Genomic DNA, 140,565 nt, shown 5'->3' with positions numbered 1-140,565 from the left:
GCCGGACGCGGGGGGGGGGTGACATGAGGGGGGGCCCCCCCTCAAACACACGCACTCACTCTTCCGTCTCGCCTGTTATCTTTCCTCCTTGCCTGTGTTTTCCTACGGTGTTCAACTTCGCTTTTTCCCACCCCCCTGGCCCTGTGTGTGTGTGTGTGTGCGCACGCGTCTGTGTGTGTATGTCTGCCTGTGTGCATGTGTGTGCGTACTTACTGCTATAAAAAAAAATTAATATTAAAAAAATAAATAAATTTAAAGTGCAGGAAAGGAAAGGGCCATTATCCAGAGATGAATGCTAATTGTAATGCAGTGTTTGAATGTATAGCTTTGTGCGCCTGTGCGTGCATGTGCGTGTGTATGTGTATGTGGCTGTGTGGGTGTGTGTGTTTCTTTTGTGCTTTTTAAACGGGACCATATATTGGCTTTTTAAAAATGCATTTATTCATGGATATTGTTTGGAAAACGTACCTCGAGATTTTCCTAAGAGGCTCTTAGCAGTAACTTCCCCCCGTCTCCTGGCTTTTCGGTTCTATCAGCAAATCAGTGCATTTGCATGGGGGGGCACTAACGGATGCAGTGACTGTGCCTGTCCACCGGGGGCCTGTGAGCTTGCTCATCCGATTGGTCCAGCCTTTCCATGCTTTGAGCAGTACAATCAATCTCTAAACCTCTGCTTTGTAACTTCAGCAGTAAATGTTTTGTTGTTGTTGTTGTTGTTGTTGTTGTTGTTGTTGTGTAGCTAAGTTAAAATTAGTTGCGTGCATTCACTGCATGGCTTTGTGATCTGGGACGGGGATCGGGTGGGGGGTTGGGGGTGGCGTGAGGGGGTGGGGTGGGCGGGGTGGGGGGGGTGACTGATGCCGCAGGAATGAGTTCACAGGCTCGTGAGCACAGCGCTAATCGCATATGGCAGCACGGGCTGGTGTGCCCGGCGCGAGCCGTAGCGGCTGGGCTGTTTGTGCTGAGCTGGGCTATTCGCTGATGAGGCGCTGCTTTCTGGACCATGCTGTGAGCACAATGGGGATTGCCAGCACTGTCTGGGGGCCAGAGAGACACTGTACCCCCCCCCCTCCACCCCACCCCAAAAAAAAAACACCCACCCCAGCACCCGCGCTCTCTTCCAACAGTAGCATGTAGCGACAAGAGCAAATGTGCATTTGCGTTCTCTCTAATGGACAGCTCTTGGAACTTGATAGAATGATAGTGAGATTTTTATTTTTTGTTATTCTGCCAAAGTTGGATTGGTCCTCTGTGCTTCTCGATAATGGGATTTTTCGGGTTTGACTGGACCGCCCTTGCCGCATATTTGGTAATGAGTATTGGAAGGGGGGGGGCAGGAGTATGGGGCGGGTCAGCCCTGCTCGTTTTGCGTGAGTAGTGGGGGTAAACAAACTGCCCCAGATTCTGCCTGCCCTCTCTGGTGAAGTTCTCACAGTGTACACTGAGCGATCTGCATCCCATTTCAGTACAGAGAGGCCTGAACACAAGCCGCAAACGCGCTGGCCGGAGTTCAGGGGTGGAGCCTTAGAGAGGGGGGGTGGGGTGGGGTGGGGTGGGAGGGTCACTGGTGACAGACACCTTGGTTTCACCCTCCCCCCCCCCCCCCGAACCTCAACCTCACCCCGTTAAAAATGCCAGAGAGCTGCTGCTCCGTGGCCCGCGAGCCATAATGGCCGCCCTACCTGGACTGCGGGACCGGTGGGAATGAGCCATAATGGCCGCCCTACCTGGACTGCGGGAACGGTGGGAATGAGCCATAATGGCCGCCCTACCTGGACTGTGGGAACGGTGGGAATGAACCATAATGGCCGCCCTACCTGGACTGCGGGACCGGTAGGAATGAGCCATAATGGCCGCCCTACCTGGACTGCGGGAACGGTCCCGGTAGTGTGCTGGGCTGTGCTAGGCTGTGCTGGATGCTCTTGAGCCCCTGGCTGTGCTGAGTTGGGTGCTCTGTCTGGCTGTGCTGGGCTGTGGTGTGCTGGGTGCCCTGTCTGGCTGTGCTAGGCTGTGCTGAGCTGGGCTGTGCTGTGCTGGGCGCTTGCTGGCTGTGCTGTGTTGGGCGCTCTGTCTGGCTGTGCTGAGTTGGGTGCTTTGTCTGGCTGCGCTGGGCTGGGCTGTGTTGGGCTGGGCGCTCTGTCTGGCTGTGCTGTGCTGGGCTGTGCTGGGCTGCGCTGTGCTGTGCTGGGTGCTTGTCTGGCTGCGCTGTGCTGTGCTGGGTGCCCTGTCTGGCTGTGCTAGGCTGTGCTGAGCTGGGCTGTGCTGTGCTGGGCGCTTGCTGGCTGTGCTGTGTTGGGCGCTCTGTCTGGCTGTGCTGAGTTGGGTGCTGTCTGGCTGCGCTGGGCTGGCTGTGTTGGCTGGCGCCTGTCTGGCTGTGCTGTGCTGGGCTGTGCTGGGCTGCGCTGTGCTGTGCTGGGTGCTTGTCTGGCTGCGCTGTGCTGTGCTGAGTTGGGTGCTTTGTCTGGCTGCGCTGGGCTGCGCTGTGCTGGGCTGTGTTGGGCTGGGTGCTCAGTCTGGCTGCGCTGGGCTGTGCTCGGCTCACAGCAGCGAGCGCAGACTAATGGAAAGTGACACTTGTGTGTGTAGAACGGTATTTGTGGTGACGCTTCGACTGCAGATAATAAAGTGTTCGCCCTGAGGTGATTTTGCTTGGCGAGCACCCCCAATGAAACTCACTTACTCAGAGAGAGGGGGAGGGGGGAGGGGGGGACAGACTGGTGGAGAGAGAGAGGGAGGAGGAGGGGGGGTAGAGCGAGAGAAAGGGAGGGGGAGAGATGGAGAATGGAGAGAGACAATGTGAGAGTGAGGTGAAAAATCCAGACTCATCGGAAATGACACTCAGACTAAAGGAAGTGAGATGGGAGAGGGTCACACTGTGTGTGTGTGCGCGCGCGCGCGTGTGTGTGTGTGTGCTCCTCTCCTCCTGTATCCTTAGGTGGGTAATTATGGCCTCTCTGCTCCCAGTCTGCTATCATTAGCTCAGCATCTTAAGAGTTCATAAGAGCCCCTGCAAACTGACCCCCCCCCGGGTAAATTAATATAATCATTAGAAAATCTCAGTGGTTTTTGACTCCTGAATCTCACAGATGTACCCCCCCCCCCACTCCCTCTGCCCCCAGCACAGATCCCATCTCTTCCCGAATAGAGACTTGCTTGGGGCTGGAGAGAGAGAGAAGGAGAGATTACGAACCTTTCTGCTTCTGCTTCTGGTTTCTTTTTTTTTTTGGTTGTTTTTCAACCTAAAGTTTAACTTGTTTTTTTTAACTTCCTGTTGAACTGCTGACCTCTTTTCGAGATTTGGTCTAGCGGTGTATGCAATATGCATAAGGTTGCCTTATTTAATTATTTGTTGAATAATTTTGCATACATTATCGAAGCCTCCCATGCTGACTGTACCAGTCTCACAGGCTTTCAGGTGTGGTCTCTCTCTCTCCTCTTCTCTCTCTCTCTCTCTCCGTCCCTCTCTATCCCCTTCCCTCTCTCTCTCTCTCTCCCCCCTTCCCTCTTTCTCTCTCTCCATCCCTTTCTCCAGTACAGAGCGGGGGAGGAAATGAATTGACTGAATTGAGACGAGATTGGCCTTAATGAAATAAAAGATTAAATTTGGAAGGCACGTCTGAGCTTTTACATTTTAATGACAAAATCCATTTTTGACAGCATGCCATGCCCCCCCCCTCCCAACCCCCGCCAACTCCCACTGCCAACCCCCCCGCGCTTGATGGATCATGGCTAAGATTGCAAGTGTCTCCAATCAGTCCACCATTTATGCGCTTTCAGCCTCCTGCCCCCCCCCCATCCACCCGCCCCCCCACCCCTGGTTTTGAAATGCAGGTCATTTGTAACCCTTGGCAGTCATTAGAGTCTGACTGGAATCGGGGTGCAAAGTTCAGCTTGGTGCCTTTTCGAACTTCTGTATTCTTTCTTTTATTTTGTGTGTGTGTGTGTATGTGTGTGTGTGTGTGTGTGTGTTGGCAGGATAGGCGCTCAGATTGTAAAGATACTCCACACCTTCCCGCTCCTGTGTGATTTGTGTCAGGCTGTGTGCGATCTGAGGCACAGAAACGGCAGTTAATTGGAAGTGCCAGGCGACTGTTAATGGGTGAGAGGATCTCTTACATAGCCTGTCATTCAGCACACTGTGTTTGTGTGTGTGTGTGTGTGTGTGTGTCTGTGTGTATGCGTATGCGTGTGTGCGTGTGCACATCTGTGATTGTGTGTGTGTGTGTGTGTGTGTGTGCGTGTTTGTATGTGTGTGTGTGTGTGTGTGTCTGTGTGTATGTGTGTGCGTGTGTGCGTGTGTGTGTGTGTGTGTTGGATGCCAATGCATCCTCTCCTCTGCTCTCCTTGTTTGGGGGGGCGAAGGTGGGCGGGGCTTCAGAGGGACGGTAATGAGTCCGGAAGCTTCTTTCTCACCCTTGTTTACGCGCATCATGTGATCTGTCCGCCGACAATTCTCTCCTCCGGGCGTCTTCCCCGTGTGAGCGGTCTAATCGAGCGCTCGACAAAATCATTTTCACGGGCGTGTACCTCCCAGTGGGGCTCTGCTTGTGCTGCTGGTCGTTAGTCTTCTGTGGGGCAGGAAACCCCCCACAGTGCGCTCTGCTGTTCGCGATCGTTAGATTGCCTCAAGCTCGTTCCAAAGAAAAGCCTGCCCCTTGTTTAGTGTTCCGTGTTTTTGCTTCTTGTTACCCGATCGATGGTGCGGTTCTGTGTATTTCTCTCCGTGATACCACGTTTTAAAGCTTCTCAACCGGGATTGAGGTCTCCGTGTAGAACTGAATTCTTTTTCGAAAATAGGTTTTCTGTGCGATTTTTTTTTTAAAAACTAAAAGAATTTTCCTTGAGCGAGGCTCCGCCCAGGCGTACAGTATTCGATGGTGTTCCCCGGTGAGGCGGTAACCCCCGGCGACCATCACCACGCCGACGCTCGTCCACTTACAGTGCACGGGAAGCTCCCGCCGCGCGCTGCCACTTTGATTGACTGACAGAGGAGCCAGCGGGAGGCCCCCCCCCCCCCCTTTTTTTTTCTGCGAACGGACAGGGTTCCTCCTCCCCACTCCCGCCCCCCCACCGTCGCCCGCGGCAGCCCCGCTCCGTGCGAGCGGTAGTCAATTAAGGGGGCAGCGGCCGCCGCGCGGTGCTGGCGGGGGTTAATTGGGGGGGGGGCCCCAAACAGCTGGCTCTATCAGGGCCCCTTTTGTGTTGGGCGAAAGCGGTTGCCACGGCGATTGAGGCCTAGCTTTTAATCGCTGACTAATCGGCCCTGCGCCAGATGACACCTCCATTAAGCACAAGGCAGGTATTGTTTAGCATGCAAAGCCACCGCCGCCCCCCCCCCTGCACCCAACCACCCTGCCGCCTCCGCTTTCTTAAAGCCCTGCTTTTATCAACAGGGAGCACGGGGGGGGGGGGAGGGCCAGGCTAATCTCTGATCTTATTAGTAGCAAAGCAAAGGGGGCTAAAGTGAGCAGTGCCAAACACAGTGGGGGGTCACTTCCTGTGTGTCACTTCCTGTCGTGAGGGCTGAAATTAATCAGGCAGCAATTGGGCTTTCTCTTCCGATAATATAATTATATCAGAAAAAAATTTTTTTCTTTTTTGAATGAAGCAAAGCCTGGAGATTCAAGGGCTGGTTTTTCTCCATTAATTATTTATTAACTGGAATAGTTACATATGAATGAGGCCCCTAAAAGGCCAGCGCACTGCCCTGGGGGGGGGGGTGTGATAATTAGCATGACTGTGGAGAAAGCAGATTAAGTCACCATGACCCCGCGGCCCCAGAGTCCTGCGGCGTGAGCTTCGCCGCGGCGACGGGACGCGCTCGCTGTGACCGGACCGTCTTGTGCAACCCCTTAACTTTCACCGCTCCTGCAGGACGCGCTGCTGACGCACGTCTTATGAAATGTGAGCGTTCTTTATTCCTTTTTTTTTGTCAGTCTTGCCTCTTGTGGTTTTGAAAATGTGTGTTTTGTTTTTTTTTTAAATATGAAGAGTTATTTTTTCAACCTTTCCCTATTTTTACATGTTCCTGTGTCACAGCACGTTGTGCTAGTTTTTTAGGTGTGCGTTTGGTTTTTCCTGCTCTGTGTTTATTCAAAATCGCTCCACCTACTAATGAGTAAGCTGTCAGGACAGATGCAAGGAGCATCACTGTTTATTTTATTCTGTTTACGGTTTTTTAATGTCACCTAAGGAAGGCTTTTTTGTCTTTTAAAGTGATAAAGTGAGAGTTTGCGGTGTGGTTTTATCTGGCCCTGTGCAGTGACTGATCCGGTCACTACCACTCTGTCACCATCTCAACACTGCCAGTTCTCACCCTCTTTTTTCCTTCTTCGTCTTCTCACCACCTCCTTCCCTTTATCTCTTTTGCTCTCCCTTTTTTCACTTCCGCATTCCCTCTCTTTTTTTTCCAGTCCTCCTTCCTCTTCCCTCCATCTCTGCTCTTTGCCTTCTCTACAAGTAGACCCCTTTAAGAAGGAGAGGACAAAAAAAAAACTCCCTCACAGAAATTAATGGATTATTTCTTTTTTTTTCTAAACCAGGCTTTTCTCTCTTTATTGCTTTTTATTCTCTGACCCTCCCTCCTTGCACAGTTACACACACACACACTCTCACACACACACACACACACACACACTCACACACTCACGCACACACACATGCACACACACACTCACTCACACACGCACACATTCCTGAAATGAGCTCATCAGAATTCATTGTGTGGCGGTTGGCTAATTAGCGAAGTGTTAATTGAGTGTTCAGGATCGTACCCCCCCTCCCCCACCCCCACCCCCTCCCTCCAAGGACGGCTCAGTCCCGCGTGAAGGAGACTCCCTCTTTCTTTATGTTTCCAGGGATTTGTGCGGGGGGGGGGTCACCATCGCCCTTTTACCTGAACCTGAGGTGTGACCCAGTCACTCTCTCCTGGGTGTGTGTGTGTGTGGGGGGCGCTGTGCCCGTGGGTCATCCGTGCTGAGTTTTGGGAGCCCATCCCAACACACACACACACACACACACACAGATACAGATGAACATGCACACATACACACTCTCACACACACACACACACACACACACACACACAGATGAACATGCACACACACACACACAGATGAACATGCACACACACCACACACACACACACACACACACTTCTCCTCCCGCGCTGCACCTTCCCTTAATGAAGGATGTCGTTTGGCTCCCCGGTGTTCTGACGCTGGGGGGGGGGGGAGGAGGGGGGTTGATGTGCCGGGGCGTCGGCCCCGTTACAGGCGAAGGGCACGGAGTTTAATTATCTCCGTCCGCCCCCCGCCCCCCTTGTTCCTGGAGGAGGAGACTAGGAGGGGATCCAGCGTTTCACTGGCAGGGCGGGGGAAAGGTCCGCACGTGTGGGGACTAGCTGTACGCTCAAACGCAGAGGAGCTTCTGCCCCACACCCCACCCCACCCCCCCCATGCATCGCAGAGCTTGAACCCCCCCCCCCCCCTCCCCCCACGCATCGCGAGCTTCTGCCCCACACCCCATACCCCCCACCCCCCACGCATCGCAGAGCTGTATTAAACTTTCTGTGGTGGTGTGTGTGAACAGGCCACGCGCGGCTCTGGCAGGTAGGTACACCGGGAGCTCTCTCGCCCCATGAGCCCAACTCTCGCCGGCGCGTTCATCATCTCGCCATCTCCTCATCATCCGCACGCGCCTCGGCGTAATCTCCCCCCTCCTCTCTCCTCTCTTCCCTCTGTTTCTCTCTCTCTCTCTCTCTCTCTCCTCTCCTCTCTCTCTCTCTCTCTCTCTCTCTCTCTCTCTCTCTCTCTTCTCTCTTCTCTCTCTCTCTCTCCTCTTCTCAAATTCAAATTCAAATTCAAATGCTTTATTGGCATGACATATTTAAAAATACATATTGCCAAAGCGTAGTGACAACAGCAATCAACTACAGTAAGAATAAATAATCAAAAGGAAAAAAGAAGACAGGCAGCATCAACTCTCTCTCTCTCAGCATCATCATCATCATCATCAGCATCAGCTCTCTCTCTCTCTCTCTCTCTCTCTCTCTCTCTCTCTCTCTCTCTCTCTCTCTCTCTCTCTCTCTCTCTCTCGTGTGAGGTTCTAAACCGGCGAGGCCCAGCCTGACCCATGGCCGATTCTGCCCCACTAACCCTGTCTTTCTTTCTGGGTTATTTTTTGTTTTTATTATTATTGTTTTTTAATAAAGTGTAGTTTACGGGAGGATGGCAAACAGCCACAGCCGCCGAAAAACCAAAAGCGAACCCCAGGCAGGTAAACACCGGGGCTCTCCGGGTCGCTGCCACGGAGCCCAAAGTCTACGCCGGGGGCGCGTTCATCAGCTCTCGCCATCTGCGCGGCATTCATACCCGCCATCGCCGGCGGCCGGGGGGGGGGGCGATAAGTCACGCGGGCCGCGGGGCGGCTGGGGCGGCTGGGAGGCCGCGGTCACCTCTACGACCTCTGGTTATTATTTACCCGCCGAACGCGGAGATCGGTTATGAGCCCCCCGCCAAGCCGAGATCCGCGGATATAAAACACGGCGGCCTCCCGCCGCCTCGGCCAGATGTGCGTGACCCGCGATGAGCAAGGGGGCAGCGCCCGAGGGGAAGAGAGAGAGAGAGAGGGAGGGAGAGAGGGAAGGAGAGAGAGGGAGAGAGAGAGAGAGAGAGGGAGGAAGAAAGAAGGATGAAGAGAGAGAGACCGAGCAGGAGAAAGAAAGAGGGATGAAGAGAGAGAGAGAGACAGAGCAGGAGAAAGAAAGAGGGAAAGGCGAGAGAGAGAAACAGAGCAGGAGAAAGAAAGAGGGATGAAGAGAGAGAGCGAGAGAGCGGGAGAAAGAAAGAGGGATGAAGAGAGAGAGCGAGAGAGCGGGAGAAAGAAAGAGGGAAAGGCGAGAGAGAGAAACGGAGAAGATGGAGGGAATTGAACTGAATGGCCGAGCCCTGACGGGAGGCCTTGATGAGGAAGGGCATTCTCAGCAGAAGCTGGGATCCACACAGAGCCGGGTCCCGGTCCGGGTCCTCGGCGCCAGCGGCGCCGCTCGGACTTCCAATAACAGAACCTTTGTGTGGCGGAGACGGGCTCGCGGGGCTGAAAGGCTCCTAATCCCCGCGGCCCGTCAAGTGTGAAGCCCTTTGAAGCCCCGGGGTTTGCCGTTTGAAGCTCTGAATGTTTACAAACAACAAGGGCTGGGGAAACAGAGCGAGCTTGCCAAAATAGGGGGGTGGGGGGGTGTGGAGGGCTGGTGATGGGGGTGTGGGTGCCAGTGGGGGTGGGGCCGGCTCGAATATCAGCACGGTCACCAGCACTGGGGATGTAGGACTAATTTGGTGGCTCTTCAATTAATTTCATCTTTTGGGTTTTTTTGCGGTGGGCTTGGAGCGGGGGGAGGGGAGGGGAGGGGAGGGGGGGGGGTGGAGGATTGTTCCTCTCACGGCAGTAATTAGGATGCCCAGTGGGATTGTGGGAAAAGAGGGCGGGACACAGGACGCAGGCGACACTCGACATCGCTTCTCATTTAAACCTCCGCACGATCAAAGATGTTTTGCAAAAAAGGAGTTTCGCGTGGAAAAAAGGAATTTGCTGTTCTGTTTTTTTTTTTTTTCAAGCCGGCTAGCGACGTGCTTTGGAACGAGCGTGTTTTCGGAGCGAATTAAAGCGGGTGTGCTGTCAGGCCCCGTCCCTGCGCCCGCCCTCTTCATCGCTGCTGCATCAAAGCGCGTTGGCGCTCGGCCATGTTTTCTTTTCTTTTTTTTTTTGGAGGGGAAACCCTGCTGTCATGGGTGCACAAAATAATTTCGGTTTTGACCTGTTTTAGCTGCATCTGTGCGTGATTTCACCCGCAGGCTTTCCCTGGCACTGCTCCCCACAGCTGGGGAAAGGCAGCCCTGTCTGGGATGGTCCCTCAAAACTTTAAAGATTTTCTAGGTCACTGGCAAGTGGGTAAAGTGTTCCATAATGCATTGCATTACATTACAGGCATTTAGCAGACGCTCTTATCCAGAGCGACTTACACAACTTTTACATAGCATTTTACATTGTATTCAATTATACAGCTGGATATGTACAGGAGCAATGCAGGTTAGGTACCTTGCTCAAGGGTACAACGGCAGAGTCCTACCCGGGAACCGAACCTGTGAAATGTTGTTTACATCCCGTCAGAAAGAAGGGGAAAGGTGTTTTCGTGACCAACACGAACACGATTACAAACTCTCTCGTCGAGGGGAAAAGCGCTGATGCTGCAGAACTGGCGCTCAGCTCTCATTCAGAAGCTGAGCATTATGGGCCATCGTTTTGGATTTAGTTCGGCGTTTCGGGAATTCCTGCGAATTCGTGTGACACTTTGGCCAAAGTTTGCGGGATGCGGGCCGCCGGTCCCCGTTAAGAGATGCGCGTAGCCCCCACTTCCTGTTCCTGTTCGCTTTTTTTGGCAATGCACTGTGGGATTATGCTTGGCATTGTGGGTAAAAAAAATAAATAAATTTTTTAAAGCCCGCTGACACACACACAAAAAAAAAAAAACGCCTTCCCCTCTCTCCCGTTTTAAACACCCAATTTATTTCCTTTATGAGATGGATCTTGTAGATTTAATCATTTTCACAGTTGGAGGCTCATTGGATACTTGAAATAAACTCCCCAGCGCAGCTCAAATGGGGAACAACGAACGGGCTCGGGCCGCCCAGCTGCAGAGGCTGCTTAAAATGACTTTGTTATGGAAGAGGAAATGAAGTGGGGTTCCTCCTGCAGCCTGCGCCTCCCTGGTCTTTAGACCGCCGCTGCCGCCGCCGCCGCCGCCGCCGCCGCCGCTTTTGCTGACTGCGTTGTTATGGCTGTTAATTTTAGCACTTTTTTTTTTTTTTTTTTTGTTCATCTGTAAAATTGCATAAAAGTGTCATTTTTAGGAGGGCGCAAGTAATTTGCGGCAGTTGATTTATTGCTTGTAAATGGAGTGCTTTCCCCCCCAACCCCCCCTCCTTCCCCCATTTTTTTTTTTTTGTAGCAGTGAGCTAAGTAGCCATGAAATTGCCTGAATAATGTAGTTTAAATCCAATCTCGGCATGGCCCTTCGCCCCCCCGCGGCCCCCCCCCCCTGCACTCACTCACAGGGGCCCTTGGAGATTGCCATTTCCCTGCCCTACCCCTTCTTTTCTCAGACTGGTTAAGCTCGGCTTTTAAATGAGGGCCGATGTGGGTGCGTGACCTGCTTTTTATCGCTGTGGAATTGAATTTTTTCGAAAGACGGGCGACGGCCTCAGAGACTATTACCCGTCCCGGCTGTGACGCGGACCGGGCCGACCGGACCGCCCCGTCACACGGGGGGGGGGGGCGCGGTTCTGATGGCACCGGGACCTGAGAGAAGCTGGGAGGTTTTTCCCGCGCCGGGCAACCAAAATCTTCTCAAAGGCGGACAGTTAGCAGTCATTTTGTCCTCTAGTCTCTCTCTCTCTCTCTCTCTCATTCTCATTCTCTCTGTCCCTCTCTCTCTCTCTGTCTCTGCTCTCTCTCACTGTCTTACTCTCTCTTCCATTCTCTCTCTCTCTCTTTCTTTCTCTCTCTCTCCCTCTCATCACTTCAGTTGGGTGGCAACTCTGGGTTTGAATGTGAATTATACACAGATTTATTAATGTGTGTGTGTGTGTGTGTGTACGTGGGCGTGTGTGTGTGTGTGTGTACGTGGGCGCGTGCGTGTGTACTTGCGTGCATGTGCGCATATACTGTATATTTAAACTCCGTATCAGCATACGGTGACGTCTTAGGCACTCTGAGCTGTTGGTATTTAGTGCCTTGCTGAAGTGTTTCCTTAAGAGAAATGGTGAGATGACGGAGGGTGAAAATAAACACAACCTCGTTGCCTTCAGCTAACTGATATTGATGTCACTTTGTTTCTCGCTTTTGAGCGCCGCTGGCGAATGCCGTGCGTTGTGCAGCTGTAGGGCGGTGTTTGAACAAAGTTCCGGCCACATATAAATACAAGACAACTGGAGGGGTGGCACTGCCAGCGTCCGTCTTCGCTGTCTCTGCCGGCCTGGTGTGAACGTCACATCGCTGTCCTCCTCACTCTTTTGGCCATGACCCCCTGGGAGTGTGTTCGCTCCTCTGCACCAATCAGGGTGTCACGTGTCAGCAACATTAGCGCGTAGCTGAACATCACATCACATGACAGAGCGACTTGCACTGATTGGGCGATTAGGCCTGGCTCGCAGTTGGCTTTCCAGTTTATACCAAAGGTGTCGGATGGGGTTGAGGTCAGGGCTCTGTGCAGGCCAAACTAGTTCTTCAACACCGGTCTCGACAAAACCATTTTACATATGGACCTCGTTGTGTGTCCGGGGGGATTATTGTCATGCTGGAACAGGAGAGGGCCTTCCCCAAAAACTGCTGGGGAAGCACAGAATTGTGTAGAATGTGACTGTATGCTGTAGCATTAAGATTTGCCTTCACTGGAACTAAGGGGCTGAGCCCAAACCATGGAAAACAGCCCCCAGGCCAAGGGGCGTCCCGATACTTTTGGTCATACGGTGCATGTAAAGCCATACCGTCTGTTCATTATAGCCTGGAGTTAATAAGTTAATTAAAAATGTTCCCCCCTTTTTCTCTCTACTCTTTCTGTCCTCTGACCTTCAAGAGAAGGTTAATAATGTGTCTCGGCCTGGTCGGAAGACCCTCCGAACCGGTCTGATCTATCGTTAGCGCGCGGCTGTACTAGCGAGCGGAGGGGGGGAAAAAAGAAGAAGAAAAAAAAAAACACTTTTCATTTGTAAGCATTTGTATTCCAAAAGAGGCCGCCTCTGGGTTTTGAAAGACTGGCGGAAAAGAAAGGACTCGAAATTTAATGCTTCAGATTGGCCTATAAATTATGACAGTTAAAACCCCCGTCACCTGCAAGCTTGTTTATGCGTAGGCTAAGTCTTTAACGAGGAGGGCGTGCGTATTAAAGAATTCTCTAAGTGAAAATTCAAACGTATTTTTTATTTGCCTGCATTTAGACAAGGTCATTCTGATACTAATAACTGTAGTAAATCTGAAGCAGGGGGCATGAATTATTAAAATTCGCATTCCTGCACATCAGCTGTATTATTTTCACCTAGAATATCGTGGGCCTGACGCTGAAGGGAATAAGGGTAATACAGATTTATCGCTCTAGCGTTTCGCTGCACGTTGTTCTGAATCACTGTACCTTGTGTCATCGGCATGTTCCATGCTGCTGTACCGAGCTAAGATTTGAGTGAACTGGACTTAAATTGTAAATACTTAGAAGGATGTCTGTGATTTATATAAATCTCGTTGAAGAAAGGAAAAGGTACAGGACACAGCTTTTCCTCTTGGATTTTGGATCCTTTTGTTTTGTCTTCAGTAAGGTAGCGGAGAACATATAAGAGCTGATGCTTTATGTCACTCGATAACTCCAGCACCATCTTTTATTTATTGGCCTGTTTATTGCAGGAGAGTTGGGTCTCTTTGAATATCTTTCCTGTGCATGTCGATCATTCCTTTGTTATTATTATTATGAATATTAAAAAGGAACGAGGCTCCTGTGATTGAGACTGTCACGGCCAGTAAAGACAGGGTAGACATGGGTAGGCGAAAATCTGAGTCTTCGTTCGATTCGCTTTTGCGAAATTCGGCGCGCTCCATAGCCCGGGCTAGATTAACCCTCCCAGCGGTAGGCCCGTGGGGTCTGTAGGGTTTTGTAGTTTTTTTGTAGATCTCCGTAGTCCTGGTCTGATTGGATAATTGGAGTCACATGGCCGGGAGGGGGGGTAAGACCAAAAAAATGCACGGCCTTGTAAATCTCAGCTGAGCCGTGGCAATTAAGACAGCCCCCTCTCTATTCCTCCTCCTCCGACTCCCTGATTTCCCCGGGTAGCCCAAATTTGGACGAGAAAATAAAAAAAAGGAGTTAAGAATTAATTTCGCAAAGCGCTTGATTTAACAGTGCCCGAGGCGTCTCTCCTTCGACAGAATGAGTTTTTTAAAAAAGGACGCGTTCGTCTAGGGATGAACTTTCCACGGAGGGGAATGAGGAACCCGGGAACGAGGAACATGGAAGACGGAGGAGGGAGAGGTTCAGGAAGCGGCGTGTGACGGAGGATGGAGTTTGATGTTGCACGCCGACTTTAGCGTCTGATTTCCTGTGTTTATTCTCCAGCTGTTTGAACAAGGCTAACAGGGTCACATGCTTAGTGTACTGAGGGAGGGGGGGGGTGGGGGTGGAAGGAATGGCATGCGTGAATGAGCCCTCTCGCTGGCCCTGTCGTGGTTGGTGTGCCTCTCTCTCTCCTTTCCCTCCCCCTCTCATTTCCTTTTCTCCGCTGGTTTGGCAGGTGAGCTGGCGGCGCCGGCGCCCTCCCCCCGGTACCCCAGCGTGGCGGAGCTGGAGGCCTACGCGCAGAAGACCGCCGGCAGCCCGCTGTCCATCAAGATCTTCCCCGCCAACGTCAGGGTCCCGCAGCACAAGCACCTTAACCGCACCGTCAACGGCTACGACACCACGGGCCAGCGCTACAGCCCGTACCCGCACCCGCACGCCGCGGGCGGCGCCGGCGGCTACCAGGGCCTGCTGGCCGTCGCCAAGGCCTCGGCCACGCCCGCGCCCGCCGCCGCCGCCGCCAAGGGCGTGCTCAAGAACGCCGAGGGCAGGAGGACTAAACTCTCCCCCGCCCAAATCGCCGTGGCGCCCTACCCGCCGCCCGGCAACAGCACTTTAGCGCACGCCCACGGGCAGATGGCGTACCACGGGGCGCCCCCCAAGCCCCCCGAGGCGCCCGCCGCCATGGCGGTGCCCCCCAACGTGACGGTGGCGGCGTCGGTCGTGCCCATCCCGGGCGGGCGGGGCCTGGCGCTGCCGCCGCAGTCCAACCTGCCCTCCATCCAGAGCATCATCTACCAGATCAACCAGCACTGCCAGGCCCAGGCCCTGCAGCAGGTGTGCCAGGGCGTGGTGGTGGCGGCCACGCCGGGCGCCAACCCCAGCCCCTCCAAGCAGGCTGCCATCGCGGCCGCCACAGCCGCCACCGCAGCCGCCGCAGCCGCCGCCGCTTCCTCCGGCTCCTCGGGCGGCGGCGGCGGCGGCGGGGGGGGCTTCCCGGTCGGCATGGCGACCCAGGGCGGGATGGCGTACGCGGGGGCCATGCTGCCCTCCCAGGGGGCGGAGATGGTGAAGGTGGGGGCCTACGTGGACAGTATGGACTACATGCTGTGGCAGCAGCAGCAGCAGCATAAGCAGCAGCAGCAGCAGCAGGCCGTGCTCCGCATGTACAGCGGGGGCAGCGGGGGGGGCGGGGCCGTCAGCAGGTCCCCGGAGACCTGCGTCCCGGGGGGCGGGGCCGGAGTGCCGGTGGGCGGAGCCCAGCTCTCCTCCAGGCCCTATCCCCTGGCCAGCGGCGGCGGCGGATTGGACAAGGTCAGCTCCTCCCCCTTGAACTGCGTGGGCATGCACGGCAACTTCTCGGTGGGCCAGTACTTCGCCCCGCCCTGGAACAGCGTGCTGGTCACCCCCGACAGCGACTGCTACAACCCCCAGGAGCTGCCGGGGGGGGCCGCCACCAACACCGGGGGGGGGCCGGGCACCGGGCACCGGGACCTGGGCTTCCCCCTGCACCACCACCACCACCACCATCACCACCACCACCACCCTGCCGCGGACAGCGGCGGCGGGGGGGGCCTCTGCTGCAGCCTGCCCAGCAGCCGGAGCCTGTGCAACACGTCCATCCTGAGCAGCAGCCTGCAGTCGCTGGAGTACCTGATCAATGACATCCACCCGCCCTGCATCAAGGAGCGCATGCTGGGCAAGGGGTACGAGACCGTGGCCGTCCCGCGGCTGCTCGACCACCAGCACGCGCACATCCGGCTGCCGGTGTACAGATAAGGAACCGCCGGTCCCCCCCCCCCCCCGCCATCCCCCCCAGTGAAGGAATGGGGCAGGGCCAGGGGGAAGGGGGAGCAAAAAACAAAAAAAACGAAAATCTTAATGGAAGGAGAAACAAAGACGCAGACGCGTGGAGATCTTTATTATAAATCAATAGATATTATGTGTGGTCGGCGCTGCTTGAAGAGGACTGGGCTGTCGGAGAGCGCCGGTTTGCCGTGGAGCCTGGAGGGTACTGACGTTGGTGGGGAGGGGAGTGTGGGGAGGGGGTGGGAGGAGTTCGGGCGGTTTACTGTTTGGGCCAATCAGAAGTTCCGTGGTGTGGTTTGCCAACAGGGATTGCGCATTTCGTTTTTCTTTCTTTATATTTGACTTTTTTTTTTTTTTCCTTATTTGTGATTTTTAAATTGTTATTATTTTTGATTAAACTTTGTAACAAGATTCAAGGCTTGACATGACGTGCACATGACCTCCCATCGCCCACGACCCCAGCCGCCCCAAAATCCGAGGATTCTGACCTTCTCTCTTACCTTTGTGTTCCGAAGGGAGACAGGCCAGGGCTGCTTAATTAACTCCAGAAAAATTGCACGCACGCACACACACACACACACCACACCACACACACACACACATAAACACACACACACACACACACACACACACACCACACACACACAAATACACACACACAACACACACACAACACACTACACAAAATGACCAATAACACACACACCAACATACACACCACACACCACATGCGCATATACACACACACACACCACACCACATACACACACACACGCAGCAAAAAAACAAAATGTAAAATGTGACAGGACTCAAAAGGTGATGGAATCAGTGCTTTGAAATGACATGCAAGAATCAATTGTGTTTTAGGAGAAGTGACAATAGTAGTTTTTTTTTCAAATTGCACTGTTTGGAGTTAAAGAAGCTAGTACACAGCCTTGGGAGGCTGACGTGGGGTGGCATGGATATACAATATATTTAACTTGAATACTTGAACGTATTTTTATTTTATTTTTTGGTTGTTTTATATATTTGTAGGTATACAATATTTGTTGGCTGCTAAGAGGGGAAACAAGTCTCTCATAATGCTTAGTTCTTTGGTTGATTTTATTATTATTATTTTTATTTTTTTTAGTTGGTTTATATATATCCTTCCTCTGGCTGCAGCTTCTGGTGTACGAGTTGCAAGGCTTCACTGCTGTTGTGGTTTCCGTAGAAACCGCGAGTGGGACAGCTAGTCCCGGCAACCAACACTGGAATCTACACAAATCCTTAAAAATCACAAAAAAAATAAAACGAAACAAACAACAAAAAAAAAAATGACAAGGTTGAGAAATGTTACAGATGAAGAATGTTATTTAACAGGTGTCCGTTCGCCAGCGGTCTCCTGTGTACTTTTCTCTTCCCCTTTCTTCCCGAATTTCCCCCCCCCCCCCCATCCAATACGAAATACTTACAGTTTGACTCTTGTGTTTGCTGTGTGCTGCTGGGAACTTTTATCATGTTAGTCTTTTATTTTTCTCTAAAACTTTTAATGAGGTTTTGTGGCAAAACCACCACCCCCACCCCTCTCCCCCCTCCCCCGGTCCCATCGCGTTTATCTTTCTATGAAGCGGTAAAGCTGATTCCATTCCACCAAGCAGCGATCACACCGTGCCCCAGAGAGATGGCCCAGTAATAAAACAGCGCGACCTTTGACCCCCAGAGGAAGGACCCGGGGGGGCCTTCTGTAGTGCCGGTCCGGGGGTGGTGGTGGGGGTAGAAGAATGAGAAGCCTGCTTTATTCAGGGCTTCGCTTCAGCGATTGGTGTGGGAGGCTGGGAGAGAGTGTGATCCTCATCTCTCAGGGTTATTCAGAGTAGCTGGAGATAAGCATCTAACACCCCCCCCCCCATTCCTCCCCCCTCCCTCCCTCCCCATAGTGGGGCAGGGTGTGAGAGCAGCCAGCACAGAGCCCCCCCCCCCCCCATAACTGGAATACCTCTGTGCATTACCCAATCATCTCAGTTATTAGCAGGGGTTTGACCTACGAAAGGGGTCGGTCCCGATGGCTTTTGTGGGTGGTGTATTTTTGGGATGGGATTATGGGAATGATTGAGGGCGTGAGTGACAGTGACATTTTTTTTTTTTTTTCTTTCATGGCAGTTTTTTTTTATTTTTATTTTTTTAAATATGAGAAATCGTTGCACACTTTGTGTCGGATGCCATGCACAAGGCCGTCCTCGTCATCAGCGTTTTGGTCCCGACCTTACGTGACCGCGCCCTTCCCGTGAATGTGCAGTATTACGGAGACTCGGGAAGAGTTCTCTTTTTTTTTTTTTTTTTTTGCAAAATTACACCTTCCTTTATCTGTCAGATTTTAGCAGTGGATTAAATTCATTTTAAACGGCGAACGTTCTGTTCAGGCCAGGCCAAATGCCCACAAGATGAAGCTGGAAAGTGCAGTTATCATGAGCTCACGAGCTTGCACCAAAATGTTAGCTGTTGTTGTGTGAGGCAAGTAAATCCCCCCTCCTTTTTTAAATTGAGATATAAAATAAATCACATTTGATAATATTTTCGGAATCCAGACACTCGGTTTGACTGTCATTTTTATTTCTAGTATAAAAACAGTCCAATGAAAGGATTGTTTGGCACTGTGATGCTTCTCTGCAAGTCTCCATGATTTGCAGAGAATCCTGATTATCGGGGGTTTTTTTTTTTCAAGTAGTGTGGCGACATGTTATTGCGACGGCCACAAAAACAACGCTCGTAAATCAAAAAAAAATTCCTTATAACTTCGGGGATGAAACTCAACAAGGACGTCGGAGCGGAACCGGGCTTTCGCGCGCGAGAGAGAGCCTGTGAGAATATACGACTTCATAAACACCGTGTTTTATGACGGAGCCTCGGAGACCGAAACCCGACTTATTATCTCGCCACTCGGCGACAACAACAACGCTAACGCATTCATCATATGCAGCCGCGCGAGCTGGAGTTCGCCTTTCCGCCTCACCCCCCTGTTCCCAAACCATGAATATCCATAAAAAATGAGTACCCCCGCCGACGGATTTGGAGAAACTGCGGAAGAAGAAAAAAAAAAAACGAAAAAAAAAGAAACACCGGACTTGGGGACTGAAAGGAATTAATTGGATCTTGTTTTCCGCCTCCCCGCGACGCCACACGGAATGCCTAATTCGCTTTTTTGTTTCTTTCTTAATAAGTACTGCTCGCACAGAGCGAGAGGGGGACCTTGAACTAATAAGCTAAATAGTTTTGGTGTGTGAAAGGCGCTGGGCTCCTGTCTGGGAAAGCTGACGTGGGGGGAGTGGGCTGCTGCCGGTAGATCCAAGGCTCTGCGCCGTCTCCCGTTCTAAGCTTCCTTAATGGTGCGGTTTAATCTTTCGGGTTGTTTCACGGGCTTTTAATATCCCTTTTGCCGCGGTGTTTGTGTAGCGAATTTCTCACAGAGCTACTACAGGGCTTTGCGGAGACGCGTCCGCCCACAAAATTCAATCTTCTTTTGCGAGCGAAAACTAAGCGCGTATTAAACCCCTCGCTTGACAAGGGCTCCTTGCATATAAACTCCGCGCTTAAAAAGCTGCTCCTTGCTCGAGCCATTTTCTGCAGGGGGGAAAGTCGGGGGGCCCTCCAATGGTGTTTGTCACAGGTCTCCAACGGCAACCAATCATATTAGAGCATCTGGGCTGATAGCGGGCTAATCAGGCTACGCATGCCCGGAGTGTGAAATGAGTTTTTTTTTTTTTTTTTTTTTTTGCTCGCCCGTGTTCCCCGGGAACTCATCGATCGTTAGTTCATATCCTTTGGGCCGCGATTAACTCCCCATATTGATCGGAGGACAAGGGAATATGCATGGAATGCAGATGGGGTGGGGGTGGGGGGGGAGGGGTTGGTGGCTACGCGTCTTCTGACGAGGCGTCCTCTTGCTGTGTTTTCAGTCGGAAGTTTAACTTGGTTTTGTCTTCTCTTTTTTTTTTTTTTTCTACTTCCCCGTTGAACCGCTGACCTTTCCAGCATTTCGTTTAGCAGTCTATGCAGTATGCATTAGGAGGGAGCCTCATTCAATCATTCGTCGAGCGAATCGGCCTTTTTACGATGCATGCGTAAATGACCAGGAGGGTTAATTCGCTCTGGGCAAGACGCATGACCTTGGGTTTCTGGGGGGGTTCTGATATTTTTTCTCTGTTTGGATTTGCTGCTGTTGAACTGGACTCCGGCTGCAGATCAGATGCGCAGAGTCCAGACCCTTGGTTCCTCGCTGGCTCTCCTGTTTTGTGTCGGACGCTCCACAAGCTCGTGGGGGCTCCAGCGCGTCTGCAGATCTCTCCCTTCAGAGCTTTGTCGGGTTTAAATGAAAACATCTCTGCCCGTGTCTCCCCGGGGGTTTGGGGGTTTGGGGGTTTGGGGGGGGGGTGCTGAATTTGGTTCTCCTTCCCTTCTGTCCTCTTTTCTTTTTTGTCTCTGTTGCTTTTTGGCCGTGTTGTTGTAGATGGATCTAGTGGAAGTCGGAAAGGGTGGGGGGGGGGGGGCTCTTTCCTGTCCTCCCCTCTCCTCTCCTCTCCTCTCCTCCTCTTTCCTTCCCCTCCTGTCTGAACTCTGCTGAGAGGGAGGGAGAGAGGGAGAGAGAGAGACAGACAGACAGAGAGAGACAGAGCGAGAGATCTCTGTTCTGCAGCTCTCCAGGCCTGCCTGAAGCAGGACATTTTGGTCTTTGAGCGGAGTCGGCGGGGGTGCTCCTCAGTGAGGCTCTGGCTGATGCTGTAGGGACATGAGGGATTTCACACTGTCAAGAAAGTGAGGCCGCTTCTTTTTCTTTTTCTCTTCTTTTTCTTTTTTGTTAAATCCACAAACCGTGGAGGTGAAAAGGGACCAGTAAGAGAGAGGGTTGGAGGGAATCAAAAAACGTGTTCCATTTTTATTTTATTTAATTATTTTTTTGAATCATCGAAAAAACCACTTGATCCTCTGCTGGACCAAAGCACAGCTGTTTTTCCTTGTGTCATGCTGACTAAGGAGGCTGACAGTCCGGCCTCTAGCACATCCTCTATCCCTCCCTCTGAGTGTAGAGTGGAGGGGGTCCCCCCCCCCCCCCCATCTAAATTTGGGGGTTCACAGACTCTACCCCGCCTGTTGGGTGCTCTCTGCTCTCTATGCATTGCCGGTCTGTGGGGAGGGGGGGGGGAAGGGGGTGTGTTTTTTTTTGCCCGCCGCACCCCTCTCCTGTTCTTGCAGAGCCAGCAGATTCCTTCCCTGGGACAATGGGGCGCACGTCCCGTGCAGGGATAATGGCATTAAATTCCGAACGGATTTCGCCCCCCTCGTCCCGTCCCCCATCCCGTCCACACTGGGCCCTTTCAGCCGCTGACATATGGCGAGTCGTTATCTAACCTTCCCCCTCCCCCAGGCCAAGCGGCTTCAGCGGGCTTAGCGCCGTGTTTAAACAAACGGGAGAAGGCGGGTTTTTGGGGGGGCGGGTGTTCCTCTGTGGCGCTGCCCTGAGCGGGCGGGGCGAGGTTTATTCGGTGCGGGATTCTGTGCGCCTCCCTTATGCCACTGAGGGCCGCGCCTTGGGTGACCCATCGTTTCGGCAGCGCGGGGGCGGGGCAGCCCTGGGGGGGGGGGGGGTCAGGCGCTCTGTTTGGTAATCAGGATAATGACTGCCGAGCTGGAGCTGCTTCCAGTCCTGCTGCTCGGCTCTGCGGTCAACACGCCCACACACACACACACGCACGCACATGCACACACGCACGCACACACACACACACACGCACGCACATGCACACACGCACACACACACACACACACGCACACACATGCATACACTCACACACACGCACGCACATGCACACACACAAACACACACTCACACAAACAAGCACACATACACTCACACATACGCACATGCACTCACACATACGCACACTCACACACACACACACACACACACACTCACTCACACATACGCACATGCACACACACAAACACACACTCACACAAACAAGCACACATACACTCACACATACGCACATGCACTCACACATACACACACACACACATTCACACATACGCACATGCACTCACACAAACACACACACGCAGTCTTCAGAGCGGCTGAACTGTCGCTCATCACCCCTTCAGCTGCTTTTATTTCACAAGTTCTTGAATATTTCGGAGCTTTTCAGAAAATCTGGTCATTTTCCCAGAATCTGAGCTGTAATATTCTCTGAGGAACGCGCTGGTTTTTTTTGGGGGGTGATTTTCGCAGGGTCGCGCCCGGTTCCTTTACCCTCCTGTTTCAGGCCCTTCTGTGAGGCCCTGCTGGTCGACCTCCGGCCTGTTCCAGGATTTTAAAGATGGGGGGCGGCGCTGTGACCTCCCCCTCACACGGCCGAGGTGCGGCCGTCGAAAGAGAGGGAAAAGGGCGCTGGTCGCCACGGTAACCCAACTGCCAAATTTGCGTTTGCGTCCCCGTGCGTAGGACGTGTACTCATTTTTTCGGTCGTGGGGACTGGATTACCATCGCTGATTTTCAAATGTGCTCTCCAGCTAGTGCTTCAGTTCAGGTTTGTTTATGACCTGTGCAATGATCAGTGCTTTAGGAAGTTGCTTTTGGATGGTCTTGCTTGAGAAGCATCTTTCATTGAATGGAGCTTAACGAAGAAAGAAATTATTTTACGCATTCCATAAGTCCTGTACCAGACACAGCATTTTACGTATGTTAGTACTGGAGGGCATATTCTGCGATTATATGATAACTGAGTCCCTAATTATAAAACCGTATCTGAAAGTTATCCCCCTCTAGTGTTAATGTCAGGGAATGGCCCACGAATTTGCTGAATGTTTTTTTTTTGTGTGTGACTCTGATTCTGGCTCGGTCCTCTCCGAGCCCCCCCCGGTCTGAGTGGGTGTGCACGTGGATCCGGCTCGGCTGGTACACCGAGCGCTTGCCAGGGTCGGCCTTCTGCGCCCGCCCTGTCCTGCAGCCCCCCCTGGGGACACTGCTAATCAGCTTTACACAGGACCCCCGACTCCACCACATTCCTCTCTTTTAACCAGCATTTCAAGGGCACATGGAACGAGGAGAGAGAGGGAGGGAGAGAGAGAGAGAGAGAGAGCAGGGGGGAGAGGTAGTCCTTTGAGACCAGGAGGAAAGGCTAAAGAGAATGGCTAGCAGCAGCAAACTGTCTCATTACTTGCTTCCCTTCCGCCCATTTTTCATCTCCAAATTGGAGAGGCGAATGAAAAGGAGGAGAGCAGCGAACTCCAGCGGGGAGTCGGAGGTCACGGGCCCCGCAGGACCGGGTTTAGTTTAATCACACGTCCCGTCCTCGCTGCCGGATATCTGCAGCTCACGGACGGGGAGGTCCCCTCTGCGGTTCATCCCCTCCCGAACGGCTGAGGCTCTGCCTGCGGATGGGGAAGGCCCCCCCCCGTCTCGTCAGCTGAAGGGCTTGAAGGAGACTTGACCCTTTGAGTTGTGACATCACAAGTATGTGTGATTAGAACGTTCTGAGCGGAACATTCTAGTGATGATGTCACAGTCACTGCTGGAGACTGAAAAGCGAGAAGAGTTCTAGAACGCTGGCTTAGAATTCTTAAAAACATTCCAAAAAAAACCCCTGCTCTTCCAAGGGGTGAAGGCGCACAGCGGTCCTGTGTTCTGTGGGATCAGTGCTTTGTTATTTATTTCTGTGCTTAAGCTTTTGAGGAGTCGCCTTCTCTCGGGCGTGCGGGGTGGGCTAACGGCACACAGGCGGCGCACCTGTCAGCCGAATTCGAGCGGCGGGTCCCGGGCCGTGCCCGTGTGCCGTTTGGCAAGAGGCGCTCCCTTCCGTAGGGCTGAAAGGATGAGAGAGGGTGGGGTGTTGGGTTGGGGACAGGACGGATGTAGCGGCAGTTTAGGCGGGGGGGGGATGAAGGGAGGGAGAAAAACAAGGGCAGCTGCTCTCTCCGCGGAGCTCGCCGCCCCCCTCCCCCGTGCCCCGTGTGCGGGGACAACGGGGCCACTGTCCCCTCGGAACACGGGGGCCCCCGCTCTAATCCCCGGCCCCGCGCAGAGTCTGGCCCCGGGCCCTGGCCCCACCCCCCCCCCCACTCATCATCCGCCGCCAAGCCCCACCCGCCATCGCGGGAAGAATGCGCTCACTTCTCACAAGTCTCTGCCTGCCGGACCCGGCCTTTCTCCTCCCCTCCCCCTCCCCCCCCCTCCCCTCTGCCGACTGATCGTAAACACCGCGGGTTACTGTGCTACCCTTCGCCACATCGCACTAAAACGGAAAGTCCCTTCTGCAATCTCTCCGCCCCGCGAAAATCCTCCCAGTTCCCGTTTTCTCGGTTCCACACACGCCGCGCGAGCGGGATTCCCGCGGAGGAGATGGAAGCCGGGCGCTCATGTGACCTTTAAACACGTCCAACGCCCGGCACCTGTGCCGTTCTCCTGCCTGAGCCAGAAAACCCCATTCTCCCCCCCACCCCCCCCACCCCCCCTTTAGAGTCAAACTGCTCGTTTCCAAAATAAACGTGAACGAGGGAAGGCCGTTAATTTAGATTTTTTCCAAATCACGCTTGCAGTTGCATCCCTTTAATGTTACTATGTAACTATATTTTGATGCAGCTTTAATAATAATTATAATAATAATAATGATAATAATAATAATTTTCCTTCCATCACCTTATCCCAGCTGCCATTGCAAACACAAGAGTCTGGGGGTTTTTTGTTTTTTTTTTAGTTGTTTTTTATTTTATTTTTTATTTTTAAAATCTTACTTTAGTTATTGTGTTATTCGGAATGACCCCGCAAAGTCGAGGGGGGGTAATTGCGGAGCGATCTTCACTGCACCAAAGTCTGGGGGGGGCCACAACCTTGGAAAAAATAATATATATGGAAATGGAAATCTATAAAGCATCTCTTATTGTTCTCCCCGCCGTGCTGTGCTTATGTTTGAAAATGGTTTGTCTCCTCAGGATAAATGTGTAAAGAATATATTACTTTTTTTTAATAATATATATAAATCTATGATTTTTTTTTCTCGAGTTTTTTTTTTTTTTTTTGGTTGTTTTGTTTTGTTTTGTTTTGTTTTTTTGTTGAAAGAAGGAGCCTGACTCAAAGCTGTAAAATCTTTAGCCTTGGGATTTTCAACTTTTGAATGTGCCTACAGCCTTGTTTCCCTACGACTGCTTACTTCACCCCCCCCCCCCCCCGAAACCCACCCTGTCCCCATTTCTGTACCCCTCCCTAACAACCCCTCCCACACCCTCCCGTTACCCCCCCAGGGGGTACCATAGTGAATAAACCCTACTGTACTTTCAGAAAATAACACCCCCTCCTGCCCCCCCCCCCCCCTGCTTTTTTGTCAATCTCAGGACTGAAATCTCTTTTATTTTGATGTAGATGTTTAATTTATTCTCTCCTCCGTTATGTTATTATTATTATTATTATTATTATTATTATTGTTTGACTTGAAGTAAATAAAGCGAATAACTTCTACATTCCAGTCTCTGCTTCGGTTCTGAATACTTCAACTCACTCTGACCCCCGCCCCCCCACCCCCACCCACAACCCCCCACCCCACCCCACCCCCTTCCCTGCTTACCACCAATTAAGGGGTTAATTTGAGGGTCATATATTGCACAAATCCTGCTTTTTTTAGCACCTCCTAATTTGGCTCTATATTTAGACAGCACCCAGATCCCAGGTGAGTTCAGTGGGGAGTTAAACCATTAGACTAATGCAGCAATTCATGGCGGTAACTGATGGTAAGGGAAACGAAGGGCTACAATAATAGTGCTTCATAATGTCTAACTGGACTTCATTTCCCATCATGCAATTTTCAAACTGTACTCATTGCCTTGCCTCATTGGCTCGCTGTTCTGCTGATAGCATTTGCTAAAGCCGCGTTTCCACCGCAGGAACTATACCCCGGAACTAGGAACCTTTTGAGGAACTCAGTGCGTTTCCACCGCAGGAACTAGGGTCTAAATTTAGTTCTGGGGGCTTTGTTTTACCCCCCAAAACGTTCCTGCTCGGGGGGTAGTACTTTCCGAAAGTACAGGAACCTTTTGGGTGGAGCTTGCAGCGCTGAGCATTTCGGATTGGTCGAGTACTCGTAGCATTTGTGTTGTATTTATTTTCCGCCATTACCCGCCATGTTTGAAAATATGCAGCGGCAAACCAATTTATTTTCATAATAACTTCAAATCAAACTTGTATGTTATGCGGCGCAGTAGCCTAGTTTTGGTTATAGCCCGTCAACGTCTTGGAATTATAACGTGTGCTCTTCTGTTCTTTTCTTGCTTTAGTATTCGTTTTATAAAATGCTAAGCATTCGTGCTGGGACAGCATATTACGTAGGCTACCAAAACATTCAAACGGATTAATTCGGTTGCTGAATATTTTCTTCCGGATTTTCTTTGTTAGCCCGTTGTAATTGACTCAAAACGTTTGATACAGTTATGTGAGGTATGCGGTAGTTCTGCATAATTAACATTGATGATACAGTACAAGCAAACTGGAAATCACCATCCGCACTTTTTATCCGCGTAAACTAACAGGTTAATTCTAGTAATCTTCCCTTTAGCTTTTTTCAGACTGCCGTAATTTTACTGACATTTTTCAATTCCACGAAAATACCAGGAAGACTATGGACTAATTTATGGTGCATGGTTCGCATCTGGAGGGCACACTTCGCTGCTCGGCTAGCAGTAACTTCGAAGGAAAGCAAACGGTGGCTGTACCACTACTAATTTACATTTTCACGCAAGTCCGAGTTTTCGTTCTATTCTTGTCATTTTGCCATTAGCCTATATGGAATTGACGACGAGAAAGTAATCAAACAGCAAATTGTTTACAACGTGTGCATGTTTTCTGCTGTTGTTGCCAGTTATACATATAAATGTGAATGCATTCTGTCGCTTCGGATGTCAAGACATGAAAGCGAATGTTCGCATAAAAACATAATGAATGTGTTTGAGAGGATATATGAAAATCAATAAATACAAAAGTAACCATATATAGTCATTGTTGGTAACCCGTTGTATAAGTGGAATAAACCCCTCCGGGCTGTCCCGGTTATTAGAAAATAATGTAGGCTACTTCGGTGGTAGTATGGGGTTACGGAAGAAATCATATGACAGATGGACCGACGACAACGTTGCTTTTTCATACGTCAGTGGGCTAATTTGCCTAATCTTCGCGGTACTTTAGACCCCGGTGGAAACGCAGACAACCATTGGCTGAAGGAACCTTTTAGTTCCTGGTAAAGTAGTTCCTGGGACTGAAAGTTCCGGGTAATTTTGGTGGAAACGCGGCTTATGTCTATGTTTTGGCTAGGCGTACACCAGAAAACATTACCGGAGGTGAACTTTTCCACAGACCCGCATCAGTTTGCCACTATTTGGGGAAAATGATTGTATTGATTGTAACGGGCAAACAATCAAAACCATTGCTTCTTCTGGCCATTTTTCTGGGTATTTTTTTGATAGCAGACTGCATACCATAGGCCACGTTTGAAAATTTAAACTTAAAATCCTGTAGGCAAGCAAGCGAGTACATCTCTGTTTGATAACAGCGAATCCAAACATATGCGCTGAAGGTCCTTCAACGAAGTTACGCCATGTATTTGGCAAGTCTGTGATATAACAGAATTAAAATCTTCTTCAAATTTGTCCATAATTATGTTTTTAGCAGATGCTGGCATTGCGGCGGATTTGGGGTGTATTCGTTTGGACGTGGAATGTTTATCGTCAGTCATTAAAATGTCACAGTGCTCTCAGATACCCTGCAGGATCACCTGGCAGTGTGTTTTTTATCTTTTGTTTTTTATTTTGTAAAGCTGAGCTCCTGAATGCTAACGATTGGCCTGGAATGGGTAGGGGGGGGGATGGTTGAACCACTCTGTGCACTCATCCCTTATTCCCCGTACGGGACCGTCCCAGCAACGTGGCCTTCGTCCCTTCCCACGTCCTCCAGGGCCTTTAAGCCCTTTTGGAGGGGGGGGGGGAGTGGCAGGGGGGAGGAGAGGAAGGGGATACCTTTTGGATTTATGTAAGGAGATGATGTTCCTCACGGAACGGGATTGGCAGGATCGGCAGGAGGCCCCAATCCTGGGGGCGGTCCTGAAGATGGGCTTAGAGGGGACAGGATGATAAGAGGCCAGCTTTAGATTACGCCCCTCCTTAGCCCGGGGAGGGGGGGGGGGGGGGACGAATCGTGGCCTCTGGAGATGAGGAGCAGCCGGAGGAGGAGGAGGACGGGGGGGGGGGGGGATTGGGGGGCAGCAGCAGTTCCTCAGCGTGAGGATTGACCCATTTCGAAACTGAATTAGGTTGAGGTCAGGCCAAAGCCCCGCCCCGCCCTGCCCCGCCCCACCCTGCCCAATTCGGTCACGATTCGGTCACCCGGATAGGACGGGCGTTCTGTGAGATCCAAGGGTTCTGCCAGAGTTCCAGCCCGGACCGAAACGTCCAACCCCCTCACCCCTCGCCCCTGTGACTCCTTCCCCCTCAAACTACACCATGCCTGAGCGTGCGTGAGCGTGCCTGAGCATGCGTGTGCGAGCGTGTGTGCGTGCGTGAGCGTGTCTGAGCGTGGCTGAGCGTGAGTGTGCCTGAGCGTGTGTGAGCGTGAGTGTGCCTGAGCGTGTGTGAGCGTGCCTGAGCGTGCGTGTTTCCCTACGACTGCTTACTTCACCCCCCCCCCCCCCCGAAACCCACCCTGTCCCCATTTCTGTACCCCTCCCTAACAACCCCTCCCACACCCTCCCGTTACCCCCCCAGGGGGTACCATAGTGAATAAACCCTACTGTACTTTCAGAAAATAACACCCCCTCCTGCCCCCCCCCCACCCCTGCTTTTTTGTCAATCTCAGGACTGAAATCTCTTTTATTTTGATGTAGATGTTTAATTTATTCTCTCCTCCGTTATGTTATTATATTATTATTATTATTATTATTATTGTTTGACTTGAAGTAAATAAAGCGAATAACTTCTACATTCCAGTCTCTGCTTCGGTTCTGAATACTTCAACTCACTCTGACCCCCGCCCCCCCACCCCCACCCACAACCCCCCACCCCACCCCACCCCCTTCCCTGCTTACCACCAATTAAGGGGTTAATTTGAGGGTCATATATTGCACAAATCCTGCTTTTTTTAGCACCTCCTAATTTGGCTCTATATTTAGACAGCACCCAGATCCCAGGTGAGTTCAGTGGGGAGTTAAACCATTAGACTAATGCAGCAATTCATGGCGGTAACTGATGGTAAGGGAAACGAAGGGCTACAATAATAGTGCTTCATAATGTCTAACTGGACTTCATTTCCCATCATGCAATTTTCAAACTGTACTCATTGCCTTGCCTCATTGGCTCGCTGTTCTGCTGATAGCATTTATATGTCTATGTTTTGGCTAGGCGTACACCAGAAAACATTACCGGAGGTGAACTTTTCCACAGACCCGCATCAGTTTGCCACTATTTGGGGAAAATGATTGTATTGATTGTAACGGGCAAACAATCAAAACCATTGCTTCTTCTGGCCATTTTTCTGGGTATTTTTTTGATAGCAGACTGCATACCATAGGCCACGTTTGAAAATTTAAACTTAAAATCCTGTAGGCAAGCAAGCGAGTACATCTCTGTTTGATAACAGCGAATCCAAACATATGCGCTGAAGGTCCTTCAACGAAGTTACGCCATGTATTTGGCAAGTCTGTGATATAACAGAATTAAAATCTTCTTCAAATTTGTCCATAATTATGTTTTTAGCAGATGCTGGCATTGCGGCGGATCTGGAGTGTATTCGTTTGGACGTGGAATGTTTATTGTCAGTCGTTAAAATGTCACAGTGCTCTCAAATACCCTGCAGGATCACCTGGCAGTGTGTTTTTTATTTTTTGTTTTTTATTTTGTAAAGCTGAGCTCCTGAATGCTAACGCTCTGCCTGGAATGGGTAGGGGGGGGGATGGTTGAACCACTCTGTTCACTCCTCCCTTATTCCCCGTACGGGACTGTCCCAGCAACGTGGCCTTCGTCCCTTCCCACGTCCTCCAGGGCCTTTAAGCCCTTTTGGAGGGGGGGGGGGAGTGGCAGGGGGGAGGAGAGAAAGGAGATACCTTTTGGATTTATGTAAGGAGATGATGTTCCTCGCGGAACGGGATCGGCGGGATCGGCAGGAGGCCCCAATCCTGGGGGCGGTCCTGGAGATGGGCTTAGAGGGGACAGGATGATAAGAGACCAGCTTTAGATTACGCCCCTCCTTAGCCCGGGGAGGGGGGGGGACGAATCGTGGCCTCTGGAGATGAGGAGCAGCCGGAGGAGGAGGAGGACGGGGGGGGGGGGAGATTGGGGGGGCAGCAGCAGTTCCTCAGCGTGAGGATTGACCCATTTCGAAACTGAATTAGGTTGAGGTCAGGCCAAAGCCCCGCCCCGCCCCGCCCCCCCTGCCCAATTCGGTCACGATTCGGTCACCCGGATAGGACGGTCGTTCTGTGAGATCCAAGGGTTCTGCCAGGGTTCCTGCCCGGACCGAAACTTCCAACCCCCTCACCCCTCGCACCTGTGCAACTCCTTCGCCCTCCAACTCTCCATGCCTTGAGCGTGCGGGGAGGAGGAAAGGAGATGGATTTATGTAGGAGTGTGTCTGGACGGAGCGGATCGGCAGGGCTGGGCGTTGAGTGGGCTGAGCAGGTGTGAGCGCTTTAGTTGCCTGAGCGGTGTGAGGGTGGGCCTTGAGCGTGCGTGGCTGAGCGTGGCAGCGCGTTCCTCAGCGTGAGGTGCCCCGTTGGCTGAGGTGCAGGAAGCGTGCCGTGAGCGTGCATGGTCACGTGGGTCCCGGTGGACGGTGCCTGTGAGTGCAGGGCTGCAGGGCTGACGTTCACCTAGCCCTGACGTGACCCTGCCCTCAAACGCGTGGCGTGCGTGAGCGTGCGTGAGCATGAATTCGTGGCTTAGTTTCTGTGGCTTATTGCCGGCTGTGCAGGTGAAAGCTCTGTGCCGCCTAATTGGCTGATTAGCCGCTGTGTCAGATTCCCGCAGAAAAGCTCAGCCGGGGCATTCGGGCGACTCCCCGCCGCAGGCCGAGGGGGGGCTGGGGGGGGGAAGAGGAGGAGGAGGAGGAGGAGCAGTGCCGTTCCGTTTGCCACCAAAAATTTTTTTTTAAATAAACCGACACGCAAAATAACAAACGGGCGGAATTCTGAGCGTTCAATTTAAATGTTTAATGACTCGCCGCGATAAGGGGCGCTCTCTCACACCCCCCCCCCCCGGCCCCCGCCCCCCTCCCCAGCCGGGCCGGTGCAGATAAGCCCCCCTCCCAGCCAGGCGGGGGCGATGGAGCGAGCGCTCTGCGCTCCGCTCAGACGGACGGGGGCTCTGGAGCGGAAATGTGTCTCTCATTAGCAGGAGCTCCTCTACCTGCACGCCACATTGAGTACCCAGCAATTCCACCATAAATCAGCCCCCACTGCAGCCTCAACACGCCACCCCGCACTGCATCCCGCCGCTCACTCCAACCAGCCCCCCCCTCCCCCTACTGCTGCCTCTAACCACGCATCCCACCGCCCACCCCCTCCCCACTGCGCCTCTAACCACCGCCACCCCCGCCACCGCCATCCCCGCCGCTGCCACCTCCCCTTAACCCACTGCCACCCCCCCCTACCGCTGCCACCCCCCCTCCCTCCCCCAATCCACTGCCACCCCCCTTTAGTGGGCGTGCACTTTGCCATCTCCTGCCACTCCGCAGTTTTGAATCAACACGCTGGGGATGTGTGTGCTGGTTTGGCGGCTGTATGCGTGCGTGGTGTTGTGTGGGTGTGTGTAGTGTGCGTGCGGGTGTGTGCATGTGTGTGGGAGGGTGTATGTGTGTGTGTGCGTGTGTATGTGTGTGTGTGTGTGTGTGTTGGGGTGTGTGTATGTGTGCGTGCGTGCGTGTGTGTGTGTGTGTGTGTGGGAGGGTGTTGGCAAAGAAAGGAGAGCTGCTCACTTCCCTCAAATGGGATTGCTCACTTCCTTTAAATTGGATCCTGGGAATTCAGTGTGGGCCTGGGGTACCCAGTTTTGCCCTGCACTAATAACCCCTTCCCAGAATCCCTTTGTCCAGTCTGGGGGGTGTGGGGTTTTGGGGGGGGGGGGGGGTTCCTGAGAACACTTTCAGTTTGTATTTCAGCTTGAGAGTCTGTGTCAGACGTGCAGGGCACTCACCGTCCCCCAGGGAGAATATTCCAAAATGGTGAGTGTCACAAAATAGTATCTTAAAAAAATATACATTCTGCATATTGCAATACATCATAACACGGCCATAATTCACGTATCAGCTCCCCTGTGCTCTGAAGTGCTGATGGTATATTTCTGCTGATAATATATGTCTGATGTTGAGGTATATTGTATCCCAGCAGTGGGTAACGTCTGATATGGTAGAGGAACGGAGAGGGTGGTGTGGAGGTGTCATTCTGCATTATCGTGGAAGAAGAGGGCGGGTGGGGTGGGGGTGGGTTGGGGGGGTATGGGGGTTGCAGGCACGGACCTCAGAGCCTTTTCGGGAAGCGAAGCCGTGTTCCTGGGGGAACGTGGTTATTTGTTTCACTTTGACATGCACCCCCCCCAACACCCCCCCATCCACCCACCCGCCCCTCGCCCTCTGCCAGGTCATCCGCGCCCCCCCCGTCCCCCCCACCTCCCAGCCCCGCTCTCTCTCTCTCTCTCTGTGCTGTCACGGTAAATCGATGGGCCTCCGTGAGCCGCAGGAAATGCTCACTACCGGGAGAAGATGACACAAACTAATTAAGCTAACTGAAGGAGGCAGGAAGGCATCGGGGAGGACAGGACAGGGCTGGGGTGGGGGGGGGCGGGCGGGCGGGCGTGGGGAAGGCTTCCAAATTGTTGTCTCTCTCTCTCTGTGTCTGAATGCAGTCGCACGGGTCATGAATATAACTCAGCGTCTGGCTGGGTGAAGACGGATGAGCTGGGATACGGTGATTTTTAAAAGGGTCGCCATTTCCTGGGGTGCAGGCAGAATTTATACATTTTTTACCCCCCCCCCCCTCCATGTTTCATTCAAGTTGGGCAGGAGTGTGTGTGTGTGTGTGTTTGTGTGTGTGTATGTGTATATGGGTGTGTGTGTTTGTGAGTTTTTCTGTGTAAGCGTGTGAGGGAGAGAGGGAGGGAGAGAGGGAGAGAGGGAGGGAGAGAGAGAGAGAGGGAGAGAGGGAGAGAGAGAGAGAGAGGGAGAGAGAGAGAGAGAGAGAGGCCTGCTTTCTTCCTGCTTTCGAAGGCCTCCCAGTGCTGTTTACACTCGGACCGGCTCATCAGAAAATGTGGCGCCTCTGCGCAGCATTTCAGCGGCGAGCGTGAAGACGGCTCGACTCTCCGCCCTCAAAGGCGGTAAACATTTGCTCTGGCGGAGGATTGTGTTTGTTGAAGAGCGGCGGACGGATGGAGGGATGGAGGGAGGGGAGAAAAAAAAAGAAAGAAAAGGAAGTGAAAGCCAAAGGACGCCCGGTCGTGGCCGCCTCTGCCGGTGACTGGAAGGGGCCGGCGGTTTGATGTCTGATGTCCGCCCCCCGCCCCACCCCCACCCCGCCCCACGTCCTCCCCCCCTTACCCCCCACACACTCTAAAATCCCCTCCTCTGGACTTCACGTGTCGCCAGACTACGGCGCGCTGCGATCCCCTCGCCAGCGAGAGCGAGGGAGGTGCGTCGCTCTTCCCGGAACGGCTGAGTGCTCCTCTTTTAATCCTTACGCCCCCAGGTTCCTTTCAACATTCAAAGGATCTGTTGTGTGTACCCCCCCCCCCCACCACCACCACCATCATCTCATTACCCCCCCTCTCTGGCTCATTCTCCTGGTGTAAGGCGAAGTGGAATATGAGACTAAATAAATGTCCCCGATACGTCTCTGCTCCCAGAGGGCTGTTCTCACCCAGGTGCACCCTGGGTATTACGCAGAGGGCGCCAGGTGAACAGGTGACTGTACGGTCACCAAGAGATCCTCAGTGTGGTCGTGACTGTGTGCACATCCCCAGGATTTAATACGCTTGCTCGGGGGGGGGGGGCTAAACGGGCCCCCGCCTAAGTCGTTAATGAGGCGGGACACCCCGGGGGGGTCTCACCCGCCCGCCAGAGTCTCTGCTCCGGTCTTTGCTGTAACCAGTGACATCATAACACAACGTCATCGGTAGTACTCCCCCTCCCGCTGACCTGTCGCCATTCTTACCCAATTTACCCATCGCGAAACTTCACTGGCTACAAACAAATATTGTCTCAGAAGAAATCAAGAACCCAGCGAGCAATATGAACCCGCTGTTGGCGTTTGCGGTGTTTGAAAAGAAACCGCTGACGCTGCCCCTCAGCTCCAGGATGAGTTTTATTATTTTTTCCGTTTCTCGGCGCTCGCATGCGGCAGATCAGGGGGCCCGCAGCGTTCAGCAGCGACGCCGCCGCACGCCCGGTGCGCGAGCAGGTGTGAGAATTTCTTTATCTCCGCGTCGAAAAACTCATCTGTAGCACAGTGTGAGGGAGGAGGAGCAGCAGCACTGCGGTTACGTGTGGTTTTGAGGGGGGGGGTGGTGGTTTGTTGTGGGGGGGAATGGAAAAATGAAAAGAAAGACAAAAACAAACTACAACCACAGGAACAATAACAAGAAACCCGACGAGCAACAAGGATCATTGGCCGCTCATAAACGGACCAATGGCAGCGCAGGGAGCTGGTATCCGGCGGGACCCGCGGTTACGGTTGCCGGGGCCCAGCTCCATCGCCACGGCGCCCGGGGGGGGGCTGACTGAGTCACAGACGCGTAGCGGCGAAGGCGCCCCAGAAAAGTGTTTTCGTTTTTTTTTTTTTTTTTTTCTCTTATAGCCGCTTGCGTTTCCTGCGGAAGGCCGCGTGCGGTTCGGAGACCTGCTGACTGCGCCGCCCGCGGCTCCGGGTCCCGGGCCCTGCCCTACTTAGCGGCCCGGGAGGGCAGGGGGGACGCTGTCAGCGGCGGCGGCTAGGTGCGGCGCTAGCTGCTCGCTGCCAGATAAACCTTGAAGGATTACTGGCCTAGTTTAAGTTGGGCAAAGAGGATTAGCCTTCCCCCCCCGTGAGGTGAGATTCCCTGTGTCCTTCAGCAGTGAGATCCCAGAGGCGGGGTGAGGGGGGGGCGGGGGTAATTTAGAGGTGCAGCTGGGGGGGGGGGGGGCGACTGCTAAACGCACCACAGCAAGGGGTCCTTAAGCCCCCAGCAATTATGCAACCCCCCCCCCTGTTAAGTCACCTCTCCATCACCACCAATCAGTGATTGGGGCGAGGGGGGGGAGAGGGTGGGAAATGTAGTGATCAGCAGAATAAGGGAAATGGCGGAGGTGTTGCCGTGCCGATTGCATTTGAATTTCTGTGTGGTAACTGCCCTGATGCCACGAGGCCACAGGAGGGAGACAAACCTCTGAAGCTCGCACAGGGCCTCACACTGCTCCGTTATACCCTGACAAATACAGCACTTAGAACAGCACCTTTCATGACACGTACCACTATTTACAATTCATAAATTCGTAAATAAAACAAGCGCGTTACTTATTAGAGGACATTTTAGGACAGATTTAGGCAATGGGTCATTTAATAAATATATATGTTTGCACTTTTTCTTTCTGCTTTAACGCCACAGAGAGGATAGAGTACAGAGGACAACCAGCAGGTCCGTAGATCTCTGTATTCACCTGGTGGCCAAAATTGGTATTGCAATACAAAACCAATGTAATTACAGATTTTGATCAAGCATGAGGTACATGAATTGAACATGCACAACTATTACTAAAACTACTTTTGGTACAAGGCTGAAACAAATAATAATAATTAAAAATTAACATAAATCATAAATTGACAGAACTCAAGAAAAGAAACATGATGGACACTGTATTCATAAAAACTTTTTTCATTTCCAGTAGAAACTGTACAAAACAATATTGTATAAAATACAGCATTTAATTTACATAAACCGAACACAATTCACTATCCAATAGGAAAACAGAAGAACCAACAACAAGCTCATGTTTGAAGATGGTTTTTGGATAGTGATCAAATCAACCTTTTCCAACTCCGGTCCTGTACATAATAAATACCCAACTTTAAAAATGACAGTTTAGGGACCATGACTATTTTTGAGCCATTTAAAAAAAATAAAAAGTAATAGTTTGGCCTAATTTAAAAAATCAATAGTTGCAGCAAATGCGGCTTAAGATAGTTTAGGATCCCGTGGCTCGAATCTCGTTGCTGTGATCAGTGACGTTGACTATCTTTGCTGTGATCAGTGACATCACAAAACAACGTCATCGATAGGCCCTCACCTCCCACCAACCTTACCGAATTTAGCCATTGCGAAACTTCGTTGGCTACAAACAAATGCTGTATCAAAAGAAATCAAGAACCTAGCGAACAATATGAACCCGTTGTTGGCGCTTCCACATCGATTAGACTTCACGTGGTCTCGAAAAAACAGTTTTACGTCGATATCAACAAACAACTTACGAAGTAAGTAACATTTCTCTTTTTAGTTTCTCTAATCGAGCTAATCGGTTGCCACAATCCGGAGAACGACTCTTAAGCCTGCCCCGGATGTGGTTAGCCTTGATGATCTGATTTAAAAAATAAAAAAAGACTCTTTAGTGTTGCCAAATTTGCAGGAAGAGCAACACTGTACGTTTGTAACTCAGCACCCTGTGTAGCCAATAACCTTAGCTTCCCAGTGGAAATACATAAATAATTACACAAGCATAGGGCAGGTGTAATACGCACAGCTGATTCGGCAGGGAATAACGCGCGGGAGTGCGGTGTATTGGTCTGCCATTTTCTTATTGTACATCCCGTCTGTTTATGCCTGAGTGTTCTCCCAAGTGTTTTACATCTACTAATACAATGGTTTTCCTTATGCACAAATTATAATACATGTTATGATGTTTATTTCTGGCATGTCCAGATGGGCAGCAATAAGCAGTTCTGCCATAAAGCAAAGGGTTAAAATGTTTCATCATTTCCCCCCTTTGGGAAAATATATTCATAAAGGCCTTTTAGAAGTTTGATTTATGAAAGTTAAATTACCCTTTCTCTTTAATCCTATTGTGCTGTTTTTAAAGTTATAAAGCCTGTTTGATCTAACCTACTTTACAATGGCATAAAGACAATCATACTGACAGTTGTAATGCGGTAGGACAAGACGTAACGGAAACGTAACGGCTTCGTCAAGGAACTGCTTTTCTAACGGCAGGTCTCATCTCAGAACCGTACTGTGCTCAGTGCTATTACCAGAACAGAACCTCAACACATCCGGACAGGAGCCTGAACGTAACCAATACCGTCACTTTTCTTATTAGGCAGTAATTCATCTCCATTGGCTCTTAATATGAAAATGAATGGAATTTTCAATATTTTAAGTATCCAGTACTACTCAAACAATAACAATAATAAAAATAATAAACTTTACTATATATAAAAAATGTGTTATCTGCTAATATACAGTAACTCATAAAATCTAATTAACAAGCTTAATTCATTGCTATGTGAAAATCTTATGTTATGCAAGCGGCTAATTCTCAGCTGTAATTATTCAATTAAATATGCAATATATAATGGTATGTCTGCTATGCCTATTGTTTAAATTTAATTTTGCGCAAGAACAGACCTGGGTCAAATACGTATTTGTTTTGGATTCAAAGACTTTTCTGTGCTTTATTGATCTTGCCTGGTGTAATTGACCCTGCCAATATGACCAGAAGGCGGGGTTGGCACTTTTTGAGAGTATTCCATTGGTTCCAATACACCAGACAAGATCAGTAAAGCGTAGAAAATGATTTGAATCCAAAACAAATACATATTTGACCTATATCTGCGCAAGAACATAGACAGTTAAAAACATGGAAAATACATAAGCAAAATAGGTGCTTCCTCTGCCAAGATTGTTTTTCCTTATTGATTACTTCAACCCTAGAGCAGGCACTGTCTCGTAAACAAAAGGCAGATCATCCGCTCTCCAGTGGCACAAACTCTACTGTCGTCACCTAAATTACTTGCTAATCTTGGAGATACATTAACATTACATAATCACTGCACTTTTTATAAAACGCAAAAGCAAAAAGGTCACTGACCTCTACAGTACTTGACTACAATTCATATTTATTATGGCGATGGCAGTGTGGACTGGTTCGTATATTTCTTAGTATATTTCTTTTTAAAAGATCTATAATCTAGATTTTACCAATTAGTCACCCATATTGGAACTAAAACGGCAGGGAATGAATGTGTCACCATGGCATATTCATAGAATAAGCCCAGTAAAGCTATGACAGATCGGACCAAGCTGAAGAAAACGTGACTTAAATGTTGGCTAAGATTGGCGTTAAATTTACTGACCAAAAGACAGATGAGGCGCTGCCGTCAGGAAGCAGTTGTCCTCCCACAGCCGTCCGCTAGCAGCTTCATCTCAGACACAGTGTATCTGATCCTGAAATATCTCCAGTTTTTTTTTTTCATGCTGATGTTTTAAAAAAATAAATAAATAAAATCAGCCCTATGTTAACATACAGGGTAAAAAAAGTCTCATTTTCTCAAATGGTCTATGTCAGTGGTCTCCAACCCTGGTCCTGGAGAGCTTACAGGGTCTGCTGGTTTTCATAGTGACTCTGCACTTCGTGAATCAATTAGATCAGTTGATTACACAGTTAACTCAACTCACCTGGTGTCTTGGGTCTCAATTGCAGATTTTAAAGTGAAAACAAAAAGCAGCAGACCCTGTAGCTCTCCAGGACCAGGGTTGGAGACCACTGGTCTACGTGTCTCAGCCATCCCAGGATCTAGTTGGTGTCTAACTGCTGTACGGTCAGAACATTTGACGGGTTTTCCGAAACGTCGGCCATGTTACGTGCCGGTCTACCGAGGCCTGAGCTCTCTTCGTCTTCTCTGAAAGTCCCTGAGCAAACCTTACAAAAACACAGACACGTATGACACACACACACATGAACAGATCTCTGGTTAAGTGACGTTTCCTTTCAAAACGTCTTCACATACGTTCTGCCTCCATTCCTGAAAAAAAGCAGCGGCCCGTCCTCAGGCCGTCCCCCCTGGGTGTCTCTGGCGTCCAAAAGATCAGGTTGAGGGGCGAGCTTCACCCCAGGCCGTCCTGGTGGGGTACCCAGAGGCCCTCAGCGTTTGCACCAGTGTCCTTCAGCAGAGTCCATGATAACCGTAGCACCAGAGCAGTGCCCCGGCCATCAGCCAACACATTCATCGTACATATTATATTCCTTAATGGAGAAACTAAAAGCTTAAGATTAATGACAAAAATATATCCTATATATGTAGTATATGCACCAACTAGTTTGATTCAAGTTCACTTTGGCATGAAGTTGTATTTGGCTATTTTTTAATTTGGGGGGGGAAAAAAAAGTTTTGTCCCTTGTCCCTTTTCTTTGGAAACATACAGCATCTTCACGTATCCTAAAAACTCAAAATGTACAAAAAGTAAGTCTGTGGGCGGAGTCTGTGTCCTGTCCAATCGCGTGTCAGTCCCCTGGTGGATGGCGGCCCCTCATTGGCTCGGCTGCCTCAGTGCTGGCCCAAGCTGTTGGGCCGTTCCCTGTGTCCCGGGTGCAGGGGCTCCATCTCCACCACCATGTCCCCCGGGGGGGGGCTCTTATTCAGCTCCACCACCCGCGGGACCACCGTGGACCAGCGGTCTGCAGGAGAGAGAGCGAGAGAGAGAGAGAGAGGGAGAGCCAGGCTCTGTAAGTACAGCTCTGTCAGCGGTACGCACGAGCAGCGGGGCAGCGTCGGAAGCGTCTCCCACCTCTCCTCAGCCCCCGCGCGGTCTGCTGGATGCCGTGCTGGTACGTCTCGTTCTTGCCCGGGTCCTCGTTTATGATGCCCAGGTTCTGGTTCCAGTGGGACCAGTTGACCTCATCCACCCTGTGAGGGGAACACGTGAAGGGGTTTCAACACGGACCGAACCGCCAAATCACAGAACCGCCAAACCACCGACCCGCCAGACCGCCAAATCACCGACCCGCCAAACCGCCCACGGCTCGTTCCCACCGCTCAACCCCTTTAGCGCGTGAGGTCGCCAGTGTGCGGTTAGAATGTTCTTAACCGAACATTCTAACGCTGATGTCACAATCGCGACTGGCAATGGAATGCAACGGAAAGTTCTAGAACACTAACTCAGGACTTACTATTGAACCTGCTGTTCAAAGGATTCATGGGAGTTACATTGTTACATTGAATAGCCCGAACCTGAAGCACCACCTGCGATCAGGTGTCCCATCCCAGTTCTTGCCCACCGTGACCATCTCTCCCGCCCGGAAAGACTTGCGCAGACACACGGGGAAGGAGCGCTCGATGTCCAAGATGGTTGTAGCCCACTGATAGAGGTAGATGGGACATGTAACGTTAACTTGGTGGGGGGGGGGTGAGAGGGTAAATACTGCCGCCACAGTTCAAAGGTCCACACACGTAGAAGCTGACAGCACATACAGGAAGCACAGGTATAGGCCGCCGAGGTCAAAGGGCATGAAGACTTTTTAGTTTCCTCCTGTTGTTTCTGGAAAAACAACAGCGGGGCCAGCCTCAGCTTGTCTGTGACTGAGTGAGTGATGAAGTTACACCATTGGCCGGCCGAGTTATGAAGTCACACCATTGGTCGGCCGGTCCAGCCATATACTAGGCTTTGACCTGGTGGTCTTGTTTTATTTATTTTTTCATATTCATAAATTCCAAAGTCCACCCCCCTCACCTGCAGCTTCCAGATCTTCTTGCTCTCCTTGGAGACCTGGTCCACCGTCTCCCCCATCAGGGCGATCAGCATGTTGAGCAGCAGCACAAAGGTGAGGATGATGTAGGTGACCTGCAGGATGAGGAAGACCACGGGGTACCGGGTGTTCTCCACCATGTCCAGGTCGCCCATGCCGATGGTCAGCTTGAACAGGTTCAGCAGGAAGCGGCTGAAGGTCTGCGTGTCGCGGCACTCCGGGTAGGTGGGGCAGCCCGCGGGCGGGCACGGTTCACCTGGCCCGGGACAGGCGGGCAGGAGGGACGCCAGAGCTGGGGAGGAAGGGGGGGGGGGTGGTTTACTAAACATCCCAAATCAGAGCACCTGAGGACAAGCGGTGAAGGACGGGCGGTACCCACCTGAGGCGTACCCGATCATGAAGAGCACGTAGACCAGCAGGAACCGGAACAGGTCCTTGAACAGAATCTGAAACCCAAACGTTTTGTTTTTAAAAACAGCGTGAGCGCGGATGAGAGGCAGAGGCGGGCTCCGCGAGCTCTTCAGGGCCACGCCGTGTCACTCGATGAATGGGGCCCTAAATGACATAAACACCGCTCCCTGTCAGGCAATCAGCGCAATACAGGGCCTAAATGCACCCGGCAGCTGGGATTCCTTTACATTTAAGAGAGGGAGGAAGGGGGAAAAAAAAAAAAGGTCAAAAAATTGCCAGAGTGCGCAATTTAGTTCCCATTCAAGCTCTGGATAAAGAATCCATACTAACCATTGAGCCACAGATCCTGTTCGGAACCTAATTACACGATTGTCTAGTAAAGGATGTTTTTCTTTATTTTATTTTATTTTATTTTTTTACCCCCACCGAGTGGCACTCAAACCATCTACTGAGGGATGGAGAGTTTGGGGTCCTGCTCGCTGTACCACACCCCCACCCCCACCCCGCCCTGCCCCCCCCCCCCCCCATCTCAGCTCACCTTCTGAATCATGATGCTGTAGGTTCCCGTCAGCTTCAGGCCCCTGGTGAAGTAGAGGGTGTTCATCCAGCCCAGCACCAGGGCGAACACCATCACGCACAGGTAGGCCTCGATCCCGGACAGGTACAGCGCCGCGGTGACCAGCACCAGCACCGAGTAGACGAAGCTGAGGCAGGGAAGCCGGTTAGCGGGTTAGCGTCAGGCCTTCAGGAGGTTGGCACGGCAACCCGCACCCGCGCGGCGTGCAGGCGCAGCGCAATTAGCAGCTTACGTTTTTCCGAAACGCGCGATAAAATTTTAAAAAAAAACGCTAATATAATGACGCTCGTCTGTATCGACTGGCCTCCACACCTCTGCTTCTCTCTGAGCGATCGGTTTAATTAAAGGTGATGTTAATTAGAAAATACAGCGTTGGGGTGGGTTGGGGTTGGGGTTGGAGTGGGGGTGGGGGGGTGGGGGGGGGGGGGGTTAAATAACGAAGGTCCTGAGTCTTACTAGAGCAGTTGAAAGGAGCCGTCGATGAATAAGGAGTTCACTCCCGGACATTTCTTCAGGAAAAGATCCTTAATCTAAAGAGAAGGAGAGAGAGAGAGACAGACAGAGAGAGAGAGAGAGAGAGGGAGAGAGAGACGTAGACAACAGAGAGACATAAAGAGAGAAGATAAACAGAGAGCAGAACAAAAGAGAAAGAGAGAGAGAGAGAGATTTTTTATTTTAAATGAACTTGCAGTATTCACACAATTATAAAGTCTATGAATAGAAATATTAAAAACAACTTTACTACAACAAAGTAAACATGTTTAAACAATTAGAAAATCTTAAAATCTTATCTAAAAAACAATGCCAAAGACCAAATCATCATTTACTACAGAACAAGTAGCTTCAGTAAAACACTGCTGATTTCTCCGTTATTCAAAATCAACCCAGATCCTAGGGTTGTGAGATAAATATTACTTGATTAATCAAATAATTGATTATTGTTATTTATTCTTTTTTTATTGCTATTTATTATTTTTTATTAATGTTTAAATTTTTTTACATTAATCATTTACTATGCTTTGGCAAAACAAGAGTATTTGTCACGCCAATAAAGCTCAATTTGAATTGAATCAAATTGAGAGAGAGAGAGAGAGAGAGAGAGAGCTGAGGTGGGAAGGTAGAGAGAGAGATGGAGTGGGAGAGTGTGTGTGTGTGTGAGAGAGAGAGATAGATGGAGTGGGAGAGTGTGTGAGAGAGAGAGATGGAGTGGGAGAGTGTATGTGAGTGTGTGAAAGAGAGAGATGGAGTGGGAGAGTGCGTGAGAGAGAGAGATGGAGTGGGAGAGTGAGAGAGAGAGAGATGGAGTGGGAGAGTGTGTGAGTGAGAGAGAGAGAGTGGAAGGTGGAGAGTGGTGGAGATGTGAGAGAGAGAGAGATGGAGTGGGAGAGAGAGAGAGAAATGGATGGAAGTGTGGTGAAAGAGAGAGATGGAGTGGGAGAGAGAGAGAAATAAAAGCCCTTGTAATCAACAGGACTGATCTGAAACTCAACATGCAACACCACTGAGGCCGCCCGGAGCCACACATCAATCAGACAAGCGCCGGAGATAAAGAAATAATAAGCAGACGAGAGAGAACAAAACACAGATTAATCACAGAAAGAAAAAAGAAAAGAAAAAACAGCACAGTGCTGCTTCCTGTTTCTAAGCGGAGCGTCAGTGCTCACTTCCTGTCGCACGGTATTCTAAACACAGACAGGTCGAGCGACCACCCGCCTGACCGCTGAACATTAAAATATCCAGTTCCCACGTCCCACACGCGAATAACGTGCAGCAATCAATCTCAGGGTGGTGGGGGAGGGACACGCGGTCCTGTGCTGGAGCTGTGACTTAGCCTAGGGGACGCTGGAAAGAGCAGGCGACCAATGGAAGCCAGGCAGCCTCCGTCCAACAAGGCCCACGCACTGGGGATGGGGGAAAACGCGATATGAAACTGAATTATTAATAAATTAGTCCTGAAATTGATAAATATTTAATTGGTTAATTACCTCTGCCCGAGCTTACTGCATTCGGCTTCCACTTGATTGTCTGAATTTGCAACGATGTTTTATTACACACAAAACAAAAAAAAAAAGAGTCCGTGATCTCTTATCCAAAGAAAATTACAGGGTTTTACATGGGGAAATACGGGGAGATGCATTAATTACACAGGAGCAAGAAAAACTACATTATAATTATAATATAATCTGACATATGTACAGAATAGCATGTAATTCAGAAAATAAGCATAAAACGGTTTTAGGCTCGTCAAAAACACCCGGCGATTTTTCCTCACAAGCAGCACACCTACGCTGTACCGCCAACGCGTGCGTGTCGCCCGAGCGATGATCTATATCACGAGCGATTTCATTTTTCAAATCTCGGTGAGTGATGGGAGGGACGGGGGTCCGGGTGCGAGGCACGAGACATAAATTTTAGGGGGAGGGTTGGAGACCGGCGGCACGCCAGCGCCCCCGCCGGAGCGCGTGCGTCGCGGTAATTACGGGTTATCGTTTGTCATTTCGCTCCGGCAAATACGGCAACCTAACAAGGTTCTGCCCCCCGGGGTATCTTTTAAATTGAATAGGAGACTCGGGCCTTTCCAATAATGGAGCTTCAGAAGGTGGAACCCAGGGCAGGGTTGAGAGAGAGAGAGAGAGGCTGAATGAGAGAGAGGCAGAGAGGGAGAGAGGGAGAGACGGAGGGGGAGAGGGAGTGGGGAGAGGAGAGAGAGTGGCGTGAGGGGGAGAGTGGGAGGGAGAGAGAGAGAGATAGAGAGAGAGAAGATCTTTGGCAAAGGCAGGAAAATGAACAGGGAGGAGGGGATGCTGAATTGTGAAGAGAACCTGAAGAAAAATATCAAAGGACAAAACACAAATCGTTATCTCCTCTCTGGTAACGCTGGCAACAGTAGCAGTGAAACATTCTAAGGAGTTGTTCTTAAGCTATAAAGAGCTTTGGGAATTCTACCGGGGAGGGGGGGGGGGGGTACCCACATTGGTGATGAAGAAGAAAATTCCTGAGAACAGCGTCACAACTTCTCCAGCCAGGCGCAGGTAGTCCGTGGAGGTGATGTAGGTGTAGGGCAGCTAAGGGGGGGAGGGGGAGGGGGTAGAGCACACAGGGAGCACAGGGTTAGTCCCCAGAACAGGTAGATACGATCCCACCCCCACCCCTCCCCCTCCACCCCACCTCCCCGCAAGTTAAGTTTATTTGACATGGGCATCAACAATTACACTGGAGAAACCAGATGCATTGCTTACATGCTAATTCTCAACACTTGTCCACAGGAGGCTTTGAAAGAAAACAAAACAAAAAAAAAACAATAGAGTAAAATGTACAATTAAAATACAGCGGAAAAAAAAACCATTATAGTGAGAATTAACAGCAATCCCCCTCAGCCAATCAGCACGTCGCACCTTTCCCCCGGAGGGCCGGTAGTAGGCCACCAGGGTGAAGATGATCATGGTGGCCAGGTAAGACACCACGCTGATGTAGAAGGTGGCCGCCGCAAACTTCTGCCACTTGGCCCGCAGGAGCTCGTTGATTGGCTCCACCGCCAGCATCTCGTGTCGATTCTGTCAAGAGACGGACGGACGGACGGACGGAAGGACGGGGGGTCAGTACGAATATCGTTTTCGAGGTCACGTAGAACACTCGCAGTCACGCGGAGGCGAGATCGGAAAAGCCGAACGCTCTTCTTCTCCACGTTTGAAATTCAAAGTGCATTTTTTTTTTGTTGCACAAAACAAGGGAATGCAGCACCAGACAGGAAAACAAGTGCTGATGGGGCCCTTACGTGCAGTAAACCATCAGACAAATATACACTCCTTTAAGCTAGCACTGACCCGCCAGGTGTCTGTACGCTAACGGATGAATCGAACCCGCGATGTTTAAGTTACAGGACCAACACCTTAGCCGTTATACTACACTGCCGCCCCCACACACACCTCGATGCGGCTGTTGTACGCCAGGATCTCCAGCACGGACACCTCCTCCCCACAGGTGTCCACGGAGGAGAGGTCATACAGAGAGGAGTAGACCGGTCCGTACGCCCAGTCCTTAAACTTGCGGGACAGGTGACGGGTGTCCTCGTCCTTGATCTCCCGGCGAATGATGTGCTGGAACACCTGCAGGGAACAGGATGTGCTCGACAGGGTCAAAGGTCGCGGAGCCAGGGATGTAATCTGAACTGACGGTGCCGCACAGCAAAATGCTCAGTGTCAAAACAATTCTGACGGAGTAGATTTTATCTGCATAAGTATAATGGACTGAGTTCATCTTACTGTGAAAGCATATGACTGTATGTCCACACATGTAACTTCATAGAACCACAAGTTATATGATTTATCCAGGTCTGACACACAGATACACACACATACACACGCACGTACACTCAAACACACATGCTCATGTTCACACACACATACCTGCACACACATATATACTCACACACATAAGCACACACACTCACATGCACACACTCGCACATACACACACACACACCCCCACACTATACGCACTCACACACACACACACACCCGTGCATTCTGGGACACAACACACCCCCCCACACACACACACACACACCCCCCACAGACGCCGAACCCCCCCTTTCCCGCCGGGCGGCGCGCTCACCCCGATCTTGCCCAGCTTGGCGGCCATCATGAGCGGGGACATGCCGTCGCTGTCGAGCACGTCCTCCAGGCTGCAGTCGGGGTGCAGCCGGGCGCACTTCACCAGCAGCAGGTCGTACATCTTGGTGACGAAGCGCGTGTTCTCGCGCGTGTTGTCGGCGATGTGCACCAGCGCGTGCAGCACCGTGTTGCCCCGCGAGTCCTGCCGCCGCAGGTCCGCCGCCTTGTGGCCGTTCTCCGTCAGGTAGTGCACCATGTCCGGCTGGTTGGTGCAGGCCGCCAGCGACAGCGGCAGCTCGCCTGGGTCGGAGACGAACGGACAGGGGTCACTCGGGCCTACTTACCCTGTCGCTCCGGCACACTTTAATAATAATAATAATAATAATAATAATAATAATAATCACTTTATTTATACAGCACTTTTCATGCAATGGTTTGCAGCCCAAAGTGCTTCACAGAAGAGCATTCGCAATTAAAAGAATTGGAAAATAGAAAAAAATAGGGCAATGGAAAATCATTTCATTCCAAACCTAACAAAGCAAACCTCAATCAACAGCTAGAACAGGGCTGCCCAACCCTGTTCCTGGTACAGTACAGTAGCTCTCCAGGAATAGGGTTGGTTACCTCTGAAGTAAAGGATAATAATGCATCTTATTATTCTCCCATTTTATGTACAAGGCTTTGTATAATTGTATTATTTTTATTGTATATATTTTCCATTGCCCTATTTTTTCTGTTTTCCACTGGTTACCACTGGTTTACTCTGAGGATGCTGTTAACTGATCCGAACATCACCACACATCCAACACCACCATTTTTCTACCTGTAGTGCTACATGCAGAAAATCAGCTCTTGCTCATGCAACTGCTACAGCTAATTAATTAGATGACCCAATAATGTAGTTCATTTGCTTTGCCGTAAAATCGGAATTATTCCTGTGTAGCTGAAACCCAGCTGGGAACGCTGAACCTCTATTTTATAAAGAGGTGAAGCTAATTATAATACACAAGCGGGGGTAGCTATAATGAGCGATCGCGCGCGCTCTGACGCTACGGTGCGGTAAACCGGAGGTGGTCTGGCACGGAGCCAGCCAGGCTAGTCCGAATCGAGGGCTCGCGCGAATGCGCTTCAACTGTCACTCTGGGGGCCGTTGGGACAAAAGAAGCCGTTGATCCAGTTTCCTTAGCCCCCCCGTTCTCCCCTCCGTGAAAGCCGCTTTAGACGGATATTTGAGAAAACGGTTCGTCCAAACCGCGGTGCTCCCGGCTATCCCTGTGACAGAGCGCGGAGGGAAGGCTGAGACTGAGCTGTTGCCACGGGTGACAGATTACTTCGCGCTGTCACCTCGCATAGAAACGCTCCTCTTCATCAATTTGCACGGGTCCTCGGTGTGTTTTTGCGTGATTACTAAATCATATTAGCTGTCAGCGCCGTCAGCTTCTCAATTCAATTGCACCACGAAGCCTCCACAACAAATTACTCATACCCATAGTCATGTTGTGCAGCACAGGGATTTCGAGATCGACAGCAGCTGTAGCTTAACCCTAATATAAAATCATTACCGGAAAGTTAAGGATGTAAACATTAGGCTATAATGAAATCATCAGGCCAAAAGAAATGGGGAATTTTTTGGGGAAATGATAACGGCTATCCGGATTGTGCGTTCAGCGAAATGAGTTGTTTAAGAAGTGGGTGAATACACCTGAGGGCTGATGGCTTTAACGTCAGCAGCCCTGTCCACTGTGACAGACACAGGGCGTCCTCTCTCTCTGCGGTGGGGAGGAGATGAACTTTAACTCCGAACCGCTTGCATTATGGCCTCTTGACAGCAGAGGGCAGTGCAGACCCAGGAGGAGCACCAACGGCCTTTCAGCCACAGACCTCTATGTGTTCTGTGGCAGGAACTATGAGAGGTTTTATTTTGGTTTTTTTTTCCACATTAAAGACAGAGGCACCTTTCAGAAAATGGGCGTATGCACTTTCTTGTCCAGGTTCTAGTTCTTAAATCTATTTATAGAAATTCCTTTCTTATTCATTAATGGTAAATGGTAAATGGACTGCATTTATATAGCGCTTTTATCCAAAGCGCTTTACAATTGATGCCTCTCATTCGCCAGAGCAGTTAGGGGTTAGGTGTCTTGCTCAAGGACACTTCGACACGCCCAGGGCGGGGTTTGAACCGGCAACCCTCCGACTGCCAGACAATCGGTCTTACCTCCTGAGCTATATCGCCCCGCGATATATAAGCACTGAATTCAATTTGTTTCTACCTCAGTCTTCAGGTCTTCCTACTCATTACCTCCTACTGCCGATGTAGGGTTTGTTTTCCGGTTTTTTGGGTAGGAAATGACGCACATGTGGCACTTCAGGCGTCAGTACTCTCTCCTAACTACGCACAACAATGTTCAGAACTCTTACAGAGTACATAGGGTCTGTACTGGACTCACAGAGTCCAAATACATCTGTTAGAATTGAATTAACACTGGACATCTTACAGTGGTAGGATCTTGGCGTTCTGTACCCCTGTACAGAACAAACTGACATAGCAAGTCTTATACAGCTGTTCTGTATTTTATTTTGAAGCACACATCTTTTAAAGAGTAGCACTTAATTCCAAATGATTGGAGCCATATGGCTGTTTTTTTTTTTAATTGAGTCAACATAGAGTGACACTCATGAAGCTGCAAAATCGTAAAATAGTATTTTTTGTTAAAAATTACCTCATTACATCTGGAAAAAGAAGCACAACAAAAATATGAGAAATTATTAAAGACTAGGGAGTGGAAACCGTTCATTTTGAAGATCAGAGACCGGTGCGGTGAGACAACACTAGCCAACAGAACGGCAAAGGGCCTATAAATAGCCATGTGAACATGACTGTCGATACAGATGCAGCGGACCTCAATGGCGGCGTCACTGTGATATCCACTTTATTTGGCGGTTTGTGCAAATTTCCGCGTCGTGTGGGGCTGGCCAAACCGTCCGGGACCTCCGACCAAAACCCTCAGTCCACACGGTTTATTTGGGTGTTTGAGTGCCAGGTGGGTGGGGACGTATTCTCCAGGGGGGGCGGGCCCACACCCCCTAACCCACATGCAGAGGTTGCCAAGCAGAGCGGTGAATTGTGGGTGACCTGGGGAGAGGGAGAGGGAGAGAGAGAGCGGGTGGATCCGCTCACCGAAGTAGAAGTAGCCGCCCTCGTCTTTGGGCTGGAAGAAGCGCCCTCGAGCCTGAGCGTGAACGTCGGCCCCCTTCTCCACCAGGAGCTCCACGTAGTGCTTACAGCGCCTCTCTATGGCTATGTGCAGCGCTGTCTGACCTGCGGGGTGGTGGGGGGGGGGGGGGGGGGGGGTAGAGGAGAGGGAGAGAGGGAGAGGAGGGGCAGGGGAGAGGGGAGAGGGGGTAGAGAGAGGGGAAGAGGAGGAGGGAGAGAGGGAGAGGAGGAGGACAGCAACAAGGGGGTAGAAAGAAAGATGGAGGGAAAGAGATAGCGAGGCAGAGAGGAGGAGAGTGAAAAGAGGGAGAGAGAGAATATTTATTTAATGAAAAAAATCTGAAAAAAGAATCAATACTACATGTATAGTACGTGCATAATGCAAATACACATTTCAAATACACGCATTTTAAATTATACCCATCTCTGCCGATGGTGTCTTGTCACAGTGAAGGTAACAAGAACAACATCATTCAGACAGTGAGTATTATCGCCTTCTTTAAAAAAAAATAATAATAATAAAAAACGTCTCTCACCTAGGAGAGTTTTTTGTTTTGTGAATTTCAGCACCCCAGTCAACGCAGTTGCACTTAACAACCAAGCTTGGTGCCAAACATTTGTGTTCAAAACAAAGGTAACTCCACTAATGCCTCGTCAAAGCAGTTAAAATAAAATAAAATAAAAAACTGCTATTAAAGCATTTCCTGACACCATTAACAGAACAGGTGAAATATTGTCAGAACTTATTACTTTAATTTCTCCTTGTTCTTGCTGGAAAATTAGCATATTGGACTTTTTACGCTTTCCAGTCTAATATTCCCAGGATTGTCTTGGAAGAAAGGGAGAGTTAATAACTCGCATTATATATTTCTCCATTATTAATTATTAAGTGAATCTCATTATAAATTCAGTTCCAATTGCAGTTCAAATAAAATGCCTACCTATAGAAAAATTAAACTAAAATTTGAAGTCAAAGTAAAAAAACAATGTACGACAAAATACACCACTACTTAAATATACAATAAAATACATCACTAAATTGGGGGAAAAAAAGTTAATTTGGGTAGGAGAGGGTGTGGAGGTGGGGGTGCGGCAGGGGTAACAGTGGGAGTGGTTATCTCAACAAAAAAAACATTTCAGTCTCCAGCCTCTAAGTCCCAAAGTTGCCACCAGAAATGCATTAGGGCTGGGGTTGAAGTTGATATTGCCGCACATAGCGATATTTGAAAATGACAAGCAATGACACCATGTTTTTTTTTCCATCCATGTTTTTAAAATCCTTCGAACGCTGTCAAGCCCGATACGATACACATTAATAAACCTTTGACCCTTCCTGGAGTCTGGACGGCAGCCAACCCAAACACATTTATGTAAGCACTTTTCAGAGTGCTTATATTCATCAGCATGGTGTCTTGGCTGTTCCATACAGACCCCCGACCCAACTGTTCCTTTAACGGCTTGCATAGGAACGGATGTTGATGTTCTGAGATTGAACGCGTACTTGTGTACAGGTGCAAAGCAAACGAAACAAAACAAAAAAAAAGAGATGCGTGTGTCAGAAGGTAGTCACCGGGCCTGCCAGAAATAACAGAACGAGCGAACGCTCACCAAAATTCAAAGCCGAAAAATCTCCCGAGGCACTCTTCATACTCGGCCTACCCTGAGCCTGCTTCACACCGCTGGAATGGAGCAGGAATTCCCCGTCCTTAATCCGGTTTATTTAGGCGGAATCGTAAGGTTACCGTGTTACAAAGGCTCCCACAGAATAAAGAGATTAAGGGGGGCTGGGGGGAGAAAAAAATTCCTCCCCCCCCAAACAAAAAAGAGAATGAGACAACAAAACTCCCCCCAGCCTCAGTCATCGACTTCAAAAGAACGCTCAAAAAACAAGTTGCCTTGAAATATTGAGTATTCTAAACTGTTTTTTTTTTTCAGTGGGGCCACACATCCCAGCCTGTTGGAGAAGTGAGAGATGTGTAATTTTAATCAGAGGTATGTTGAGATTGGGAGGCGCCATTTTAACTTTTTTAACCACACGCTCAGAGGTGAACAGAAATGGAACACCGACCGTACTTGGCCATCCACTTTCGACAGGAACTGCATTTAATGTGGCTCTGTGTTTGTTTGTGAGCATAAAAATAGAAAAAAAAAACACTTTGACGGGTGGCTAAAAGTAGGTACTGGAGCAACTGGGTTAGGACTCCACAGGAAAGCCAAAAATAATTAAATCCGAGACATTAAATCCAAAAACCAGGCTAAGGAATGAAAAGCATGTTTGAATTGGTGTGTGTCAAATTTGCCGGTCTCATTTACAAATCATAAATAGAAGCAGCATTGAGTAATAAATTAAAAAATCCACGGTTCTGGGTGGTCAATTTTCCTCTTCCCTTGACTCTGTTGCATGTCAAGGTTAATGCCAAGTTACAGGCTTATGGGTGCCACTAGATAGACTACATAACTACTGATATTTAGCATGCCTTCTGGTGGTATCATCTGTGGAAGTTATTACATATATCTGAATATTATCATCTAAAATCAGCAGAACGTGGGTATGTCATTTGCAACACTTGCCAGGGCAAAGTGTAAGGTACTTCTGTCTCAAAAAAAAAAACTTTTTCTGATAACATAACAGTTACATAAGGCGGAAAAAAAAAAAAAAATTTCAATATCAGCACTCATATTACTGATAAAAGATCTGAAAATAACAGTTATTCGGAATGGCGAAAGAAGACAAAGTGAAATCATAATATTCCTGATGTCATCGCTGACAGTTGTCATAGCGGAGACTTAGCGAGTCGAATGGGGGTAATGTAAGATCTGTGGGGTCAATCTAGGCATTACGAATTTTAACGGACACCCCTGTCCGGTGGTGTTCTGAAGGAGCCAATGAGAAGGCTTCGGTCTGGGCGAGGTCAGCCTTGTTGGACTAACGGGGCGGCCACGGACCGGCAGGGGCGGGACACGCTCGGCTCGCCCCCCCCCCCCCACCGTTTCCAGGAAGGGCTCCGCCCACGGAAGAACAAATGAGGCTGACCTGCGGGGTGCGTTGCCTGGCAACAGGGGGTCAGGGGTCAGGGGTTAAAGGTTGGAACAGTGAGAATGCAGGAAACAGAGAGCCTCACCCCGGTAGTAGACGTCCCGGAAGGGCGTGTTGACGAACTCCCGCAGGTTGCCCGTCCGCTCGGCTACGTCGATCAGGAAGGGGATGGTGTCGTTCCGACCGCCGAACAGGTTGAGCAGCGCTTTGGGCAGGCAGGTCTTCCCCGTGGAGGGCTCTGGACGGAAGAGGGGAGGGAGCGAGGGAGGGGAGAGGAGAGGACATGGAGATAGAGAGAGGGAAGGATAGGGTTATTAACACAACACAACACAACATAATGACGAGAACTGGCCATTCAGCCCAACAATGCTCGCCATTTTTCCTGACTGAATTAGTGCTCTGATTACCTACAGACTAGATCGTTTCTAACAGCATATCAAGCCTGGTCTTGAAAATCCCCAGGGTTTCTGACTCTGCTACGTGACCTGGCAGGCTATTCCACACATTGACTACTCTCTGCGTGAAAAACTTCTTCCTAATATTGGTTAGCATAGTTAACTTGCGCTAGCACTTTGCTGATGCAGAATCTTCTCTCACTGGTCTGGGTATGCTGTGAGACAGGTCTGGAACTACAGCTCCCAGAAGGCACTTCAGTTTCTCCTATATTGAAGTTTGGTCTGATTATCCGCTAAGTGACTGTAACGTAATGAAAGTGCGCTGTGTGGAGTCTCTGGGTTTTGGCGAACAGTGAAATCTTCACCTCAAAATCCTTCTGCTCATTTATATCAAAATGTGAGAGCAAGCACGGAGAGCAGGAAGGCCTGGTTCTTGCGATTTGTGTTAAAGTGGTGAAGCTTTCTACTCTCTTTTCAGTCACTCTTCAGTGCGGACAGACAGTTTGCCGTGACTTCTGGCTGCTACTTGTCAGATGCGGTCAAAGCCCCCGTCACCAGAGGTCACAGGAAACGATCCCTGGGCCCCCACCCCTCCCCCCCCCCACCCCCTACTCACAATAGCTCTGAAATAGCTTCTCTTCCACAGGCCTCCCTCAAACAAAGCCCAAAATAACAGCCGCAAGGGAGAAATACTTTAGGTTAATGTTTTGGCGGGAAGGGGAGAGAGTTTAAACAACTGTCTGCGATTAACAAGCTCCCGTCCGCTGGCTTTCCGTAGAAGCGCCACACAGCGCTGAACGGACAGTGAGAAAACGGGTCCCCTAACCCAGCACGTTCTGCGACTTTGATGGTGTTGTTACTTGTGGACAAATAACATGTGGTCCGACCAAAGGTCCTCTCCAATTCGACCGTTCCTATAACAGTAGGCTGAGAACCCTGAATCCGCTTGTGGGGGGGATCTTCAGGCATTTGGCACCTAAGTGCACAAGGCGTGGTTTGAGAACTTTTGCCAGTATTCTTTAAGTATTCCGAGTAGGTACTTGATAGTATTCCTGCTCAGCCCAAGAGATGGGGGTTTCGGGGGAAGGCAATTTTAATTTCTCTCGTTTTGTAATTGTTTCATTGAATAATTTAAATTTTAGCGATGTCCCTTGCCATTAAAAAAAACGTAAAAATGGGTCCTTGCCCAAACATAATGTATTTAAATCTTGATGGCAGATCAGGCTCCCACTTCCTGCTGTAAATGACCCCGCCTCCTCCTCTTTCTGATTGGGCGCCTGACAGCACCAATCCCATGCAATGCTGCTCACAGAAGGCATCTCAATGCATGAAAGTCCTGCATGTGTAAAAACACACATATTGCACCTACTAACATAAATGTCTTATGTAGTGAATAAATAAACAGTGTTTTCCCTCAGATATGATTTATAAAAACAACTCGATTCAAAGCATTGTAGTTCAGGATTGGGCACGTTTCTAAGTGTCATTATCTTAAATCTTATTTATTTTTTTTATTTTATTTTGTACTGTTTGAATTGTATTTCCTGGAACCGCTCAGCCACAACACTCATGAAAAATAGATTTTAATCTCAATGGGACTGGTGAAACAAAGGATAAATAAATAAATTAATTAATAAATAAACACAACCAGGTTGCCGTCTTTCCTTCTGTTGGGATCTGACCTTTGAACTCCTCGTCCGTCAGCCTCTTGTCCGTGCCCAGGAGGTACTCGAGCAGGCCCTCCAGGGCCCGGGTGTCGGCCCGGGACACCGCGCTGAAGAGGATGGCGCGATTAAACACCTTCAGCACCTTCGGGGGGTCGGGGGTCACGCTCCTATCCGGCTCGACCTCCGTCTTACTGTGGGAGAGACCAAAAACGCGAGTCGGTTAGGAGAAGAGAGAGTCACTACTGATACCCATCGCCGGGCGAGCAGCTCAAGTTGCAATTCTTTCATCTTTTTTTTTTTTTTCATGTTTCTTCTTCCAGCGAGAACATTTCTTCTGCATACAGAACAGAGCCAGGTAATAGAAGTATTGGCAGTCTTGATGCCCAGAAAGAAAAGGTTTTTTTTTTTTTTTTTTTTTTTTTTCTTTCATCGGCTGGCTTTGAGTTCAACATCTTGAGCACCTGGTTCGAATAGCAAAGAAATTCCGGGGAGCTACCGGTCGGTTAATCGAAAAGTGTTTGGCAGCTGTGCGCGGTCTCTCAGTTCGTTGATGACATACCCACACAGCGGATGATCAGACACGTCACATTCCTGAAGGAAAATCCCGAGATTAATTAAACGAATTAATTTTTCACCAAATTAATTTTCAGATCAGAATAACTGAATTTCAGATTGGACTTTCCTGATCTTTCTTTAGGACCCAATACCTGGTGGAAAGATATGAAGTCTCGTTGCATACAGATGTTACAAAAAACATTTGCGTGTTACAAAAAAACGTAGTTCAGAGCACCTTGTTCTCGCACCCCCACCCCGCCCAGCTCAGCCCCAGCCCCGCCCCGCCCCGCCCCGCCGCGGCAGGCCCCTGTTGGCGAGGCATCGTGTGGCGGCACTGTTGACGCGAGCGGCCGTGCCAAAAACTACGAACCCGAACTTGCTCGCTCCCTCCGCCCTCCTCCACCCTCCTCCGCCCTCCTCCACCGTGCCGTAAACAGAGCTCTCTGTGTTCGGAGGGGGGGGGGACAGCACCGGAGTCGGCAACAGGGCGCGACTGAAACCTTACTTCACCGGCACCTCAGACGACAACGCAGCTCTCTGTGTCCCTCCCGAACACACCTACGCCAGCGTGGCTTTGGGTACGAACGCCCGGCCCGGCTGCGCAGCTGAGCAAGCACAGCGGCCCCACGACAAGAGCTTACTCAGAAAGGTAAGGGTCACCAAGAGACCACGGACACACACACAAATACGCACACAAGCACGAACACACACACACACACACACACAAACACACACACACGCACACGCACACACACACAAACACGCACACACATCAAAGATTTGAAGGCCAGAACCTTCTCATATTCGGCCGTCTACAACGTCTGTAAATAAAATAAACGCTGCATTAATCTACACAGTAAACACTTTAAAACAGCAGCAGTGCACATCCATGGCTGCTTAATTAGACTCAGATGAGCACCCCCCGCAGAGACATCCAGATGCAGATCCATGCGTGAATGAGCTCCACGGCACCAGCTTCAGACTCACCCCAGGGGTTGCCAGATGCCCGTCATTATCCCCTCCCATATTTTTATAAAAATCCCCCACCTTTAATTCACGCCTTACGCATTTCCAAAAGCTTTTCCCTAAGCCACCTTTTTTTAATTTTTTTTTTTATAAACGAGTAATTGACTCCAATACATTTTGTTCTTCCACTGAAGTGTACCAGAAGTTTGCTTCATACATTTTGAGTTTTTTTTTTTTTTTTTTTTAAATTACCCCACATTTGTGACCCAAAGCTCACCCCCGAGGCAGCATCTTCCTCTTGCGCTTCTGATTGGCCGGCTGGCGGTAGGTGCCGTAGTCGAAGAGCGAGTCCATGGGCGCCTTCTTGGGGCCGATCACCACGGGCGACTCGTAGCTGGAGGACTCCAGGTGGTCCGTCGAGTTCGACGGCCCCTTCTTGAAGGCCCCCTGGAACTTCATGCGGAGGTTCTGCCGGTTCTCCCCGGGCCTGGGGGGGGGCTGGGGGGCGGCGGTGGCGGCGGCGGCGGGCGGGGGCGTCTCCTCGCTCTCGAAGAGGTTGGCGAGCGAGGACAGCGGGAAGGAGGCGTCGTTCTCCGCCGGGACCTCGCCCCCCTCCCCGGCCACGCCGGTGGGGGGCTCGTCCGGCTCTGTCATGGTGAGACGGTACCGTCCCGGGATGCTCGAGGTGGAGGGAACCTGCAGGGGCGAGGGGTGAGGGGTGAGGGAGGGGGCACATGCAATCACCCAATCAGATTCCAAGAACACAACACAGCAGACAGTCCCCCTCCTGTTTCACGGATCACCTGAGATCAGACACCTGAACACACCTACGGGGCCATTTGAACGAGAAAATTTAACTCAACTAAACTAAATTAAGTTAAACTAAAATCTGCAATTACTGTAAGAGTCATTTATGATGGAACGGAACATGTCAGTCACTGGATACGATGCTATGGAACTGGTCAACGGACTCTTTGTGTTTTGATATGGCCCCATGTGACCACCCCTATGGGCAGAGTTATGGTCTACTGACCCTGTGGTGTGGCGTGCTAGCCAGCCGGACGTTTGGCTGTTGAACCCTCTGGATTTCTGTCCGTGACCACAGGGCATCAGACTGCCCAGACCTTTGGAGCGGTGGGATTTTTCCGAAATTTGTTTTAGACCAGGAAGTTTCTTTCAATTTTCTCAACGGCGTGACGGAAGTCTGCTTCATGATTGCAAGACTGCACTGCCCTCCAGCAACTCCTTGTTAAGCTTTGCTGTTGCACAAGGTTTGCTGTTGCATAAGGTTTAGTGCTAAGTCAATACTAACAGAGTTCACATTAGTCCAAGTGTACTTTTAATTGAACATCTTGCAGTGTAAGCACTCACTGCATTACAAAATTGGCAAAACATTTTTAATAGCCTATTTACGTTACGATTGCCAAAACAGTTTTGACGATTTTAAAACACGACATCAGCTTTATCCAAGCTGCAATCGAATGCTGTTGCTCTCTCTCTCTCTCTCTCTCTGTCTGTCTCTCTCTTCATCCAGACATACTTAGGACACAAGAAAACAGCTGGGTTTCCACAGACAGCGGCGCATCGTGAGACAGAGCACTAATGAACGCGATACTCATTTGGCCACGCTGTTTGCAAGAAGCCGTCGCTGACAGATGACTAGGTTTCACTCGGCGATGCCGCGTGCGTCGCCATCATCACGGTAACAAATTCCACTCATTAGCCTCGCAGTCCAATTTAGCGGGAAGAGACACTGACAGCTCCAGCTGATCCCCGCTATTTCCATCTTACTTCATTAACTCCGGAATGAAAACGCCGCCCGTTTCCCTGCGATCGAATTGAATAATCGACAAATACATTTTTTTTTTAAATCCAAAATTATTTGCGGTGAAAGCATTAGATTCACTCAGGAGAGGCTATTGGTGTCTGCTCAAAGTACGGGAAGAACTACATGTGCTGAAAAAAAAGGACCCAGTGTTACTCTACGAGTCAGACAGAGCTTCAAATCTCTTCCTGCTTCTCCAAAGTTATCTATTACTATCACAAACATTTTATCGCTATCCCCTAGCAGGACCCCTTTGGTGTCCCGGAGAACTACTAGCCCTGGTGGGCATTGTTCCCATCGTAATGAGGGCATACATTTTTACAAAAATACAGTCCAGTAAGCGCACACAAATCTGCATAGTTAAATAAACAGAAAGACACTATATTAGATTCATTATTCATTATTATTTCCCAGCATGCACACACGCCCACGCATATTTACATATTTGTATATTTGTTTGTCTTCTGTTGCCTATACATTGTGGATGTTCTTGTTAATAACCCGTATAATGTTGACAGGTTTTTGTCTTAAATGTATAAGCTGCTGCTCCACCTCAGTGCTTAAGATGCCAAACTGTAATGGATGCCTGGCATTATTTCATGACTAGGAAAAGCATAAAAAAGCATAAATATCAGCAATTGGTGACTCAACATGGCCTTATCGGTCACTTGAACAACCACACCTGTCCCAAAATAGATAAGACGCAGATACACAGCAATTTTGGGATATCAGGGACACTTGTACAAAAGGCATTATCTCTTTTTATTTATAAATGGCTTGATTCAGACAGGAGATTGCTGCCAGGGAACTGACTGCTTCCGATACTTATATTTAGGCCCGGCGTAGAGTACACATCTTCAGATACGCTTATCACCATTGTTACTCCATTTCCCTGTTTTTTTTTACTTTAGGGAAGTTTGCCCCTGTCCATGCACATTAATTTAAATGAAATGACAATTGTGCCCAATTTTACAGAACAAGGTCTTTCCAGCAAAAACAAAGACAGTTGCAGCTCTTTTGGCCGGCATGCAGTTCAAACCATTTGTTTTTAGCAGCTCCAGGTTTTTAAATTTTTTTAATTAACTTAAAAACTATTTGCAACCGACTAAATGCTGTAGTATCCCAGCAGGCAGCGGTACAGTCATTACCACTGTTGGGCCTGAGAAAAAATGCTCATTAACAAAGAATCCCAGCTAGTAGGCATGCAGTAGCCCACTAGCGTCACATCTGTCGGTCCGTTAGCATCTAGAAACGCGTCACCAAATTGTTCTATCAACGAGCCGTACTGGCAAGGCAGCCCACGTGAGAATCAGCTGTTAAGAGAATGCAAGATAGTTGATGAACGGTGTAATGCAGACCCAGGTCAAATACGCATTTGTTTTGGATTCAAATACTTTTTCTGTGCTCTATTGATCTTGCCTGGTGTGATTTTGGCCTGCCAATACGACCAGAAGTTTGGGGTTTGCACTGTTTGAAGGTATTTCATTGGTTCCAATACACCAGACAAGATCACCAAAGTGTGGAAAGGTATTTGAATCCAAAACAAATACGTATTTGACCCAGGTCTGGTGTACTGCCCATTTGCAAAAAACGCTGGCACTGTGGTTGTCCACGCAAGTTCAGTAGGTGCTTGCTGGTCTTTATCGAGGTTCCCGCCAACGTCGCTAGCTCCTATTATGATCACAGTTAGATTCCCTGGGCCTATGAATATCTTGTGCCACAGTCTGTTCTTCCAGAATGTTTTGCTCAGTTATCTTGAGCAGCCTCCCTCCACCCCCCACCACCATATTATACACAGCTCCTGTGATTTTAACAATAACACTTAAAGTTTAAAAACACAATACCCCAGCATTCCACCTCCACCAGATTTACAATATACCCTCTCTCTGTAGATGTTTGGCATTCCTTGAATACTTTTATTCTACGGCACAATACGTTCAGCGGCTGGCTTCATTTTATTACCAACATAACTCTCATACATCTTCGGTTACGGGCCTTGCTTATAATCAGGAAAGCCAGTTACATAAGAAAGTGTATTTGGCTGAGTTCCTTCCGTATACTTTTACTGCAGTCGTTCAATGTAAATGGGATACAGGCGTCACCGTTATCTACCTGCTCATCGATACCGATGGCAGAATTAATTTCTCACTGGTGAACATTCAATCTCCGGCATCTGAGCGCCACGGCAACACAAGACTTTGGGCAGAAAGCGGCACCATCCTGTCACAGGGGAAAAAACAAACAAATAAATCCTGCTTATTTATCCAGAAACTCTGTGGTGTTGCAGGAAGTGAGTGCGAGAGGGAATGATGTGTCTCAGCTGGAGGAGTCCCACGTTCAGGTTTTGGGTTTGGACTTTTTTTTAGCCACTGGAGTCAACCACACAGGATTCGGTGCGACGCTGGGCATCGTCCCCAGCCCATACTGTACACACAGTGTCTGCGGAGAACAGAGCGATAATTCACCAGCGTGGCGTGAGGTCACGGTACAAGAGCCCCCCCCCACTTCCCACAACCGTTTCCTGCTGGGGCCCCCCATTCCAGACGCCCGTCTGCACAGAGAAGCATACGCCCCAAGTTCTCACACCGCTGGCCTGTTTTGTTTATCATGGGGGGGGGGTGGCGGGGGGGCAGGGGGTGGGGTGGGTCCAGTGAGAAGATCATGAGCTGGAGTCAGCCGAAGTGGAATACAAACAAAGTCACCGGGTGTGGGCGGCAGGGGGGTGGGGGGGGGAGACTGGCCAGGGGAAACGGACTCTCTTCCCGAGAGAGAGAAGGGCTTCTTTACAGTCTCAGCAGAAACAAAAAAAACCAGGGGCTTAATTTTCTCAGGCAATCAAAACACGACGTGTGAGTCATCCCAGAGGTGTCCGGGAAAGCAGGTTTTTCGTCGAACGGAGACAGCGGACAAGCGACAAACGGCCTCGGCCGCGATAATACCGCCAGCTAACAATCATCGCCGTCACCACCAATTCCTCGTCTGAGACTTTCTGACACTGAAGACAAACGAAACAAAAGGTTTGGATAAGATATGACTGGGAAAGAATAAGATTGTGTATGTGTATATACTCCCCCACCCCACCCACCCCCTTACAAAGATATACAGTACCAAGACTTCCTCTCTTGGAACACTGCAGCTCTGACACAACACAGGATCTCCCGAGAGCACCGTGTGTGCACACGGGATTGTGGGATACGGAAGTCATCCACATAAGTCTCGCTGTTTTAGAAGCCGCCGTTCTGACAAGTCAAAACCTGTCGTAAAGTTTTTACCGCCAGCCCGCCAGACTCGCCAGTTCACTGTTCAACCGTAGAAAAGGGCCGTGTTGTTCTTGTGTACCAAGTCCTGTGCCTTACGATACAGGCCTTGAGATAGCGCTCATATATTTAACTGATTTCCCTTTTATTTCACTTGCAGGTCTAACATGCGGATCTCGATCATGCCACACAAATATGGGAAAATAAAAACAGTAAAAGCGACCGACGATAAAGTTACATTCATGGAGACTTCATGTTTTGCCTATCATTCTCAAACTTTGACCTCATGATTGTTGCTATCTTATGTATTTTGCAGTTTTTCCACTGAAACAGATTTATTTTTTGTCATAAATGTGTTCAAACACAAATTCATTCACTTCACTGTGGTTCTTGAATAAACATGATTTCACATCTATCTGAATCACAAAATGACATTCGAATTTGTTTAAACATTTTTTCACTTATTAGACATAAGACAATCCGATTGAGCTGAATAAAAATAACCCAAGATTTCTCTTTAACACGGTAAACAAACGAACAAACTAAAATTAAATCTCCGGAATCTGCAAGTCACACTCTCAATTACAGCAGTAATGGTTTCACAACCTTTATTTAATGAGAAATTAGAGACTATCAGAGGCCGGATCTGCCAGACGTCTTCTTCTCCGAGCATCACTTTTCCGAAAAGCCTGTGAAATGGGGCGACATAGCTCAGGAGGTAAGACCGATTGTCTGGCAGTCGGAGGGTTGCCGGTTCAAACCCCACCCTGGGCGTGTCAAAGTGTCCTTGAGCAAGACACCTAACCCCTAACTGCTCTGGCGAATGAGAGGCATCAATTGTAAAGCGCTTTGGATAAAAGCGCTATATAAATGCAGTCCATTTACCATTTACCAAAAGGCCGGCAATGAGATACTGCAGAATAAAGCTTCCGATTGAAACGCTACACTGTTTAATTCCTACTGGAGCAGATGAGCTGACCAAACTGGTTATACTTTCAATACCAGCTACATGCCCGCTTGATCCAACGCCAACAGCAATGGTTAAAGAAAACTTCCGCCTCTGCTGGGCCAACACAAACTTAAAATCATTAAGACATCCCAGTGAACAGGATGCGGGTTGCAGTTCCTGAAGATGGCTGCTATTAGACCAATATTTATAAGATAGGATATGATGAGGTACAATTTATTAAACCCCCGTGGGGTAATCTGTCCTCTGCTTTTAACCTGTCCTATTTGCTTAGGAGCAGTAGGCAGCTACAGTGCACAGCGCCCGGGGACTGACTCCAGTTCTGAGGCCAGTGCCTTAGTCGAGGGCAATGGCAGGAGTGCACCTAACCTGACATAATGGTAAATGGTAAATGGACTGCATTTATATAGCGCTTTTATCCAAAGCGCTTTACAATTGATGCCTCTCATTCGCCAGAGCAGCTATGGGTTAGGGGTTAGGTGTCTTGCTCAAGGACACTTCGACATGCCCAGGGCGGGGTTTGAACCGGCAACCCTCCGACTGCCAGACAATCGGTCTTACCTCCTGAGCTATGTTGCCCCATCATGCATGTCTTTGGGTGTGGGAGGAGAATGTAGTTCCCGGAGGAAACCCACGCGAACACGGGGAGAACATGCAAGCCCCACACAGAGAAGATCCGGTTGGCTGGGACTCAAACCCGTAACCTCCTTCTTGTGCTAACAGTGATAACCACTGTGCCACCTTGCCACCCAAACCTCATCCTAAGAAACCTCATCGGTAACAAATCTCATCTCGAGCCCTGATGATCTAATAAAAACTACAGACCTTTCCTCAAAAGTCTGTTTCCTCTCTAAGATACTAGAGACAGCTGTTGTTACGCAACTCAGAGCGAACAATATCCTTGAAACTTTCCAGGGAGGATTTAGGTCTAACCACAGTTCTGAAACCGCACTTGTCAAGGCATGATTTACTACTGCCATCACACTGCAATTCTTTATCTACACAAGTGCTTCTTGGCCTAAGTACAGCTTTTGACCATGAGATAATGAGATTCTATTGGACAGATTCCGGAATTATGTTGGACTTCTCGGACAGGCACTCTCTTTGTTTAAATTATATGTGGCCGGACCCAATATATTCAAATGAATTAAGAATTAAAGAAGAAGGTTAAGTACAGGGCTGACTTCAAGGCTTTTGCTTATAACTTTCAAAGTGTTCCATGGACTAGCACAAATATAGTTATCAGACATGCTTCAACCTCACAAGCTCATTCTCAAGATGCAGGTTATCTAGTAGTCCCAAGAATTTGACAGGTGTCTGTGTAAAAACAGCAAAATACTTAAGACTAAAGTATTTTGTCCAAAAGGTTAAAAAAAAAGGGAAAAATGTAAAATATGTAATTTTATTATTCAGATGGATATGTTTCTGACGGTTATTCTGCAGTTGGGAAGCTCTGTAAGAAGCGACTCTACCACCTGTTAAATTTTTGGAAATTCTTGATTGACAGCGTCCCTCAAAAATATAATAACATGGGATTCATACTTTTATTATTTGTCAGTTATTGAAACTGACATCAACAGAATATTCTATTTTAACGCGGCCCAAAATCCCTGGCGGCGGCCCCTGTGCGCGTGGGTCCGTTAAGAGTCAGCCTGTGACATCTCTATTAGACAGCTTCTTTTCCTTCTCATCTTTCTCAGGATGGTAGATTGGCATGGTTCTGCATCTATTAGTCACATGATCAAAACACAACTTTAAACTGGATTTTACGTAAAGTGTCCCATATATTTCCCATCGGCTTGTATGGCGCCACGTGATTTCCAGAGTTGTTTTATTTATATTTATTTTTTTGTCTTCCAAATACATACAAACTCAAGAAAACTATTAAATGACAATAAAGAGTATGTTCTTACTCCTTGACCACACTGAAATCCACTCAATTGTTCACCTTTTTTACTTAAACTTCACTGAGAAATAGCACAGTTAACCAAGCCCCAGTTCCTGTTTCAGAACATTGTGTTTTTGTAACAAAACTCTTTTCACCTCTTGAAAGCAGTGGAAACATTTAAGGCTGAAAATAACTACGAAGAAAGACATAATCTCTTCAAAGTAAATCTGTTTGAGTTTGTCAGGTTCTGAATAATTGCATTTTCAATAGGAAAAAATTACGCAACTCAGACCAAATCGCACCCAAAAAGAAACGCGTCTGCCTACCTTGGGCGTCAATAAATTATTTGTGCAGATGCCAACTCGAATGTCGTTACCTGACTTGAACTTCACGGTGACAAAGACAAGACTTCAAAACAATCTGTTCGTAGGTTATATGTTTTCCTTAGTGTTCACTCAGGGGGAAATCCTTGTCTTCTGTGTTTCACGTAAGTTATCCTTTCTCCCAGTTTTCGTCTACACTTCGCGCGTCAGTGCTTAGTTCCCCCCCTCCTAGAAAACAAACTGCACTCTTTGTACCAATGCAGGTACGCTTTTCAAGACTTTACATGTTTAGCTTTGTGTGTGTTCACCGCCCCCGTGACATCCCGATACTTTCGGCCGGGGAATGGGTGGGGACACAGACCAACGCGGTAATTGACCGACACCGTCACGTTCTGCTTACGTTAAACGAACACCGGGTACCGCCTAAGGAACCGCAATTCAATACCTCATTTTCTCATTGAATGAACAGACGTAAATTGGGTTGCCCAGACTGTATACACCAAATGGGGATTTGTACCCCGCTAGTCCCGATATGTAATGAAACTTGCCGTGGAAAACGTTTTTGAGCATTTTGCAGTTCACGTCAGAGTTGGTATACATAAGTACGAAGAGGGAACAGCAAGCTCTTGACGTGGTCTAATGTAAAACATAGCGGGTTTATATTAACTGTATATTATATCAAGTTATTTTCAGTTATTTATACTTCCTTTAGTGATCATCGTCGTGTATGACCTTTTTGAAACCAATATACAAAGCAATTCATGAGTGTATTGAACTGCACATGAGTGTGCATGAGTGTGTATTGAACCGCACAGGTCTTTAGAGTAAAACCTTAGAGAACATCGCCCTCTAGTGGCTAGCTGGAATACTGTAACTAAAACGTTTGGGCACTGCATTGTGAACAATGGAGAGATGCTATTAAGATACTTGTCCCTTTTTGTACTGCCATCTGTAAAGCCACAGAAGAGGCAATTATGAAACATTAATAGGCTACTTTACATATATAAATCCATATATTTTTATTGATCAGATAATGAGGTTAACGACATACAAATATATGAATATAGAGTATTTTTTTAAATAGTTATTCCCAATCTGTTAACATTTCACAAATAAAGTGACTATTGGAGTTGCAAGCGTGCACCTCCCCTTCCCATTACATTTTTTGACTGATATTCTGGCATTGAAAATGCATTCACATACAAACATGTACATAACACACACACACCACATTGCTATCTATGCTCCATTACATCACATGGCTTTGATTAGTTCATAAACATGAACAACACAGTCAAGTAGCCCTTTTGTTGTTTGCTTGTTTTATTCATAAAACATTAGAATAAGCATGTTTAAGATTCATGTTCACCAAAATCAACCCCAATAAGCTCATGGTCATATTCATAATAAATGTGTGGACAATTAATAAATTAAGAAATATTACAATTGTTCATTAATTATTTGAGATCGACAGGAAGGGATGAGACAAAGTTCAAAAATAATCAGGCAAAGTAAGAAACAGAAGCAAATATCAGTATAACAAACGCACCCAGAACCCAGCCACACTCAGTGCATTGAAGTAGGTAGTAAAAGCTGAACTATTCGATTAATTTAATTTAGCTACACGTCCAGCTTACAGGCAAACGCACACAACAGAATGCTGCAAGAAAACTCCCATGAGCCACCCTGATAAGGTACATGGTACACCTGCGTAACAGGCAAGGCATGTGGTGGCATTTTTATTTTTCGTGTTGCTGCTATACGTGTGTATTCCAGAACATTCGGCATTCCTCATATTACTGGAATAATTTGATTCCCAAACATTTAGCCACCTTAAAAATACACTTATTGGAAGAGAAGAAAAAAATAAAAATACAGATGATTTTTGTCCATACAGTGGATATACAGTAGCCCTGCATAATTCAGCCAGAGGTAAAATCTTACATTCAACACTAAACATATTATTTATCATTATTATTATTGTAACTGTTCAAGAGGTGAACGTCATGTAAACTCTCCACTGGTGTATGAAGAAGGCATAAATCTGCACTTTGGTGTCGGAGGCAAAAGGCATTGTGAGCATCACCTGCAGAGGGGGCACTGAAAATATTTACCTGAAATTACCTGAAAATAAGAGATCAGGTTTGCAGGACCATTTATTTTATCATTTTGAAGGTGATTTGAAATCTTCAGCGAGGGAAAATAAAATTCATAACTGTGGTTAAAAAAAGCTGATCACATTTTTTTTGAAAGAGGCTGAAATCTTGTGGTCCCACTAACACTAAGTCTTTGTATCCAGGCTAAGAATTAAGCCAAATAAATATCTCATGGAAAAAATATATATCATCAGGAGTCCATTTCACATAATCCATTCATTTCCTGAAATCCTGAACGAACACAAACGATTATTAACATCGCTTTAAAATGTGGATTTGAGTTGATGGCAAAAGCACCAAAGTCCACCAATCCCACCTTTTTTAGCTGAACTTTCCCAAAACATCTTTTCTTTAAAAAAAAAAATTAGGATTGAAGGCAGGTCAAACACAAAGCACTGTGCATAATTAAGAGAGGAATGGCGGTCCTTCCACTGACTGCAAGTACGTGACAGTATTTTGTAAAAGACAGTAAATACAACGTAGTACCACTTCAGTACTTTGCATGATTTAACCTCACCGAACATCGTAAGAGTCTGACCATTTACCCATTTGGACGTCAGTATAATTTCACAAATCATAAGACAACTGAAACATTTCAGTCATATTATATCCACCAGACCTGGGTCAAATACGTATTTGTTTAGGATTCAATTACTTTTCTGTGCTCTATTGCTCTTGCCTGGTGTAACTGAGCCTGCCAATATGACCAGAAGGCGAGGTTTGCACTTCTTGAGAGCAGTTCATTGGTTCCAATGCACCAGACAAGATCAGTAAAGTGTGGAGAAGTATTTGAATCCAAAACAAATACGTATTGGACCCAGGTCTGTCACATACAGTATATATAGCAAGTCCATAAGGTATATTGATATTCCTCAATCAGTCAGAAATAGACACACCTTCCGAAACAAAACGCAGTTGATCTGAATACAGTATTTTTGCAAGTGTGTGAAAGTAGCTTCAAGTAAGTTTCTGGTCAGCGTGCTGGGGTTTAAATTAACGGTCACAGAGCTTAAGGAACTAATAAATAAAACATTGCTGATGGCAAAACCGGTTTAACAAGCTCTTGAACTGGGGGGGGGGCGGGGGGCGCTGGCTGGCAGGCATTAAGTTACAGTTTGGTGTTCAAATACTTTGGTTTTGGTTTTCCTAAAAAACAGCCTCAAAAAAGGCTGGTTGGTGTTAATAAGGTTTTTTTTTTTTTTTTAATGGATGAATATTCCCAGTTGCCGCGTCTTCCAGCCATATCAGGTTAAAATATAAAATATAATATATAATATAAAAAAGCACTGGGCTGGGGGCCTACAGCGCGGATGTGGGGGGGCAGCAGTGTAGTATAATGAGTAAGGAACTGGTCTTGTAACCTGCAGGTCACAGGTTCGATTCCCGGGTAGGACACTGCCGTTGTACCCTTGAGCCGAGGTACTTAACCTGCATTGCTTCAGTACATATCCAGCTGTATAAACGGATGTAACGTAACTGCGATGTAGAATGTTGTGTGAGGCTAAATGCCTGCAATGTAATGTAATGCCTGTAATGTAATGTAATGCCTGTAATGTAATGTAATGTAGTGTCTGTAATGTAATGTAATGTAATGCCTGTAATGTAATGTACTGTAATGCCTGTAATGTAATGTAATGTAATGCCTGTAATGTAATGTAATGTAATGTATGTAATGTAATGTAATGTAATGCCTGTAATGTAATGTAATGCCTGTAATGTAATGTAATGTAATGTAATGCCTGTAATGTAATGTAATGCCTGTAATGTAATGTGTGCGTCAGTGAGGACAGCCTACAGTAGGCCATGTGCAGCCACAGCGCATTGAGGACACCTACCCGCCTCTTCAGAAGATTTCGAGCCAAAGGCACTCCAGTAAAAAAGTTAAAGAGGAACACAGAGGGGTGTGGCCATCTGTTCGGCTGAACCAGGTCACGAACCGCGCCCACGAAAGTGCAAAAAGGCACACAGCCCGAGGCAAGCCGCAGGACGAAAGATAAAAGCAAACGGGGCGGGGCGGGGCGGGGCGGGGCGGGGCGGGGCGGGGCGGGGGCTAAAGGCTTTGGTCAGACAGTGAAACAGGTCGTGAGGACCGGGGCGGGGCGGGACAGGGCGGGGCGGGTGGGGTCACACTTTGTAGTCCAGCTCAGCGTTCATTTTGTTGTACATCTCGTAGATGGCGTCCACCGTGACCGTGTAATTGACCAGGAACTGCCGGACCTTCTCCAAGCAGTCCTCCTCCTTCACCTCCCGCCCCTTGGCCAGAGCCTTGATAAAGTCCGACCGGTAGGGGGCCGCGTACAGCGCCGCCTGCAGGACAGAGAGAGCAGGTGCATGCGTTTCTTTCAAAACATGTTTCTTGACAAAAAAAACTACAAAAAAAACAAGAACAAAGCAAACGAACGCAAAATTACACAGCTAGCCATCCATCAACGTTCTAACACACGCGTGTTACCTTGAAGAGCTGCTGGACCAGCCACCCGTGGTACTTCTTCAGCGCCAGCTCGTACGCCTTGGTGATGTTGACGCGGATGAGATTGGGGTTGCTGTCGTCCCTCTCGCCGTCCACGAGGCTCTGCAGCAGGACCTGGATGAACCGGAGACCCCTGGTGGACAGAAGAGGGCAGCGGCGGGCGGTCAGGTCAGGCCCACAGCCACCCACGCAAAGCATCATGGGAAATGTAGTCCCACGCCAGCCTGCCCCACCTTTTGAGCCACATAAGCGCCAGGGTGGCTCCTACTTTGGGCCAATCAGAGCCGTACATCTCCTTCTCCGCCTCCAGGATCTGCTGCAGGGTCTTAAACCTGGACGGGTTACTGTCGTACACTGCTTTGATTTTCTGAAGAGAAAGACAGATTTTTTTTTTTTCCCAATTTTTTTTTTCTCTCTCAGAAATGGACATCACTAAACAAAAAAAATCTAAATCGCATACATTTATATGGCAGATTTACAAAGAATTTGTCACAGTACACTTCACAAAGCAAGCCACTAATGATTACCCACTCAATTTTCTGTCCATCATGTCTAAATGGCACTTTGTACAGCGTGTTGTCAAAAAACGAAATTATCAGCAGTTTATCTTTCTACTGCCTTGACACAAACCATCTCAAAAAGGGTTGAGAAATTAAGGTACCTACGTATCTGAAAACAAAGTCCAATGACAGATTTTAACCGCACGTACCAAGGACCTCCAGGGCAAATAAATCCATAGGTTACCGATGTCCAATCAAAGTGTTTCCCTGAGTTTTACTCTCTCACAGAACAGCCCTAGGTGACTTGCAGTATTAGTTTCAGACAGAGGGGGGGGGGCTTACCGTGATGTTTCCAGCAATGTCCGCTTTGACCGGAGCGAAGACCGTGGAGCCCAGCAGTCTGTGGGGGGGGGGGGGGTGGCAGGGGCAAGAGAATCAGAGGTACTGCAGTGGCGGGATCACCAAAATCACAACACAAAAAACATGGGTCTGAATAAACATGGGTCTGGGTAATGTACATGGCAACACAAACAACACAGGGCCAAATTTGCTAAATTAGCTTCAGCACATACAAAACTAATAACACATCCCGTGATTGGTGCAAAATAAATACCATGACCAATCATTGGGCATGGTACTGGTTTTTGCATGTGCTAAAACGCACATGCTAGAGGGTCTTAGTGTATATCTTAGTATAGGCCCATAGTGTATAGGGCTACATAATGGTTAGAGCAGACAGCACTTGACATGATTTACATCTTTACTTTTGTACCAAGGTTTCTTTGAGCCTTTAGTGCCATTTAAAATAGTGCACCCCCCCTCCACCACCCCCACCCCCCCCATCCCTTCCCACCGCACCCAGTCTCTCCTAAAACAGCTGATCAATAATTCAGGCCGTCCGAGAGAGTCGGACAGATTTCTGAAAGCGGCTCTCACAGCCTCATCCATTTTTCAGCGGCCTCTCCAGGTGCGGCATTCAGCCGGAGCAGCACCGTAAAACACCGGACCGGCACCGCGCCACCCCCCCCCCCCCCCCAAACCCGCCCCCCACTGCACCCCCCGGCTGCTTCAGGGTCCACGGGTCCCATTCATAGCCCGGCTGAGGGAATAACATCAATGAGATTGCCTCAGTTCTGCGTTCGGTCCCAAAACATAATAGCATTCTAAAGACCACAGACGGAACTGCATTGTCGGGTCATTTATTTTGTGGAATACAATGTTTTTAAAAATAAAAAATAAAAAAACGAATCCAAAGCGGCGACATAAATTGTGATTATCTGAACACAATTTGAGGCCGACACATTACCTCCAGTGTCAGTAGCCTATAGGCACGTTATATTCGAGGTACTTCAATAAGGGAATTACTCCAACCCTGGGTACATTTGTCTAGGCCAGTGCAGCTTGGGATAGTGGAGGACTGGATACCTGCAGTATACCGAGACGGCCACTAGGGGGAGCGTGTGTTGACAGCCCTCAGCGCCCCCGGTCGACTACAGTATCTCGTTCATGACAGACTGTGAGACATTGTGTCGCTCGCCCAGGGCATCTCTGGTTACAGAGAATTCCTCCACCGCCCCCCCCCCCCGCACCCCAGCCCCCCCAGCCCTCCCTATAGCGACTTTTCCTGAATGTGCTCATTATCTGACGCCGTTGCCTCTCTCTGTTCAGCCCTGCCGCACAATGCAGGCCCTGTTTCTGCTGTCTCGTTTCGGTTTGCATTTTGCCACTAGCTTTGTATGCATTGCAGTGACGTTGGCGCCCCCTCCCCCCCCCCCCCACCCCCCCACCCACCCACCCCAAGGCCCTGCACTGAGGGCACCGTTCAGACCATCGGGCTCACTACCCACTGCCAGCGATTTCACACAACAAAACAAAGAACATCAGCATCTGACTAAATGATTACTTTACTGCACCAATGACCAATATAGTCTACATTTGTACTAATATACTGATATTTATGGGCAACTTTCTGTTCCCTTGAATACAAGGTCGTCACCAAATTATTTTCCATGCTTTTGAATGAAGGGTGCACACCACATAAATGAACCATAGCGTCCAACGTTACGCTTTTTAATGTGCTCAAATAAATCTACTCATTTCACGAAACAAAAAGGCCAGCACACACACACACACACACACACACACAAAAATGTATTTGATTTGCATTGAGAGATGGGCGGGTAAAGTTTCCGGCATTGTTGAACGGTAAAAGGGAGGCAGATTGGTGATTAGCAGGCTCAACACAAAACAATGAGATGGAAAGAAAGCCAGCCAACATCCACAACCGAGACCTGGAACTCTTTGGGTGTTTCAGATTCGCAAATTCAATAGGAAAAGGTTTCGCATACGAATCGCACAATGACACATCACAATGATATCCGGGCACGCTGTACCCCCTTCTGAATGGGCAGGGCAACTCAACACCGGCCTAATCAATTTCTCGTCCTAAATTCAGGACAGGAGATTAAATTATGTATGCAAAAAGGTTTGTTACTCGCTTTGCAAAGAAACGCGATCCAAAAAGATAATCCCTCATGACATATAATTGCTCGAGCTGGAAGGAAGTGTTTTAATAGATGGCGTATCGCGTTGCGCAACTTTCTCAGGCAAGCGTTTGGGGGATGGGGGGGTGGGGGGGGGTAACAGTCCCAAACGCCAGAGATCAGTAGAAATCAGTTTCAAGATGAGAAACCGGTTTGGGAAATTTAGTGAGATTCTGGAAATGGGTCTCATTCTTCTACAGAGGCTGCACTCCAGCTGAAAGCAAAACAGAAAGATTGCCCCGTGCCCAAACATAGCAGGCGGCTGAAAATTAATTTTCATAAAATATTATTTTCACATTAGCGCCAACGACCAGACAACAAGGTCTAGGACGTCAGTACGCAGTTCCAAACACGCCAGCCCCCTCCCTCCCTCCCCTCCCTCCCCTCCCCCCCCTCCCTCCACACAGCCAAGCGTGCTACAGCCTCAGGCAACCGGCTTGGACTTCTTCAGCCGCAGTGTGTCCCAAAGACACCCCCATTCACCGGTGTTTCCATCGCCCCTCCTTTTGTCCTACGGAACCATGGCAACGGAAACACCGCAAACAGTAGCTTCGGGGGCTACACACGCGTTCAGCAGCCCCTCACAGGTAGGCTACACCAAACGCACAGGTGTGTTAAATAGGCCGGTCAGGTATGGTGTAAAAACAAGAACATCGAACCGCGCCACCCAAGTCAAACGCCGACTATAAACGTCCGTGAATCAGCCTCTGTGTAGCCGACACATTTGGCATATCACTGTAAAAGCATCCTTGGGGATGCCACGCCTACAGGCCGTCTCTGTCCAAACACATACACCCTTGGAGTTTTACAAGGTTTTATTTTGCCAGCTGTAAGCAGAGCAGGGAAAGAGCAGGGAATTTGATAAAATGCAGACTAACCCACTGTCTTTTTTCTTTTTTTTTCTTTCCTCAAACAAAAATCAGTCGGATTCATTAGCAGGTTATATTCCACTCTTGTATGCCTCAGCTGCAAGTGTAACATACACATACATTTCAATCTTTAATACCATAATATATGGGAAATTAGTGATTTGGGCAGAAAGACTACACTGTATATCTAACACAAATATAAAAGAAAATGTGGCAGAACAGGCTTTTGAACCCAAGCACAATCATAATGTCCTCGTTAATAATATGGCAACAGATATCTATAGACAGTATATATAGAGTGGGAGGGACCTCTTGCATAAATAAAAGTATAAAGTATAGGCTACAGAAATTCAAATTACAAATATACAAAAGACTATATTTTGTAAGGATGAGACAGGCCATAACTAGGCTTTGTTTGTGTGTCGGTTCATTTAATAACAATTATTTTAATCCCAAACATTGATCCCACGCAAGATAACTGATAGCGAGTAAAAAGTCACACGCTTTATCTGTCGTGTTTGTGAAGGGATCAGGATGGTTTGCTTACTAAACAAGTTGCCGAATGCCCACCCTTACCGGTTATAGTAAACACAGGAGACGTATTGAGAGAAGCTGTTGCCAACACGACTATCACAAACACATTGTAGCTATAAACCTCATCACCAGTAAGGGCTAATTAATAATCCTTTACATCCCAGCACTAAAAGAATTGCCTTCATAGTTCATACCAATGCGCTAGCTACCAAAATAAAATGTATAGACTAATTAATTAGTGATTAATTGGGTATTATATCGAAAGGGGAAAAAACTGAGTGCTTGCGAATAGGATCTTAGAAATTACATGTTTGATTACTACTGCTGGATAGCTACACGATAAAGAGTATTCAAAGTAAACTTGTAATCCATTCTCAAATACAATCCCTGTTTTACAGTTCGCTTGTGTTAGCTACTTAGATTAACTGTTGCAGTTAGTTATCAAATCCGTTGCGAACTCGACCCAACAAAATGCATGGAATGAACTCGGCTAGTCAACTACTTGACTGTAGGTAACTGATTTAGTTAGCTAACTAACTTAGCCATTTTGCTCCACGTAAACGTACACGTTAGACTGATAGCTGTATTTTCAACAATAATTCAGCGAACACTAGTCATTCCTCAATACACGAGTCTCCGTTAACTTAAAGCGGCATGAACTCGCTCGACGAGCTAGTACGGCTCGGTGAGACTGCAGGTTAGCTACCTGGCTGAGCGAGTGAAAACTTACCAAAGAATGGCGGAAGGTACGACACCGACTCCAGAAAGGGCCTGGTCTCCACTTGCTTATCGGCGGGGAGCTGTCTGAATTGGTGCTCCATGAGAAGCGCCATTGTTTAAAGAATCCGGAGAAGGACGCCCCAACTACCGTTAAAATCTAGCGAGCTCACTTCTTAAAATATAGCCAGCTAAAGATTTGGAGAGAACCCGGAACTGCTCAAGTCAGACTCTCCAACTCACCCAATGCAAATCTACTGATGTTCGACAAACACTGACAGTCCTAAAGGCCACACACGGACTGGTCATTTTCAACAGGTGGGCAAAACGTAACCAATCCAGAACAAGTGGGAGGGACGAAGCCCGCCCAGACGTGAAAAAAACGAAGAGTGCGCCCCGCTTCAGAGATTTGCTGTACGGGTTGGTCACATAGAAAATTTGTGGTTCATGCAGATATTATCTATTGTAACGCAACGAACTACTTAATTTTCTAGCATTGGCATTTAAGTTGCGTGGCCGAAGCTTTGCATTTGACAGGTTAATATTTAATGGCAGTAACATGCTGTTTGGAGCGCTTTTTCCATTAATTTCCACACGGGAACGTCAACCCCAGTGTGTTCAAACAACTATAAATAATAATGTGTTGCTAGTTAACAGTCGGACTTGCACAGACGACGATATAATCAATGAACTGCACGAGAAACTGTAGGTTCTTTATTTGGAAGTTGTGTGACCGTTTAGGTTCATAGCTGTTTCTTGCTCACTGTGCCCTGTCACTGACATTACCCGCAAACAGCGAGACATTCGGGCTACAATTAGAGAAGACTATCTAGCCCACATTAAACATTTAACTCTACGTGATGAATAATTTAATGGCGGACAGTCGAATACACCCATTTAGATGAAGTGTCACTGCTTTGCACCTTCAGTCAAAACTGTCTGTTCTGCGCACCCAAGCGGAATAAAATACAGGTACGAGCAGGTTCTCAGGTGGAGTGCAAATGTCATGTCTGTGCAGCTCTTCGCATGTTAGATGCAATTTCAAAACTTTATGCGCGCGTGTCTATCTTAACAATCACTGCCTCAACAGATAGTAGCCTATCACGAGAGATCCGTCTACATATCAGCATTTTATAATAAATTTAGTGACACTTGTCTATAACCTTGACATCAATCCCGCTGTTAATCATCTACATTCAGATCTTGCAACAGGACTGGGGATTAGTAGTTGCCCAATACAGGGAAGATTTAACGGGAGCAAGATCGATACGGCTTTAATATATTTAGTTGCCCATGTGTCCATATTTGCCATACGTGTATAAATTAGTTATATGTTATAGATAGCAAAATAAACGTCTTTGTATGTTCAAATAATTTTATTTGACAACATATATTGCTTTATAACAACATTCACTGGGTTAAACATAAATGTAATCAGTACTGGCACTAGCTGTGGTACTGGCGGAAATGTTTTGATCAGTTCATGTCTTGAATAAATAATTGAAACATCCAGCAAACGCAAGGCTAGCTAATCTAGGTAGGCAAAGTTACAGAATGTCAAACTGGCGTACTGCGAGCAGCGTGGGTGAGACAGAGCGCGTGCACAGTCTATGCTCGCAAAGCTTTTTGACCCTTACCGTGGCCCATAGCGTAACCAGGAAATCACAGAGAGTAACCAAGAGAAACAGGAAGCTGTATGTGCAGAGAGGCAAACGGTTTGCTTCCAAGCTAACTTCCAACTGAAATTTGAAAATACAGCACGGCAACACACGACATATTATCTCCCAACAATCACCGAATACGGTGATGTGTGCGGGTAACAAAAAACGACATATTGAGGTAGCTACCAGTATGTTAAAATCTGTGCTGCTAAGAGTTTTCTATCTTGCAAGTTGAAGGTAACGTTCGTTGTAGTTGCAATAATATAGTAAGCAATATATCTAGCTTTTCAGGTTTTTTTATTTATTTAACGCCGTTCGCCATAAATTGTTAGAATATTGTCAGCTTTTTCCCACGAATAGCTATATTTGAGATCAATGGCCCTCCCGACGATTTCTACACAATGGTCAAATCGTACTCGAACGCTGGAGAAGCGGATAGTGCGGCAGCGGGAGCAGGAGGCACGTTGGCGGCAACAATGGGAGTTGCACTCGGTGTACTTCAGAGAACAGAACGTCCGGAGCAGCAAACAGGCCCAGTGGAGCTCGCGTCAATCTTATCAACAAAGGTAACACTAACCCATTGATTGTTTGGATAGCCGTTACAATAGGCCCATCTCTACTATTGTTCGCACGCAGTAATGCATCTGTTCGCTAAGATCACCAAATTGTGGGGAGGCGGTGGTCTTGTTACAGCTAATTTGAATGATGGTGAGAAAAAAAATATATTGAAGAACAGGATAAGCACACCCATGTATTATTTATGTTTATTTGGATCCCCAGCGCGTTTCGGCGTGCAGAACGTGCTGTTCTTGCGGTCCACGCCAAATATAGAAACGTGTGGCATAATACAGTAAAGTAATATGTGCAAAAGTCAAGGCAAAAAACTACATAAGCTTAAGTGTATGACTACACATTTAACCTAGGTGACCCTAACACGTCGATGCCAGCTGACACAAAACATTCCCACTATGTTGCTGCCATGTAGTGGCAATGTTGTATCATTGACAAAGCCGTCCAGTCAGTTATCATTGTGAGAACGTTTCATGTTGGCTGTGACGACGGTTGATTTTCTTGTTGTTTCCCCGTATTCTTGGCAGTATGATGGCCTATCATCGGGAGAGGCTTAAGGAGGAGAAGAAGCGAAATCTCGAACAGCGCAGGGAACGGCTGCGCGCTCTGCTGCAGGAGGAGCGCGATCAGATGGAGGCCGAACTCCGGGGGTCGATCCCCGACAGGAAGGCGCAGCTGATGGAGCGCGTGGACGACCTGAAGTCGGCCAGAGAACAGCGCAGGAAAAAGGCGCGTGTGATAAACGGACCACGCGACACACTGCGCGTCACACCAACGTCCATTGGGACACGCGGTAAACCGAGAGTAAATGTCCTTTATTGTCTTTTTTTTCCCCCCTGCAGCTGGCCGAGGAGCTGATGCTTGAACACTGGAAAAAAAACGACCCAGACCTGCGAAAGGTCAGTGAAGGGGCTGCCTCTGCCAGCCTGATTGACTTAACGTGGTGCTTTGGTGGAAGAACCTCAGTTTCACCTTAAAGAAAAGCGGAGTAAACTGTCGATTTTGCTGCCTTTTTGGGCAACTAAGTGTTGCACCTGATGCCACAGCTGTGTTAAGGCGCTAGTACAATTGCGTGTTGAAAGAAAACCGTACAACCGAAGAGACACAGATGAAGGGAGAACTTGAGAGGTTGTGTGTAAGGAAGGCGGACCTGATCCGGAAATCAATAGGGGCTTGTGATGTAGTTGTTCCATGACATAATCTTGAACCCAGTCTTCAGATTGAGTTTCGGACCAACACATTTAGTTTTTTTTTTTTTTGAATCTCGGCCTTGCTTGTGTCCCGACAGGTTGAGTCGGCGCTGCACAAAGACCACGTCGTGAGCCAGTGGCAGACGCAGCGGTCCGAGAAACGAGAGGTACGGTCATCCTCTGGGGGGAGCCGTGATGTCAAAGTATTTTTCACTAGGGGGGGGGGGCCAAGTTTGGTATCCTGGGGGGGTTCCCAAGTCTGAAATCAGGGGGGGTCCCAAGTTTGGTATCCTGGGGGGGTTCCCAAGTGTGGTATCCTGGGGGGGGGGTTTCCAAGTTCAGTATCCTGGGTGGTTTCCCAAGTCTGGTATCCTGGGAGGGGGGGCGGGGGCGGGGGTGGGCGGATCTGAAATTCGGTATCCTGGGGGAGCTCCTTTCAGTTGTATGTTTTTTTTTTGCTCATTAGCATTTAGTCGGATAAATTGACCTCCACACGAAGGCACACAAGTTGTATACAAAGACTTGATTAAAAGAAAGATTATAGACACTCACTGTATTTCAAGGCCATTGATGAGCTTATGTAGTTTGGGCCGGTGAACCTTGAAAGAGGGCTGCTGTAATGTTATCCTTGAAACCCAGACTCGGTTGTTGTACCACAGGTTTAAGAATTAATTTCCTGATGCCAGAGGTCTTGGGGCAGTATTCGCTGGGTCTGGTACTCTATCCAGTCTCAGACTCTTATCTGGAGTATCGAGTCCTGGTTTCACCTTTTCCCTCCAGTTAAGCACCTGCCCGAGCCTGGGTAAAGGTAGTAGCAGTAGTCAGAATTAATTTATTTCTCATAATAAAATTAGAAATGCCCGTGTACTTACTCATGACATGAATTTTAAAACTGTGACAGCACTGGGGTCCTTTCTCTTAACGGTCTTAACTAATGACAAACAAAAAAAAACCCATCTTTGAAACGTTCAGCAAGAGGAGGCGGACCAGGAAGAGAAGAAGCGCTTTGAGAACGAGTATGAGAGGACGCGCAAGGAAGCGGTGGAGAGGATGAAGCAGGCGGAGGAGAAGAAGAAAGCGGAGGAGAAGGAGTGGGCGGAGGCCCTCCGGCAGCAGATGGAGGAGCTCAAAGTCCGGGAGGAGGAAGTAAGGTTTTTTTTTTTGTTTCCTTTGTCGTTTTTTTATTTTTCTTGGAAAAGGGGGTTTGTTGTGGGACGGGTGGCGACGTAGGCTTTTTAGCAGGATCTCAAAATGGCGCCTCCGGGGCGGGGCTGGTTGATTTGCTTCAGGCGGGCCGGCTGAAGAGGGAGCAGGAGGCCCTGCTGACCCAGCACTGGGAGCTGGAGAGGCTGGAGGAGGAGAGGAGGCGACTGGAGGAGAGCCGGAGGAAGACCGAACTGGGGTACGGCGCGGCCGCAGGGCGAGGGGAGATTTGGGGTTTGGGGTGCGGGGGTGTTCTGCGACGTCAGGTCCCCCGGGCGCAGTATTTGAAAGCTTTCCCCTTCGGTTTGGCCCCTGACAGGCGCTTCCTGACCCGGCAGTACCGCGCTCAACTGAAGAGACGGGCCCAGCAGGTGCAGGAGGAGCTGGTGAGTTCACAGGGGGGAGGGGCCTGTTGGAGAAAGGGGGATGGGCCTGTTAAGGGGAGGGGCCTGTTGGAGGAGGAGGGGCCTGTTGGAGGAGGAGGGGGGAGGGGCCCTTTCTTCTTTCCACTGTCCATGCAAACCAAGCGGCTTCATCTGCCCCCCCGTGATTGGTGGGATCCCCTGTGTTCCGTGCCCCAGGAGGCGGACCGCAGGATCCTGGCCGCTCTGTTGGCGGGGGAGCAGGAGGGCCGCGGGCTGGAGAGCGCCCGGAGGGAGCGGGCGGTGGCCGACGCGGCCTGGATGAAGCGCGTCATCGAGGAGCAGCTGCAGGTGGAGCGGCAGAGGGAGGCCGAGTTCGACATCCTCTACAGGTGGGGGGCGGGGAGGCGACCGTCGGGGCCCGGAATCTTCCGCCGGGTTGTGCGGGCGTGGCGTTCTTGAACGTTCCGCGGTGTCGTTGCTCTGTCTCTCTAGGGAGGACGCCCAGCGCATGTGGGAGAAGCGCGAGATGGAGTGGCAGAAGGAGAGGAAGGCCAGGGAGCGGCTGATGCAGGAGGTGAGCGGCGGCGCCCCCCGGTGGCGGTTGGAGGGAACGCGGGCAGGGGTGGGTGTTGGGGGGGGAGGGGAGGCAGTGACAGCTGAACGGATCTCCGGTTCTGTCCAGGTGCTGACGGGCCGGCAGCAGCAGCTGGAGTTCAAGATGCAGGAGAACCGGCAGGCCCAGGAGGAGTCCCTGAGGAGGCGCGAGGAGCTGATCCAGGAGCTGGAGAGGGAGAGGGAGACCAGGCGCCAGGAGAAGGAGGCGCAGGAGGGGCAGAGGACGGCTCGCCTGCAGGAGATCAAACAGCAGGTACCCCAAACTCCGAGAGGCACAGCCTGTACCCGACTTCTAAATTGGCTGGGTGGGGGAGGAGGAGGGGTTTGCTGTAAATTGTGGGGTGAACCCCGCTGATTTGGGGCGCGGGCTGGGTGTCCCGTCCGCCTCGCAGATAGAGGAGCAGCGCCGGCAGCAGTGGGAGGAGGAGCGCAAGAGGGAGGACGAGGAGGAGGAGGCGCGGGAGGCGCAGAATCGCTATGACGACCTGGTACAGCAGGAAACCCAGAGGATGACCCAGCGGGGTCATCAGGACAAGGTAGCGCAAGAGAGAGCGGTCCTCGACCCTTCAGACACAATGGGCCGCACGTCCCAACCAAACTGTGTGTGTAAAAAATAATTTTAAAAAATGTTCTGTGGTGCTGTGAGGTTTGATCACATTTTAGCTGTATTCACTTGTGTTAAGGATAAAATGCCATTTAAAAAAAAATGCCTATCGAAATTAATTTATTACTGAGAAGCACCACTATGCAGACCAGGCAGTGGATTGAGAAACGCTGTACTAAAGGCTAAAGGTCTCCAAATCTTCCAAACCAAGTCCCTCCCTCTCTTTCAGATCCACGGGCGTCCCAGAACAGCCTGGACATGATGACCGGGCCGATGACCAAGATACTGAGACAGTACAACTGTCAATTGCTCATTTTTAAAATGGCTGCTCACAAAATGAGGTCCAAATGTTGTATGACGGACAATATAATTAGCCTGCATTTTTTGTACAATAATCGCAACTCATGATTTTGATTCAAAGTTATAGGGACTGGTCAAGCCTATTTATCAATATGAAGTGTTTATACAACCATAGTTTTATAGTGCCAATTTATATTTTTGTAATATGCTTTCTTTCAAAATAGATATTTAAATATGATTTTAAAATAAACATTTAACAAAAAAGAACAAAACCCTTTGCGATCTTTGTCTTCAAAATTCTTTCAGACACTTGCTTAACAGGATGAGTAATTAATTCAAGTGAGGATTATATATGTACGTGTCATAAACAAGTTGGTAGAAAATATTTCATTTGAAGCCTGGTTTATTGTATAATTATCAGGCAAAAAAAAAACACATGAAGGCAAATAAAATAATCTTACAACAGGTTTGTACATTAAAGGTCAAAAACAAACATGTTCAGGTTACAATTATAAATTAAGTTTATTAAAAAACAAAAGGCAAGTTTTCCCACTGCAGCCATGACAACGGCTTGACTGACATCCCTGCGTGAAGACCACACCCATTTAGAATCAGAGACTTGATGGACAGACGGACGTTTCCTTGATCGTGAGTTTCAAGTATAACACTGAGCTCTAAAACCTTGTGCAGATGAAGACCCTCGGAGGGAAGAATAACAAAAAAGGATATCTTAAGATCCCATCCCATTAGTTGCACACAAATTAGAAAAACCTAGCAGCACAAAAAAAAAAAAAAAAAAACACATTAGAAGCTTTAACCAGATTTGCGACTGACTAACCGCACAAATACAATCCTAGGCATAAAACTGAAAGTTCAAAGAATATGGCACCATATCTAGTACTATGATAGCTTTTCTACTTGAAAGCACCACCAATACACAGACATGTATACAAGTACTACAGGTTGCTGGTGGCTTCTGGGATACGTAGTTCTTTTTTTTCCCACACGTCGCCTGCTTGAGGCCTTTTGTGTTCTGATATATCCATGATAGGAAGCATAAGTAGAGAGTGCATTTGAAATGGAAGATGCAGTGTTCGTCGAAGCACGACCAATGACACTGGAAGGAATAAAGGCAAAGAAATAAAATAAAAATGTGTTTGGACACACAGGATTGAACTTTGTGCATCTGAATAAATCTCTCCCATCAGCACCCCCTTAAAATGGAACTAAATGCAGAGACTGAAAGATTTTTTTGAAAAAACGGCTCTCAAATAGTCTTCCTCTTTTCACATATAACAACCTAAAATGGAAATTTTAGGCCAAGTTTTTTTTTTTGTTAGTTTTTTTTTGTTTGTTGTTGTTTTGTCAATGTTGTGCAGGGGTGACATGAACAATACTGTAAAAAGCATGAGGTATATTAGCACTTGAGATATAACACTACTTATGGCTTTAAGGGGGTGGGGGGGGGGAAGACGGGGCACGGTCTGGTAACGATGCTGTGCAGGATCCCATTATACGATGACTGGTCTCCAAAGGAGCTGCCACTTCCCACTATCCGAATTTGAAGGACACTCCAAAAAGAATTCCCCTCAAAAGTCTTCAAAGCGTCTTCCTCTGTAGGCTGTTCTGCCTGCTGTCCTGTCCGAAGTGGCCAAGCATGCTGTCCTTTTGTGTACTCGGGGGGGAGGGGGGGGGGGGGGGGTGCAGGGGGAAGCGTATCCATTCGAAAACAAACGCCAATGCCCTTTACAGTTCTGTTTTCCGTGAGCGTGAACTGCACGTAACACTGCTGCAGTGTGGGCTTCGCACCCTGGCGTTCAGCTATACCTTTTTACATTTTTTTTATTTTCTTTTAAATAAAAAAATAACATGCAAATAAGTAATAATACTGATAGAAAATAGAAAACAAAAAAAAAAGACAACGAAAATTGTTAATGTCTCCAAATTGTTACATATTAAAAAAATAAAATAAAGCAAAATAAAATATATGTTAAACCTAGCACAGCGGTAACCAACCCCTGTTCCTGGAGATCTACGGTCCCGAAGGTTTTCACTCCAACCCTAACAAAGCCACACCTCACTCAACAGCTTGAGATCTTTGTGGGGCTGATCTTTGTTGAGTCAGGTGTGCCACATTAGGGTTGAGCTGAAAAGGCTGGCGGATCTCCGGGCACAGGGCTGGTTACCCTGGTGACCGAGCGGAAACGTCAGGCGTTCGGGTCAGGGGGAGGGGCCCTCCCTGGCTGGACACGCGCGGGTCAGTTGTTGTTCTCTTTGGTGGTGATGGTGACCAGCTGCTTGGCGGCCTTGGCGATGTCGTAGGCGCACTGGATGACCTGCTGGGTGACCAGCTGCATGTCGGGGCCGGGGGCAGGGCTGCTGTCCGGGGGGGCCGCCTTCCGACACTCCCCCTGCAGCCGGTGCGCGCTGGAGGTGAGCAAGCGCAGCGAGCCGCGCACCGTCTCCGACCGCGGCTTCTGAGAGGGGGGGGAGAGGGAGGGAGAGAGAGGAGAGAGAGGGGAGGGGGAGAGAGAGGGGAGGGAGAGAGAGGGAGGAGGGACAGAGAGACAGAGAGAGAGGGAGGAGGGACAGAGAGGGAGGGAGGGAGGGACAGAGAGAGGGAGGAGGGGAGGAGAGAGAGGGGGAGGGGAGAGGGAGAGAGAAGGAGCGAGTGGGAGGGGGTAGATAGAGAGCAGGGAAGGAGGGAGGGGGAGAGAGGGAGAGAGGGGGAGGAGAGGGAGGGGGGAGGGAGAGAGGGGGAGAGAGAGGGAAAGGGAGAGAGAGAGAGACGGGCATTATAATCACGCATGCACGCACACACACACACACAGGAACACACAGAGACACACAAAAACGCACAACACGCACACAAACACAGACACATCACTCAGAAAGCTGACAAAGAAAGCATTCATGGATGTTCTAATCAGATGCTGATTACGGCTGCTTTGACTATTACCGCTTTTCAACTCAGACCAAGATTTATAGCTACGAAGCAAGGGAGGCTACGCTCCTGTGTGAAGACGCACGTCTTCGTGAGTCTCTGTAATTAAGAATACTCTTCCAGTCAACAATAAAGGACTTAAATGGTTGCAGTTGGTGTATACTCATAACATTAGGCTTTTATCTCAGAGGTGTGTGTGTGCATACATGCATGTGTTCAAGCAAATGTATTCTTTGAAAAGTATAATGTTTTGCCTTTGTTTTCATTCCTACATGTAGTTTTAGACAGAAAGTCCAAAGGTTATGCCCGTGATATTCTGTACAGTTTGTCCTAGCTTTGTGGAATGAGAAAAACGTCCAATAGCACCGCGTCTTTAATCCGTACAACCGCACAGGAACGCGTTGCCTCTGCGCAACCTTCTACAAATCAGCGGTTCTCACTGCGCATGCAAAGCTATGCGCAAAAACCTGATCAGAATCTACTTACGCCACTGCCTAAAAATACCTTTATGTTCCAACGAATATGCAAATACACCCCAAGCACCTCTGGTGCAACTAACGTCTCAATAGTGGAGGATGGGCTCCCCCTCTATAGCAGTGTTCCTCTCGAGATTTCTTCCCATTGGGGAGATTTTTCTCCCCACTGGGAGTTTTTTTACCTTATGTACCTGCTGTTTGGGGGGTTCAGGCCTGGCGTTTGCTCTGTGTGCTCAGTTGTCTCTTGCCTTGCTACTCCAGTGTAAAGCGTCTTTGCGACAGTTCTCTGTTAAAAAGCGCTGTGCTAATAAACTTTAACTGAATTAGAAAGCCTCTCTGCGCTCACAGCGTGAATCTGAACACTCCTCGGGTTTCAGCCAATGAGAACGCAGCATCCCCCCCCCCCAGGTGTACTTGCCTTGGGAAACAAGGCCGCCATTTCCGTCACAGCAACATGTATTCTTTCTGAACACGGTATAAAGCTGCAGGAGAGGGGGGAAAAAGGGAGGAAAAAAGTTGAAACATGGCAACCGGCCTGAACTCACTCCCGGGGGGTTTAGTACTGTACACAAACTCAACACCTAGGGGATTAGTGATCTGTTAGCGAGCAACCCTTTCACCCTGAAACCTGCCACCGTCGCTAGAAATCTAATCTAACCCATCTGAAATGTGTGCTGAAGTGAAGACCTAAATCCCAAATAAATTTACAGCTATGGCAAATTTCAAATGGAATCACTAAAAAAGAACATTTCATCAGTGGACTGCCAAATACACCTATATTCACTACACCACTTCAATTCCAGACACATAATTACATTTTTTAAAAATAATACGAAGGTAATTACTGATTTGCTAAGAAACAAACTGTTATTTCTCCTAAAGGATTGCTATTCTAAGGTAGTTCAGAACAAGCTAAATACTGACAGTAAAATACCTGTGGTATTACAACCCATCAGTTGTAACAACTTGTTTTGCTGTTTGACGGTTTGGACTGATTTGTTTGCATGAAGAAACAGAAGATAAATGACTATAAACATGGGCTGTCGGGGGGGGGGGGGGGTGTGTGTGTGTAGACAATGACAAATAATCTGGAGCCTGTACATGAAAGGCAGTGGCCAAGATTACATTTCAATTGCCCCAGTGCTCCCTCAACCCTTTCAGCTGTGACATCACAAATATGCAATTAGAATGTTCTCAACTGAACATTCTGATGCTGATGTCACAATCACTACTGGTAATTGAAAGTGACAGAGTTCTAGAATACCGACTTAGAATTTTGAAAAAACATTCCAAAAAATCTGCTCATCAGAGGGTTGATACATAAAACTACGCTCCCCAAATACCAAAATATTTTCCCAAATGTAGCATTTCAGCGCTAAGCGAGCCGATGTAATCCTAGTTTTCGAGACAAGGAGCCCACACAGTCTCACAGGACAGCGCAGTGTCTGAAGGGGTCCTGTTGTAGTCTCTCGCCCGCACCCAATGCCATGTAAGAGCGGTCCCGATGACTCAGACTCCCCCGCCCCCCAAACCCCACCCCCCACCCCCCACCCCACGTCTCAGAGGCCCTTTTGTCAGGAGGCCCACTGCCTTTCAGCCCAGGCCCCTGCAGTAGAGCGAAGGAGCGAGAGAGGAGGAGGAGAAGGAGGAGGAGGAGGAAGAGGAGGAGACTGTGCCTGGGAGGCAGGGACACAGGCCGGAGTACCAGGAGGCCGGGTCGGGCCGGCGGAGGCCCGGCGGCGGTGGCGGTGGCGGCGGCGGCGGCTGCAGGGCAGGGCCCTTCTCGGCCCAGGGCACCAGCGTGCTGAAGCAGCCCAGGCTGTGCCTGAGCCTACGCACCCCCTCCCGCTCTGAGGGCCTGCTCCGAGCCGGGGGCGCGCGGGGGGCCGGAGAGAGGAGGAGGAGGAGGAGGAGGAGGAGGGGAGGGGGAGGAGGAGGGGAGGGGAGGGGAGGGGGAGGAGGAGGAGGGGAGGAGTAGGAGGGGTGGAGGAGGAGGAGGAGGGAGGAAGGGGTGGAAGGAGGAGGGAGGAGGAGGAGGACGAGGAAGAAGGGGTAGAGGAGGAGGAGGAGGAGGGAGGAAGGGGGGGAGGAAGGGGTGGAGGAGGAGGAGGAGGGGAGGAAAGAGGGAGACAGAGAAACAGAAAAGGTGAAATCATAGGGGGAGGCGGAAAACTGAAAAAAGGCTCACTTCAAACTCAGAAGGGACAAATAGAGAGAAAGCAAACAGAACAGAACGCTACGCTCAGGGAAAACAAAGAGAAATGAGAGGACGTTAGCAACGCGTTTATGGAAACATGAAGAGAACAGAATAGGCTGGATGGTGTAAATCATAGGAGGGGCTGAGCAGAGGGGGAGGGGGGGGCCAGCAGGGTGGAACGAAAATTCAGCAGATAGTGGGCGGGGCGGGGCGGGGCAGAGAGGCGGGCACGCTGGGCAGGGACGCGCTGTGATTGGTGGATGGGCTTCCGACGCCGCGTCCGGATTCCTGTGTGGGCGAGTGAGCATGGTCTCTCCTGACCCTCCCCCCGTCCCGTCCCGGCCAGTAACCCCCCGTCCCCCCGCCGTCCCGTCCCGGCCAGGCCCCCCCCACCCCCCCCCTCACCTCTCGTGCTTGTTCTCCTGCGCCGCACGCAGCAGCTCCTGGATGTTCTTGGTGATCTGCTCCGTCTTCCGGATGACGTCCTCCGTGCTGGGCAGGGCGGGGTCCGGCTCCACCTCCAGGTCGTCCAGCTCCGGGATGGAGCCCTCCCCCTGCCAGCCGCTGGTCCTCAGCTTGCTCTTCCGTCCCAGGCTGGGCGGGAGGGGGAAGGGGGGGGAGACCGTCAAACACCACACCCAGGGACAGGAGAGCCAGTCCCGCTCACTCCCACACACGGTATAAACCATTTCCGCTCACTCCCACACACAGAGTCCTGAATCTGAATTCCATTCCTGCTCCATCAACTAAAATCATCAAGCGACACATCTGAACACGCAGCGTTCTGACACATGAGGGGAATTCAGACAGCTTTAGAACTCATCTAAAACTGCATGAAATATCAAACGCCTTTGAACGTCTTTGGTTTTCCCACCTGTACTCTTAACTTAAGCAAGAAAGCTGCAGGGTAAACCGAAATAGTATTTTCATACTTTTTTTTTTTTGTTGCCATACTGGCCCTGATTAATTAAGGTGAGCCTGACAGTGCGGGAGAATTCATTACAGAAGTATTAAAATGGTAAATGGACTGCATTTATATAGCGCTTTTATCCAAAGCGCTTTACAATTGATACCTCTCATTCACCAGAGCAGTTAGGGGTTATGTGTCTTGCTCAGGGACACTTCGACACGCCCAGGGTGGGGCTCGAACCGGCAACCCTCTGACTGCCAGACAACCGCTTTTACCTCCTGAGCTATGTCGTCCATTTATATAAATGCAGTCCATTTACCAGAAGTATTATGCTTTGTATTTAAGGGGTTCACACTGAGGACAGTATCATAGCGACAGTGCTCTGAACAGCACAGGTGGAAGACAGACAGGAAAGGGGTTTTGGGTTTGAATCCCACGTAGGTCCTGTTGTACACTAGAACAGGGTTTTTGTTTTATTTTTATTTATTTTTTTAAAGCCCTACCCCGAATCGTCCAGCTCAGCGTCGTTGGTCGTGTTGTCATAGTCGCTGTCCGGCATGCTGCTCTGCTTCTCCAGCTTGGATGCCTAAAACGCGGAGAAAAAGAAAGTAATAGGCACTGCCAGAATTCAGGCGAAAGGTTTCAAATCACAGAACAACTGAACGCAGGAAAAATTGCTGCAGATCTTGGGCATGTTTAGCTGTTTTTATGCAAAGTCATGTCACTTGAACACAAACAGAACTGTCCCTAACCGATACAGCAAAAATGTAAAATCTATAGAATACAGCTGAACATCCTGCTCCAATAAAAAACCTAGAAATACTTCTGGCAAAAAATTGAAGAAAAAAAAAATAAGGACCAATTTTGTAGTGCACGATATATGTTAGCATTAAATTTAGGCCGTTTCAACTTTCTGTTGAGCTACACCCATGATTAATTAAGCCCTGTGTGGCATGGCAATGACCAAAGTAAGGATGAGGACTGAAAAGAGAAGAACACAAGTAACTTTGCATGAAACAAGCAAACAAAACCTCAAAAGCAAGGCGTGAAACTCAGTGTCGTCATGGTGAAGCAGTTATGATTTTACACTGCCAGAGTTAGTCAGAGAAAGGGTTATCCAGGGGGTTCAAAATGGTTTAGGGGGGTTTTTTTTTTGTTTGTTTGTTTTTTTTCCCCCCCTCTCTGAAAGAAAATAACTTGGGGTTCAGACCCGAGTTGTGTTATTTAGGAACAAAAATCACAGAGAATGGTGAATGGCCAAAAGTCAAAGGTCAAAGGTCAAAGGTCGGAATCAGCAACATGGAGACTCCAGAGTGCTTCGCCCTCCATCCACACAGTTTGAACTCCTGATAATAACAGAGGCTTGCGTGTGGCACAGGGCAGAACCTCGGCACGGGGCAGCGGACAGAAGACACGCACACGCAGGGGGACCCAGGGAAGCCAGGACGGGCGCGGTCCAGTTTAAAACCCAGCGCCGCGCGGCGGCTAACCCTCACCGCCCGCACGACATCACGACTTCGACTCGACTCCGTTCTCAAATCCCCGGTCTGCAGACTCCGCCGACGTCTGACAGATAGCTCATCAGCTACGTTAAAACATTTTTTTAAATTTTTTTTTTTAAAGTACAAAAATGAGTCGAAGACCTTCGGCTAGACCGAATTAGCCGCCGGCCGAGTGGAAGCCGTGATGTAATCCCGCTCGAAGCCCACGCGCGATAGCGCACCGAGGGACGGGCGTGCCTCGGATGTCGCGTCGAACTCATATTTTTGCGCCATTACCTAATAGATTAAGGGGGGGGGGGTCACATGGTTTGCCCAATGTGGCAAGTATGATTCATGGGGGTAATGAAACCCCCCCCTCCCCAGATTTCAGTGCGTCGCTCTGCACCGTCGCATTCATGCAAATCCCCTTTCCCCCGCGGGGAAACGGGGAGTGGCATTTCGCAGGGAGCACGTCAAGCAGGAAGCACACACGCATACATACCCGTATCTCCTCGCCCGAGTGCGAACACACACACACACACACACACACACACAAACACAAAACACACTCCTCCTTCAGCTGTGCTGGGGACAGGGTGCAACGCAGCACCCTGCAGTACAAGCAGAGAAAACGTGATGGTGGTGGGGTCACGTTATTGGTTGTCCGTCCAGGATACGTGAGCAAGGGGGCAGGGATTAGTCCCCCCCCCTCGCCCGGGTCAGAGAGGAAGACTCCTGGATAACCAGAGAGGAAGACTCCTGGATAGCCTGAGAGGAAGACTCCTGGATCACCAGAGAGGAAGACTCCTGGTTCACCAGAGAGGCGGTTTGTGTTACTGTGGCGGGCGAACATGCTGGGTCAAGCCGTTGGGTTGCGGCTGGGTTGCTTTCAGGCTAGCGCAGCGCATAACCCAGCACTGCAGCGGGCTGTGGGGGGGTGGGACGGGGGGGGGGGGGGACGGGGTCTGCACACTCACTGAGTTTGAAAAGTAATAAAACAACTGACAGGAGGAAAAACAGTCAAATAAGAAACATGGACAATTAAATGACAGTGCTAAAAACCGTAGGGCATTCACATTACTGCAATCGTTATTTTTTAAAAACAGAATAGAAAAAAAAATGTGACAAAATTTTGATGCCTGATGAAAATTGTGATGCTCCAAAAAGTCTAAACCAGCTGACAGTTCAACGAGTTCATCAAACTCTCAAAACGGCAAGGTGCTCCAACACATACAGGATTGCTTGCTGCCACCTCACATACGCACAATAACTTTTCCAGCAAACCAGTGGCTAATCTAATATCATATCATACACATATAACACTCGTACAAATGAGTACAATCACAGGTCTCGTTAATTGCCGCTCGTTAATTTGGATCATCGAACCCGCTCCGAGTCACCTGAGGACAGACGCGGCCCGCAGCCGTCGGTTCAGACAGAGAAGCGCTGCATTCTGGGAAGGGACGAGTGAGCTCTGGCAGAGGTGAGCAATGGGGGTTACTGGAAAAGGTATGGAGAGACGAGGACAGAGACGGAGGGGTGGAGGCAGCCCAGGAGGTGACAGAGTGGTGACTCATGCAAAGGGAGCGGGGGGGGGAGGGTTTGAGGGGCGAAGGAGGAGGTCGCCAGCAGGGGGGCGGGGGGGGGCGGGGGGACGTCACGTCCCGCCAGGAACCAGGCCAGAATGGAGGAGGTACTTAACCCTTTGCGTGCTCTCGTCCCGTGACCAGGACAGGGTGGTGGGGAAGGAGGGGAGGGATGAAGAGGTGGTCACAAAAGCCCCTCTCCCGATCTAGAAAGGGGTTCAAACCAAATTAAAACAAAACAAAAAAAAAAGAAACCCAGCCACCCCCCACCCCCCAAAAAAAAAAAAAAAAAAATTAAACCAATGGGGAAAGTAGATGAAGGTGCTCCCAAGTACTGATGGACCAGCGGAATCCCCAGGAATGCCCAGCCCTGCTCCAGGAGATCAGCTGCCTGTAGGTTTCCACTCCGACCCTAACAAAGCCACACCTCATTCAACAGCCAGGGATCTTGAACAGCTGCTAATTGGTAGAGTCAGGTGTGCCAAATTAGGGTTGAAGTGAACACCTACAGGAGGGTAGATCTCCAGGAACGGAGCTGGGCATCGCTAGGCTAGCCCTAATGGACATTCTGAACAGCTGAGGCCATTCCTGGATTAGTGCTCGGGGGCAACCATCTACATCAGAACTGTTTGGAACAGAGGAAGGAAATCAACACAAAAACAAACACAAATATAAACAAACAAATATAACAAAACACACAGTACACCACAGACAATACATGAATGAGATGCACAATGCCAGGGAAACGTGGGTATGAAGATGGCAGGGCGGCTAAATATATTCTATGCATTTTATCTTTAAAAAAAAATATATATATACCTTCATTCAAAGTCTCTCGATATTTCAAGATGTACCTGCATTCAGTTTTATGTGACAAATACAGTGTCTGTGATGCACTAATTTCCACTCATTTAGAAAGACTAACACTTCATAAATGTGACAATCCTAGTTTCAATAACACCTCCTAAAACACAATCAGAAAATAATTTCACTCCTTTTCACTCCAACAGTAGTGAAAAAATGAACACAAACAGAGATGTGGTCTTATTTCTTATGACAAAAATAAAGGACAAAAGCAATGAAATACTTGTAAAAACAATGTTTAATACTAATTTGAAATGGGTGTACAAACCTTCACAATACTTCAGAAAAGTTCAAAACGCTCGGTTTACACCAGAATCACTCACATTGTATTTCACCCCGTCTGGGAGTTAAAAATGATTTAATTTTTTTTGTTCCTTTTTTCAGGCAACTGCGACCGAATAGCACTCAGGCAAAGCACTGGTAATCACGGAATGTGCCGGAAATATTGTGAAAGTTGAGACGCGGGGCACCCCGGTCCCACGTGGAGAGAGAGGGGGTGTGCCCCCCCCCCCCCCGCCCTGCCCCGCCCCTCACGTCTCTCCCTTCCCCCCTCGAGCGGGCGGGGGCGGGACTAAGCTGCGCGTTTGATTGACAAGCCTGGCATTGTCCTCATAGGGGCTGACGCCTGACCGCGAACATCTCGCGGCGCTAGCGAGGACGCTAGCGGGCGGGCTACGCGGCCGCCTAAACGAGCGCTCGTCATTGGTTTGTTCGCGCGTCAATCAAAAAGGAACAGGAAACCACCAGGGTTGAGAGAAAAAAAAAAAAAAAACAGCTGGCAAAAGGAAGAGGTGAAAAAAAAAACGAAAAAAAAAAAAAAGCGGGAAAATAAAAAATTAAAAAAAAACGTAGAGAATTGAGAAGTAGAAAAAGAATGGCAAAAAAAAAAAAAGGGCTAGTTTGCAGGTGTTACTTACATGAGGCGGGAAGGGCTGCAGGCTGGGGATGCCCTCCTCGGGGTACGGGGCCTCTCCCTTGGGGAGATAGGGCTTCAGGCCCGAGCCGGTCTCATACATAGACATGGGCCGGCTGCCCCGCCCGGACGGCCGGCGCTTGAGGGGGGCGGGGCCGCAGGGGTCGGGGTAGTCCGCCCCGCCGGGGGCCTGACACATACCGGCCGCGACCTGACGCCTCAGAGAGAAGTTCTCGCTTTGCAGAGAGTGCAGCTGGAAGAGACGGTCAGCAGATACGCTAAGGGAGTGCTTTTCGGGGGGCAGGGGGGAGCCGGGTGCCCCCCCTCTCTGCCCTGCCCTGCCCTGCCCTGTCCTTTCCTTCCCCGCCCCACTCTGCTCTGTCTTGCCCTCTCCTGTCCTGTCCTACCCTGCCCTGCCCTACCCTGGTGTGATCTGGCCTGGTCTTTAAAAACGCAAATTTTCATGTGTGATTTGTGCAAAACTTTGTGGTGCTCAATTTCAAACTAAAAGCAGGTGTTTGACTGGTGAACCAATGAAATCAAATCTTATTACCACTCCCCCGCCCCCCCCACCCCCACCCCCCCTTCACCCCACCCCGATTTATACTGTAGCGATGTGTCCAAGATGTAACAAAGTTAATTGGTACTTTTGTGTAAAAAAACAACATCCTCTCTTCTAGCGTTACACATGCTGAGCGTTAAAAATAAATGAATTCAAGCACAGAGAAATGTCAAGCAAGCAAGCAAGCAAGCAAAGGGTGCAAGCAAGCAAGCAAGCAAGCAAAGGGTGCAAGCAAGCAAGCAAGCAAGCAAGCAAAGGGTGCAAGCAAGCAAGGCCTCACATTCAGCCAAAGGTTACCAAGGAGGACAAGGGACAGACACCGAACCAGCGAAGCCAGGCGCAGGCAGTAAGAGGAAGGAGGGCATTCACGAGACAGAGAAACCCGGTCCCAGGAGGACCGAACGTTCAGGAGGGAAGCTGGGAAAATCATCACCATCATCAGCAGCGGTTAAGTATTACTGCGACGACGGATCGACGGGATGAGACGAGGCGGCCGATTGGACCGCGGCTGCACACAGAACTGGAAGGGAGACGGATTCTGATTCGCTCACAAGGGGGTGACCTCCTCGCAGGCCAATTCAGACGGGAGCATTTTCGGCCAGGCACACAGAGCGTTCGACACACACAACGCCAGCCCACAACAGCTAAGATGACACGGACGCTTCCACGGCCGAGGAATGCCCATGTGACCTCGCGGGGGAATATTTCAGGGCTTTTCGGTAACAACTAGCTCAATTCTCCGAAATTCTCCTCTAGATTGAGGAACTTTTCCTTTTTTTTTTTTTTGCGAGACTGACTCGACACAGCAGAGGGATATGGCCATTTAAGTCACAAACTGCCATTGTTCCAGGCGCAGTCTAAAAAGATTTGTTTGTGCCTGTAACGTGATCCGCAGGAGAACACAGCAGTACTCTCTCCGGTCGTACGGACATTAACTTCTTCCCACTGCGCAGAAATACCGAAGTTATACTAAATTAACGTTCGCAGCAAATACGCGTAACTCTAACCGACGCGCTCGCGCAGGCGAATACCCAAAATGCACTGCTGTGAAGAGCCGTCCAGTGGCCACAACACAGATTCAATACCAGCTCCGGTTTCAGCGAGGACTAAACAAAATGGCGGATCCGATTTCCGCTCTTCGCTTGGGTTCCGAGCCGCCCGGTTAACGGTCCGTGCAGGCGTGCACGCGCGCGTTTAGAACTCATTAATTTTTCAACGTCTCTGGAGCCTCCCGTTACACACCAAAAGCTTTTACTTTTTGTTTCTTATTAAACCTGAGAGCTTGTCATAAATCAGAAGCTTGGACTTCCCTTTCTCAGATAGCACTGACGCACACGTGCCCACTTTGGAAAGTCCCAAATAATTCACTGTCACACACTCCTCACTCCAACAAGGGAGTTCTGTACCAAGAAATGTATTCAAGTTAACGGGGCATGTAATATGAGGTACAACACTACTAAGATGGTTCGGCATCCACTGATGCCTATTCCCAGAACTCAAACCTCCGAAATTAAAAACAACAATAAAAAAATAATAATAATAAAATAAGAAAAACATGTTGAACATTCACTTTGTGACTAACACTTTGCGTTGTGAAGGCAAAGCGATGATGTAACAGTCTCTTTCTGCAAACACTGCTGGTTCTGGCATCAATGTGTAACAGCTACTCGAGCTTGCTGGGCCAAGTCTATCCCACCCAAACGGTTATATTATACTACAGCAGTATTTGTAGTGATGTTACTGTAAAACAAACAAAAAAAAAAACAAAAAAAACAGTTGAAACAAAACTTGAAAGAAGCACTTGTTCTAGAAACAAACCTCTAAAGAAAAAAAAAGGGTTAATGTTGCATTCTTTTTTTTAAACAGTGAATTTCTTTTTTTTTTTTTTTTTTTTAAATCCAAGGACTCTTTCTATCGGTTCTTGCCCACAATGCATTGCACAACTTTGTCTGACATACAGAATGAGTGGAGCGGGGGCGCTAACCCGGAACACAGTTCTGTCTGTTAACTCCCCAGTGTGTGGCTGTCCAGACGGAGGGGGGGGGGGCGGGGTCAGAGGCGGGCCCCCCCCCTCGGCGTGTGATTGGCCCCCCGGGGGTTAGGTGTCTGTGTTAGTGTCCCGGGGGCGGGGTTCCGGCGGTACCTTTTTCTGCATGAACCGCAGCTCGTCGCTCAGGTTGCTGTTGACCTTCATCAGCTGCTGGATCTTGGCCTCCGAGGCGCTCAGGGCGTTCTTCACCTCCAGGAACTCCTGCGCCGTGATTGGTCCGTCCGACTGGTCCGAGTCCACGCTCTGCGGAGGACACCGGGGTCGGGGGGTGGGGGGGGTGGTGGTGGGGGGAGAACGGAGGTTTTTTACTTCAGGGAACTGAGGAGCGCGATGGTTCGGGACCTGAGCTTGCGACGCAAAGGTTGCGGGTTCGACTCCCAGCTGGAGTGCTGGAAATATTCTTAAATGAACTACTGGTAATTGAAAACAATGGAGTTCTAGAACACCGACTTAGAATTTTGGGGAGGGGAGGGAAAAAAAGACTTTTTTTTAAAAGACTTTCCAGTCTGCATAACTGTAAGTCTTCAGAAGGGTCCATTGGGACGTTACCTTGGTCCGGTCCCCTTTGCCAGAAGGCGGCTCTTGATCAGTGTCCTCGTCCGACGCCACGCTGTCGTAGTCGGGCTGGTCGACCTCCTGTCCTTCGCTTCCATGGCGACTGCTGATGCCCTTCAGGATTAGCTCCACGTTTTCTAGAAAGGCAGGCAGCCCGGGTAAGTCCTGGTCAACACACCCGAGCTTTTTCGGTTTCGCGGGAATGAAGGAACACAGCTCGGCGGGCGGTGCCAGTACCTTTCGGGCTCGCGACAGAGTTTCCATGCTGCCGACGCTTCGCGTCGCTCAAAATATCGATGACGAGCGTGGCAAACTCGTGTGCATTGAACCGCGCAAGCTTCTGCCGTCCCTGGAAAAAAAAGAAACAGAATAAGAAATAGGATTAGACCAATAAAGTTGATTCACTATGGATACAATCTAAATAATATTTTCTTTCTATCAGAAAACAACCAAAACATTTCCAATCTAAATTTGATACCACTCGAACTTGATATTCTTTATCAAGCATTCTTTGCATACTCATAAGACATTTCCTGTATTGCTGCAGTACATGTGAGATAAAACACGTTCCTCATTGGCTGATTTAACACCCTTTGAAGTGCAGGGTTTTTTTTTTTCTTTCTTTTTTTAGAATGTTTTCTCAAAATCAAAAGTCAGTGTTCTAGAACTCAACTGCGTTCAATTATTACCAGTGGTGATTGTGACATCAGCATCGGAATGTTCAGCCAAGAACATTCTAATCTCCCATTTGTGACCTCACACATTAGAGGGGTTAAAATACTCGCCTGGTTTCTTGTCGATGAATATTCAGGGTTCACAGGGAGGAAAGGCACGACTGTCGTTTCTGTCACCAGCGTGCTGTGGTTCTGAGTCGCTAGCCATACTGCAAATAATAGAACAGACACAGACTCACTCTACAGACAGACTAATTTTACTCCTATATACACACTATATATACACATCTAACATTTAATCTCTTCGCTGTCCTTGCAATGTTTTCCGTTTTTAAAGCCTACGTCCTGCGGGTTTGTCCTATTTTAATGCTGCATGAAAATTTCCCTTTTGGGGGGGGGGAGGTCAAAGGTCAAGACTGAACTGAACTGAAGGGAGATAATTCAAACCCAACATGACGCAGCGAGCAGGACTGGCAAAACAAGCCTTCTTTTGAGCCGGAACATAATAAGTATCGATTTTTGCTTCTCCTTTCATGTCGCTCCCCGTGGCAGTCGGCTCCAGCCAATTAGACGCCGCATGAATGACTCCACTGTGCCATTTAATGCTTTTACAGTCCTGCGGCTCCCTTCGGAAACAGGAATCAACCTCCGGCCCTCGATTCCAGATCCAGCCCTGGTTTTTCTTTTCTCCCGGGTAATTAGCGCTGCTGATTGGCCGGACTGCCTTCACACCCGACTCCCAGGCAAAGGGAGGGCGGAAAACCAGCAGTGCTCGGCCCTCGAGGACCGCGAGTTGCTGATCCCTGCCGTAGGCCTTCGCCGCTTTTACGCCCCCCCCCCCCCCCCCCGGGGTCAAGGCGTCCCGTTTGGACCCACCAGCGTCGGTCTCCCGTCTGTCCACCTCGTCGTACACGTCCATCGCCAGCTCTTCAAACAGGTGGTTGCTGAGCTGAAATGAAAACGATTCGAGAATGTGAAAGTTGACAGCACCCTGTGCTGTGTGTGTGTGTGTGAATGTGTGTGTGTGTGGTCAGTGGCTTTACCCGCAGAGCAAAAGTAGGCATTTCACACAAGGAACGGGCTTTCACTTTCTCAGGCTAGAACTTTTCAAATTTTCCATCCAGAAGTTTCTTTATTAGTTCAAAATGTATTTCCCTTCAGAAAAAACTGCTGTGATTCATTTCATTGTGTGAGCGCGTTGATATAATGAGGTTTCCACACCACTCGTTTTTCACTTTTGAGAGAATTAGACCTTGACTTTTTTATTCTGCAGACTATTAGAAGTTTGCAGCTGGTAATTTGTTTCCTCTGTTGAAATCCCCTTATTGGCCGTCTTATAATCCATAAACCCTTTCCCTCTAAAGGATCGCTGGCTTATCTCGCCTTGCACGGGTTATCCGACCGCACGGCATTATGGTCTTGAAAATGGCCTTCGACAAAATACTTACAGATTGGAGCTTTTTCTTCGCTGCTTTGGCCAGTTCTGATAAATCCAGACTGCTAGAAGTAAAAAAAAAAAAAAAAGAAATTAAAAAAAAGAAAAACGTTTCACTTCTAAAACAAAAACAGGAAGAGACATCTTAAGCCTATACTTCAGGGCATACTTACATGTTCCTTATCCGTTAAAAGGGGTGCGACAAAAAACAAGAGAGATGTCAGGGATTAAAGAGGATAAGATATGAAAGCAGGATTTACAGCGAGCCCAAAAATAAACGGCGCAGATTAGGGCGGTCACAGTGTGTGAAGAGCGCGTCCTTTGACCTGAGCATGTGCGAGATTAGAAGGGAATGCTTCCCGGGGGGGGGGGGGGGCGGGGGGGGGGTAAAGGCAGGTATGTCCGCTGACCCAGAAACGCGTCCAGACAGGTAAGGGGGAAACTGGGCCGTCTGTCTCCTCCTGCCCGAGCCAGGCGTTCGGCCCGGCGAGAAAGAATGTGGCGGCCTCCTCAGAACACGGGGAACGTCCAATCACCCGCTGCTCTGAACCCGGCCTGGTTTTTTTTGTTTTTTTAAATGGGAGGAGCAGTACTACACCCCCTGCGGCCACCCTTCCCACCTTGCGTTTGATGTTCCGCGGGACAGGCCATAAACCGCACCCTGAACCGCACCCTGAACCGCACCCTAAACCGCACCCTAAACCGCACCCCAAACCGCGAAGCCGCTAAACTTATAAGAGCACACCTTACCTGTCGGCCATCTGGGGGATTATGAAGTGTTGTCCGCTTTTATGATCTGAAAGGGAGGGAGAGAGGGAGGGAGGGAGGACAGAGGAGGTCCGTTACAACCAGAGCCACAGCTCAGACGCGCTTGGACAGGCCAGCGTCACCCGTGCGTGCCCCCCCCCCCACCCCACCCCCCCTCACCTGGCTTCCTCCCGCACAGGTAGAACGCTAGCCTGTCGGTGAGCTCGTACTGAATCTCCACCAGTCTGTCGGCGAGGTCGGGGTGCCCGGCTTGCCTGGAAGAGACGAGGGGGGGGGGGGGGGGGGGGGGGGGGGGGGCAACGAGGGACAGGCTTACGAATTAGACAGAGCACTTCCTCCCGACGCCTCACTCGTTTTTGTTGTTAGTCAGCACTTTACAGATGAATTAAAGCAGTCTCTTGGTTATTTTTTTTGCATCTGAATCGGTTGCTGACATTAAGACCAGGAGACCCTGCGTCTCTCCAGGACAAAGACTGAAGGTCCTCATGCACAGGAGCCTCCCGAGCAGCTGGAACCCAATTCAGAAAAACGGGCGCAGCTCTCCGGGCCGTTTGGTACGGGGTGGGGGGCGACTCTGCGGGACGTCCGGTGCGAGGCAGGCCGGGGCCGTACCTTGCATAGTCGATGGGGGTCTTGCCGCTGGAGTCGGGGGCCCCCGGGTCAGCCCCGTACACGGTGAGCAGCTCCGCCTGGGACACCTGGCCCGCCTTGGCGGCCACATGCAGGGGGGAGTTCCCCTTCTCCTGGGACGGGACAGGTCGAGGGGCGAGGGAGAGATAGAAGCACACAGTCTGAGCCGGGACACCCTCAGATGGGACGGGTGCGATTGCGGGGTGTGACGGGGACGGGGGGGGGGGGGCGTTTCAGGGTCTTACCGGGTGGAAGAAGTTGGCCTGGGCCCCCAGGGACAGTAACCTCAGACACGTCTCTAGATTACCCGTCCGCACGCTCGAGTGGAGTTGCTGGGGGGGGGGGAGAGCGAAATGGAAACAGCTCAGTTCTACTTTTTCGTTTGTGTGCAAAAACACGTACACAAAAGGCTGAACAAAACAAATGAGAAAAAAATTTATATGCAAAGTGGTTGTAAAAAAAAAAAAAAAAAAAAAAAAAAAACCCAAAATGGCTTGTGTTCAACGCCTTGAAACCTTCCGAAAAAAACTAAAAAAAAAACGATACAATCAATTACAATCAAAAACCTAAGAAAACTAAAATACTAAAAGAAACAATGAAAGAAAACAAAATGAGTAAATGCTGATTAGTACACACTTCAGACGATGACTGATCACAGAGTGCATTTCAGGAGGCTCAGTCAAACCAGCTGTGAAGTCTAAACAAAGCAGTCCCACAGCCAAGCTGCTGCGGTTTGGCACAAATTAACATACGATATTTTTATAAACGTTTAAGTTTAGACGCTCTCCCCCTCGCGCCCGCCTCAGGTGCAATCTAACCCACACTCAGAAACCCGGCCATACAGATACGAGCAGCACCGCGGGACGAGGGACGCTAGAGACGCCGCCACTAGACCAGAGCAGAGGGCATTCTGGGAGCTCTCTCACCTTGCTCAGGTCCTTCGCCGTCAGGCTGTCGTCGTCCCGGCAGGGCATCCGGTGGACGAAGGCCAGCATCTGATATTTGGCCTTGATGAACTCCGTCTTGTTTGGGCTGAGGGGGACACAGAGGGGGGCGGGGGGGGGAGGTGCATCGGTCAGACAGGACCCAAAAAAGACTCATCCTGTCTGCCCCAAACGCCCGTCCCGCCGTGGGGTGGGTGGGGGTTTTGGGGGGGGGACGGGGGACACTCACTGCACTTTGTCCTGCGGGTTGGCCTTCCTCTTGCCGCTCATGATGGAGGCGGGGTCCAGCAGGGAGTGCTCCCATATGGCGTTGGCGCCGTTGTTGTACAGCGTCTGCACCATCTGAGGGAGACAAAGCCGACCGTCACGGACGCGAACCCGAGGGTCCGAATGACGCAGACCAGAGCACAGAACGCCCTGATGCAACCCAGTACACAAAACACACTCTACCAGCAGGTCTGCATGAGATCTCATTCATATAAAGGTCCCTTCCTGAATGATTTTCAGCCTGGGCTTTTCTTGTATAAAGGCCATTCCTTTGTAGGCTCCTGAAAAATGGCCAGCTCTCAATAAAAAGCCTGCCATTCGTAATGAAGCTCTGCTATTTGGGGACACGCTGATCCACAGCGCTGTTCGAGCGGAGCGCCGGGGCGCGTCGCCCTACACGGATCGGATGACTCCGCGCCCGGAAGCCCCGCCTCGACGGCGAGCGCTAATCCCAGACCGCGGACGCTCTGATTCTCCGAACCGCAGGCACAGCGACAGCCTTATCTCTGAGCGACACAAGGACTGCACTGTGAATGGCTGCCCCAGCAGCAGCCTGCTTAACCCTTTCAGCTGTGACATCACAAATATGTGGTGAGAGTGTTCTTAACTGAGCGTTCTAATGCTGATGTCACAATCACTACTGGTTAACTGAAGGCGAAGGAGTTCTAGAACACTGACTTAGAATTCTGAAGAAAAAAAAAAACATTCCAAAAAACCTACTCTTCAGCAGTGTGCTGTAATACAGTATTGATATGAAAGGATTCGCCCAGCACTCTGGCAGAAAGGAGAGTGTGTGTATAAGTGTGTGTGTGTGTGTGTACAGGGGTGGGTGAGGGAGGCGTACCTGCAGCTGGGTGGGAGGCCAGGGCGTGTGGGTCAGGTGGCGCACCTGGGAGCTGTGGCGCCCGAGGCTGCGGTGGACGCTGCAGCACTCGTCACAGACGAGCACGCCCCTGTTCACCGAGGCCCAGCGAGGCTCTGCAGGGACAGAGGCACAGCGGAGCGGTCAGAGCCCGAGGCGCTAACGCACAGCAGCGCGGTCAGAGCCCGAGGCGCTAACGCACAGCAGCGCGGTCAGAGCCCGAGGCGCTAACGCACAGCAGCGCGGTCAGAGCCCGAGGCGCTAACGCACAGCAGCGCGGTCAGAGCCCGAGGCGCTAACGCACAGCGCGTCAGAGCCAGAGGCGCTTAACGCACAGCAGCGCGTCAGAGCCGAGGCGCTAACGCACAGCAGCGATCAGAGCCCGAGGCGCTAAAGCAAGCAGCGGGTCAGAGCCAGGCGCTAACGCACAGCGTCGAGCCCGAGGCGCTAACGCACAGCAGCGCGTCAGAGCCCGAGGCGAACGCACGCAGCGGTCAGAGCCCGAGGCTCTAGACGCACAGCAGCGCGGTCAGAGCCCGAGGCGCTAACGCACAGCGGGTCAGAGCCCGAGGCGCTAACGCACAGCGCTGTCAGAGCCCGAGGCGCTAACGCACAGCGTGGTCAGAGCCCGAGGCGCTAACGCACAGCAGCGCGGTCAGAGCCCGAGGCGCTAACGCACAGCGCTGTCAGAGCCCGAGGCGCTAACGCACAGCAGCGCGGTCAGAGCCCGAGGCGCTAACGCACAGCAGTGCAATCAGAGCCCGAGGTGCTAGCGTCCTAGAGCTTCTCAAGGGCAGAGAATCAATGAGCCGCCGCACGCGCTCGATCCTGCAGGAGCCGTCCTTCTCCTTCCTTACTCTTCAGCTGAGGCCCAGTCACAGGGACACAGAAGACACAGAACCAGGCAGCGGAACAGCAGAACCAAGCATCGGAACTGAACAGTGGAACCGAGCAGCAGAACAGAGCAGCAGAACAGAGCAGCAGAACCGAGCAGCAGAACCGAGCAGCAGAACCGAGCAGCAGAACAGAGCAGCAGAACAGAGCAGCAGGACCGAGCAGCAGACCAGAGCAGCAGAACCGAGCAGCAGAACAGAGCAGCAGGACCGAGCAGCAGAACCGAGCAGCAGAACCGAGCAGCAGAACCGAGCAGCAGAACAGAGCAGCAGAACCGAGCAGCAGGACCGAGCAGGAGACCCCAACAGATCAACCCAGCAGCAGAAGACAGGGCTTCATGTGAAAGAACGCTGGCGAAATGGAACGTGGCGCGAGAGCGCACTTCCTTCCTGTGAAAGGGGGGGATTCTGGGATGCGAGTCAGATCGGAGAGCATCTGTCTGAGATTAGGCAGCGCTGGCGCTACAACCCACGGCCTCGCAGAAAGAAAAACACGATCAGCCCGACCCCCCCCCCCGACTTTCCCTCTACAAATAACTAAAAGGGGGCCTCCTCTCCGAAGGCTCGGTTTCGCCTGCTTTAAAAGGCACATTGTGTTACAGTAGATACTGTTACAGCACCCCCGCTGTCCCCAAATGGGCTTGGCCCCTGCTAAGAGACTGCCCACCCCCAGTCTTTCATTTCTGCTAACGTCCCGCGAGCGCTTTCTGTCCCGCCATGGTGAAAACTCACGGGTGTTTGTGGACTGACACCTGAACTTGGTCCCCTAGCCGCGAGCCTCAATGGCTAACCCGTCACAGGAATACTACGGTTTTGGCGGCTGCGTTGGGGGCCGCCGTTTCCACAGAACCACCACAACAAACATCACCTTCGCACCAGCCCACGTCTAACTGACCGCCATCTTCAAACACAGCTCTGAACTTGAGGAGAACGGCACCGAGACTTTCCGAGTTGTTTTTGTTTTTTTTTTTCTCGCGCTGTCGTAGCGGCTTCCGGAACCTTCCGCGCGATCGAGGGCGCTCAGTTTCCCCCCATCCATTATTCAGAGGCCGGCTGGCTGGCTTTGGCAGGCCGCTCGGCTTCAAATGTAGGCCAACCGCACGGCTCTTTCTAACACGCTCCAGAAGGAACTCCTTTTCCCAGCATGCCTCACATACTTAATCTACATCTCCAGTCAAACTCACTATTTTTTTTTTTTTTTTTTTTTTGCGTCAGGCCCAATTGTCACAGGCTAATGTAATCTGTGCACAACAAAAAAGATTGTTTTAAGTGAATGCTTAGAAATGAATAGTGCTTTTCAACCCCCGTTTTTAAAATTACCCAGAATGTACCTTTTAACAAAACATGCATGCGCTTCAAGGCGCAAAAAACTAAAACCGCGAAACACTGCCAAACGCTCCAAGGCCTTCTATTTCTAAACCTGCGAGCTTCAGCGGTACAGAGTGCAAAGAGGAAGTGGAACCACACATCGCCATATATGGACAGCGTGAAAGGGCTGCTTCTGAACCCCGTGTCGTCCAGCCCAGCGACTTCCTCTTTTGCTCCGAGGCGTGGCTCGAAGACGAGGCAAAGCGCAAAGCGCCTTCCACAGGAGAGACGAAGATACCGCGACGGAGAGATAAAAGGCGGGAAAAACTGGAAGTTCGGTTCTTAATTACCGCATACCTGCAGTACAGCAGATTCTGAAACCCGTGTCTCTTTCTGTGGGAAGAGGGTGTAGGATAATGGGGGGGAGGGGGCCCGTTTGCCTTGGACGGGACACGTTCACTCACACAAATCACGGCGCAGATGGCCGAAGGGTCTTCGGGAGCCAGAAGGCACCGTGGGTTCCAACACGCACGGGGCAATTTGAGAGCGCCAGGGAAAAGCGCGGGGGGCGGAGCTGTCGAAAAAAACGCGAAGAAACTGTTCGCTATCATCCGTCAGCGCGTGTCCAACACGTACAGAAACATAAAACCGCGATATTCACGCGCCGCTTAATATCCCTCAAAGAGCCTCATAGCTCAGCTGCTCCCGCCGACTTCCACGAGCGTGCGTTGCCTGTGGCCAACATGACACAAGCAGCAGCTCACAGAGAGGGGGGGGGGGGGGGTTATGGTTAACGTTTTGGTGATCTGTGTCGGAGTTTTAAGACGCCCCCTTAGGCAAATTAAAATTAAAATTAAACAAAGGGCCCAGCTTCCCCGAGACGCCTTTATTTTTAGGTCACAGCGTGCGCACATTCGCCAGATTCTGGGTGACTTTGGGGCCGTCAGTTCCTCATTTCCAGTGAGAAGGGACAGCCAACCGTCCTCACGCACCGACCAGCCGCAAAAATCACCCGCCACTGTAACCAGACGCACACCCCTTAGAGAGGGTCTGGCCATCAAGCGTAGCTCCACTGCTCTCCGTCAACAACAACACGACGCAGGTCTCTCCACAAAGGCATCGCAGCCATTTACTACCCCTCCATACAGACCAGAGAATACACATCATGGGGTTGTGAGCTTTGTGGCAGTCAGGGGCCTGGGAGATCACACCACCTGCTCATTTTCTGAAAGATCCGCAGTACTGCATCCAACACTGTCAACTGCAATCTAAGCAGCTCTGCGTCGCTTGCAGGTGCTCTTCTGTTGCGTTTTGTCATTGCTACACATTGAACTCCGTGTGATGGATAAAAAATGGTCCATAAATAAAGTGCGAGTGAATGACTGATTGACAGATTGGCTGACTGACCCCCAAGAGGCAGGCAGTGTGGAGACAGGCCCGCACGCCGCCCTGCATTCGCATGTTTCTGCACAGCTGCGGTGGGGGACTTGCCACCTGGCGCGCAGATCTGTCTGTCTTCCTTCCTGCCTGCCCGCGACACTAGAGCGAGAGCCGCTAAAATAAACCCATCCTGTCTCAGTGCCACCGCGCGCTCCGCTCGGGCTGCCTGCACGCTACTCTAACAGAATCGCTACGTAGAACCGTAACAAACCTGCCAACAGCCCACACCCATTCACCGCGCACTGTCCTCACTCTCTACACCGTTGCACACCAATCAAGACGCGTCACGCAGTAACAGCGATAGCGACAGCGAAGACAGAGCCAGGCCGTTACTCTAACGGCGCGCTAATCACCCGCGGCAAACTCCGAAACCGGCAGCGCCAGCTGAACGAAAGCGATCTTTCCTCCTTACATTCCTGAACGGTCCCCTTTTTTTACCGCGTTTCTGCGAGCGTGTTCGTACAGAGCATAAGCGGGAGGGCTAACGGTGGGGGCTCGGCGAAGCTAAGATGCAGCCTCTGGGGCCTGCGCGTGCATGACGAAAACTCTGGCAAAGCCCAACAAGATACGCTGCACGTCACGGTCGGCATTCCTTTACCGTCACTAAAACTGCACACGGAGTGTAAGGCAAGCCCTGAACAGGGAACGTCTCCGATTTTGATCACGTAGGCCAACAGCGTTACACCATATTAATAAATAAAAAAAAGTGCAACACAACAGCACAACCCCGCTCATTCTCTGGGCATCCTGTTATTTTTCCTGGCTTTCAGGACAACAATCAGCACCGTTCCTGTAACCAGATGGCCACACAGCATGCAGGACTGGAGCCAGTCGTCCAGCACGTGCAAAAGCAATGAGCAGTGACATCAGCAACACTGCAGATCTCAAATTATTTGAGGATTAAAAAAAAAAAAAAAAAACATTCAACACTTAAGAATAGTTTAGACCCAAGTAAAAAGGTGCACAACTACTCTCAGCCAAACAGATCAGAAAGTGGAATTTGGCAATGGGACAGCCCCATTCTGCAATGTGAAGAGAGATAAATTACTTCTTGTCTGCCAGATAATGCACAGCCCACCCCCTTGCTTTGTGTAAAAACAAGACCAGGTCAAAACCTAGTATATGGCTGGACCTCTCCGGCCGACCAATGGTGTAACTTCATAGCTCGGCCGACCAATGGTGTAACTTCATCACTCACTCAGTAACTTAGTCGCAGACATTCACGTTTGTAGGGCTGGCCCCGCTGTTGCGGTCCAGCCAAAAATTCCAAGCAACATTTGGAACTTCATAAACACAAGCAAAGCAGCACAGTGAATACCATTGGTGTCAGTTGGGATATTATTTTGTGACAAAACTCCAGGTCCTAGAAAGAGGACCTTGCCCATGCAGGCATTCCTCATACTCTTGAGTTTGGTTCTGCACCGTCCCAGGTCTGTCATAAAGTAATTACAGGGGTCAGGCAAGGTACATCTTGAGCAGCAGTCAAATTCTGGACTGTACACACCATCAATCACAAACCATGTGCACAGCCCCAGTCACACAATCCTGCCCCCCCCCCCCCCATCCCCCGGGGCACTAACTTTACACACCACACATATAATTCCACTGTGCAGGTGTGCAAACAGAGACAGTACACATCACTGAGCAGTCGCAGCGTTCAGACACTGCTCCTGTCCCGTCGGCCAAGACAGTGGACAGCGGGGAGTCTCGTGCGTAATAGGCTCAACAATCCAGACACTTCAACTTAAGCCTACCACTCCCTAGATGTGTGACATTTGCCTAGCCCGGGGCAAGGGTTTTCCTCGGGTGACGATGACTTTTAAGCACATTCCGACTACACAAGACTTAAACGCACTATAAGACTCCGGGACCCAACCCTACCCCCTGTCATTTAGTTAGCCAGCTACAACCCATCTGTTATTAATTCTTTTAGATCCAGGCATACCAAGAATACTGTACTCGTAACACGAGTGTGCCCCTCCAAATACTGCTCAAGCTAGTTGGTACAATTCAGATACCTAGCAACCATCACGTTTTAGCACAGCTCACTTAAGGTAAGATACATGCTGTAAAATTACAAACTACTGCATTGGGCGTCCTGCATCATGACATCACCATGCATAAACTTGAGCCCGTGGTAGCCAATTTGATAGCTACCATAAATCAGAAGTGAACACAAAACATAGCCAGATAGTGAAGCAAGCAGAACACAAGCATTCTGTAATATGTAACCAGCTGGTCATTTATATAGCTTAATGTGCCTCGGTATTGCCGTTGTTACGGTCGCTGGCTAAGAAATCGCTAACTAGCTGTAGCCAGCTAACTATAACTAGCAGGCTAAAATGAACGTAGCTTTGGCATAGCAAATCACTTGGCCAAATGACTGGATAGCCATCGACCACTAGCCAGCTATTTAGCCCCACATTGCATATAAAAAACATTTTACAAATAAAAATCTCTCCACAAAACAATTTTCGTAGTTGGTTAGCTCATAAAACCAGTTAAAACTGTAAACTAGAAAACATTTACATTGTTAGCCTGCTAAATATGTTGCCATGTGTTGAAAAGACTATTAAGCGAACGAAATATTCACGCAGCCGGGCATTTCAGCAGAAAACACTTTTAGTTGCGGTGGCAAGTCAAATTAATAGCAGACTAGCAAATTAGTCAGTATTTCTGTGTAACTGTACAGAATGGTGGATGATTGGCAAGTCTTTTAGCATACTTTAACGTGTTTATGTCTAGCTAGCCATGATAGCGAACAAAACTGCTAGCTTGGGCTAGCTATCTTTTCACTTACCTGGAACGCTACAATCAGCGCAAACCTCGCTGTTCCGCAACCGCTTCGACATCCTTTTCCCCGATAAAGGGCCTTCAAAAAGGTCAAAAATATGTTTTGCTTAATTTATATATTCATATGACAGATAGAAAACGGACGTATAAAACTATCCCGATACAATTCCAACTGAGGGGGGAAAGGACAACAAAATAACTGGCTAGCACCACCAGTCTTTTTTTCCTCTTCGTTTTTATTCTACAACAGAGACGGGAAGCCAGCGGCTGCAGTTCTCATGACGGAAACTCTAACCAGCATGAATGCGTATTGTTGCGGAGGCCGTGTTTATTCAGGAAATAAATATACGGGGAAAGTCTAGCGCAGAACGAAGACTGCAGTTGAAGCACAGCGTAAAAAATATCTTACGTAAAATTAAGTATTATCCCTTCAATAGACAGGAGACACAACGACGTCCGCCTGTCAAGAGGTCTGGGTCACGCACGTCAAAAGTCTTATTCTTCAATAAGATACGACTGTTGCTTTTGCGCTTGATCTGGAACCGGTAAACGGAAGCTGTCTCAATCTCATTGCGCTTGTTACTGTTGGATGCGTAACTTAGATAAATTACGTAGCTTGCTTCCTCTCCATCTTACAGGATGACATCAACTCGATAACTGAAGAGTAGTGTTCGCTGGTTGGGCAACGACTTTGAAATGGCAGGGCGCAGCATAACGCCCGACGATTTACGCAATTTTATGTTTATTATTGGAATTTTTAAAAAACATTACATTAATAGAAATATGTAAAACGTCCAGAGTCGAGTAACTAATTGTTAACGGTAATTGCAATTCCCCCGAAGTGAAATAATGGTCACGTCTGTGTTTTGGAACTAATCATTTTTCACGGCAGGATATTTCTTTCTTACACATTTAATATTTTAAATGTGTACGTTAAATTGAAACTGAATATGTCACTATATAAAAATGACTAAGTATATAAAACTGTGTCAACATTAAAAGGGAGTCATCGTAACTAAAACGGAGCCACAACAATTTACCATACATTGACCATATATATTTTACACACCCCCACCGGAAAGGTAGACTCAACCTGTCACTTCCTTGTTTTTCAAAAGTTTTATTTTGAGAAGTTAGCACCATATTTTACATGTATCTCGTTTCATTTCCATCTTTATGTTGGGCCAACAGACGCTTCTTCCAGTGTTATTTTAGATTTGCTGTCTGCACTGTAACTTACAACGCAGAGTTGTGGTACAACGTTGTTTCATGCCACTGTGCTGCTGAACTAGCTGGCTAGTAGCTTATTAACGTTAGTTCAACGAGGGAGAATGTGTTCCGCCGAAAACGAAGATTTCAGGGTTAAGTTTCCTCTACATTACTTTGTCTGGGAGAATGATTACAGGAATCTCGAAAAGGAGTTGAAAAAGGTATGTAAAATGTGTCTTAGGAAGTTTTACTTCGTTGCACGTTCGGCCAATTAATAGCTAGTTTATTGCTGCATTTTCTTTATTGAAGCTAGTTAGCATGCTACCTTATTTGCGATCTTGGTAGTAGTACTACTGTGAGCAGATAGCTAGTTAGCAGCCAATGTCTAGATCTTACTAAGACTTGGTTTCCAATTTATTTAATATTTGTTGGAGTAATTTAGTTCTGGATCAACGTTCACTGACATTACTCACTAATTCATGATTTTCAAAAAAATATGTTACGCTGGAGTTCTGCTATCTTGTTTGGTCGTAGCTGTGGTAGGGTAGCAGCTGTGTTATTGATTGATGCAGCATCCCGCATCAAAGTGCCCAGTCCCGTTCTTCCAGAAAGCGCAAAATATGTTTTTTAAAAGCATTTGAGCATGGCCACTCAGACCTAATTTCAGTCCAGTTTTGACCTTTAAAGCGTGTATTTACTCTGGTGAACCATGTGATACAATTGTGTACCTGCTTGTACGTCATGTGTCACTGTTACGCGTCTAATAGGAGGACCACCATCACATTGAAAGTAAAGGTCACGTTTATAAAACGTCCTATCTAAAATGAAACCATAACGTTAATGATACGTTGCCGGTAGCAGGTCGTATGGCTTTGTAAGTTTATCCATGTAAGAATATAAAAGTTTGGTGTTGCTTCACAAGGCTACCATTAATTGTGCTGAACTGTTGCGGACTCTTTCCGTTTGAAAGAACAACGTAGAGCTGGTTGACCCCAGAGGACGGACACCGCTCCACCTGGCAGTCTCCCTGGGACACCTGGAGTCAGTGAGAGTCTTACTGAGACACAATGCGGAAGTAACCAAAGAGAATGCAAAGGGATGGACAGGTGAGGCCAGCATCTGATTACATCAGTAGGTCATGGAGTGATTTGCGATGTTGTACGAGTCACAGCTCTCAGACTAGCATGTGGCATTTGAGGTGGCTTTGCTGGTGGTTGAACCGTATTATTGGAGTCACTCACTCCCCATAGCTCCCGGTACTGAGAGGTTTATCATTAATAGATCCTGAGTTTTTGGCTGAAATCATGCGGGATAACCGGATATGTGACATGTAGCTTTGTATAAATTATACAAATAAGTGCTTTGGTTCTCTCTCTCTCTCTCTGCATGAATGAAATTTGAGCTGGAAGTTTCTGTGGTACTTAGCATCTGATCACTGTTTTCTGTAATGGCATGTGGGTGTTTGTGTGTGTGTGTGTGTGTGTGTATGCATGTGTGCTCATGCATTCGTGTGTGCTGGTGTGCGTGCGTGGGTGAATGTGTTTGTGTGTGCGTGTGCGGCGCACGTGTGTGTGTGGGGTGCATGTCTGTGTGTGTGTGGGGCGCATGTCTGTGTGTGGGACGCGCGTGTGTGTGTGTGTGTGTGTTCGTACAGCGTTGCAGGAGGCGGTCAGCACTGGAGACCCAGAGATGGTACAGCTGGTACTGCAGAGACGGGACTACCTCAAAGCCTCCACAGCCCTGGGAGGGGTGCCTGAGCTGCTGTCCAAAATCCGTGAGGTGCTGCTCTGCCGCTCTCTCTCTCTCTCTGCCTTCACGTACTGTAAATCCCTTTTATTACTGTGCCACTGGAACCAGGCTGAATGGCTTAGCTCATTTCCCGGGTGATTTAGTGTTCTGCGCCTTGTCACTCTTAAACCGTGTTCGCGCGGTCTGCTAGCGAGCCTCCTTACGAGCAGGCTGTGGACGGAATCTGTAAATTACCTAATTATGTCGCTCGCTGTTGTACGTGTGCCAAAAACTGGAGGAGATTAATGGAGAATGGGGAGAGGAGAATGCCAGCATCGCAGCTAGCAGCCTGAGGTAGATGCAAACAGTACGCTCTCTGTGCTCTCCTGGAAAAACCTTGTTGCAGTTGTCCCTCTCTGAGCGGCCACAAGCATTCGGTTGTGTTCCGGTCCGGGATGCTGTAATGGAGAAAATAAGTTGTGCTGCACATATTCAGTCAGGTGTTGAGACTAAATAGAGAGCACTGACTAATTAATTTCTCTTTTTTTTTCCCCTCACTACTAGTCTCCGGATTTTTACATGGAAATGAAGTGGGAGTTCACAAGTTGGAGTAAGTGTCGCCTGATGGATTTGGTAGCTTCACACCTAACTGATGTCTTGTGACTAATTCTGGAGCAGTCTCAGTCATTTCAGTTGTATAATAAAGCTGGCGTAAACAAATGAGCCAATGGCTGGCTGGCGTAGAAGTGTATCCAGGTGAAAACAAACACAGACAAGCCAAGACTAATTTTTTGTGCTTCAGATTGTAGTATTGATTTACTTTAGATAAGTAACCTTGAGCTTGTCAGCCAGTCTGCATTTACTGGCCCCCGTGCGCTTGTGTGAACCATCCCATGTCCTGCATCTTTCCCAGTCCCCCTGGTGTCACGGGTGTGCCCCAGTGACGTGTGTCGAATTTGGAAGAGCGGTGCCAACATTCGCGTGGACGCCACACTGCTGGGGTTCGAGAACATGACCTGGATCAGAGGTCGAAGGAGTTACATCTTCAGAGGAGACGGTGAGACTCAGGGGTGAAGTTGGGAGTTCCACACCTAGAAATTGAGGCACACATTTCCAGAAGTCCCATAACCCTGATTTGAATGTGCAGCCGGACTTGCCTCCTCTGTGTTAATTTTATTGCCATTGACTGTGATGCGTTGTCTTGTCGGTCAGTTGAATACAGTGCCTGTAAGTCGCTCTGTATGAGAGCATCTGCCGAATGGCTGGCTAAACTGTGAGTGCGTTTGCCCGTGTTGTGACGCACGCGCAGACAGCTGCACGGAGCTGATGGAGGTGAACCACGACGAAGAGGTGGTCGACACGGAGCGCTTCGACATCTCACGGGAGATCGAGGACGTCACGCTGGACTCCATGCAGCCGGCCGAGCACGAGGTCGCCAAGCGACTGACCACGCCCATCGTCAACACCTACCTGGACACCCGCCACATCGCCTTCGAGAGGTACGGCTGGCTCCTCCCTCAGCTTAAAGTACGCCATATTGGCGGTGAGGTTACACAACATAGGCATGGAAGACCAATGTCCTCTGACTGAAATTTAATAATAGGTTATTAGAAGGAGGCCGAAGAAGAAAGGGGTAGGAGATAATGGCAGCAGTGTAGTTTAACCCTTTGAAGAGCAGGTTTTGTTGGAATTTTTTAAAATCTAGTTTAAAAAAAAAAAAGTCAGTGTTCTAGAACTCTGTTGCTTTCAATTCCCAGTAGTGACTGTTACATCAGCATCAGAATGCTCAGTGAAGAACATTCTGAACACATATTTGTGATCTCACGCCTTAAAGGGCTAATGGTTGAGGAAGTGCCCTTTGTAGCTGAGCAGTTGTAGGTTACGTTGCCAGGTGGGGCACTGCTGTTGCGCCCTTGAGCAACATGCTTTGCATTACTGAACATTGAGCTGTAAGAATGGATAGCACCTAAAAATCTAATTGTGTAAGTTGCCCTGGATAAGAGCATCTGTTAAATGTTTATGATGTAAAAATGCTTTATAAGGTTTGCTGAAAGATGGTCAAATACAAAGTTTTACAAAGTTTTGTTGGCTTGACTACATCAGGAGGTAAATGCAACCTCTTTGACAGGATCCAGTTCACCCGGCAAAAGGCAAACTCCAGAATTCATGTATCGTGTTGCATTTGTCGTGCCAGCTGACGGCTTGGGCTGTGTTTGTTCGAGTGACCTTGGCCAGAGGCCTGCATAGTTTTTGCATGGAGGACACGACCTTGCCCTTCATTTATCGGGGGGGAAAAAAAAAAAAACAGAGCGGGTGCTTTCGTCTCCGCAGGAACAAATCTGGGATTTGGGGCTGGAGGACGGAAAAGACGGAGGTCGTCAATGGATTCGAAGCAAAGGTGAGCAATACGTGTGCAAGACCAGACCAGACAGGACAGGACTTAGCCTAGCTGCTGCTGAGATGGTAAATGGTAAATGGTAAATGGACTGCATTTATATAGCGCTTTTATCCAAAGCGCTTTACAATTGATGCCTCTCATTCGCCAGAGCAGTTAGGGGTTAGGGGTTAGGTGTCTTGCTCAAGGACACTTCGACATGCCCAGGGCGGGGTTTGAACCGGCAACCCTCCGACTGCCAGACAATCTGTCTTACCTCCTGAGCTATGTCGCCCCCTGATGATGCAGTGTGTGCACGCCTGGACCCCCAAGAGGTGACGGCACTACGCCGGTGTACCGATACTGAGCAGATGGACACGCTATTTGTCCGCTCGTCTGCCAACGTTGCTTCCTCATTTGAGACCCCGCTGAGTCACTCGGGAGCCAGCGTCTGTCAACAGAAGCTTGCATATGTTTGATGTATTTGCAAACGTATTTGCATACCAATATTTGCGATGTGTATGAAGCTTCTTGCGTTGATGGAAATGCTCATCCAGGTTTGAGGTTCTTGTTTGTTACTCATTTCCTTTTCCATCAGAATGAATGTAATCTTCTGTGTAATGCGTAATGATTATAAGCTCGGGTGTATTTTAGGACTGCTCTTCATTAGTACACTCCTTAGTGAGTGCTAGTGATTGCGCTGCCTCTGGTTACTTGGGGACTGTTGTTGACGTTGGGTTTTTCATTGGCAGGTTTTCACTGTGAACAACGTCAACGTGGTGATCCGGACGCGGACAGAGCATCTCACGGACGAGGAGAAGGCCCGAATAAAAGGTAAGGAGCCGGCACACCTGTGCTCATTTACAGCCTCATTTCAGTAGTAGAATCACGGAATGCTAGTAGAATCACGGAATGCTAGTAGGAGCATAGAATGCTTAGAGCATTCTACGCAGCAGAAAAGCATAGAATGGTCATAAGGGGTGGATATGTCACAGGCTTCTGATGAGATGACTGAGGTCCTCCCACTGTTGTCAATAAGATCCCGGGGCGTACAAAGAGTGAGGGGGGGGGGGGGTTCCTCCTGACCTGGCCACCAGATCATCCGTCCTCAGTTTAATTTCCGTACTCACTCCATCCTTCTCCACCTCATTCGGTTGATGGTGAGCGTACTGGCGCAAAATGGCTGCCATGCATCCTGAGACCGGAATAATTTCTTCACTTGCTCTTACCTGGCATTTTGTTTTTTTGGGAACGATGAGGCAGACGGCACATAGTTTAGGGACCCTTCCCATGTAAGTGCAGTAACAGTACTGAATAGCAGTATGCCCCCAGGATGAGTAGATTTTCTTTAGAGGAACTAACACACCAACAATCTCTTCTTGTGTCGCGTAGATGAGCGGAATGTTCTGGAATCTCTCCTCGGAACAGTGGAGCAGCACTTCAGTGCCCAAGGGGTAAAGAATTCCATAATTTCTTTCGGGAATTATATTTATGAAGTGTCAATACTGTAGCTTTTAAACTTACACCTTGCATAACCACATTTAAAAAGATTCTTAGCATATTGATATCTTTTTACTGAATCCAGTGTTTTGTCCACTGGAGCAGGAAATCTTAAAGCTAAAGACAACAGCGTTCCTGGTCCATGTTTGGAATGTATGGAAATGTTGAACAGGTCAAATTGCACCCAGTGGCCTCTGTCCCATCCAGAAATGGAATATGCTACACTATTTTGTAATTATGAGGAGTTTTTGTATAATATACTGATTTCTATTTCACTGCAATGTATATATTTTTTGAAAATGTATTAGGTCTTAAGCGCATGCTAAGTATAAGTGCATACATGAAGGTTCAGCCAACAGTCATTGTTGATGTGAAGTCATCACTGTCACAACCGACAGTGGCAGTTAATACATAAACCTACATAAAAGTTAAGATCAAGTTAAGATATGGGGGAACTTAAGCATAAGCATGTTTCACAGTAGGGCATTTCCCGTAAGAGGTGACTTTCGGTTGGCTTTCGAAAACAGGACCTCACCCTGGAGTACGCCACTGCCACAAACCCTACGGCCATCACGCCTGAGGAGTACTTCGACCCAGACTTTGACCTGAAGGACCGAGACATCGGCCGGCCCATCGAGCTCACCATCCGAACCCAAAAGTGGGTCCCGTTCCAAGGCCTTTGGGCGTCAGAAAATGGGGCGTGCTGCAGTGCCGTGGGAAAAAAATGGCTGCCGTGACACGTTCCGTCCCAGAACCACCGATGAATCTGTGAAGCGCTTTATGGAAAATGCAGCAGGGACGAGTCTTAAAATATGAAAGATTACGTAGGCATTCTAGACCTTTACCACATGCAAAAACCAATAACGTGACCAGTGACTGGTCATGTCAATTTGTTTTGCACCAGTCCTCGGTTGTGATACTGGTTTTGCGTGTGCTAAAAGGTTTTTGCTCACGCTGAAGGTCTTCGTAAATCAGGCAGTTTATAGCTTTCAGGACGTTGTTATCTGACCAACTTGACGATACCTGAGAGAATGCCGAAGCCTAATGTTACCTGGCTAAAGATTAGCAGGGTTCCTGTTTTAGCCCATATTCATGGTCCAAATCACGTTGTCCTGGTGTAAGATGACAAGTTGTGATGTATTTTTTTTTTGGGGGGGTACCCTATGTGCTCTGTGCTACGTGCAGGTTCAAGGCCACCCTGTGGATGAGCGAGGAGCACCCCCTCTCCCTGGTGGAGCAGGTGACCCCCATCATCGACCTCATGGCCCGCACGAGCACGCACTTCGCCCGGCTGAGGGACTTCGTCACCCTGCAGTTCCCTCCGGGATTCCCAGTCAAGATCGGTACGGTCCTATAGCGCTGACAGATCCGCCCGAACTCACCCGTCGCTGCTCAGGTTTGGGGCTGGGATTGTTACTGACCCCATCCTTTGACCATCTGAAGCTCTAAAGCAGTGATTCCCAACCCTGTTCCTGGTGATCTATCAGCCTGCAGGTTTTCATTTCAGCCCTAATTTGGTGCAGCTGATTCTAGTAATTAGGAGCTTGACAAAGATCTCTAGCTGTTGAATGAGCTTTGTTAGGGCTGGCGTGAAACCCTACAGGACGGTAGATCTCCAGGAACATGGTTGGACAGCCCTGCTCTAGAATATCTTTTAGTGCCCACATGTGCTTACGGCAAACAGACTTAGATTCTTGCTGGAAGCACCCACTGATTTTTAGCATACTAAACACTGACACCTTAGCTGCTGTCCTTTTTAATGCTTAAATAAGTGACAGATTTATTGAATCATTATTGGTGTAATATTCGTACTGAAATGCAAGTACCGAATGTTTTGATATTAATTTTTTTTTCGTTATAGAATATTGCAGCCCTGGTGTTTAAGTATATGAAAGTGTTTCAGTTTGATTTGTATGCGGTGGGCTTTAATAAAACCCGGAAATTGAATAAAACCTCAATCATCCTCTGATCCTCCTTTGATTATAAAAATAAGAATAGATAAAGCAGCATTTAATGCGATGCGGTGAGCTGAAATATCAAAATATCACTTTGGACAGGCAGATAATGAAAAATATGACTTCATGACATATCAGTGTTTGTTGCTTTTTGTCTTCGTTTCCCAGGAAAAGTCTGTGAGACATAATTCAATTTTATGCTTTTTTTCCATTGTAAGTACCAGCCATTCAATAGTGTTATGGGGTATAAAAAGATGTTTATGATTGCAAGGATTTAATGTATTGTGGGCCGGGGTGATTTGGGTTACATTACTGGCCCGATCAAATTTCTAGGACTTTGTCTCTAAAGTCCTTTGCTGCCTCCTTATGGCAGTACTAGTCTGTCACAGCTCTGCAGCAAATGGAACAGCGGTGTGCTCCATTAGTAAATTGCTACAGACAGACAGACGGGGTGTGCTGGTCGGTGTGTCAGACCCGCTCTGCGCTCCATTAGCTGACCTGTGACCCTCGTTTCCTCTCATTACATTACAGGCATTTAGCAGACGCTCTTATCCAGAGTGACTTACACAACTTTTTTACATAGCATTTTTTACATTGTATCCATTTATACAGCTGGATATATACTGAAGCAATTTTCGGTTAAGTACCTTGCTCAAGGGTACAACGGCAGTGTCCTACCCGGGAATCGAACCTGCGACCTTTCGGTTACAAGTCTAGTTCCTTACCCACTGTGCTACACTCCGTCCACAAATTGCTACAGACAGATAGACAGGGTGTGCTGGTCGGTGTGTCAGACCCGCTCTGCGCTCCATTAGCTGACCTGTGACCCTCGTTTCCTCTCTCGCAGAGATCCCGCTCTTCCACGTGCTCAACGCTCGGATCACCTTCGGGAACGTCAACAGGTGCAGCACCGGAGAGCCCCTGGACACGAACCCGCCATCTGCAGCCGCGACGCCCACGGAAGAGGAGGACGTGGGTAAGGCCGCCATTTTGTTTCCAGGGTCCCACGGCTCTGCTATTATAAAGTGCTTAAGTGAGGGTACTGTACGCAATACACGCGCAACAGGACCACAAGTCAGTCAAAACGGCTACTGGAATGCACTGGAATTTCAAGTACTGGAACCTTTACTAAAGAAATTTACAAAAAAAAGTCCATATTTCTTTCAACAAAACAAAATGACATTTTAGTGTTTAGTACTTATATTTATGGTTCCATTCACTGAATGCCCATTACTGTCCACGGGACATTTGCCAGCTGTTCCTTTGAAACATCACTCAGAACGGTTGGCAAATTTCCCATGGACAGTAGTGGACATTCAGTGAATGGAACCATACATATAAATACTAAACACTAAAATGCCATTTTGTTTTGTTGAAAGCGATATCGACCTTTTTTTGTTGTTGTAAATTTCAGGCGCACATTATCAACAAAGACATGTCTTTCACTGCAAGTGGCGTCCTCGTAGAGGCTGTTCCTTGGTCACCGTTGATGCCAGTATACGCATCTCTTTCTATTCTCCCTGCCTTAATCCTCTTACCCCAACCAACCTCCCCCCCCCCTCCCCCAGCCCTTGCTCCATTCCAGGTGTGCCCCACGGTGTTTGAGGTGCCCCCCCACTACCGCCACCGGGGGGGCAGCCGAGCCACGCCCGTGTCCAACCACGACGAGGAGCTGCTGCAGTACGCCATCCACCAGAGCCTACTGGAGGCTAACGGAGGCCTGCGGGTGAGCCTGCTCACTGTACACTACGACCGTTAGCGTAGCCGCTTACATTTACACTGCGACCGTTAGCGTAGCTACTTACATTTACACTGCGACCGTTAGCGTAGCAACTTACATTTACACTGCGACCGTTAGCGTAGCCGCTTACATTTACACTGCGACCGTTAGCGTAGCAACTTACATTTACACTGCGACCGTTAGCGTAGCCGCTTACATTTACACTGCGACCGTTAGCGTAGCTACTTACATTTACACTGCGACCGTTAGCGTAGCCGCTTACATTTACACTGCGCCGTAGCGTAGCACTTACATTACACTGCGACCCTTAGCGTAGCGCTTACATTTACACTGCGACCGTAGCGTAGCACTTACATTACACTGCGACCTCACACTTTACTCTTACACATCAATCCTTACTTACTTACACTGTGACCGTTAGCACCTTGCTCAAGGGTTCAACGGCAGCTTCCTGCGGGTGTGGCACACCCCTGTGTCTGTCTGTAGATGTTTGTTCTCTGGCCCCAATCAGCATCATTTGCATGTTATTTGCATTTTTAAACGTCCCATAGATCCAGGTCCTGTTGTTTGTGCTACAGTCAGCCCTGTCAGATGTGCTGTATGTGTTTCCTGAAACGAACAGGAAACCCATATACTTGTGAACTGATCACTTTTATCGTTTCAATAATCTGCCGATTGATTTTGCTTTTCAAGGAGACGTCTTGGGCTGACAGCAATGGGAGGGTCAGCGAATCAACGCTCAACAGCCCTGGTGAAAGGTACATTGAAATTGAGGCATGGGGGGGGGGAGTGGTGATGAAAACAAAATTGCTTCTGTCTGTCTATCTAATGCGTCTCTTCCTGGTGCTGCCATCTTTCCTGGGGATGCAATTCCAGGTCTGTCCCAGAGGGGGTGCTGGTGGACCTGGGAAACTCGGTCGGCCCTGTCAGCAGCGGATCCACCGTCAGCCCAGACTCAGACCTCCAGCTCGCCATCTCCCTCTCCGCCCGGGCGCAGGAGGAAGAGGAGCGGAGACGGAGGGAGGAAGAGGAGGAGCTGGAGAGGATTTTGCAGCTCTCGCTCACTGAGAAATAAACTAGTGAGGGGAGCAAAAATAATAATAATAATTACTTTTTTTCCTGTAAAGGAAGTGAGTCGACCTTTGCCATAGCTACGCTAACTTTCTAACTCCAGAGGCGGCCATTTTGAGCCCTGCCACACCGGAAAGCCCGTTAACCTGCAGGCGTCAGTCTTAACATGCAGCGGGTGGGGCCCACACCACCACAAGCAACTATTGTCAATGTGTGATACACATTGTTTCTTACTATTTTATATGCATAAACATTTATTATATATATATATATATACACGTATATATATTTGTATCCCTTCATAATTTTATACGCGCACTCGTTTCTTGAGCAACGCCCCTGTGTGGCAAGTTCTGTGCGCCGTTGGCCAGGTTTTTGAACACTACCTTAGAAGAGGCTGGAGTGGAGGCAAAGTCAGGCCTGACGGACTGCATTGTTTTAGGAAATTTTGAGTATTCCACTGCGAAGGGAAAAGGAGGTAGATATGATCCGATGGCGCACGTAATATGATCGTTGACTGGACGTGTTGGTGAGAGTCGAGTCTGCGGGTAGAGTTTTAGAAAAAGGCTTTAGCGTTTCAATTAAAAGATATCTCAGGGTTTCGTACTAGTTCCTCTGACCTTTTTTTTAAGAGGGTGTGAAAGTAAGGCAGAGGGGGCACGTTGAAAAGGAGAGAATGTTCGTTGAGGTATGGCGGTCGAGTCAACAATAAATTTAGGCCGCACTGTAGCAAGTTCAATAGCGTAAATCCGGGCCTGTTGCCAAGCTTTCACGTTTTTCATATCCGGGTCAAACAAAGGTCAGTAAGTACATCACGTTAGCAACCGGCAGCAGGCATATTGGGACAAACGGGTACGCAAAACAATCGAAGCAATAGCAATGCCAGTGTGCCTGCGGAAGAGATACACACGGCCCAGAGCTGGCTACACGCAATTTCAATCTCCAGTGGAAGACTTGAGTGTAATGTTCAGGTTTGCAGTGTAGGCCTTTAATGGTAAGTTTCTGTTATGTATAAATGTTAATAGTTGAGTAACGGAATCGGTAATGTGCCAGAGCTGCAATGCAAAAGTATTAAAAGGGCTGAACCCCCCTCCCCCCCAGACGCAGACTGCCACAACCGTCGTTTTACTGGTCCGCACGTGAATTCCTGGGAAGTTGTACGCTCTATATGTGAACGCGGACGCCAGCTGAATGTAGCATCACAGAACCGCGTTGGCCTCTCTCTGTCTGTGGAGAGAGCCTTGCGGTGCTTCGGTTTGCCCTGCTAGTTAGCAACTTGCTATGCGATTCAAGACCAAAATGATTTTTTTTTTTTTTTTTTTAAAGAAAGAAATAAAATGGTTGGAGATGTGTAGCATTTCGTTGCGTGCTCAGACGAAGGGGGATTTCGTATTTTATACTTTGAAAGTCTTGAAACTTTTGCTCAAAAAAATTAATTGAGGCATTTAAACAACACTGGGAACTGATATAAGTGCATATAAAGTATTTCCAAACAGTGACGTAATATTTTTTTCTTATGGCTGGTACTGCAAACCTCGAGGATCGTATAAACAGACAAGAGATCTCTATCATCCAAAATAATTTTGCATTAATAATATTAGTTTTGAAAGGGGAAGGGACTTCGTATGCTGTATTAATTTTGCTGGAGAGCTCTTGTCTTAACATGTTGAAGAATTTGCTTCTTAAAAGACATTTGTCAGTTTCAGAATGTTCGTTTTTGTCTTTAAAAAAAAATAAAAGCACTTTATTTCCAGTGAGATTTAAGAGACTTATTGTATTTAGAGTTGTAAAAACTGAGATTAGTATCATGATACTCACAATTTGCTGTTTAATTCACTAAATGAGTAATTATTTTGAGTTCCCTTTTGGAAAAAAGTGACATTTATTGCACTTCCTAAATCAAACAGGTGATGGCAGTGTTCTTTGATATTTTATTGTAGTTCTCCATTTTATTGTAGTTCCCCTTCCTGACAGACCAAAAAAGGATTGTCTATGTCTTATTTGTCTCTTAATAAACTTGGTCCTCATCTGTTTGTTGTAGAAAATACTCATTTTAATTTTAGTTTGTTCTGTTGGGCCTGGGATGGCAAGAATTGATCTTCTTCATTTGGTTTCGTTTGCTAAAACTAGCCGCCACCCACGCTCATTGATGACATCTCCGCATCTGTGCTGTTTGTATACTATATTCCGCAATTAGAGGATCTGAACTGTTTATGCTAATTAACTTTGCGTCCATAAGAATATTACTGTGGATGTAAACGGGGCTTATCCATGTCGTGTAGGAGGAATTTTCTGTGTAACTGGCCTTGTAAATTAAATTGCAAAAGATTGCCCTTCCATGCAACAGACTCACCAACACAACGAAGAGTGATTATTCACAGTCAGAACTGAACAACCTATGTCTTCTGATGTCATTGTGGAAATGCATAATCTGTAGCACTGAATTAAGCAGATTCTCTCATAAATACAATATCTGTCGCTTTGAACACCGATTCGCCCACTGCAAGCATTAATATGGGTTAGAAAAGCCTTATTTCACTTTGTGTACATGTATATTACTGGTTATGTAATGTGTTTAATGCCATTTGACATTTCAGTCCTGAGAGTCTTGGATTTATGCAAATTGTAGTTTAAATTTAAATGGTAATGGTCAAGCCTTGGGTAACCTTGGAGTTTATTGACAGTTTCTAATCTTGACAGACATTTGAGTGCCATTTGTAGGGGTCTTTGAAGTCTGGGGTCTTATTTCATGATTTAGGAAGTGTTTGAGGACTGTTGCAGCCCCAGTCCTACCTTGAATACTTAAAATTGCCTTTTAAGTGGAAAGATCAGGATCCAGTCTCCATAACCGCTTTCTGTGTGACACAATTAAAATTTGCCCGAGTTCCTTGTGATCGAGGCTCAGCTGGATATCGCACTCGTTTTAAATGTGTACGACCCTGAAAAGGCCTGTGTACTTTCAGCATTCTGTTGTTTTCTCTTGTAAAACACTTCCCGTTGAGTTCAGTTGAATGGTCAGTTGTTTTGAATGGTGATGGATGGTGCAGAGACAATGAAAATATAATGTTTTTCTCAAGGGCAGTGTAATTCAAACAAAAACATTTTAGCTATTCATTCATTAACTGTCTAATGTAGACAGGGTAGTTAGTGCTGAGAAAAGCACAAACTTTGTTCAAATGATTCATATTCATTATTCAATGTGCGTTTAAAATGTGCAGAAAACTACAGGAACTTGGGGAGGTGGGGGGGGAGAGTCGTTCAGAATTCAAAATATATAGTCAATCGTCGTGGATCAAATTCAAGAACACAACTAGTGCAAGGAATCTCCAGAGGTAATTGTTGTAAATGTTATTTGATGGTTAATGTAGGTCAAAACCACACCAAGATCTCCATGCTCCAATTTTTCATTAACATCTCATCTTGACCTAAATTAGAGCACTTTTTCTCAGTGTTGTAGTTTGTGTGTTTGTGCTCTGTTTTCTTCCTGATTTGCAGACCTCTAATGTAAGCCATTCAGCCACTCAAACATAATTATTGTGGGAAGGGGGGAGATTGTTAAGTAGATTTTTTCAGACAGGAAGGTAAATAAATTAGGCGTCTGGAAAGGTGCTCCAGGTTTTTTTTTTTCTCTCACGAGAACATGAAGGAAGGAGAGAGACCCAGCAGAGCACTCTGTTTCCAAGGCTTTGTGTGATGCCCGCTCTCCTCCTTCATGTTTTTGTTTTTCCGTTAATGAATGGAGCGAAGGCTGCGCTTGGCGCGGGGCGCTAAATGATGCTGTTAATGCCCGCGTGACACGCGCCGAGGGCGCGCGTTGAAAGCACGGAGCCATCAACGGCGCACTTCTGAGTCCTCCGCTCGTTCCATCCCAGTTACCGCGCAGTCACCAATGAGACATACAGGCTTTCTTGCCGATTTTGTAGTGCATGGACACATTCAATAGCCCGCTATATAGTGGGGGTTTTTTTTTCACTAGTAATATTTGCATTCTGTTTTCATGCTTTATGACCATTACTATTTAAAGCTCCGTGAACAGAACTTAACCCTATCCAGAAAACCCGATAGAATGCAGTATTTGCAAAATCATAATTACATAATTAGTGATATTTTCGGATGCCCTGCTCCTACAACGAGTGCTCTGCTTCAGCCACAAATGTAATCGGTATAGAGAACTGTAATTGAGTCCGAGAGAGTGCGTTTTAACCCTTATGGGCAGAGGAGTTAAATGAAAACTGCATTTTATTGTGTTGGGCTTCAAGCGAGAGTCACGGAAAAGTTTGCTGGAGAACTATAAAGATTATAAAAAGCACTTCTCGTAACAAAGTACAGTGTAATAAAAATAAATCAGACCACAGAACTCCAAATTTACTGTGAGATGTGATTTCATGTAGTTTATTTTCAACAGATGATACTGTAACACATCCAAAGAAAGATAATCAATAAATAATATACACCATTGTTAAAATAAATACTTCAATCGTTGTCCCAAATATTAAGTAAATAAAATAGGGAAATAAATAGCATACAAAAATATATAAATAATTCTAATCATTGAGTGAAATATTGCATTAGGAGTTTATCAGTGTCAGGCAGTAGCTTTGATCAAGTTAAAAACAAGAAAAAAAACTAAGACCCCTAACCAATTTACAATAATACATTTTCCAGTACAGTAGATCAATAATAGAAAATAAAAAGTACAACAAAATTAGACGTACAACCGCTTTAGGTACCACACAATCATGGCAGTTTCACTGTGTTATATTTTAGTCATTTAGCAGGTGCTCCAATCCAGAGCGAATTTTTAAAAATCGTTTCTTTACACTGAACCAATTTCCCACCATATCCAGGCCTACCATAGCAAATGGCTTTGCTATCATGCATACCATGCCATGTCTTCAATCTGTCTTTCTGGCTTGTTACGGCGAGCCTACTGGTATGCTCTGGCCTTTTGACAACTTAAACAATGTGCTTTAAGTATTAACACATGCTTTGTATGTCATATTATTGTCCTTTAGCCTAAAGAAAAGGATCAGAATATGGCCTAGCCACACAGTGTCAAAAATATTAATCACAACGCAAAGGAATAATAACATAACACGTCGATGTATTCAAATAAAGTAGGCTATATATACAATAGCCAGGCGGATACTTTTCGTACACATTGGTCACGTGTAACGCGTGGGAAAAGTTTATTGTTTGTGTCTTGTCCAAATCCACGGCGATGGCATCTGGAGTGTCGGTGATGATCTTCACTGAAGAGGGTTTTGCAATCCTCCGGCACTGGATTCCACGACAGCTCACTGAATCCGCGTCGCTGCATGGCTTACCGGTGTCGCAAAGGTTTGTAGACGACCACTGCCATGACGATCATCACGAACAAAAGCACCGAGAGCACGCTCAGTAGCAGGGCTGCGAGAGGGAAATCGGACATTTGGGCATTACGCAAGTAGGCGATACAAACGGGCTGTAAGTTCGTTTGTCTGTCTCCCAACCAACACGAACGTTAAAGCCCTGTGAATTGTCGTAAATCGTCACTGACAAATCAGCTGTCCTGTAATAATGATTTTTTTTTAACATGAAAATGTAGGCCCGTACAGTTTACTATTCGAGACAACGATATCGTGAAACGTCAACATTTACCTTTGCGAAATTAAAATATGCATTTTTTTTTTTGTAAACTACTCCGTTGTAATCGCTGTCCAACATTTAACTACGCCAATATTATGGCATCCCAACTCCGAAGCCCTAGCTAGACAGTCGGGCCTCCGTGTTTGTATGCTCTGTTCGATGCGGAAAATATATCCTTCTTACCTAAGTTCTGGTTTTGCAGGACCATGAACGGCCTGTCGTTCCACCTGGATTCATGCTGTCCGTTAGCAAACGAACAAAGTAGAATTAAGTGCAGAACAAAACAGGAGTGACCGTAATTCATGATTGTAAACATGGGTTGATTCCCGATGGTGATGGTGCACGGGAGGAAGAAGAAGAGATAAGCCCCGTATTGATGTCTTGCTGGGTCCTAAAGCCTCCATGTTAGAGCAACGTCCAAAAACCGTGAACAGGAAAAGCGTTTTAAAAAGTCTCGATACTGCCAACAGAAGTCTGAGCTACTCTTTACTGGTCTTGGGACATTTAATCCAAATGTGAAACCGAATACGAAATGCGTGGATGCTGTCCTTGACTCTGATTTGGGATTTGATTGACACATTATGAGAAATCACCTGGCGTGCAACTTGAAACTATTGGATATCAAGAACCAGCTCATTTTTTTTAATCATTTAAGGATACGGAGAATCCATCCATGCTTTCATTTCTTCTTGATTGGGATTAGTGCAATGCCCATCAGTGTTCAAATGTAAATAGTCAGTTTGTAAATCAGATCCAGCTGTTTTAAAGTTCTGCTGGAAAGAATCTAATTAAAATGTACAGGAGTTCGTATATTGCCCCAGTCCCAGCCTCCGTGCCACCTGTACCTTTTTTAGAATTAATTTTTTTTAAATGTGAATGACCACTCTTAAAGATTAAAAAGGATGCCCCAGCTTATTATAAATGTATTACAGCTGTGTTTTGACATGATCTGTAACACAATAATATAATTTTGCGCAAGGTTATTCAGCCATATTATCCTAGCAATGTATTACATACACAGTGAAATCGATATAACATGAAAAATGTCCAATTTGTGCCCCTGTGAATGTCCAAAATGTTTGTTATGACTTGCTTACGGCATTGTAATGTACAAAAATACACGAAAGTCTTGATTCAGAAGACAAACAAAAAAGGGGGGGGGGCTTCTTTGATTTCCTGTTAATCAGTTCGCAGGAAACGCATAAAGAAATTGCTGCCGTGATATCTATGGCGGTGTCATATTCTCAGATGCTCTGCGATATCATCGCCTGAACCGCAGTCCCCGTGAAACGGTCGTTTCATTGTGCTCTCATCAGCGAGATAGAAGGGAGGAGGGGGACACATTCATTACTTCTCATACGAGGCAGCCGGTTGCTGCATATAACTGCTGATTTATTCCCAGGTGAATCTAATAATAAAAAAAGCACGCGCAAGTATTATAGGCCAAGCATCGTATGTTCTGAAAGGCACCTATAGTTGTCAGCGGTGAACACATCATTGAGCAATACAGGTCGAATGCCTCTATAAATACGCCTTGTACGGGTAATTTATTTGCTGTGTGCTTAGTAGATCCAGCAAAATACTTTATCTGAGGTTTAAATCAGAAGTCCTCCGATTTTTTTTTTGTCTTAAAACCATCCATTTATTTCAATGAAATTCAATTTGATGTAAGCAATAGTGTGTTAAATTATGGTCATAATGCAAACTACTGTTTCAGGGTCTTACCCTTGCTGTTCATTAAAGGCATAGGAGTTGTTTTAAAATATTATTTAACCTTTTGTGTATCTATGTGTTTTTATTGGCCCAGACAGTTTGTATGTTTGCATGTGTGCGGGTCTGTGTGTGTGTGTGTGTTTATTGACTGGGTTTTTGCCTGTATTTTTTGCATAGTCGGAATGTAATATTGAAGAAAGAGAACCCGAGTAAACACAAAACACATTTAAAAAAATGATTATTTCATTTATTTAATGGGAAAAAAGTTATCAAACACCCAATATCACCCACTCTTCAGCCACTTATATTTTCCCTCAGACTTGAGATCTCAAAATTTGTGATTGCCCACATTGGATTTTCATCCATTGTCAAATGAATGTAGCATGCCCAGCCATGTATGGACATCATGACGACACTAAGCAGTCCGTGGGAAACATTAATCCCCGCGGAGGGCCGATGACAGGAGGCCGGCTACAGCGTTCGTTTTCTTAGAAGTTACGACGTACTTTAATGGCGCCCGTTGTGTTGTTTTTTTCCCCCCTGGCCTTTCTAATGATGGTCTTTGAGCGCGTGGAGCCCTGCGAGTCTGGAGTGTGTCTCTCTCTGCCTCGTAAGATTGGAAATGAGATTCCCTCGACGGGTTGAGGAGTCTTCCTGTACCCGTAAATCACTCCAGCGAGGAGCGCGTACATAATGCGATTGGAGCATCGTGGCTCTCCCGTCTTCCCTGGCTTAAGAGTCAGCGTCCCTTCATGCGTCTTTCTCTTCTTTTCTCTCTCACTCTCTCCCTCTATATCTCCATCTGTCCATCGACCCCTCTCTCTCCCTCTATATCTCCATCTGTCCATCGACCCCTCTCTCTCTCTCTCTCGGTCCCTGTGCACATGTGCGTGCGTGTATTGCGCGCGCTAATGGCAGCTGTATGTGAAAATCCGTGCCATTGTTTTTTTCTATTTTTATAAACGCTTTTATCACTGTCACCGATGAGCTGTTTTGAACCTGCTCGTTTTGATGGTTTTGCAGTGTTCAGCCAGCAGCAGGTTGTAAGACCCGCCGAAGAGAAGGGCCAGTGGCGAGTCCCCGCAAACAAAATATGGTCTAAAAACAATCATCGTAATCAGATCTGCGCAATGGACACAATCGATTTCCAGCGGTGGTTCTGTCATTAATGCGATTATTTTTCTATAAGTGGAACTTGCACGTAGTTAAGGGGGCAGTAGATCAGGAGGTTGGATAGCATATCTGCCATTCTCAGTTCGGCAAGTGTTCCGTCTCATTCGCTTTGCATTGGGTCGCGAGGCTGCGTCTTTGGTGAGAATACTAGTGATTTGTCAAGCAGGTCTGTGTCCTATTTCACCGCTTGCTTCCGACGAGGACTCCTGTGTCGGTCGCAGTTCCTGCTCCAAGCTGTTCGGCATCCCTGCCATTCATCTTCTGTATACAATTATACAGCGTCTATTGAGCCTTTCATTCCCTCCTTGTGTTGGTTCACTTTTCATAAACCTTCTGCCATAACAGCATGCACAAAAGGCTTTGATCTGGGTTTTTTTTCTCCCTCCCTTGCAGAGGTGCCTGAATGAGGAATAATGATATTCGTCTTTATTTGTGCTGACCCTCGCGCTATTCTTTTGCGTGCGCTCGCGCTCGTATACCAGGGGGCTAGAGCCGCGTCTGTAATTTCGGGGCACTCTTTAATAAAACATTTAATTAAAAACATTTGAAGCTCGGCGGTCCCTGTTTTTTTTTTTTTTTTTTATGTCCGTGGTTTCTGAATGCTGCAGCTCGATGCAAATCAACATGTTAATTAAAAGCTTTTCATGAAAGTGTTCCAATGACAACCTGATGGTGAAGCGGCAACAAACGCCATCAATAGCGCGTAAGTTGGGGGGACGATTAGATGCCTAGATTCTATGTTATTGTGCCACGGAAACGTCCACCGCAGAGACAATGATTCAGCCCAACATCACCATGGTTATTGCGGTGTCTCGTTGAGGACCATTATTGTACACTCATCAGATATTTGTCCTGTTTTTTTTAAATTTATTTTTTTTAAGACAAACCAAGCAATGACACATTGATTCCAATACATGTTTATTCATTCTTATATTTTAATAATAGAGAGAGATTTGCAGTCACATTTGTACTAAACCCACCTCTGCATTTCCCACATGCTGAGAGGGTGACTCACTAGGCAATTATTTCCAAATATATTTATGTTCTGAGGTCTTTATCCAATTGACTTCAGCATAATGGGAAATAAATTCACAAACAAGGTAGACAGTTTTTTTTGTTGTTGTTTGTTTTGTTTTTTCAAGTACTAACCAAAGGAATTCTATATAGCCTTTCACATATTTAATTATTTGGATTATCTTGAGTAAATTCTTATTATTTTATAATTATTTTGATATTATTATTTATTTATTTTTACAAAAAAGAAACTGCTTAGTTTTCCAGTTGCACAGACACAGTTGTTACAGAAACCACAAATCTTTGACGTGGCAACCAGGCCTGAAGTTAAGGCAAAAAACAAAATGGAAATCTTTGATTTACATGGTATACCATTTTGAAGAAAAAAATAAATAATCTTTAGCAGCATATTTGGTCTCTTGTCTGCTAACTTCATCTGTGAGGTAATCTTAATGACTTGCATGTTGGTCAAAAAGTATTATCTTTTTTCATAGTCACAAAATATGATTTGCTACACATCCACCATTCAGCAACCACACGTCAAACGAGTGTACCTCTAACATATTACATCAACCACGATCTTACAGTTATATATGGAATTTAGTCATTTTAAAATGTGTGTTAACACTATTATTATTCTGAACATTAATTTCACACCGGACATACTGTTTTCAACGCATGATGAATTATTTACGTGTTTAACTAGGCATGCTCAGTCTTTCTTAAAAGTCCTTCCTGAACGCATTCCATTCAGAGAGATCGCGTCTCAATTAAATGTCGCCTATATTCATTTTTTTTTCTGTTAAAATGAAAAACTGGGTTTAAAATCAAACACTTGTCAGCCTCCGGACAGACGGGGCACTCTTATCTTTGCCTCTGTCACCTATGATTTATGAGTTTGCTTATTATGGAAATTATAGCCGGGTGTTGCTTGTTATGGGATGCCTCAATGGAAATGACACACACATTCTTTGGTCCCGGGCAGGGTTCGTCAGTGATGTCACAGAACAGAGAAGGGCAAGCTGATTGGCCACAGCTAATGTCAGTCATTGCGAAATAAAAGACAGACCCTACCTTGGGGGAATATTGAGGGAATTAAGGGATCTAGATTCTGGTATAGGCGGGATTAATGAACAATAACACTCTAGCAATTCATTCGTATGTAAATAAAAATGCACATTTTGACACAGGTATACAGTTTTATAGAAATCCCTCTGAAATTCTATTTTATATGTGCATTCACATTGGTCTTGAGCGATCCCTAAACCCCGCCCTCTTGCAGGATTGTGGAACAGGCAGCAAGTAAGCTATGTATATGGCTGCAAAACTTTGTAAAAATAATGAATAAATAAACAGTGCATTTTGTCCCTTCAAAGCAATGGCACAAACTTCAGTGAGTAATCCTAACGCAAGTCTGTTTCAAAATGGCAGTAAAAAAGCGAAGCTTTTTTTTAAAAGTTATCTTCCTGCCAACGGAGTGACACGTGAGCCAGGCCAGCGAGCGATTCGATCAAGTAATCAAAAAAACAAAAAAAAAGACCCCATGTAGATAGTCAGTTAAGCAACACCGCTACACCATCGAGAGGTTATAAGCAAAGGAGGCAAATCACAACACGCAGGGCTTTAGTTCTGTCGATGGGTTTTCTCTTAAGGCCCATTTCCTCGCTCAGTTTGAGGGCAGAGATTAGGAAAGCACGAACGGTTATGGCAGTGGCCTGCTCTCTCTACGGGAAAACTCATCCTGACTCTGATGGCACCGGCCATACACATGCTACAGCAGGACATGGGTGTTGGGTGGATGCGCACTCACAGCATCCCCTAGTTGAAACACTTTGGAGCAGTTTTATTGTAATTTCGTTCACACAGACACACACACACACACACACACACACACACATACACACAAGCGCACACACCCCCACACACACACACACACACACACACACATATGTTTTCGCTTTCTCAGCACAGCAGAAACCAGAGTCCCTCCCAGCATCCCTGTTACTGAAGAGGCGTTTATTCATCTTAATATTAGTCTCCCCCCTTTTATTCCTCCTACCTTCACCGTCAACCAGGCTCAGAGCTGAAGGGAGAGAGCTTCAACACAGCGCTTCTCTCTCGTCGGTTGAAAAAATAAAAAATAAAATAAAAATGAACGCTGCACTTGTAGTTTTCCTTTGTTTTTAAATCAATTTCTTTTTTTGTCTCAAGTCTGTGAAAAAATGAATGGATGCTCTTGTTGTTTTGTTTCGTTTTGCTTCGTTTTGCTTCGTCTTGCTTCGTTTTGCTTCGTCTTGTTTCGTCTTGTTTCGTTTCGTTTTTAGGCAGTTCGTTGGTCGGAGGTGGTTCGCCCCCGTTGGTGGAGCACGCGGGCGGCGTACCCCCCCAATTCGGTCCCCGTTTCTTGGGGTGCTCTCTAGGGGACGGGGGTCATGCTGAGGGAGTCCGTCTGGAGGTCCGGCACCGTCCTCTCGGGCCGCAGACAAACAGCCAGGCGCTGTGAATGATTGGGGGGGGGGCATGGGGGGGGGGCATCGTTATACGAGAACACAACCGCGTGCTGCGCTACTTAAGAAAGCAGTAGGTTATCTGTTCAGCAGGACAGATGGGATGAACTGAGACAGGAAAAGGGGTGGCAGTCAGCAATGCTAGAAAAGGGGGGGTTCGGTGGGGGAGGGGGGTACGGACATCATTCACCGATATAACAGGTAATTAAGTGCAGCTCTGTAAACCAAACACACTGTTACACTGCAACACCGTAGCACCACAGGGTCAAGCCTCTTGGCACTTGCGTTCCAGTTTCACAGACGCAGATTAAGCTTAGTCCTGGACTAAATCGAGTTTTCTATGGAGAATCTCCATTCAAAATTGAATTTAGCCTAGGTCTGGGCTTAATCTGTGTCCGTGAAACCGGCTCTAGATGTATGTTTAAATCCCCTTGAGGATTAAAAAAAACAAAAAAAAAACCTTTATAGTGCAAATGAGCACTGGTTGCCATGGTAATAGGTCAACCGTAAGCACGTAAAGATGCTCCCAGATAGGCATAACCGGTGAGCAAGTACGCGTGACCGGCCAATCAGAAGTCCTTTCTCTAACGGTGCAGCCCTCAAGCTCAGCTCTTGTATGGTAATTTTTGGTAGTGGAGTAACTGATTGATTGACTGATTGATTGAAATTCTTTAGTGATCATCAAAATAAAAGTAAGTGGTAACTTAGCCAGAGATGCCCCAGATACAGAAATCATCTAAAGGATAAAAACCACAATAAGGCCCAAAGGCTTGTCTCCACTGTGGTCCTAATGAACTGACCTGCTTGAGGGACCCAGGGGTCCACACCAGCTTGTAGACCATGTATATGGGGATCCACATGAAGGACGAGGCGCCGATGAAGTAGCCCACGGTGAGGCTCCAGTCCGGGTACCGGTAGTCAAACAGAGTGAGGGGGGCCTGGTATAGCAGGGAGCTGACGATGATGTACTGGGGAGAGACACGGACAGATTAGAGGAACGGGGAGAGACGCCTCCTGCTTTTTAACCCGTTATTAAAGCGACGTTTCACTTTCGGTATCACACAAGTCATTTTCCTGGTGCCCAGCCCATTGTAATTTGCATAGCGTGAATACTAGCACCATCAGCTGTCCCCGTTGACCGTTAATGGCATCATCGTTTGTCGATCTGTTATCCTCTGTAGTTAGTTTCTGCTTCAAAAACTATTAATTTTGGGGTGGTCCCAAAAATTAGACTTATTTAACAAAGAATTAGATGCCTGATAACTGAGAGGAATGGCCATGCCCTTAACGGTCAGCAGGGGCAGCTGATGCTGTTAGTACTCATGCTACGCAAATACAATGGGGCAGAAAAATTGCACGTGCTACACCAAAGTGAAATATCCCTTTAATTCGTAAGATCACAAATGATCTGATTGGAACGTTCTTAACTGAGCATTCTGATGCTGATGTAACAATCCGGTACTGGCAACTGCATGCAGTGGAGTTCTAGAACACTGACTTATCATTTTGAAAAAAATTCCAAAGAAGCCCTACTCTTCAAACGGTTAAGGCACCTCCTTTGCTTTCCAAACCATAGTGCTTTATTGGCCAGGATGCCCTTTGAAACAAGCAGGTGGGGAGGTACTATCTGCACCCTCGTGTTACTGATGACAGACCGATCAAATTATCCGTGACCTCACGGGGGAACCCCGAGTGACTCACTGTGATGTTAAATAACCATCCTCTCCAGCGCTCTCCAGGTTTGGCTTATTCTCAGTACACACGGCTTTCTGTTTCTGTCCTCCTTGGAAAGTCAGCAGGCACAAAAGCCGCAAAGAAGGTCCTCAAATTCAAATTCTCTACCCCAAGACATAAGTAAGAAATTTTTTTTTTTTTTTGCTTCTGAAGACGATCGTTGTGGCACAACGATGACTGTTTGCCACCCCACATACACTTTTTAAACTACCTTAAAGGCTCTAAAACGGGGGTAGAAGAGAATGATGGCGCTTTATCTCAGTGAAGAGAAAGAGGGCGAGTGGAAGATCGGTAAATGTCAGCGCTTAGAGGAGGGAGAGACGAGGGAGATTAGCGCGGATGTACGTGGAGTGGGGGGCAGCCATATTAAGTTATGCAGGTGAATGGAATTGACATTTGCGGTGGGGATTTATAGTGTGGAGATGCGAACTAAGAGCAGTTGGGGAGGGGGGGGCATGGGGGGGGTGGGGGGAGTTGTGTATCAATCACCAGGGTTGGAAGGGGTGGGGGGTGGGGGGGCAGGAGGGTCTGTTGTCATCTTAGTGCTGGGCTAAAACAAAAACCTGCAGCCACACTGGCCCTTTTCTGCTAAGTATGGGCACGCCTGATTTAAACTATCCAAAGCAAGAGGAGCACATTTTGGGACTGTCGTGGCCACATACAATTGACAACCTATTTACACCAGCGACAGCTTGTGTGATGACTTCCTGTCCGAGTGGTAACTTCAGTTACACATCCAAGTATGACAAAAAAACACCAGATCCAGCAGTCTTCGAGGAGCATCCCTCCTTCACCTCAAGCAAAATGAGTTTGGAGCAACGAGAGAAGTTGATCTAAATGACACACTGACGTTGCATTGCAATATTACTTCAGCGCAGATGAGCCCCGTTCTCCCATCAGCACAACAAAAGCTTATGAAGGAAAGGTCTACCCCAGCATTCATACAGGAAGTGATGTATAAGACGGGTCGTGGCACTCAGTGAATGCAAAGCCTTTGGTGACCGAGCCACACGGGAAGCACACTTGCTGCCCTGGCAATTGAACCAAAGTGCATTTGCACCTGGACCCTGCAGATCGACGCACATCAACACTGACCTGCGCCCTGTTTCACGAAGCAGGATTACTGCGTTAGCTGGATAACTGCACTGAGCAAAACCCAGAACCCTCCCAAATCTGGAATGCGGACTTAAGTAAAAAAAAAAAAATAAAAATTTTAAAAAAGAGCTGTTCCAGGTGGTACTCAGCGCAGTTATCCAGCTAACTCAGTAATCCTGCCTCGTGAAACACCCCCCTGGTCTGGATAGGGTCCTTTGATCCACAGATAATCAGATGGCGGGGGGGGGGGGATTTGCTGAACTCTACGCTGACGGACAGTCGGTTGTTTTCAGTAATACCCTCGGACACGCTGTGCATAAATTGGGGTGAGGCTGATATCTAAGTCCCCACAGATGGATAATACTGCTGAAGAAAATAGTTATTCCTCCCCCCCCTCCTTCCCCTTATGTGGGATAGATTGGCAGTATCGGCTGTGCTGATTTGATGTGAAGACTCATGCGCTGCTGCATTGCATTAAATGAACAAACAAACAAAGAAGTACCAAACGATCTCTTCACTTACAGCTAGAAACGCAGGGCTGATGGCCACCCAACAGACTTTCCAGAAGATTCCTGGAGTGTAGCCCAGCATGGATTTGATATCGTTGGTGAATCTCTGGATGCCTGTGTGAGAAACGAGCGAAAAACAATGAGAATAAACACCAGTCGTGATGCAACGATTCAGATTCCTATTCACTCACAGGCTGAGATTCTACCGGAATACAACTCTATGGTTAATACGGAGTGTTCTGAGTGACGTACCATAGAACCAGGAAACGGCAATGGCCTCCAGGAAGCCAACGGCGATTATGGAACAGCTCACGCCGAACTCTTCCAAGAGCTTCACCACATAGGCTCCACCCTGTGAAGGATAGCAAGTAGCTGATAAATTCTTCCACGGCCTCATATTTGTACAAAGGAGAGATGTTAGTGTGCACATCCAGCTCAAGTTGGTTCCGGTGCAGGATTAAAAAAAAAATAAAGACACTAATCATCTTATTATTATCCTTTCGTCGAAGACTCACGCTTATGCGATATACTCTATCATACACGAGTCTTGGGAGCTTTTCTCATTTCAGTGGTGGTGGATCAGCTTGCTTTTGCTTTTCGCAGTCCTCCAGTCGATTCTCGATTCTGGGTTAATGGCGCGACGTGTGCGATGGAGATTGGCAAGGCAGTCAGGCTCGAGCATTTGAACTTTTAGATCTAGCCTTTGAGCATAAATCCTTTTAACCTACGCACTCCGGGCTCTGGACGCTACAGACGGTGAGCATAGTGGGTAAGGAACTGGGCTTGTAACCGAAAGGTCGCAGGTTCGATTCCCGGGTAAGGACACTGCCGTTGTACCCTTGAGCAAGGTACTTAACCTGCATTGCTTCAGTAACATATCCAGCTACATATACAATGTAAAATGCTATGTAAAAAAGTTGTGTAAGTCGCTCTGGATAAGAGCGTCTGCTAAATGCCTGTAATGTAATGTAATGTAATGCTATCGAACCATCGCATCGCCGTGACGTCCTGTGAAATAGTCCTCAAAGAAAGTGACTCACGTATGTGAGGGTGCTGAGGGACCCCAGGAAGCAGACGGAGACCAGGCCCAGGACGAACAGCTCCCGGCGATGGGCCAGGTACTCGGGGTACTCGTCCATCACCGCGGTGATGATGGCCTCCAGACCTCCGAACTGCAGAGACAGGAGGTGCTGACCTTCCCACAGTCCCGCGTAACACAACGCAGTGGTGACCGACCCTGTTCCTGGAGATCTGTGGTACCGTCCTGCAGGTTGACCTTCCCACAATCCCACATAGCATTACACAGCCAACTGCCTGGAATCATGGTCCGCTGCGGTGCTTCCCACCAATGCATACCAGAACCCTGTTCCTGGAGACTATGTCGTCCTGTGTGACCTTCCCCAATCCCCAGCATTCGGCGACCTGTTCCTGAGTCTTGGTACCGTCTGCAGGTTGACCTTCCCACAATCCCGCATAACATAACACAGTGGTGGCCGACCCTGTTCCTGGAGATCTATGGTACCGTCTTGCAGGTTGACCTTCCCACAATCCCACATAGCATTACACAGCCAACCCTGTTCCTGGAGATCTATGGTACCGTCCTGCAGGTTGATCTTCCCACAATCCCACATAACATTACACAACCAACCCTGTTCCTGGAGATCTATGGTACCGTCCTGCAGGTTGACCTTCCCACAATCCCACATAACATTACACAACCATCCCTGTCCCTGGAGATCTATGGTACCGTCCTGTGGGTTTTCACTCAAACCCTATTAAAAGCACACCTCATTCAACAGCTGGAGATCTTTGTTGAGTTGCCAATTAGTAGATTCAGGTGTGCCACACTAGGGTTGAAATGAAAACCTGCTGGATAGTAGATCTCCAGGAACAGGGTTGGTTACCACTGACATAACATCACAACACAGTATTCACAGCCAACCAAGAGGAGATACATTTGCTCAGTGACTCAACACTGATGGGGACAATGTCTCCTGGCGGACCCTACTTCCATACCGTACTGTCCAGGCCGAGCGTGATCATCATCACGAAGAAGATGATGGCGAAAAAGGTGGAGCCCACCATATTTGCAATGGCTTCTGGGTAGGTGATGAAAAGCAGACTGGGTCCTAGGAACAACAAAAAAACAACAAAAAAACAACAGGTCAGGGCCACTAAATCGGCATTTCACACGCTGTGTGAAGAAATGTATTCTGGGAAAATGCTGCGCCACAGTTGCAATCGGCTGTTGCTACACCACCAAAATCGATGATTTAGAGATTACTCTGTGTAATGCCTTGTGAAATGATGTTTCTGTTCAATGAGAATAGAACCAAAAAAAAATGCACATTCATGCCTTCTTGTCTTGACTTACATGAACTACACAGTAGAATGACCAGTGTTCCAGAGTGGGACCAAATGTTATCGGTTAAGAGTTGAATTAACCTTTTTGATTTGAATTAACACCGGACATGTTACTGTGTAGAGCCTGGAGCCTGAACATTCTGGATGAGGACAGGAGCACGTTCGCGAGGGACCTTCACACCGATAAAAGACACGCACCTTTATCTTTGGCCACATCCTCCACGTCCACGTTTCTCTTCTCAGCCATGTACCCCAGCACGGTGAAAATGACAAATCCGGACACGAAACTGGTCAGGCAGTTCACCAGACTGGTCACGATGGCATCGCTGTCTCACGGACATGGGGGACGCACAGACAGGTTGAGATCATTTATCATAAACGACAACGATCATTTATCATAAATGACCACACGATCAGTCAATTATAAACTTGTATGTATTCATTAGCATTTTTATTGCAGTGTTTGCATTTTGGAGGATATGGAGGTTTTCTTTTTTAGTCAGTGTTCTAGAACTGCATCGCTTTCAATCGCCAGCGTTAGAATGTTCAGTTTAGAACATTCTAATGACGTATTTTTGGATCTCACACCTTAATTAGGGTTAATGGAAAAGGTGACAGAATCACGCTATGCTCCCCCCTGTGAGCTGTCACTCCAAGCGTCAGGTCATGAAGGTGAACGCGGAGGTCTGAGGGTACTCGACAGGCATGACCGGGCGAAGACATTATCGGAAAACACCCCCATCCTGGAGGGGGCTAAATCATTAGCTTCTTCCTTAGCCTTTACCATTCGATAAGCCTCTCCGTGCCTCCTGACCCAGCACCAATCGCATTAACTGGATACGCGTGTATACATACACACACACACACACGCACGCACACACATAATCTTGCAGGGGCTTACAATTCAATTTATCCCTCCGAAGACCGTGCCGTACGTTTGTTTCCCACTAGACTGGGCGCCTTGTTCAAGTTTTAATTGCATTTTCCACAGAGTTTCAATGCAGCCGGTCAACGTGCTGCACAAGCTTCGGACGGCGTTTCCACCCTCTGACTGACTACGGCAGTGATTCTGTTTTCTAACTGAAACTGGCGTGGCGGTGTAGTATAATGGGTAAGGAGGTAGTCTGAAGGTCACAGGTTCATTTCCCAGGTAGAACGCTGCTGTTGTACCCTTGAGCCGAGGTACTTAACCTGCATTGCTTCAGTATATATCCAGCAGTATGAATGGATGCAATGTAAACGCTATGTAAAAAAAAAAAAAAGTTGTGTAAGTCGCTCTGGATAAGAGCGTCTGCTAAATGCCTGTAATGTGATGTAATGAATACTGTGGACGGTGTTTTCCACCTTCTAACTGAATACCATCCAAACCACAGACACAAGGCTCGGCGCGGATTCGACCGACGTCCTGAGAAACGGGAACTCCGCTTTCGCGAAACGCGATTGGACGTTAAGGGGCGAGGCGCCTGCGCCGATTGGACGGTTGGGTTTCCGGAGCGGAGCGGCGCCCTCTCACCGGTAGCAGTTGTTGGTGAAGGGGTTGTAGCTGGCGAGGGCGAGGAGAACGCCGAACCCGGGCCCCAGAGAGAAGAAGATCTGAGCGGCGGCGTCCACCCACACCTGAAAAGGGGTCAAAGGTCAAGTTTATCATTTATTAACCTTTATTTATACAGGGTGTGCTCCTGTGCTCTTCTGCATCGACGCCCTGTGACACCGGGGTGCCCCGGAGGAAACCCCCACACAGACACAGGGAGAACATGCAAACTCCACACAGAGAAGGTCCCACACAGGATTCAAACCCCAGGGCCATCTTGCTGTGAGGTGACAACCTCAGTCATGTCTTCATACAGGGTAGGTTGACTGAGCGTGCGAGCCCGTTTGCAGCAATGCCCTGGGAATGTTGACCCCAATAGCCTAACCGGCATGACTTTGGATTGAGGGAGGAAACCGGAGTACCCGTCCCGGAGGAAACCCCATGTGGACACAGGGTGAATGTGCGGACTCCAGACAGAAAGGCCCCCACCCAGGATTCAAACCCAGAGCCTTCTTGCTGTGAGGTGCCAGTGCTAATCCACCACACCGTCCCATGGCCTCTTAATGGCATTTGCCGTTAACTGCCAACTGCTGCTTTTTTTCACTGTGGGTAAGGACTGATGGTGGATAGACCTCAAGTGCATACAACTGACATTTTCGGTCATAAAGAGGGTGAAGAAAACCCCTTAATCACCCAGAATCCCTTTCTCCAACTGTACCTGTACGGGTTTCTCAACTATTTTTTTCCCCCAGAGTTCCAACTGTGTGCTAAATCTTCAACGGGGCACTTGAAGATTGTTTATTTATTTTCATTTTTTTGTTACAGCCAAATGAGAGAAAAAAAATGCTTTTCAGGTTTTTTTCCCGCTGAACAAACTTCTCCTAAATAAAATATTGTGTAAACAGCGGCTGTTATGATGAATGAAGGGATGGGGGGTGGGGGGGGGGGGGTGCTCTTCCTTTCTGAAAATGAAATCCAAGGGCTCTCACGGTGCTGTACTCAGGCTGAGATCTGAAGAGCTGATTATTCCACAACCGAGCAAAAGGGAAAGGGGGGGGGGGGGGGGTTGGGGGAGCAGGGGGGGCAGCTTTTGTTCATGGAAAATTCTAACCAAATTAAGCATCTCATTATCATCCAGGGCTTTAGTTACGCATTTCGTCCTCAGAACTGCAGGGACCTGGGTCCTCCTGACCAGCCTTTCCAGGGTGGAAACGACGGGGGAAACGACCACTGTTAGGTAAACAGGTAACAGGTAAACAACCAAATCCATTTTAAACTGCCCCCCCCCCCCTTTAAACACAGTGCGGCGAAATTACATCAGCCGGTCTTGTCCAAACAAAAGCCCCTAATCTCTCCCCGACTGGCCAAGTAAACAAAGCGTTTGGATGCGTATGGCCTGGTAAGCACAGATTTCACGTTTTTCTCTTTTGCGTTTTTTGATTTATGAGTCACTACCGATTCACATTTTTTGTATTCTATCTGCAATTCGAGTGTGTCACCTCTGAAGCGACCAAACTCCTCCACCATTTTGATTGTAGTTTTTAGATACGGACATTTTTACTGGTATTTTACATTTCATGAGAAGATACATTTTCGTGTGTCCATTGCCCGTCCCTGAGGGTGGACAGAGACGGAACTCCTGCAGGTCCTAAACGTACGCATACATGGGGGGCGGGGGGGGGTTGTAAAGGGTGAATACGGACAGGACGCCGCCCCCCAGCCGTGACAACTCACACTGGTCTCCAGAAGCTTCTCCCATTTCGGCTTCAGGTAGAAGGCCACGCCCCTCCAGGCGCCCGGCAGGGTGGCGCCGCGGATGAGCAGGATGAAGAGGACCACGTACGGCAGGGTGGCGGTGACCCAAACCACCTGTCGGGAGGGGGGGGGAAAACAGAAACGTTATTTACTGCCATTTAGCAGACGCTCGTATCCAAGGGCAACATGAACAAACTTTCCGCATTTGTGCCCTAGAATCTGTTCAGTAGAAGTGCCCCGTAGGTTACCATCTCATGAGGATTTGGGGAAAAAAACCGACTTTTTTTGACAAAGCATGACTGTCTATTTCTATAAAACTTAGCTGTTAGGATTTATTCGCGTATTTATTTTACACCATCCTCATCATTGTTACAAGGCCACTGTGCGCTATAATAGCACCGCCTAAAACAACAAAATCACCAAAGGGGGACACCGAAGTGCCCCTTTTTGGCCCCTGACGCCAGCCCGTGACTCACCGGAATAAAAGCCAAGGGGGGGCGGTGGGCAGTTGTTATTTGTTCTTGGAAAACCTGACTGTGACACCCCCACGCCACATCGATCATTAACCTGATAACAGAAGCGGGAAGAGGCCCTGGGTGTAGTCAGACGTTGTTCCATTCCCAGGGAGATAACTCTGCTTGTGGTTTTCCTTCAGTCTGGAGAACAAGTCCGGTGCTACCGCACCACGATCGGTGGCGCTTGGATAATTTTACCCAGGATGCTTTGAGGACTCCGAAAAAACACCGACAGAGTTTT

General features: G+C 48.3%; 7 protein-coding genes and 1 long non-coding RNA gene across 17 annotated transcripts in view; 3 read left to right on the top strand and 5 right to left on the bottom strand.

Annotated features, from left to right (window-relative positions):
* Positions 1–16,509, top strand: part of fam222aa (family with sequence similarity 222 member Aa) — a 139,298-nt gene extending 122,789 nt beyond the window's left edge. For both annotated transcript variants that reach the window (XM_064353526.1, XM_064353525.1), the window contains exon 3: positions 14,331–16,509. In XM_064353526.1, coding sequence (XP_064209596.1) covers positions 14,331–15,874 — 1,544 coding nt within the window. In that variant the 3' untranslated portion in view covers positions 15,875–16,509. The remainder of the gene's footprint in view (positions 1–14,330) is intronic.
* A 22,783-nt stretch (positions 16,510–39,292) lies between these two features.
* trpv4 (transient receptor potential cation channel, subfamily V, member 4) lies at positions 39,293–64,741 on the bottom strand. Of its 2 annotated transcripts, none has more exons than XM_064353524.1 (16): positions 64,363–64,741; positions 56,377–56,795; positions 54,594–54,769; positions 52,602–52,754; positions 49,444–49,584; positions 46,267–46,565; positions 45,579–45,758; positions 45,048–45,206; positions 44,625–44,717; positions 42,109–42,182; positions 41,614–41,779; positions 41,044–41,110; positions 40,649–40,956; positions 40,150–40,277; positions 39,707–39,825; positions 39,293–39,596 (listed from the first exon to the last, which is right to left on the bottom strand). In XM_064353524.1, the coding sequence occupies exons 2-16, from the start codon at positions 56,751–56,753 to the stop codon at positions 39,466–39,468; spliced, it is 2,571 nt and encodes an 856-aa protein (XP_064209594.1). In that variant the 5' UTR covers positions 56,754–56,795; positions 64,363–64,741; the 3' UTR covers positions 39,293–39,465. The 2 variants fall into 2 exon arrangements, with proteins under 2 accessions (XP_064209594.1, XP_064209593.1); XM_064353523.1 differs by having other exon boundaries at positions 64,413–64,741.
* A 612-nt stretch (positions 64,742–65,353) lies between these two features.
* gltpa (glycolipid transfer protein a) lies at positions 65,354–74,436 on the bottom strand. The gene is made up of 5 exons (XM_064353521.1): positions 74,158–74,436; positions 69,828–69,885; positions 69,219–69,352; positions 68,968–69,118; positions 65,354–68,822 (listed from the first exon to the last, which is right to left on the bottom strand). Exons 1-5 carry the CDS (start codon positions 74,262–74,264, stop codon positions 68,640–68,642), a joined length of 633 nt encoding a protein of 210 aa, XP_064209591.1. The 5' UTR covers positions 74,265–74,436; the 3' UTR covers positions 65,354–68,639.
* Positions 74,437–75,806: 1,370 nt separating this feature from the next.
* Positions 75,807–80,906, top strand: tchp (trichoplein, keratin filament binding). The gene is made up of 12 exons (XM_064353520.1): positions 75,807–76,375; positions 76,907–77,108; positions 77,222–77,278; positions 77,668–77,736; positions 78,542–78,715; positions 78,859–78,971; positions 79,092–79,158; positions 79,354–79,526; positions 79,630–79,711; positions 79,820–80,005; positions 80,145–80,288; positions 80,586–80,906. The coding sequence occupies exons 1-12, from the start codon at positions 76,185–76,187 to the stop codon at positions 80,616–80,618; spliced, it is 1,491 nt and encodes a 496-aa protein (XP_064209590.1). The 5' UTR covers positions 75,807–76,184; the 3' UTR covers positions 80,619–80,906.
* A 135-nt stretch (positions 80,907–81,041) lies between these two features.
* Positions 81,042–107,792, bottom strand: git2a (G protein-coupled receptor kinase interacting ArfGAP 2a). 7 transcript variants are annotated; one of them, XM_064353511.1, is made up of 21 exons: positions 107,618–107,791; positions 107,216–107,287; positions 100,757–100,890; positions 99,875–99,987; positions 99,628–99,733; positions 98,947–99,033; positions 98,684–98,814; positions 98,231–98,325; positions 98,054–98,099; positions 97,317–97,368; positions 96,745–96,817; positions 95,980–96,077; positions 95,432–95,543; positions 95,189–95,331; positions 94,733–94,882; positions 92,032–92,280; positions 90,367–90,456; positions 87,687–87,769; positions 86,679–86,867; positions 84,495–84,558; positions 81,042–83,133 (listed from the first exon to the last, which is right to left on the bottom strand). In XM_064353511.1, the coding sequence occupies exons 2-21, from the start codon at positions 107,265–107,267 to the stop codon at positions 82,915–82,917; spliced, it is 2,286 nt and encodes a 761-aa protein (XP_064209581.1). In that variant the 5' UTR covers positions 107,268–107,287; positions 107,618–107,791; the 3' UTR covers positions 81,042–82,914. The 7 variants fall into 7 exon arrangements, with proteins under 7 accessions (XP_064209581.1, XP_064209582.1, XP_064209580.1 ...); XM_064353512.1 differs by having other exon boundaries at positions 97,317–97,365; positions 107,216–107,792; XM_064353510.1 differs by having other exon boundaries at positions 107,216–107,791.
* Positions 107,793–108,252: 460 nt separating this feature from the next.
* ankrd13a (ankyrin repeat domain 13A) lies at positions 108,253–120,819 on the top strand. Of its 2 annotated transcripts, XR_010332785.1 has the most exons (16): positions 108,253–108,638; positions 109,388–109,523; positions 110,072–110,196; positions 110,710–110,755; positions 111,059–111,202; positions 111,455–111,644; positions 112,477–112,543; positions 113,272–113,353; positions 113,912–113,973; positions 114,547–114,677; positions 115,205–115,362; positions 116,822–116,950; positions 117,543–117,700; positions 118,409–118,473; positions 118,592–119,780; positions 119,888–120,819. XR_010332785.1 is itself a non-coding variant. In XM_064353518.1 (15 exons), exons 1-15 carry the CDS (start codon positions 108,540–108,542, stop codon positions 118,788–118,790), a joined length of 1,791 nt encoding a protein of 596 aa, XP_064209588.1. In that variant the 5' UTR covers positions 108,253–108,539; the 3' UTR covers positions 118,791–120,819. The 2 variants fall into 2 exon arrangements, 1 of the variants encoding a protein (XP_064209588.1); XM_064353518.1 differs by having other exon boundaries at positions 118,592–120,819.
* A 2,331-nt stretch (positions 120,820–123,150) lies between these two features.
* On the bottom strand, positions 123,151–125,102 carry LOC135264725 (uncharacterized). Its single transcript, XR_010332786.1, has 2 exons — positions 124,598–125,102; positions 123,151–124,195 (listed from the first exon to the last, which is right to left on the bottom strand). It is a non-coding gene; the product is annotated as an uncharacterized LOC135264725 (long non-coding RNA).
* Positions 125,103–130,311: 5,209 nt separating this feature from the next.
* slc6a4b (solute carrier family 6 member 4b) overlaps positions 130,312–140,565 on the bottom strand; it is a 16,290-nt gene continuing 6,036 nt past the window's right edge. Inside the window, exons 5-13 of the mRNA XM_064353519.1 lie at positions 139,789–139,923; positions 138,037–138,140; positions 136,722–136,849; positions 136,176–136,288; positions 135,200–135,331; positions 134,412–134,511; positions 134,173–134,273; positions 131,622–131,789; positions 130,312–130,811 (exon numbers count right to left, since the gene is read on the bottom strand). Coding sequence (XP_064209589.1) covers positions 130,731–130,811; positions 131,622–131,789; positions 134,173–134,273; positions 134,412–134,511; positions 135,200–135,331; positions 136,176–136,288; positions 136,722–136,849; positions 138,037–138,140; positions 139,789–139,923 — 1,062 coding nt within the window. The 3' untranslated portion in view covers positions 130,312–130,730. The remainder of the gene's footprint in view (positions 130,812–131,621; positions 131,790–134,172; positions 134,274–134,411; positions 134,512–135,199; positions 135,332–136,175; positions 136,289–136,721; positions 136,850–138,036; positions 138,141–139,788; positions 139,924–140,565) is intronic.

The sequence above is a fragment of the Anguilla rostrata genome, chromosome 10, assembly GCF_018555375.3.
Source record: "Anguilla rostrata isolate EN2019 chromosome 10, ASM1855537v3, whole genome shotgun sequence".
Classification (NCBI taxonomy): domain Eukaryota; kingdom Metazoa; phylum Chordata; class Actinopteri; order Anguilliformes; family Anguillidae; genus Anguilla; species Anguilla rostrata.
Note: the sequence above shows the minus strand (reverse complement) of the source record. Positions and strands in the feature narration are given on the sequence as shown.

Bases quoted from the DNA above. Each gene is read 5' to 3' on its own strand.
- trpv4 (XM_064353524.1), bottom strand. From the start codon at position 56,753: ATGACAGAGCCGGACGAGCCCCCCACCGGCGTGGCCGGGGAGGGGGGC. The intron at 40,957-41,043 runs GTGGGTACCGCC...CTTCCTCCCCAG, and splicing joins CATGATCGGGTACGCCTCAG to CTCTGGCGTCCCTCCTGCCC. The intron at 40,278-40,648 runs GTGAGGGGGGTG...TACCTCTATCAG, and splicing joins AGAAGATCTGGAAGCTGCAG to TGGGCTACAACCATCTTGGA.
- gltpa (XM_064353521.1), bottom strand. From the start codon at position 74,264: ATGGCGCTTCTCATGGAGCACCAATTCAGACAGCTCCCCGCCGATAAG. The intron at 69,353-69,827 runs GTAAGCCCCCCC...CTTTCTCTTCAG, and splicing joins ACATTGCTGGAAACATCACG to AAAATCAAAGCAGTGTACGA. The intron at 68,823-68,967 runs GTAACACGCGTG...TCTGTCCTGCAG, and splicing joins TGGTCCAGCAGCTCTTCAAG to GCGGCGCTGTACGCGGCCCC.
- tchp (XM_064353520.1), top strand. From the start codon at position 76,185: ATGGCCCTCCCGACGATTTCTACACAATGGTCAAATCGTACTCGAACG. The intron at 79,527-79,629 runs GTGGGGGGCGGG...CTGTCTCTCTAG, and splicing joins GAGTTCGACATCCTCTACAG to GGAGGACGCCCAGCGCATGT. The intron at 80,006-80,144 runs GTACCCCAAACT...TCCGCCTCGCAG, and splicing joins TGCAGGAGATCAAACAGCAG to ATAGAGGAGCAGCGCCGGCA.
- git2a (XM_064353510.1), bottom strand. From the start codon at position 107,267: ATGTCGAAGCGGTTGCGGAACAGCGAGGTTTGCGCTGATTGTAGCGTT. The intron at 96,078-96,744 runs GTGGGTCCAAAC...TATTATTTGCAG, and splicing joins CAGACGGGAGACCGACGCTG to TATGGCTAGCGACTCAGAAC. The intron at 83,134-84,494 runs GCAAGTACACCT...CCCCCCTCTCAG, and splicing joins TGGCGGCCTTGTTTCCCAAG to AAGCCGCGGTCGGAGACGGT.
- ankrd13a (XM_064353518.1), top strand. From the start codon at position 108,540: ATGTGTTCCGCCGAAAACGAAGATTTCAGGGTTAAGTTTCCTCTACAT. The intron at 112,544-113,271 runs GTGAGCAATACG...TTTCATTGGCAG, and splicing joins TCAATGGATTCGAAGCAAAG to GTTTTCACTGTGAACAACGT. The intron at 114,678-115,204 runs GTGGGTCCCGTT...TGCTACGTGCAG, and splicing joins CTCACCATCCGAACCCAAAA to GTTCAAGGCCACCCTGTGGA.